Consider the following 144,179-nt stretch of genomic DNA (forward strand, 5'->3'; position numbering starts at 1 on the left):
GTGGTCAATAGATAAATTTACTGTAGGCCACTGGACTACAGGCCCCAAGCATTAGGCATTCACCGGACAGAAAAGATCAAGTGATTACGTGGCCGGAGGTATATTACTCGGTCAATGCATATAAATTTTACTGCAGGCCAGTACAAATACAGGTCAAATACATATGTTTAAAAGAACTAAAAATATGAAATTGGATTAAAAACATGGCTAACGAAATCCCCCCTCTTGAAAAAAACCCTAATGATAATAGTTGAAATTTGATAACACGTGGTCGTCACTGGTGTTGAATTCCTCCGAGGCCGCAACAATTATTCATTCAGCGTACATAAAAGAACAAGTAAGTATGTGGCTAGAGGTAGCTTACACGGTCATTGGATATCAATTTTCCAGCAGGTCAGTATACTACAGGCCCCAAAAATTATGCATTAAGCGTACATAAAAGAACAAGTAAGTATGTGGCTGGAGGTAGATTACACGGTCATTGGATATCAATTTTTCAGCAGGCCAGTGTATTACAGGCCCCAAAAATTATGCATTCAGCATACATAAAAGATCAAGTAAATAAGTGGCTGAAGGTAGATTACACGGTAATTGGATATCAATTTTCCAGCAGGCCAATGTTCTACAGGCCCCAAAAAGTATGCATTCAGCGTACATAAAAGAACAAGTAAGTATGTGGCTGGAGGTCTATTAGATAGTCAATGGATATCAATTTTACTGAAGGCCAGTACAAATACAGGTTAAATACATATGTTTAAAAAAAACTAAAAATATTAAATTGGATTAAAAAATATGGCTAAGAAATCCCCCCTCTTGAAAAAAAAAACTAATGATAATAGTTACAACACGTCATTGGATGTCAATTCTCCAGCAGGCCAGTGTACTACAGGTCCCAAAAATTATGCATTCAGCGTACTTAAAGGACAAGTAAGTAAATGGCTGAAGGTAGATTACACGGTCATTGGATATCAATTTTTTTCAGCAGGCCAGTGTACTAAAGGCCACAAAAATTAAGCATTCAGCATACATAAAAGAACAAGTAAGTATGTGGCTGGAGGTCTATTAGATAGTCAATGGATATAAATTTTACTGAAGGCCAGTACAAATGCAGGTTAAATACATATGTTTAAAAAAACTAGGTGATGAATTTCTCAGAGGCCCTAAACATTAGGCATTTAACGGACAGAAAAGGCCTTTTTTTTGCTGCTGTATTTACCTAAGACAGGGACCAATATTTGTTCTGGGTGGTGGCGGATATTTGTGGGTTGGCATGAGGAAATTCAATTAAACGTGGTTGTCACAGGTGTTGAATTCCTCCGAGATCCATGCCTCATTCATTTTTAGAAATGTGAGGTAGTCCACACTGTCATGAGCCAGCCGAGTGCGCTTATCGGTCACGATCCCCCCTGCTGCGCTGAATGTCCTTTCGGACAGGACACTGGACAAGGGGCAAGCCAACATTTCTGTGGCAAATTGTGCCAGCTGTGGCCATAGGTCAAGCCTGCACACCCAGTAGTCCAGGGGTTCCTCGCTCTCAGAGCGTCCACATCGGCCGTTAACCAGATGTAGTCGGACACCTGTCGGTCTAGGCGTTCCCTGAGGCTGGATCCGGAGGGCGGCTGTCTATGGGTTGGCTGCAAGAATGATCTCATATCCGAAATGACCAACACATCTTCAAACTACCCTCTTCTTGCATCCACTGTTGGATTGGTACCCGCAACTGTTTCTCTGTGAGTGAAAATTCCTCTGCCAGCGCCCGCAAAAACAGAATGCAGCATTTCTCAAAGCAAGTCTTGGAAGTGCTGCATTCTGGCAACCCTCTGTGATGGTGGAAACATGTCTGTCATTTTGTGTTTGTACCAGAGGTCTAAGAACGTTGCCACCCAGTACTGATATTTGCCCTTTATGCTTTTTATACGGGGGTCCCTCTTCAAACACTGGAGCATGAAGGCCCCCATTTGCACTAAACTGAAAGCGGTGGAGTGGTCTGGCTCCTGCTCATCATCCAGGATAATGTGTGCTCGGTCTCCTCCCCCCAGCTACGGACAACACCAGGGATCCCCAAAAAGTTTAAAGCATGCTCTTCTTGCTCCTCCTCTGCCCCGGCACCATCCTCCTCTAACTTCTCTTCAGACCCCTGTTGACTTGTCTCAGATGGAGTACCCCCCTGGGAATTCATCCAGCGTTGCGACTTCCTCATCTTCCTGCTCCTGCTCCTCAACGGCTTGATCAATGACACAACGCAATGCATGCTCCAGAAAGAAGGCGTAAGGTACGATGTCACTGATGGCGCCCTGGCTGTGACTGACCAGTTTGGTGATCTCATTAAATGGCTGCAGAAGTCTGCATGCTTCGCTCATGAGCAGCCACTGCCACGGTGGAAAAAAAACAAGCTCCCCAGAACCTGTCCTACCGCAGAGTTCGTAAAGGTAGTCGTTAACTGCACGTTTCGTCTGGAGCAGCCTATCAAGCATATACAAGGTGGAGTTCCATTGCGTCGGGCAGTCACAAATCAGACGTCTGACAGGCAGGTGGTTTCGCTGCTGAACGTCAGCAAGGTGAGCCATGGTCGTGTTAGATCTTTTAAAATGGCCAGAGATTTTCCTAGCCTGCGGCAAGAGGTCCTGGACCCCGGGGTATTTGGAAACGAATATCTGCACGACTAAGTTCAGGACTTGTGCCATGCATGGCACATGTATAATTTTACCCTGTTTCAGCACGCTCAGCAGATTGGCACCGTTGTCACACACCTCTTTACCAACTGTCAAATTGAGCGGGGTTAGCCACTGATCGGTCTATGACCGCAAATCTGAAAGGAGTGCAGGACCAGTGTGGCTCTTGGCTTCCAGGCACAGCATGGCAACGTCTCACCTGGCACGTCAAATAAGTTCTGGGGAGCTTGGGAGCTCAGCGGAAGAGAAGGTAGCAGTGGAAAAGGAGGAGTCATAAGAGGAGGAGACGGAGGATGGAGTAGGAGGAGGAGTAGAAAAAGCAGGCCTTCATGCAATCCGTGGCGGTAACATCAAATCCACATGGGTGCCAAGGGTTGCATGCTTGACAGCCGTCAGAAGGTTGATCCAGTGGACAGTAAAAGTTATGTACCTTCCCTGCCCATGTTTGCTAGACCATGTGTCTGTGGTCAGATGTATCTTGGCACTGACACTGTGTGTCAGTGATACATTCACTTGTCGCTGAACATGGCCATATAACTCCAGGATGCCCTTCTGGGAGAAATATTTACTTCTGGGTACCTTCCATTGTGGTGTGCCAATAGCCACAAATTTTCTAAAGGCCTCCTCCAATTTACATGGCAGTAGTTGGCAGGCTAGCAGTTCTGACAAGCCGGTGGTCAGCCATTGGGCAAGAGGGTTATCAGGCGTCATCCCCTTTTTATCTCGAACAATTGGGCCACAGAAGCCTGCCTTTTTCCAGATGAACGTGACAACGGCACGGTGGAAGGTGGAGTGGAGGACAAATAGGAGGAGAAGGGGAAGGAGAAGAGGCAGGGCGTGTAGCACCAGGAGTGGGTCTTTGTGGGTTCTGACGGTGTTGCTCCCACTGGGCTCGGTGATGGGAGGACGGGTGCCTTTTTAAGGCAGTTGTCCCTAGGTGAGTGTTGGGCTTACCGCGACTTATGCATTGACAGCACAGGCTGCAGATGGCAACACTATTGTCAGCAGTGGACACATTAAAAAGAGCCCACACTGCGGAGCCATGTGCCGGCGTCCTGGGAGTGCCAGATGTGACCGTGCATCGTGGATGGCTCGTTCCAGATACATTGGAAGTCTGCTTTTTGCCTTATTTGCAGCAACACCCTCCTTGGGCTGATATGGGTACTGTCATCAGACTGCTGGGTGGCTACCGTTGATACCTCCTCTTCCTGATCCGATGCCAAGAATGGCTGTGCATCGGTAAGGTCTTGTAATGGATGTGAAAATAATTCCTCTGACTCGAGCGGAGGGGATATGGTGGTGGTGGTGGTGTCTTTGGGGTTGCACACAGCAGAGAATGAAGAGGGTGCAGATAGAGAGGATGAGGAGGCTGCAGAAGTGGAAGGCTGAGTGAGCCACTCAACCAAGTCTGGTGCGTCCTTTGACGTAATCGCACGCACCTTCTGCAACTTCCCACTTAGGCTCCGACCTGGTGAACCTGCCCGACCCATACCACCCCTGCGGAAAACAAGACCGAAAACAAATGCTGCATTACCTAAATGCACTATATAGAAAGTATATTATTGGTATATAACACCCCTGCTTCAATAAGTTTTTTGGGGGGTTACTGGTATATTACACCAGTAGAAATTATTTGTTCCAATAGTGTTTGGCACTCTGTGTAGCTGCAGTATCGCAGCAGAACAGCACACAACTGCTGCACAATACAAATGCACTATAATATACTTTCAATGTTAGAAAGTATATTATAAGTATATTAAACTCCTGAGTAAGTGACACCTATAGATAGCACACCTATACCAGTCCTTAAAAGGACTTTTGTGGCCCTATTAGCTAGCGTTTGGTGTCCCTAACAGTCTGTCCCTGCTCCACACAGCAACCTCTCCCTACACTGGCAAAAGACTGAATGTAAAATGGCAGCCAGATCAGGTTTATTTATAAGGTAGGTGGTATGTCCATGTGCTGAAATGTCTCAATTGGCTGTCCTGTACCACCTGATGGATGTATCAGATTCATGGGTCAAAGTTCTTCACAATGTAAAAGAATAATGGCGCCGGACATTGACATATGTTTGTCTGTTTGGCGAACCACGAACGAACAAAGTTCGCCGCGAAACGACCGCCGGGTGAACTGCAAGGCCATCTCTAGTCTTGAACTTCCTCAGGCTTTGAAGATTCATAATGTGTTCCATAAGTCTTTGTTGAATAGATTTGTCAAACCTGTTGAACCGTTCTCCTTGCCTGTCATGGTGGACGGTAAGGCTACTTTCACACTAGCGTTCGATCGGATCCGTTCTGAACGGATCCGATCATATTAATGCAGACGGAGGCTCCATTCAGTACGGATCCGTCTGCATTAATAACTTAGAAAAAATTCTAAGTGTGAAAGCAGCCTGAGCGGATCCGTTCAGACTTTCAATGTAAAGTCAATGGGGGACGGATCCGCTTGAAGATTGAGCCACAGGGTGACATCTTCAAGCGGATCCGTTCCCATTGACTTACATTGTAAGTCTGAACGGATCCGCTCGCCTCCGCACGGCCAGGCGGACAGCTGAACGCTGCAAGCAGCGTTCAGCTGTCCGCCTGTCCGTGCGGAGGCGAGCGGAGCAGAGGCTGAACGCCGCCAGACTGATGCAGTCTGAGCGGATCCGCTCCATTCAGACTGCATCAGGGCTGGACGGAGGCGTTCGGGTCCGCTCGTGAGCTCCTTCAAACGGAGCTCACGAGCGGACTGACGAACGCTAGTGTGAAAGGAGCCTAATCTAGAATTTCAAAAAGCCAGGATACCAGACTCCCGAATTCTCTGTAGATCCCTCCAGTATCTCGTTCACTGAAAGGGTTATGGACCAGAGGAGAGGATGTGGGTTCCAACAGCCAACGTTAATGATAATCATCTTGGGAAAGCTTTTCACAGGGCTTATCCGGATAAAGATGGTCCTGGGTGTCCGAAGGCCACTCGTAGAATGGGGAGTACTTTCATGGTCCCGCCTGTGACAGTGATTAGAATATCGAGGAAACTGGCTGCACGTGATTGACAGCCTCTTTGGTTTCACTTTTCTGTGTTGTTGCTGGGGAAGACCACACCTCTTGTCTCAGTTGTAGCTTAAGTGGTCATTCCTTCTCCTCTATTTAATCTGGCCTCACCCCTCAGGTTATGCGGTTGATAGCTCCTTCTTTAAGGAAGTCCTGGTGTTGGTCCCCTCGGAGTTCCTGCTCGTCCGCATACTTTCGGAAGTTAAGTGTCTTTCCTTCTTTGTTTGTTATTTTCCCCTACAATCTGTATTAGGCCTGAGGGGGTCTCCTATTCCTTCATCTGGGAAGGAATAGACCATCCGTGTCCTGAAACTATGTGCAGGGCCCTGTTCGGGTGAGATAGGGCTTAGGTTACTGCGTATGAACATCCCTACCACCAAGGTCTGTTCATACTGATAGCAGTCAGGGCTTGGCATAGGGACTCACTAGGGTGTGACCATCCCCTATCCCAAGTTTCCAGGCCTAGTACTTTTTCCCTTCTGTGTTCGGTGTGGAGTGTATTCCCCACACCAAGCCATGACACTATGCTGCTGGGGGCAAATTCTGAGCAGAATTGTTATCCTTCCACCTCTGGCAGCTGGCAACATTGCTCCTTCTTATTTCTTCAGCAGACAGACATTGCGGGTAGGGAAGGAATATATTGTGTGACTGTGTGCACTCCCTTAGAAACCTAGAATGGAAGCAAGCTACTATCTCTGTTGACCAAAATAGAATGAGCAGAAAAGTAGCTGTTACTAGAATGACTGTGCATGTGTGATCGCCAGCATTTAATTGGTTAGGCGGACATGTTAGGTGATTAAGTGGACAAGTAAATCAAAATAACTATTCATTGGATTTTTTTGTAAATCATGTAAATGCCAAGTATTTTTTATTTTTATGATCCATACAGTGAATATGATATTAATAATAAGACAATCCCTTGTTAAATGCAAATTTAACAAGTGTAACATATTATTCATCAACTCCTCTTAAGTCTTTACTCACAATGTTTTTCATGAAAATAATGTAACATTTTTTCCGTTAAAAAATGCCATTATTTTAAGGCCCTTCTGTGCTTGGACCTTTATTGATCAAGTATAAATTATGGGGCAATCTGAAAACAAGTGTTGTAATAACCTGCAGTATTACCACAGGTTAATGAAATGTTACAAATTTATATCTGTAATATATAGAGTCTCTGGACCTTAATCGAGTGAGAGACCACTGTCAGAACTAGATATTAAGTGAAAGTTCTCAATAGGGCATCCCCTTCAGAATTCAGTGGTGTGACAATTGGGTTTTCTAAACCAGGAAATCCTTAATTTGAAAAATGAAAATCCCATTCTAATTATGAGCATATACAGCGAGCAACAGAAGTATTTGAACACCCTGCGATTTTGCAAGTTCTCCCACTTAGAAATCATGGAGGGGTCTGAAATTCACATTGTAGGTGCATTCCCCTTCTGAGAGACAGAATAAAAAAAAAAAAATAAGGAAATCACATTGTATGATTTTTAAAGAATTTATTTGTCTTGCACTGCTGAACATAAGTATTTGAACACCTGAGAAACAGCAAGAATTCTGGATCTCAAAGACCTGTTAGTGTGCCTTTAAAAAGTCTACCTATACTCCACTCATTAATCAAACTTAGTAGCACCTGTCTGAGCTCTTTAAAGACACCTGTCCAGCCCACAGTCAGTCAGACGCCAACTACTACCATGGGCAAGACCAAATAGCTGTCAAAAGACACCAGAGACAAAATTGTGGACCTCCACAAGGCTGGAAAGTTCTACGGGTCAATTGCCAAGTAGCTTGGTGAAAATAGATCAACTGTTGGAGCAATTGCTAGAAAATGGAAGAGGCTAAAGACTACTGTCAGTCTCCCTCGGACTGGGGCTCCATGCACGATCTCACCTCGTGGGGTATGACTGATGATAAGAAAGGTGAGGAATCAGCCCCCAACTACAAGGGAGAAGCTGGTCAATGACATGAAGAATGCTGGGACCACAGTTTCAAGGTCACTGTTGGTAGAACACTACACCGAAGCATGCATTGCAGGAGAGGTTCCCCTGCTCAAGTCATCACATGTCCAGGCCCATCTGAAGTTTGCCAGTGACCATCTGGATGATCCAGAGGAGGCATGGGAGAAAGTCATGTGGTCAGATGAGACCAAAGTAGAACTTTTTGGTCTAAACTTTACTTGTCGTGATAGGAGGAAAAAGAAAAATGAGTTGCATCCCAAGAACACCATCCCTACTGTGAAGCATAGGGGTGGTAACATCATGATTTGGGGGTGCTTTTCTGTGAAGGGGACAGGATGACTGCACTGTATTAAGGAGAAGATGAATGGGGCCATTAATTGTGAGATTTTGAACCTCCTTCCCTCAGTCAGAGCATTGAAGATGGGTCATGGCTGGGTCTTCCAACATGACAACGACCCAAAGCACACAGCCAGGATAACCAAAGAAGTGGCTCCATATAAAGCATATCAAGGTTCTGGAGTGGCCTAGCCAGTCTCCAGACCTAAATCCAATAGAACATCTTTGGAGGCAGCTGAAACTCTGTGTTGCTCAGCGACAGCCCCGAAACCTAACAGATCTAGAGGTGATCTGTGTGGAGGAGTGGGCCAAAATCCCTGTTGCAGTGTGTGCAAACCTGGTCAAGAACTACAGGAAACGCTTCACCTCTGTAATTGCAAACAAAGGCTTCTGTACCAAATATTAACACTGATTTTCTCAGGTGCTCAAATACTTATGTTCAGCAGTGCAAGACAAATAAATTCTTTAAAAATCATACAATGTGATTTCCTGATTTATTTATTTTTTATTCTGTCTCTCAGAGTGGGAATGCACCTACAATGTGAATTTCAGACCACTCCATGATTTTTAAGTGGGAGAACTTCGCAGGGTGTTCAAATACTTCTGTTCCTCACTGTATTAGCCATTATTTTTATGACATTTTTATGTTATTTTTCTTTATTTATTTCAATGGAGGAAAGTGGCATCATAAAGAAACTCCAGAAAAGTCACAATTAAAGGTCATTAAGTGGTCTTTCCGAACAACAGGGTTCTCTCTAATCTTGTTTGGGTACCTTGAATCTGAATCTGGATTTGGTTATTGCCTATATTAGCCTGGCTGGTTAGGGTGGAGTTGCTGATTGTCAAGCCTTTATATATCTAGGCCTCACTCCATTCTGGTTCTCTGGTATTAAATTTGCTAGGTGCATTCCTTTTGAGATAGTTTGTACCATGCTTTGCATAGTGGGATCTGTTTAAAAAAAAAATTTTTTTTTTTGATGGATCAGAAGAACTGACAACAAAACGGTGATGTAAAACTGGCCTCAGGTGTTAAAAATAAAAAATAAGCATAATCACCCTCACCTATTCCACTGCCACTATGGTCCTCACTGCTCTCCACTTTCTGGTCTCAGCTGGACACCGTGGAGATGCCAGAGAAGGCCTGATCAGCCAGTCATTGGTTGTAGACATGACCTGACTCAGCTAGGCCTTGACTGAGAGGGGCTTTCCTGACATTTACATGTTGAACTGGTAGCAGGAAGTGGAGAGCAGCAGGGAACGGAGTAGCTTTGGATGGGTGAAGGGGAATAAGTGAGGTCAAGTTCATGCTTCTTTTTATTTTTCACTGCTCGTGAGCCAAATAATACTGCTGGACACCTTTAAATCTAAGTAACCAAATTGCCAAAAGTACGTACAGTATGTGCCACAGTCAATTGTAAGCATTTTTATTGTATAGGAAGGCAACAGCTCATCTGCAAAGTGATAGACTATGCAAATACCAAAAGTGGGACCACTGCTTGTGGAAGTGTATACAGGAGAAACTCGAAAAATTTGAATATCGTGCAAAAGTCCATTTATTTCAGTAATGCAAATTAAAAGGAATTGCATTAATGCAGCTTAAAATTTGAATTTTGCGAAAAAAGGTTCAATATTCTAGGCTCAAAGTGTCACACTCTAGTCAGCTAATTAATCCATAGCCCCTGAGCAAAAGGTACCTCAACATTGTGTCTTTGGGATTTCATAAGTAGAGTTGAGCGAACACCTGGATGTTCGGGTTCGAGAAGTTCGGCCGAACATCCCGGAAATGTTCGGGTTCGGGATCCGAACCCGATCCGAACTTCGTCCCGAACCCGAACCCCATTGAAGTCAATGGGGACCCGAACTTTTCGGCACTAAAAAGGCTGTAAAACAGCCCAGGAAAGAGCTAGAGGGCTGCAAAAGGCAGCAACATGTAGGTAAATCCCCTGCAAACAAATGTGGATAGGGAAATGAATTAAAATAAAAATTAAATAAATAAAAATTAACCAAAATCAATTGGAGAGAGGTTCCATAGCAGAGAATCTGGCTTCCCGTCACCCACCACTGGAACAGTCCATTCTCAGATATTTAGGCCCCGGCACCCAGGCAGAGGAGAGAGGTCCCGTAACAGAGAATCTGTCTTCATGTCAGCAGAGAATTAGTCTGCATGTCATAGCAGAGAATGAGGCTTCACGTCAGCCACCACTGCAACAGTCCATTGGCATATATTTAGGCCCAGCACACACACAGGCAGAGGAGAGAGGTCCCGTAACAGACAATCTGGCTTCATGTCAGCAGAGAATCAGTCTGCATGTCATAGCAGAGAATCAGGCTTCACGTCAGCCACCACTGCAACAGTCCATTGGCATATATTTAGGCCCAGCACACACACAGGCAGAGGAGAGAGGTCCCGTAACAGAGAATCTGGCTTCATGTCAGCAGAGAATCAGTCTGCATGTCATAGCAGAGAATGAGGCTTCACGTCACCCACCACTGCAACAGTCCATTGGCATATATTTAGGCCTAGCACACAGGCAGAGCAGAGAGGTCCCGTAACAGACAATCTGGCTTCATGTCAGCAGAGAATCAGTCTGCATGTCATAGCAGAGAATCAGGCTTCACGTCAGCCACCACTGCAACAGTCCATTGGCATATATTTAGGCCTAGCACACAGGCAGAGCAGAGAGGTCCCGTAACAGACAATCTGGCTTCATGTCAGCAGAGAATTAGTCTGCATGTCATAGCAGAGAATCAGGCTTCATGTCAGCCACCACTGCAACAGTCCATTGGCATATATTTAGGCCCAGCACCCAGGCAGAGGAGGGAGGTCCCGTAACAGAGAATCTGTCTTCATGTCAGCAGAGAATCAGTCTGCATGTCATAGCAGAGAATGAGGCTTCACGTCACCCACCACTGCAACAGTCCATTGGCATATATTTAGGCCTAGCACACAGGCAGAGCAGAGAGGTCCCGTAACAGACAATCTGGCTTCATGTCAGCAGAGAATCAGTCTGCATGTCATAGCAGAGAATCAGGCTTTACGTCAGCCACCACTGCAACAGTCCATTGGCATATATTTAGGCCTAGCACACAGGCAGAGCAGAGAGGTCCCGTAACAGACAATCTGGCTTCATGTCAGCAGAGAATCAGTCTGCATGTCATAGCAGAGAATGAGGCTTCACGTCAGCCACCACTGCAACAGTCCATTGGCATATATTTAGGCCTAGCACACAGGCAGAGCAGAGAGGTCCCGTAACAGACAATCTGGCTTCATGTCAGCAGAGAATCAGTCTGCATGTCATAGCAGAGAATCAGGCTTCACGTCAGCCACCACTGCAACAGTCCATTGTCATAAATTTAGGCCCAGCACCCAGGCAGAGGAGAGAGGTCCCGTAACAGACAATCTGGCTTCATGTCAGCAGAGAATTAGTCTGCATGTCATAGCAGAGAATCAGGCTTCATGTCAGCCACCACTGCAACAGTCCATTGGCATATATTTAGGCCCAGCACCCAGGCAGAGGAGGGAGGTCCCGTAACAGAGAATCTGTCTTCATGTCAGCAGAGAATCAGTCTGCATGTCATAGCAGAGAATGAGGCTTCACGTCAGCCACCACTGCAACAGTCCATTGGCATATATTTAGGCCTAGCACACAGGCAGAGGAGAGGTTCATTCAACTTTGGGTAGCCTCGCAATATAATGGTAAAATGAAAATAAAAATAGGATTGAATGAGGAAGTGCCCTGGAGTCCAATAATATATGGTTATGGGGAGGTAGTTAATGTCTAATCTGGACAAGGGACGGACAGGTCCTGTGGGATCCATGCCTGGTTCATTTTTATGAACGTCAGCTTGTCCACATTGGCTGTAGACAGGCGGCTGCGTTTGTCTGTAATGACGCCCCCTGCCGTGCTGAATACACGTTCAGACAAAACGCTGGCTGCCGGGCAGGCCAGCACCTCCAAGGCATAAAAGGCTAGCTCTGGCCACGTGGACAATTTAGAGACCCAGAAGTTGAATGGGGCCGAACCATCAGTCAGTACGTGGAGGGGTGTGCACACGTACTGTTCCACCATGTTAGTGAAATGTTGCCTCCTGCTAACACGTTGCGTATCAGGTGGTGGTGCAGTTAGCTGTGGCGTGTTGACAAAAGTTTTCCACATCTCTGCCATGCTAACCCTGCCCTCAGAGGAGCTGGCCGTGACACAGCTGCCTTGGCGACCTCTTGCTCCTCCTCTGCCTTGGCCTTGGGCTTCCACTTGTTCCCCTGTGACATTTGGGAATGCTCTCAGTAGCGCGTCTACCAACGTGCGCTTGTACTCGCGCATCTTCCTATCACGCTCCAGTGCAGGAAGTAAGGTGGGCACATTGTCTTTGTAGCGTGGATCCAGCAGGGTGGCAACCCAGTAGTCCGCACAGGTTAAAATGTGGGCAACTCTGCTGTCGTTGCGCAGGCACTGCAGCATGTAGTCGCTCATGTGTGCCAGGCTGCCCAGGGGTAAGGACAAGCTGTCCTCTGTGGGAGGCGTATCGTCATCGTCCTGCCTTTCCCCCCAGCCACGCACCAGTGATGGACCCGAGCTGCGTTGGGTGCCACCCCGCTGTGACCATGCTTCATCCTCATCCTCCTCCACCTCCTCCTCATCCTCGTCCTCCTCGTCCTCCAGTAGTGGGCCCTGGCTGGCCACATTTGTACCTGGCCTCTGCTGTTGCCAAAAACCTCCCTCTGAGTCACTTCGAAGAGACTGGCCTGAAAGTGCTAAAAATGACCCCTCTTCCTCCTCCTCCTCCTCCTCCTCCTGGGCCACCTCCTCTTCCATCATCGCCCTAAGTGTTTTCTCAAGGAGACATAGAAGTGGTATTGTAACGCTGATAACGGTGTCATCGCCACTGGCCATGTTGGTGGAGTACTCGAAACAGCGCAACAGGGCACACAGGTCTCGCATGGAGGCCCAGTCATTGGTGGTGAAGTGGTGCTGTTCTGTAGTGCGACTGACCCGTGCGTGCTGCAGCTGAAACTCCACTATGGCCTGCTGCTGCTCGCACAGTCTGTCCAGCATGTGCAAGGTGGAGTTCCACCTGGTGGGCACGTCGCATATGAGGCGGTGAGCGGGAAGGCCGAAGTTACGCTGTAGCGCAGACAGGCGAGCAGCAGCAGGATGTGAACGCCGGAAGCGCGAACAGACGGCCCGCACTTTATGCAGCAGCTCTGACATGTCGGGGTAGTTGTGAATGAACTTCTGCACCACCAAATTCAGCACATGCGCCAAGCAAGGGATGTGCGTCAAATTGGCTAGTCCCAGAGCTGCAACGAGATTTCGCCCATTATCACACACCACCAGGCCGGGCTTGAGGCTCACCGGCAGCAACCACTCGTCGGTCTGTTGTTCTATACCCCGCCACAACTCCTGTGCGGTGTGGGGCCTGTCCCCCAAACATATGAGTTTCAGAATGGTCTGCTGACGTTTACCCCGGGCTGTGCTGAAGTTGGTGGTGAAGGTGTGTGGCTGACTGGATGAGCAGGTGGAAGAAGAGGAGGAGGAAGCCGAGAAGGAGGAGGTGGCAACAGGAGGCAAAGAATGTTGCCCTGCGATCCTTGGCGGCGGAAGGACGTGCGCCAAACAGCTCTCCGCCTGGGGCCCAGCTGCCACTACATTTACCCAGTGTGCAGTTAGGGAGATATAGCGTCCCTGGCCGTGCTTACTGGTCCACGTATCTGTGGTTAGGTGGACCTTGCCACAGATGGCGTTGCGCAGTGCACACTTGATTTTATCGGATACTTGGTTGTGCAGGGAAGGCACGGCTCTCTTGGAGAAGTAGTGCCGGCTGGGAACAACATACTGTGGGACAGCAAGCGACATGAGCTGTTTGAAGCTGTCTGTGTCCACCAGCCTAAATGACAGCATTTCATAGGCCAGTAGTTTAGAAATGCTGGCATTCAGGGCCAGGGATCGAGGGTGGCTAGGTGGGAATTTACGCTTTCTATCAAATGTTTGTGAGATGGAGAGCTGAACGCTGGCGTGTGACATGGTTGAGACGCTTGGTGACGGAGGTGGTGGTGGTGGTGTTGGTGGTACATCCCCTGTTTGCTGGGCGGCAGGTGCCAACGTTCCTCCAGAGGCGGAGGAAGAGGCCGAGGCGGCAGCAGCAGAATAGGCCGAGGCGGCAGCAGCAGAAGAGGTAGCAGGGGGAGCCTGAGTGACTTCCTTGGTTTTAAGGTGTTTACTCCACTGCAGTTCATGCTTTGCATGCAGGTGCCTGGTCATGCAGGTTGTGCTCAGGTTCAGAACGTTAATGCCTCGCTTCAGGCTCTGATGGCACAGCGTGCAAACCACTCGGGTCTTGTCGTCAGCACATTGTTTGAAGAAGTGCCATGCCAGGGAACTCCTTGAAGCTGCCTTTGGGGTGCTCGGTCCCAGATGGCGGCGGTCAGTAGCAGGCGGAGTCTCTTGGCGGCGGGTGTTCTGCTTTTGCCCACTGCTCCCTCTTTTGCTACGCTGTTGGCTCGGTCTCACCACTGCCTCTTCCTCCGAACTGTGAAAGTCAGTGGCACGACCTTCATTCCATGTGGGGTCTAGGACCTCATCGTCCCCTGCATCGTCTTCCACCCAGTCTTGATCCCTGACCTCCTGTTCAGTCTGCACACTGCAGAAAGACGCAGCAGTTGGCACCTGTGTTTCGTCATCATCAGAGACATGCTGAGGTGGTATTCCCATGTCCTCATCATCAGGAAACATAAGTGGTTGTGCGTCAGTGCATTCTATGTCTTTCACCGCTGGGGAAGGGCTAGGTGTATGCCCTTGGGAAACCCTGCCAGCGGAGTCTTCAAACAGCATAAGAGACTGCTGCATAACTTGAGGCTGAGACAGTTTCCCTGGTATGCATGGGGGTGATGTGACAGACTGATGGGGTTGGTTTTCAGGCGCCATCTGTGCGCTTTCTGCAGAAGACTGGGTGGGAGATAATGTGAACGTGCTGGATCCACTGTCGGCCACCCAATTGACTAATGCCTGTACCTGCTCAGGCCTTACCATCCTTAGAACGGCATTGGGCCCCACCATATATCGCTGTAAATTCTGGCGGCTACTGGGACCTGAGGTAGTTGGTACACTAGGACGTGTGGATGTGGCAGAACGGCCACGTCCTCTCCCAGCACCAGAGGGTCCACTAACACCACCACGACCATGTCCACGTCCGCGTCCCTTACTAGATGTTTTTCTCATTGTTATGGTTCACCACAACAACAAATATATTATTTGGCCCAATGTATTGTATTCAAATTCAGCGGGATATAAATTTGAGGCCTAGTATTTAGGCGCTGGGTGACCGGTATGGATTTAGTGACAGAATTAGACTTGGAAATGCACAGAAGCGTGTGTGTGAAGTTATTCTGAATGACCCTATGTGCACCTTCAATATGATCTACCCTTTTAGGGATAGATTTCAAATAGCTCTGATATAGCAGAAACGACTAAATTATGAAATTGCTAAATTGGGAATTGTATTTCAACCCAGAACAAAAAATGTGCTTTGACGGACACTAAATAACTTTCCCAGCCACAACAGGACAGCGGTAACGAGAGATTTAGCGGGATATAAATTTGAGGCCTAGTATTTAGGCGCTGGGTGACAGGTATGGGTTTAGTGACAGAATTAGATTTGGAAATGCACAGTAGCGGGTGTGTGAAGTTATTCTGAATGACCCTATGTGCACCTTGAATATTATATACCCTTTTAGGGATAGATTTCAAATAGCTCTGATATAGCAGAAACCACTAAATTATGAAATTGCTAAATTGGGAATTGTATTTCAACCCAGAACAAGAAATGTGCTTGAACGGACACTAAATAACTCGCCCAGCTACAGCACTAGGGACAGATTTAGCGGGATATAAATTTGAGGCCTAGTATTTAGGCGCTGGGTGACAGGTATGGGTTTAGTGCCAGAATTAGACTTGGAAATACACAGTAGCGGGTGTGTGTGAAGTTATTCTGAATGACCCAATGTGCACCTTGAATATTATATACCCTTTTAGGGATAGATTTCAAATAGCTCTGATATAGCAGAAACCACTAAATTATGAAATTGCTAAATTGGGAATTGTATTTCAACCCAGAACAAGAAATGTGCTTGAACGGACACTAAATAACTCGCCCAGCTACAGCACTAAGGACAGATTTAGCGGGATATAAATTTGAGGCCTAGTATTTAGGCGCTGGGTGACAGGTATGGGTTTAGTGCCAGAATTAGACTTGGAAATACACAGTAGCGGGTGTGTGTGAAGTTATTCTGAATGACCCAATGTGCACCTTGAATATTATATACCCTTTTAGGGATAGATTTCAAATAGCTCTGATATAGCAGAAACCACTAAATTATGAAATTGCTAAATTGGGAATTGTATTTCAACCCAGAACAAGAAATGTGCTTGAACGGACACTAAATAACTCGCCCAGCTACAGCACTAAGGACAGATTTAGCGGGATATAAATTTGAGGCCTAGTATTTAGGCGCTGGGTGACAGGTATGGGTTTAGTGCCAGAATTAGACTTGGAAATACACAGTAGCGGGTGTGTGTGAAGTTATTCTGAATGACCCAATGTGCACCTTGAATATTATATACCCTTTTAGGGATAGATTTCAAATAGCTCTGATATAGCAGAAACCACTAAATTATGAAATTGCTAAATTGGGAATTGTATTTCAACCCAGAACAAGAAATGTGCTTGAACGGACACTAAATAACTCGCCCAGCTACAGCACTAGGGACAGATTTAGCTGGATATAAATTTGAGGCCTAGTATTTAGGCGCTGGGTGACAGGTATGGGTTTAGTGCCAGAATTAGACTTGGAAATACACAGTAGCGGGTGTGTGTGAAGTTATTCTGAATGACCCAATGTGCACCTTGAATATTATATACCCTTTTAGGGATAGATTTCAAATAGCTCTGATATAGCAGAAACCACTAAATTATGAAATTGCTAAATTGGGAATTGTATTTCAACCCAGAACAAGAAATGTGCTTGAACGGACACTAAATAACTCGCCCAGCTACAGCACTAGGGACAGATTTAGCTGGATATAAATTTGAGGCCTAGTATTTAGGCGCTGGGTGACAGGTATGGGTTTAGTGCCAGAATTAGACTTGGAAATACACAGTAGCGGGTGTGTGTGAAGTTATTCTGAATGACCCAATGTGCACCTTGAATATTATATACCCTTTTAGGGATAGATTTCAAATAGCTCTGATATAGCAGAAACCACTAAATTATGAAATTGCTAAATTGGGAATTGTATTTGAACCCAGAACAAGAAATGTGCTTGAACGGACACTAAATAACTCGCCCAGCTACAGCACTAAGGACAGATTTAGCGGGATATAAATTTGAGGCCTAGTATTTAGGCGCTGGGTGACAGGTATGGGTTTAGTGCCAGAATTAGACTTGGAAATACACAGTAGCGGGTGTGTGTGAAGTTATTCTGAATGACCCAATGTGCACCTTGAATATTATATACCCTTTTAGGGATAGATTTCAAATAGCTCTGATATAGCAGAAACCACTAAATTATGAAATTGCTAAATTGGGAATTGTATTTCAACCCAGAACAAGAAATGTGCTTGAACGGACACTAAATAACTCGCCCAGCTACAGCACTAAGGACAGATTTAGCGGGATATAAATTTGAGGCCTAGTATTTAGGCGCTGGGTGACAGGTATGGGTTTAGTGCCAGAATTAGACTTGGAAATACACAGTAGCGGGTGTGTGTGAAGTTATTCTGAATGACCCAATGTGCACCTTGAATATTATATACCCTTTTAGGGATAGATTTCAAATAGCTCTGATATAGCAGAAACCACTAAATTATGAAATTGCTAAATTGGGAATTGTATTTCAACCCAGAACAAGAAATGTGCTTGAACGGACACTAAATAACTCGCCCAGCTACAGCACTAAGGACAGATTTAGCGGGATATAAATTTGAGGCCTAGTATTTAGGCGCTGGGTGACAGGTATGGGTTTAGTGCCAGAATTAGACTTGGAAATACACAGTAGCGGGTGTGTGTGAAGTTATTCTGAATGACCCAATGTGCACCTTGAATATTATATACCCTTTTAGGGATAGATTTCAAATAGCTCTGATATAGCAGAAACCACTAAATTATGAAATTGCTAAATTGGGAATTGTATTTCAACCCAGAACAAGAAATGTGCTTGAACGGACACTAAATAACTCGCCCAGCTACAGCACTAAGGACAGATTTAGCGGGATATAAATTTGAGGCCTAGTATTTAGGCGCTGGGTGACAGGTATGGGTTTAGTGCCAGAATTAGACTTGGAAATACACAGTAGCGGGTGTGTGTGAAGTTATTCTGAATGACCCAATGTGCACCTTGAATATTATATACCCTTTTAGGGATAGATTTCAAATAGCTCTGATATAGCAGAAACCACTAAATTATGAAATTGCTAAATTGGGAATTGTATTTCAACCCAGAACAAGAAATGTGCTTGAACGGACACTAAATAACTCGCCCAGCTACAGCACTAAGGACAGATTTAGCGGGATATAAATTTGAGGCCTAGTATTTAGGCGCTGGGTGACCGGTATGGATTTAGTGACAGAATTAGACTGGGATATGGCCAAAAAATAAACAGACTATTGCTGGTTAAATGCACTTGGTGTGACAGCTTCACCCTGATGTAGGCTTTAGCCAAAAAACAACCACACCATTGAGGGTTAAATGCACTTGGTGACAGGCGCAGCTTGCCCCTGATTTAGTATATGGCCAAAAAATGAACAGACTATTGCTGGTTAAATGCACTTGGTGTGACAGCTTCACCCTGATGTAGGCTTTAGCCAAAAAACAACCACACCATTGAGGGTTAAATGCACTTGGTGACAGGCGCAGCTTGCCCCTGATTTTGTATATGGCCAAAAAATGAACAGACTATTGCTGGTTAAATGCACTTGGTGTGACAGCTTCACCCTGATGTAGGCTTTAGCCAAAAAACAACCACACCATTGAGGGTTAAATGCACTTGGTCGCAGCTTGTGCTGGCGCACCACAAGACACAAAATGGCCGCCGATCACCCCAGAAAAATGTGACTGACAAACGGTCTGGGCAGCCTAAAAACAGTGAGCAATTGAGGATCAGCAGCTCAATGATCCACAGCTGCAGATCGATCAGTTAATCAAGTCCTTTGGAGGAGTTAATCTGCCTAATCTCGCCCTACTGTCGCAGCCGCAACCTCTCCCTACGCTAATCAGAGCAGAGTGACGGGCGGCGCTATGTGACTCCAGCTTAAATAGAGGCTGGGTCACATGGTGCTCTGGCCAATCACAGCCATGCCAATAGTAGGCATGGCTGTGATGGCCTCTTGGGGCAAGTAGTATGACGCTTGTTGATTGGCTGCTTTGCAGCCTTTCAAAAAGCGCCAAGAAAGCGTCACAAAAGCGCGAAGAAAGCGACGAACACCGAACCCGAACCCGGACTTTTACGAAAATGTCCGGGTTCGGGTCCGTGTCACGGACACCCCAAAATTCGGTACGAACCCGAACTATACAGTTCGAGTTCGCTCATCCCTATTCATAAGCTATAAGCCATAATTTTCCAAATGATAACGAATAAAGGCTTGAACTATCTCGCTTTGCATGCAATGAGTCTATCTCATATGTTAGTTTCACCTTTTAAGTTGCATTACTGAAATAAATGAACTTTGCACAATATTCAAATTTTTTTAGTTTTACCTGTAGTTCACAAAGTTTGGACCTCACCCCCAGCAAAGACCTTTAGAGTGAATTGGAACGAGGATTGGGAGTTAGACATTCTTGTTCAACCTTAGTGTCTGACCTCACAAATACTAATTTTATTAAGTGGGAACAATTCCCACAGACAACCCTTCCTATATTGGTGGCAGCTGTTTTAACATCAAAACAGCCATTTGTAAACTCTAGAGGGAAGCCACCAGGATTATAAAACCAAGGAAGCAGCTGAACTCACCTGCTAAAGATGCCCTGGTCCAGTGCTGTGGGCCTGCTCCTCTGTCAGACAGGAAATGGTGATGTTATGTCCATTGTTCATGTGACTACTTAACCACTCAGCCAGTCGCTGTTGCACATTTAGCAGGTGAGTTCAGCTTCAGCTTATTTCTTTGTTTGTTAAGCCTGAATTCTCTCTCCGTCTCCACATTTTAAAAATGTACGACTTCCCCTTTAAGTACTTCATTAAATATTTTAAATTTAATTATATACATATAATTATCATATGGAAGAGTACTGTAAAATATATTATGTAGTGCTATTGCTCATTATGGAAATCAGGATTCCTTATAATTTCCTTACTGAACAATTCAAATAGAGCACACATTACCATGCCTGAATGGGATGTAATAGATGGAAGTGCTCTGGTCATGGGTGAACTCTTATAAAATGCTGTGGCATTCAGAAATGTCAAAAGGTTGGACAGCTGTCAATCTTGCATACTTAAAGTATGTCAATTCAAATGCATTATTCAGTAGAGTTTAACCATTTATCCATGACATTGTCATTAATTACTTGCTAAACCGCCCTTTCAGAATCAAATGTCCTTTAGGACAGTTTCTGATGGATGCATCTTTTTAATTAGCGGTATGCATTTTGGTTTGATTTCTGTATTGCTTCATTCTTTAATTATATTAAGTAATTCAGTCATTCATCCATGTATCTATGTTATTTCTAACATATGATGTATACCGCATCTCATATACTGTATACATTATGACTTGAGTGATATGTGGATTGCAACAAGAGCAACATCGTAATCAAGTTCACCCAGTGTTTCTTTTGGATATTCATTGATAGTCTGGCTTCTTCAAACATTAAAGTAAAGTTTTGTCGCACACTGCTTGTTGGTGCTGTATGTAGGGTTCCCACCGTGTATATATGTATATAGAAGATAAACGACAGCACATATAGTATTCAGTTAATAGTAGGTTTTACTTGGCAAGTGCTTGCCAAATAAATCCTACTATCAACTGAATACTATATGTGCTGTAGTTTATCTTGTATATGCTTCTTCAAACATTTAGAAGAACCTGCTTAAATGGACATTATCAGGTGAATGGAGCAGTGGTACAGCAGTGTGAACTAAAACCAGCGCTGTGGCCTATTCATTCTCAGGATCGCTAGGGATCCTAGAAGTCAGACCCCACTGCTCATGAAGTGTTGGCATACCTGTCAGTGAGAAAACCCTATAGTTATTTATGAAACTGACCCTAGAGTTTGTGTGTATGTGTGTGCTTTCTATGCTTTGTTTATGAAGGGGTGGACGTGGCTACATAAAAAAATTACACTTTTCAATTACATAATAATTTACAGGCTGAAAGATAAACAGTTACCAGAGATTGGACAATCATAATTATAGCTGTTACAAGCAGCGAGTGTGGACCAACCAACGAGTATTACTTTGGGTTAGTACTGAGGGTATTATACTGGCAACCCCCTTCTACCCCAATACAAGTATCTGGCCTTCACTGTAGTGTAGCCACCAAGCCATTACCTCTTGGTGTAGTCCTGGTGTGGTTGACTGTTGACTCACTGGGATCAGAGACACTGGTGCAAAGCATCGGTAGATCAGACAATACATTTAGTCAGGAAACAGGCAGAGGTCAGAGTAGGCAGAGTACATGCAAATCCTAAAAACAGTCCAGAGTCCAGTGCAGGTGGCAGACAGTCAGGGTCCAGGAAACAGGCAGAAGTCGGTACACAGGCAAACAAATGAATTATAGCTCTTTTTCAGGGCCTAGCAAGCAAGTGAAACCAAATGGAAACTATTGCTCAAGCAAGGGGTGGAGCAAACAGCTCAGCATACCCGTATATAGGTGGGCAGATGAGCTGATTCGCCAAACACAGAGCAGTGCTGTAGGGCGGGTGAAGTTCAATGAACAGACAGTAATGCACACACAGGAAGAGACCTAACAGCCAGGCTAGGTATGTGATGTGGCACCCATGAACCGGATAGCTGGATGCTGGCAGACAGGGAGTATTGACATGACAACACCCTTAGAACTATGCTATTAGCTCACATCTGGAACAGAGGGAAACAGTCACCAGGATCTGCAGTAATAAATAAATAGTATTGCAGAGTCCAAATCACATTTTTTTTTTCTCCTACTGCCCCCCCACCCCACCACTGTAAATCTGTGCTGAAATACAGTACATTGTCGGGAGTCATGTGCATGCAGACAGGGCAAAGCAGTCCAGACTGTGTATCTCGGCACAGCTGAAATTGGGGGGAACTAGGAAACTAAAGGGTGGTGACCTGGACTGTTACTGCAGATAATCAACCAAATCACAGTGACAGATTCCCTTTAAAGAAGCTATCCCATAAAAATAAAAATAGTCCCACCACTCTATATTGTGTCTATAGTATACAGACACAGTCAAGTCAGACAGAGTCTACACAATGTGATCCTAGAAAGCAGATGTTCAGTTATTTCAAAATATCCAAAACCAGAGTCAGAAACTTCTTCTTGAAGGATTATAGTTCCCAAACCAATGTGACCAGATTGTTTTTCAGAATGTGATTAAGCAGTCAATGTGACCTTGTCTTCCCTGTACTGCAGTTTTGCTTCATCCAAAGAAAATGATCAAGATATTTTGGTCATTTATTAATTATTTTATCTTATGAACTAAGAGCTAACAACCTAAATTTGAGGCATTTTGAGACTGATTTTAGTTAATTTCATCCGTGAGAATGATTTGTTTGTAGAATGTTTTGCATGTGCTTTCATTTGTTTCTGCTTCATATATAATGGATTAGTATACAAAATTAAGAAAACTATGAGCAATGATAGACACATGCATTACAGGAATAATAAATGGGCACAATTTTGAAAATCTAAGATCACAAATTAGAATGCCTGTCCACTCAGAATTCACAGGGTATTCCCATCTCAGACATTTATGGCATATCCACAGGCGATTACATAAATGTCTGATGGATGCGGGTTTCATCTCTAAGACCTGCACCTATTTCGAGAATATGGATCCCAAACTCCAGACTTACAACTACTCTGAAAGACAACAGGAACAAACAGATGTTTATCCAAACAGAAAATTAGCCCTCGAGTACTTAAATAAATTTGTCACATTGGTAAAACATAAATAATAACAAAAGATACTAATTTCCAAGAAATAAAATCCGCCCAAAAAAACTGATGATGTTCTGTATGGCACATGCACAATTTTTTTTGCGGTGCAACGGAATGGACATACTGATGCAGACAGGCACACGGTGTGCTGTGCGCATTTTTTGCGTACCCATTGAAATGAATGGGTCCGCATCCTATCCGCAAAAAAAGCAGAACGGACGCGGAAACAAACAACGTTTGTGTGCATGTAGCCTAACACTTGTGGGGTTTCACTCTGGTAGATAGGATAAGTGGATGCAGTATAGAGGCAACAACCAGTTCTTTGGATAAAACAGTTCAGTGTTTTATTCACACTTTAGGCAAGTGACAAAACAAGCAGTCATGATCAAACAAAAAGTCACTTGCGGAGTTGGTGGTAATTCACACCATGCGGCAATTCTGCCCTAAAGAGTCCTTGACCATAGCAGCACCAACCCGTTTTCACGCCAAACAGGCAGCAACCCTTCAGCCAGACACAAGGCTCCCAGATCCCAACACAGAGACCTGGCTTCTGAGCCCAGCTGCCTATTTAAGGACAGTCAGGTGCTGCCAAAACCCGGACCAGGCACTTAAAATCCCTGGCTGTAAATCAGCCCAGCAGCACATGCTGGGAGGAAAATACCTGTTTTCCCAGACAAAACCTCTCACTGTGTCACATAGCCCCCCCCCCCCCCTTTGTTCAACCCTGAGGGGGTGAACACACGCCAGACAGTGTACCCGGGACAGGGCATCCGCATTTCTCTGTTACTGGTCTGCCCAGTGTTCCACTGAAAATGTAAAGTTTTGTAGGGAGAGAAACCATCGGTTGACCCGTGCATTTCTGTCTTTGGCCTGGCTCATCCACTGGAGAGGGGAGTGGTCAGTCACCAGGCGGAATTTCCCCTCCAATAAATAATAGCGAAGAGATTCTAGTGCCCACTTGATAGCCAGGCACGCTTTCTCCACTATATTATACCAGGTCTCGGCTGGGGTGAGCTTATGACTGAGGAAGACAATGGGATGCTCCTCTCCATTGACTTCCTGAGACAGTACAGCACGAGGCCTACTTCGGAGGCATCGTTCTGTACTACAATCTCCTTTTTGAAGTCGGGCATCACTAAAACTGGGGACCTGCACAGGGCCGACATAAAGAGCTCCTGAGGAGAGAAAGTAAATGGATCCTGCGTTCAAATGCAATGGGACCCCTAGGCCTAAACGATAAGATTGATATGGGCATCTTCCTATAGGCACACTAACACCCATACGTAAATGTTGCACTAATGACTGTTCAGTTATGGTACCATTTTAAATGTTTTGTTTTAATGTGTTTCTTTCACTGTGTACGCAATCCTCTCTGACGCACTCAGGCAAGCGCCAGTCCGGTGTTTTGACCTGGTGGGGGCGCGGGGTGAATTGCGTCACGGTCTGAAATCTCTTAAGAGCAGGTGAAGTGCCTCACCTGATTACGGGCCAGATGAAGCACTAAGGTGCGAAACGGCCGTCACCTATTCAGCTGGAGCACTCACATATGCTGTCCGCTTCCTACCAAGAATAAAGAAAGTTTTACTACGCATTGCGGTGAGTGCCGTCCCTTTATCTCTCATCTGTATACAATTCTCGGCTGGGGTGAGCTTACGACTGAGGAAGACAATGGGATGCTCCTCTCCGTTGACTTCCTGAGACAGTACAGCACCGAGGCCTACTTTGGAGGCATCGTTCTGTACTACAATCTCCCTTTTGAAGTCGGGCATCACTAAAACTGGGGACCCGCAGAGGGCCGACTTCAAAGCGGAGAAAACCTCTTCCACCAGATCATCCCAGCGAACCATCATTGACTTGTCCCTTCAAGAGTCCTGTCAAGGGCACGGCTAGAGTAGCAAAGTGGGGGACAAACCTGATGTAATAGCCCACCATTCCCAGGAATGACTTTATTTGCCTAGAGTTGACAGGTCGGGACCAGTGATGGAGGGGAGTGATGTTATTTACATAGGACTGTATTTTGGAGGGGGCAGGAGAGACGGTGTGATGTTATTTACATGGGACTGTATGGTGGAGGCAGGAATATAACAGCAGGGGGCACTGCAAATCCAGGGGACGTTATAGACGTTCTTATTACTACTGAGGGCTCTATAGGAGGGACTTATAGATCCACCTTATTTCTACTAAGAGTACTATGGGGGCCTTATTACTACTGAGCGGTCTGTAGAGAGCTTTATTACCACTGGGGAAACAATAGGGGGCCTTATTTGTACTGGGGGCACTGTGAGGGTACTATTAATACTGGAAGGCTCTTCTACTAATGGGGGCACTCTTGGAGAGCATTATCACGGTTGGGGGCACTGTAGGGGGCAGTATTACTATGGAGGCACAAATTTTTCTTCCAGATAGTATCTGGGGGTATTAGGGGGCACAGAGAGCAGCAGGATAACACTATTGGGACTCTAGGTTGGGGGATGATGATAGAAATGTGAGGAAGCTTGTGATTGTGAAAATCGGCAATGTAATATATTCGCAATAAAAATTTGCGATTTTAATATTCGCGATCAACACTAAGGGGTAGGCAACTTTCCTATTGGTTGCTAGGGATGTTGCTAAGTGCCTATATTCGCGATAACTGCGTGAATACGAATTCTTGAAGTGGCAATATTCGCGATTAAAATTCGCAATTCGAATATTTGAGCTCAATACTACTCCTGGCCAGCCATCCTTTTCCATTTGCACAAATTACAGTGGGTACTGTGCATGGGTGTTCTCTGCTGCAGAGCTACATGCCCCAGAAGCAAAAACTATTGAGGTCCCATATACTGGGCTCCTAGCCGTTATGATCGGTGTATGGGAGGTCACTGGGTCTAGAAAGACATGGAAAAAAAGTGCAAACTGCTCCAGGATCCTCACCTGTAATTTGTAGGGAAACCGGACAAGTGTTCAAGCGTTTTCCTACAGCATCCCCACAGGATAACTTAAAGGGGTTGCTTATCTGAGACAATGGGGGCACACCGCTGGGACCTGCACCTATATCGGGAACGGAGTCCCGCAAGGTGGTGGCTGGAGGACTTTAGTCCGGTCACCACCAAGCGCACTCCCTATAGAAGTGAATGGGTTCGCACTGCGCATGACAGGCAACCGCCCCAATTCACTTCTATGGGCCTGACGGAAATAGCCGAGCCAGCACTCAGTTATTTTTAGTGGCCCCATAGAAAATGAATGGAGGGCGGCTGCACATGCGCAGTGTGCTGTCCACCACTTTTAGGTCTCCGTTCTTAATATAGGTGTGGGTCCCAGAGGTGGTACCCCCACCTATCAGACAATGGGGGTATATCCTAGCGATATGCCCCCATTGTCTCAGCCGAGACAACCCCTTTAATCATTACACTATCTTCTTTGAAATCAGTATCACTGTAATATACAGATTTGTCCTCCAGAGCAAGATGCATTCTTTGTAACCACTCTCTCAATTAGGCTAATAGATTTGGGTCCTGAAAGGTAACTAACCCATATTAAGTCAGAATTCCAAACAAATGGACTTCCTAAACCAGACAAGTTAACTTTTGCTGGAGATTGAATTTAAAAACTTTGTGAGACATTTATCAAGACCAGTGTTTTACATACCAGTCTTATACTCTGCCCCGCTGGCATCTTATGTGCCACAATTATTAAGAGGTGCATGCATGTCTTTTAATATTTTCAGTGCATCACTGTGCGCCAAGCATGCTGGCGCAGATTTCCACTATAATCTATGCCAGTATCCTGAAGTAGATTATAATTAATGTGATGGGCTGCCTATGCCAGCGTGACGCCACTCAACACCTTGAAAAGTTGCGAGCGGTATGTAAAACTCTTTGTGACTTTTTGGTGCCAGTTTCCTGGCACAGAAGGGATGATATGTTTCCCCCTTGGTGCTAGGAATATTAATCATTCCTAATTATTCATGGACGGTACATTTTAGAAGTAATATAGAATGTTATAAGCGGTATTCTTACAAGGTACGATCGGGCCTTTCTGCCAGCTTCAAAGCCTCATGCATCCCTGCAGCTGACAGCTTCCTGTTGATATTTCTGTACCTGCATTGTAACAGATTTCGATAGGTTGTCCTCAGGTCTCTGTTAAAAAAGGCATAAATGAAAGGATTTATCAGAGAGTTTGCATATCCCAGCCATAAAAAGGTCCTTTCCATCCACAAGGGAATACAGCTGCACTCTGTTCCACAGATAAAAGGTCTTGCGGTTGAAAGTATAAAAAAAGGTAGCCAGCATATAGTGAAAGCCCCTACAATAATTCCAAGTGTAGTGGCCGCTTTCTGTTCTCTTTTAAAAATGGAAATGTTTTTCCTGTCATTTTTCAGCAATTTTGACAGATTTGTACAGTCTTCTGATTCTTTGTGTATTTTTCCCACTCCATTTGCTGCTATCATTCCCTCGCTCTCCTCTGATCGCGGGAACCCGGTAAACTTGTGTTTGGCTGCACTCCGCTTAGCGGCTTTGAATATTCTGTAGTACATGAACAGCATGACTGACATGGGGATGTAGAAGGCAACAGCTGTAGAATAAATGGTGTAGCCAAAATCTTGACTAATTAAGCAAACTTTGTCATCATTTACATTCTGAGCCCAGCCGAAGAGAGGAGGCAATGTGATTGATGCCGAAAGGAGCCAGACGCACAGGATCATTTTGGCCATACATTTCCCGTTTTGCCTCACTGGGTAGGTCAAAGGCCGGGTTATTCCAAGATACCTGAAAATAAGCAGAACAATGTTAAATGGGTTGTCCCATAAAAAATATTTTGCAGTTTTTAAACCTGCACCTGGATCTGAGTACTTTTACAATTGCATGTAATTAAAAATGTATTATAGCTAATGAGTTATTCAATGAAATCCATCTGTACAGCGCCACCTGCTGTTTGCTCTTTTTCTAGTTTCTCTGTCCTGCTCACTGAGACGGAAGCACGTGCTCCATAGACTGCCACTAGCTGCAGCAATGGGGAGATCTCTGGATCCATGTCAGGTACAGGGCTGGTTCTAGCTTTTTTAGAAAGAGGTAGTCAATGTACTAGATTATGTATAATTTTCATTATTTACATTATTCATGGTATAACCCCTTTAAGTAATGACAAATGTCTCATGTATCTGCCATATAATGCTCATAGCGGTATTTGGCGTAGCTGGAAATTTGGCCAGAAAAATAACAAATTTAGATTGATGGAAATAAATGTAAGGGCAGAGGAAACAAATTCTACAGTGATGTATTAAACAATAAAACAAAGGATAAAATTGTCACTGAAAAAGTCTTGGGGATACTGTGGACAGTAAACTTAAACGGATTGTCCGTTTTTCCAATTTTGCTGACCTATTCTCAGGATACGTCATCAATGTCAGATCAGCGTAGGTCTGATTACCGGTACCCCAGCTGATCTTTTTTTGGGGGGAGAGCTTGTGCTCTTCAACATTTAGCTACAAGTCGCTGAGACTGTATATTCAGTGCAAGGTAATTATAACTACTTCATTCCAAGTGCTGCCACCCCTACAAACGGCTGATCAGCGGGAGTGCTGGAAGTCAGACCCTTACCACTCTGATATTGATGACCTATCCGGAGGATAAGCCATCAATGTCAGAAAACCAGACAACCTATTTATCTGCCAATGCAAATGACATCATGAGATAAATTAAAAGAGGCATAGATGCTCATGTCAAGAAGATCGTTTTGCCTCTAGTCACTAGTTTTGTCAGACCAGGTGTTCTTGGTGCTAGGAAAGAGTGACACCCCAGCTTTTTTTTCTAAAAAAGAGGATACCTGCACCCTGGATGTTTTTTTTAACTATTAAAAACTGTTCTGTGTCTGCATAGGGCTGCATGCCATGGTGATCCAAGCCACATGGCCATGACTCTAGTGTCAATAGCATCGCAGTCCTGTGACCACCCATTCATGTAATGTTGGGCAAGAACAAAACCACTTGTTGGAGGTGTGCTTAAATTTGATGAGACACCCATGCATCATGCTCATTGCTAGAGCCGGGCATCTGGCAGGACGCATGCATGTAACTTGCCCATGACACTTTGTTCCCAGAGCAACCTACAATATACTGCAAAAATAGTTGATGGTGTTTCATATTAATCAGTGAATAAATGGTGGACAGGAGGTTGACAACCTTCTTTGCAAAATTAGGTTCTACAACAGATGAGGTATGCATTTTACGGCTTATCTTACTTCCTTTTATGGATTTTTAAGAATATATAGAGTCACCTCTGACTCCGAGTATCATGTCTTCATAACTTTGAACTAACTCATATTATATTATTCATTAAAGATCACTGAACATTTTCATATATCATAGCAATATATCAAAGGTTTTGATGGGTGGAGTACTTTCTATCGAGTCCTGTCTCCTGCAGAAAGGAGAGAGAGAGCACGCTAATGTGAGCACTTCTCTCTCCTAAATCTAGGGATCGTCAGAGTCTCAGCACTCGGACTCCCAATAAATCAAAACCTTTGATATGTCATTATGACATATCAAAAGTTTTTTTTTAAAGTTCAGTGACCCTTTAAAATATATTTGGATATCATTTATTTTTTTTTGATTTGCAACCTCATCGGACAATATATAAGGATTTGGCCCACTAACATTGCATTCCAAGAACTGCCCAGCAGACAAAGGAATAATTTCTGTATGTTTCTGTAAGAAATGTGTTTTTATTGTCAGTGTAGGATCAGTTATGTACAGTAAAATGTGCAACAAATAAATCAAATACCAGAGTTTAAAAAAAGCAATAAGTAATTATATAAATTGGCAATTAACAAAAAGATATTTTCAACCAGGGAAATTTTGCATCTGTCACAGGAGAGTTATTTTTACCCCCCACATATTATCTCCGCACTGAATAGCTACATCTGAAAGAGTCTGATGTGCTTCTTCATATATCAAAACTTTCGCAAAAAAGTGACTATATTGCTAATGCAACCAATTGGAGCTACATTATATTTTTCCAGTGCAGTTAAAGAGGTAGTCACCTAAAAAGACATTGGTGACATATGGCTAGGATATACCACAAATGTCCAGTCGACACATTCCAGTGTCAATGGGCATCCATGTATTGGCCTGGACACTGAAGAAAGCTGAGAGCGCTGCTGCCACTTCACTCGATCAGTAAAAGTATCAAGGGTCAATTTACCATTGATGGCGTATCTAAGATATATTCTTGCAATAATCTGTGGGGTGGGGTGGCCCACGCCAAAAGGCTTAGCCTGGAAGCAGTGGTGCTCCCCTTTTGGGTGCTGGGTTGCAGTAGTCACCATGTAGTGATACACCCAATAGAGTAGGGACCCATTTGAAAGAGGTTGCCATAAAGTGGCAAGTGAGCTTATGTATTTTGATCACAATGTATGCTAAGAACCTCATGTTCATTTCTATAATGTAAGCAGGAAGAGATCTTCGTGTAGAGTTTAAATGTGCAGTCCATGGGGCATATGACCATAGCCCGGCAGCATATTCAGGACTATAATAACCCGGTGGGCTACCGGATGCTGCGTCTGAATAATGACGAGGTGTACACCTCATCAAAAATTAGGCACAGCATCCGCCAGTCTGTGCTCCCAAATTAAAACCTAAGCCAGCCCCTTGCTGATGTAGAATTCAATGTTTGTCTGCCACAGAAAACTAGTGTAGAAGATGATAAATGTGGTGGGGCCGCCAGCCCCGCTTCCTTTTTGTCAAAGGCTTGTGAAGAAAGGACACTTGCGCAAGTGAAGTTTGTCACTTTTTCATCATATCTTTGAATCTTTAAAATTTAAATCTGCCCTTATATTTTTTTATACGGCAATTGGGTATTCCTGTGAATAATATTACAGTTATCTTAACATTATACACTACCACTTGTATTTGAGGTTTACAAAATCATGTAAGCGACCTTTTATTAAATACTTATTACACCTAAAAATTCATTTTCACTATGAATATAAAAGCATATTCAACCCTATATTTTTGATTGCTGATATTAGCTTGTGTCATTGTTTTACAGCCATTTTCCCTGGTGATTTAACAGGTTGATGTACACAATAAAAGTGGGAACATGCTAACGTTTGTTCATGGTCTTACAACTGACAAGTATAACATTGGCTAATTCATCAAAGTCATGTCTGAAAAAACCTCATTACCATACACATTCTCTCTTCTGTTTTTACCTGGAATGATGACAGTGGGGAGCCAAGGGAACAAGGAAATTATTACTAGATACTGAATATATAGGAGTAAGGCCAACAATTTAGGGCCCAGAAGATAGAATAGGAATATGACATTCACGAAGCTTGCACTCAGGATGTGATGTGCACTGATGAATATAAAGTAGAGAGCTGGATTTCTGCTGATATTAAAAATTTCTCTGCATAGATTTTTGGGGTTCTTAACATCTGAAATATTAACTGTATTAAAGAAGAAATCATTGTGTTTTAGAAACAATCCGCTGCTACACATTGCCTTTGAGAGCTTTATATTCAGCTGATTCCCCAATGGAACATAAGAAATATTTGGAAAATAGAAGTCTCCCCCAATTCTCTAAAAAGGAGTACGACCAGATCTTAAAGCATTTCTCACTATTGAACCCTCAGTTCACGACTCAAGAGAATGATCATGACCTCTCTAAATTGATGCTGAGAAGGACTCCCATATGCCATGGCAAATCCAGGTTTTATTCTATCATCAACTGGACCGTACCCCCTCCACCGTATCTATCTAGCTGGTCAACTGAGCTTAAAAAGTCATTTAATGAGCAGGGAACGATGTCAATTTTGCATTCATCTATACCCAAAATCACATCAACAAGGCTTCAAGAGTCGCACTATAAGTTAATCTCTAGGTGGTACAGAACTCCTGTTCTTTTAAACAAAATCAATCCGGAGATTTCCACGCTCTGCTGGAGGTGCGGTGGTGGGGTTGGTTCCATTACACACATCTGGTTTTCATGCTCTAAAATTGCCCCTTTGTGGCAGAAATTTTATCAGATACTCGCTGACATATATGGGACACGTGTAGAAGTAGACGAAGAACTCGTTCTACTGGGACTCTATAACAAAACACATAATATCCTTAAAGATCTACTATTTCCCTTCTTACTTGCGCCGTTAAAGACCATCATACCTAGACACTGGTTGAGTGTACAAATACCTACTATACAGGATTGGTTAACGGAAGTCTTAACTATTAGCCGGTTCGAGAAACTTAGATGGACTATTGCCGGCAACCCCAAAAAGTACCTCGGGATCTGGACCAAGTGGAGCGATTATGTTTCTACAAACAGGATCTCCAAATATTTTGACTGAAATATATCTTTAACAAGTGATTTTTTTTTCCTTCTTCTCTTTCTTAGATTACTTACTAAGAACATGTGACAATTTTTGTTCCCCACCGTTTGTTACCTTGTTTTGTTTTCCTCCCCCTCCCCTTCCCTCCCCCTTTCCTTCCTTTCCCTTTACCATTCTACGAGTTCTTCTTTGACTGACTTATATTGGTTTATTAGAATTGTTCTCATATTCAATAAATGCTCTCCTTGTTATGAATCTTGAATAGATTATACACTGGATGATAATCATTAGAAGTGTTTTCTCACTTGTGATTTTTCTTTCTTTGTTTAGAACTAGGAAATAATATCTTTTTGCTGTTGTAATAGAATATATTGCTCACATATATGTATTTGTAATGGTGATTGTTACCTCATTCTATAATATTGTAAGCTTTTATCACTTTTATTATGCTTGTTAATAAAAACTGAAATTTACAAGAAACAATCCGCTGCTTTGTGACATTCAGAAGCCACACCATAAATTACACACTATATTTGTTTTACTTAGAAGAACGCCCCTTTGCCCACAGAGTAGTCTTAAAGGGAACTGGTTTTGGGGCCAGTAAACCATTAGCATCCCATTATGCTGCTGGAGTTTAGGGTCCCAAACCTGTGCATATCAATCAATCCATCCCTCCAAAGTACAGTAAATAAATTCTAACTCACCTGGAGAAAATAGTATACAAAATCCAGGGCAGTAGGTAAGGGATAGCACTATTGGCTATGTGGTTGAAGAACCCTTTCAGTGGTACTTCACTGCATCACAACTGGAGTGCTATCCCAGGTTTTCACCTAGAGACTCCAGTGGGGTCTCACTGCATCACAACTGGAGTGCTATCCCAGGTTTTCACCTAAAGACTCCAGTGGTATTGACTCACATAGTACAAAAATTTTAAAGCATTGTACTGATGAGGCGTAGTACTGCTCACTCAACCATATGCCACGTACATCAACCAAATGTGAAGTAAGGAGTACAGTCATTGACTTCATCGGTGCAATGTGCATGCTCCTATTGCCACTGGTCACAGACTCGGCTTACGCCAGTTACAATTTCATTTACTATACTTAGCAGGGATGGATGGGTTGGATATGGGAAGGGTTGAAACCCTAAACCCCTCTTTCATGTGTTGGACAGAGGTACAATGTGCCCACCACAGGAAGATATGGTGAAAACTGGATGATAAAAATAAAATAATCTACTAAGTCCTGATACTGTGAACAGTGGTCTTAGTTAAGATGTGAGGATGCAATAGATGATAAGTCTCAAATACATAGATTTTCCACATCCAATGTCAATCTATTGCATTAATTACTGCCATTTTCTACTGTACCCTGATCTGTTAATTATTGATGTCAATCAGAAATCGTACTTGTGTTGACTGTATAGGGTGCTGTTTAGAGGAGTAATGAGGTCATGATTTTCATTACTCCCTTTAAACACTTCCTTCATATTCTGTCATTGATTGACATAAAACTTGATTACATCTTCTTCCAAACAACCCTTTAACCTCAGCTGTCGATAAAATCAGGAATATATTTTTTTTTTTCAGCTTAACCAGTTTTACTGTACAATTCCTTTTATACTTATTAAAGTGAATTTATTTTCTAGACATCAGGACATGTCACCTTGTCAAGTGCTTGGCTTATAACATAAAACAATCAGTTCTAAGATCTCTGCAGACTTTTTTTGCCATGTGTCGGGTTAAATGTAAAAATGTTTACAAAGGCAGTAAAGAAATATCTTACTGTGCGGACGTCAATAAGCAAAGATGTCCGAAGGATGTACTGTTGAGGTGCTTCCATATGTCTTTCTCAAGAACACTATACATATATGGTATGTAATGTGATTATTAATTGAAATTAGGAAATCATAGACACTGCAGTTGACTGATTACTTGGTACTAGTAACTTTTATACAATATGAAAATGTCCTGTAAATGATATATAATCTATACAGTTCTGTTTTAAACACTAAAGGCAGGCACTAATGGGGCAGAGTTACTAACCTTGTCTAAGGGCCTGTTCATTTAGTGGATTTTGACTCTGAAACCGTCATTGGTTTCCACAGTGGTAGTTCACGTTAAATGCCACAGACCTGCTTACGGCTAAGCTTAATTGATAGGAGCTAAGCGGTAAGCTATTGAGGCTTCACGTGGCAGCTGTTCCCACACTATGCTATGAAGGGACATGTCTGCATCTTTAAAACGCCAGCCCCTGAATTGCAGAACTGACTCAAATTGAAAACAATGGTATAATCCCTTCTTCAGGTATCTTCTGTGGGTGTTTGTCATTTTAGGTCGCCTGTATACATTGGGTAAAGCAAGGTTTTTAATTGATTCTATAACTTCATGTAACTGCTTAGTGATGTCTATACCTGGCTGCATTTCTGCAGTATGAGGTAACTGTTCATGCTTTATGCTTACTGACCTTTAGGTGGGGCTAGGAAGGGCCATTAGAGTAGAAAACTCAGGGTAAGATATCTTGCTACCATCACATCTCTTTGTATCATACGCTGATAGTTCTACTGAATAGACTGTTAGAATTTGTCCTATGGGAAGAAAAAAGCAGCTAACAGTCTATTCAGTAGAACTATCAGCTGTGTATCCACCTGACTTCTCCACAATGCAACTGATGGTCCTAACCCCATTTATAAGGCAAGAAATCCCACTTAATAAACCTGACAGGGCACACCTGTGAAGTGAAAACCATTTCAGGTGACTACCTCTTGAAGCTCATCAAGAGAATGCCAAGAGTGTGCAAAGCAGTAATCAAAGCAAAAGGTGGCTACTTTGAAGAACCTAGAATATGACATATTTTCAGTTGTTTCACACTTTTTTGTTATGTATATAATTCCACATGTGTTAATTCATAGTTTTGATGCCTTCAGTGTGAATCTACTATTTTCATAGTCATGAAAATAAAGAAAACTCTTTGAATGAGAAGTTGTGTCCAAACTTTTGGTCTGTACTGTACATATACAGGTGAAACTCGAAAAATTAGAATATTGAGCAAAAGTCCATTTATTTCAGTAATGCAATATAAAAGGAATTGCATTAATGCAGCTTAAAATTAGAATTTTGTGAAAAGGTTTAATATTCTCGGCTCAAAGTGCCACACTCCAGTCAGCTAATTAATCCATACCCCCTGAACAAAGGGTACCTCAAAATTGTGACTTTGGGGTTTCATAAGCTATAAGCCATATTCATCCAAATTATAACAAATAAAGGCTTGAAATATCTCGCTTTGCATGTAATGAGTCTATCTAATATGTTAGTTTCATCTTTTAAGTTGCATTACTGAAATGAATGAATTTTACATAATATTCTAATTTTTCGAGTTTCACCTGTATATTTTTTAGTAAATTCTTCATGCACAAGTCGTGTTAAGTCTTTAAGATCTAACGATAATACATTTAGTACCAGAATTAGGTCTTGGGCAAAAAAAAGTTTGTATGAGTAGTTGTCTATTAGACAAGGGAAGGGTGTCAGTTTAAACTGTCACATGAGAGCTCTACAAGCTAAATATATATCCGGAGAGTTCATTGAGGCAGTCTGATAGTCTGCAGGAACTTGGGCAGTTGAGAGTCTGCCCATTATAGATATTAGAGTTCATCCAATAGTTAATAAGGAAACATCATGAAAATGCATCTGTGTAGTTTTAAGTTTTTAGTGCCCTGGTGCAGTCGATCCATGACTTGCATTAGAGACTGATAAATGAAAATATTTATGGAGTTAAAAAGTTAGGGTAAAAATAAGGGTTAAGGGAACAGTGTATAGATCCCTTTGACTGTGGGTCCCTTTAAGCGGGGCTTTGACTGTCCATTTAGGTAAACTGCCAGCCTCTCCCAGATTCTGTGCTTGAGATGAGTTTGTATGAGAACACATGTATTTTGATTTTGAGTCTGTGCAGTTAAAAAAAAAGAGAGGGGGAGAGTTCCGGGGACTAAATAACAGTATACTGATATATGAGAAAATATAGTGATGAATTATTTTTATTTGTTTAATACAGATTACCATATATACAAGAAGAAACAGAGGGAAGATTAATTATAGTTTTCTTTCTTTCACATACAAGGCTACGTTCTTAACTCTTAGGTAGAATGTGCAGCATGTATAGAGGAAAAAAAAGGGAAAAAAAACTATTCATATACAGTACATGTGATTTTAATGATGATTGTATATAATATGGGGTATCCTTTATATAATGATTAAATCTATGAACTAGTTTTTCAGCATTTTTTAAAACCGGATTTGCATCTGTTTGTATAACTTTCTGTTTGTCGGACGGAAGATAAGAAAAATGTACAGGGTGGGCCATTTATATGGATACACCTTAATAAAATGGGAATGGTTGGTGATGTTAACCTCCTGTTTGTGGCACATTAGTATATGTGAGGGGTGAAACTTTTCAAGATGGGTGGTGACCATGGCGGCCATTTTGAAGTTGGCCATTTTGAATCCAACTTTAGTTTTTTCAATAGGAAGAGGGTCATGTGACACATCAAACTTATTGGGAATTTCACAAGAAAAACAATGGTGTGCTTGGTTTTAATGTAACTTTATTCTTTCATGAGTTTTAAACAAGTTTCTGACCACTTATAAAATGTGTTCAATGTGCTGCCCATTGTGTTGAATTGTCAATGCAACCCTCTTCTCCCACTCTTCACACACTGATTGCAACACCGCAGGAGAAATGCTAGCACAGGCGTCCAGTATCCGTAGTTTTAGGTGCAGCACATCTCGTATCTTCACAGCTCTGGGAAGCTGTTCTTTCTCTTAGGAAGGCTCTAGGTTACTACAGCAGTACATTTTATAATGCAGTTTATAACAAAATAAAAATAAAAATGATTCCCCCCCAATACAGAAAATGAGGATCCCATTCCACCATCCTAATAGAGATGCAGATTAATCATGTGTCCTGATGTTCCGTTCAATCTCCGTGGGGTGGACAGAGATAGCTGTTAACAGCAAATAGACCATACTATATATTAAGGAAAAAACAATAAGCGTATTGGTATTCTTTAAGCTTCTTTAGCATCAGGAAAACAGAAAAGAAAATTGAGATTAAAATCGAGAGACGTCCTTAAATATGTGCTGTAGAGCTGAATTTAATTTAATGTTTTTTTTCCGATTTACATCAACATCCTTTAAAATAAAAATTGATGAAGGTAGCTGTAATGTATTCCTTTTACCTTTATTGCTCCTATCTTCCATTCTGTGCTCCTATCTTCCATTCTGAGCTGTGGTCACGTGACCATGTCCATGCTGCTATTTAATTCCTGTAATGTTATGTCCATGGGTGTGTCTAGGGTAGTGTCTATGTAACTAGCTGGGTAGGAGGAGCTATAGACTAGTTGGGCACTGTTGAGGCAATGCTGGAGCTGTGGCAGAAGGAGAAGGGTGGGTTTATTTGGATACAGGAACAGGAAGTACTACATACAGGATGGAAAAAGATTTGGATTTGTTTACATGGTGAAAACAGGTCAGGAGAGGCTAAATTGAAATAAAAAAAAAGCATGGGGAAGATATACGTGAGGTAAGCAACTACATGAGCATATCTGTTAAACACAATAGTAATCCTGGTAAACCCCTTTAAAAAGTAATATCTAGGAACAGTGCCTTTTAAGACCCCTGCAATGTGCATTATAACTTATGCACCATTCCCCCATGACGCTGCCTCAACTCTGTATGGATCAGATCACTAATATGAGGCTCACAGGTTACAACAGTAGATCTCCAGCTCTCTGAGATTTCCCTGGGGTATTCTTTTTATGTATATCAATTGATGGGGGTATTTAATTACGTACACCTTGATGCACTATGTACCTTCTGGCTGTCATATTACAGCATTAGGGTTGTATACATAGTCCATCAACTGACCCTATCTTTATAGGAGTATGTGTATGTAACGTTTGTCTTTTCATTTGTACCTTCCACTTGCAGGCACCTATTTAATCATTACCCTATTAGGGCTATTGTAGGACTCTATTAGCCCAGGTTCGAGGACAGGGAGTCCCCACCATAAGAGGTTGTCCCTGGGCTGAGCACTAGACCAGGGTGAGTTCATAGGAATAGCCCCCCACCCTTTTTGATACCGATATAGCTGCCTACCGTGGTATTATCTGAGTTCATTTTCAGTGATTGGTGTTCTGTGTGTCTACTATTCCACATTTTAGAGTGTATAATTAAAGTATATATATTTTAAGGGTTAGATTAATTGCTGGAGTTAAAAGCATATGTTGCCCTGTGCATTATTCTAAATTGGGTTTCACGCCATTGTTCGTTGCTTTCCTTACACACTCATATGCATCCCTCACCTGCCTATTTAAATTTAGGTCGTCAAGTTCCTTTTCCCAGGTAGAGAATGTATTTGCAACCAGAGGTATATTTTTAGTATCGTGGAGTTTACGATACATATCTGTCAGGGGGATCATAGATTTGTCAGCACCTAAAAACCTGGCTAGTCTGTCTCCCTCCCCTAGCTGCTCAGCCTGCTCTCTGCAGTAGGAGCAAATTTGCTGGAACGGAAGAAATGGGAAGAGTTTATGCTGTATATAACATGGAACTCGTCCCATGTGATTAGCTTCTGTTTTGCATTATCCAAAATATCATGCAATTTGTGAATGCCTTTTTGTTTCCAGACTCTGTACATTTTGTTGTATCTTCCCTGGGAAAAGGGCAGCATCCACAATGGCATGTGAGGGGTGAGGGGTGAGGTATACGGGGAGTCGGTAGATTTTTCGTACTGCCTTCCAAGCCATGATGGTGTCTCTCAGCAGTATTGATTGTTTGATTTGGGTCAGAATATCTCTGAGCCTAGTATGCAGTAGTGCTGGGAGATCACATGGGGCGGCTAAGGTTACTTTCACACTAGCGTTCGGAGCGTGTCCGTCTGATGTTTCATCAGACGGATCCACTCCTATGCTTGCAGCGTTCAGGTGTCCACTCACTGAGCAGAGGCTGAGCGCTGGCAGACGGATGCATTCTCAGTGGATCCGCCTCCACTGAGAATGCATTATGGCCAGACGACTGCGTTCAGGGCCGCTTGTGAGCCCCTTCAAACGGAGCTCACGAGCGGACACCTGAACGCAGGTGTGAAAGTAGCCTAATTCGCGCTCTATCCTTCCAGCTGAGAATAAGGAGGTGCCCCACCTGTCAGAACAAAGCTGCTAGGTTAGCGCATGTTCGGCAATTGAAGGCCCCCTCCCATTTTAAGATAGTCAATTTGTTATATGCTATGCGTGGTCTCTTTTTTCCAAAGGAAATTTGTGAATGCTGATTGTAATTTCCATATGTCTGAGTGTTTTAATAAAAGTGGGATGGTTTGTAGGGTGTATAGTAATTTTTAGAAGCTAGTCATTTTTTGGTAAGTTGGGCCCTCCCATTTAGGGTACAGAGGCAGATCTCCCCATCTTTCTAACTCTCTTGTGATCTTCTGGATTAGTGGCGGGTAGTTGAGTGAGTAGAGGGAGGTAGGGGAGTTTCCTATTTTCACTCCAAGGTAAGTGATGTAGTCGTGTCTTACCTCTACCCCGTAATGTTGATGGCTACCCGGTTGCCTTGGAGATCCCAGTCTATGGGGTCTTTCTACTATGAACTGGCCTTGGAGCCCCAGGGCCTGCGGTATTTCTGCAGCGCATATCAGCTTGGCCAGATGGCTTGGCGGAACTGACTCTGGTATGCCCACAATTCTGAGATTACTCCTTCTGGAGGGGTTTTCCCGGTCATCGATTTTTTACTTAAGGGCCTGGTTGGATTCAAGTGCCTCCCGAGTTTGAGTATGGGCCTTCTCCAGGTCTTCCTCGACTCTGCACAATCTCTGCTCTAACTCTGTGATCTGTGAGGTACGATATTGCACCTTGCTTTGGAGCTGTTGCAGGGCTGTGAAAACTGTGACTTCTAGTGTGGCCTTGATGTCTGGTGCCAGTAGTTTGGCCACCTCTATTGCCATATGTTTACAGGAGATGGATATATCCTGATCAGGGGACATCCCACCTTGATCTTCGCTTAATGCTGCGGCCGATGTGTCCGTCTGGCATTGGGGTGGTTGCGAGGAGGACCTCGTGAGCCTGCTGGCGTGCTCTGGAGTGGTCGCCATCTTACCCCGCTGTATTTTGTCAGCGCTCTGCAGGAGTGCCGGGATTTCATGTGGGGAGCCGCACTTCAGCAGGAACTTGTCCATGTAGTGTACCGGACCGGTCGCGGTGAGTTTCGGGGAATTCGATAACCCCGTGGTACATGGGCTCCCTGATTTTAGGGTGGTAGGTGGTGGAGCTACTCAGTCTCCCTTCTCCATACACGCGACCCCAGACCTGGAAGTCCCAAGGAAGCTATTTTAGCTAAATAACTGCTATAATTACCTTTTGTCTCTCAGGTGCTCTATTAGTTTATTAGAGCCTGAGCAGAAAGCATCAATATTGATTGTTGCTCTTTTAATAATTATTCTTAACAGCTTTATTAGCTGACTTAGTTGTCATAAATCAGTTCTTATAAATGCTAATTAGCTACGTTTACCCTAATGTTGTTCTCATTAACTGTCTATTCTGCCTATCTAACTGTCCACCTTTGCTGAATTTAAACTATCCATCGATCTTAACAATGCTTTCCCCTGCAACTAAGTAGTTTATGTCTATGGAGCAGGGAGCGAACTTTAAAAAAGCAAATTTACTGCTCCCCCAACATGTTGCACCACTGAATGTGGCGTCATCAGAGGATAGGAGCAAATGACACGAGCGCCCTTTTCCTAAAGGTTTTATTAGGGGGATAATCCCTCCCCTTAGTTTTCATGTCCATTCAGAGCACGATCTGTCAAAACGACACTTTAAAAACAAGAACAACATGTTCAGATACAGTAGGAAACAGACAACAGCCTCATCAAAATATGAGAGAATTAAACACAAATGCCATTCCTATGGCATCTTTTGGTGTCTTGCCATTTTTCTCTTCTGTACAGCCAACCAACTCAATAATAGAACAAGGACTAAATGTGAATCCACAACAAACTTCAATAACTGGAAATACATTGACACAAAAATTCAATAATGGACAAAAATACAACTATTGCCCCCTTTTTTTAGGCCACCCAGGAGTGCAGTTGCGAGACCGAGAGAAATGGGGATACAACAAATAATATCCAAATTAGATAAGGATAAGCGAGAAAACAGGCAGATTATAAATCTATCACAGACTTTAATAGAATCTGAAGAATCCCTTTGATCAAAAGGCCCTACTTTTTCACCTGTACCATTATGTGATAAATTCACATGGATAGAAGACATCAATTTGTTCGCACGGAAGTTGGTACTTTATAAAACATACTCACATTTGGAACATGATGTCATATATGAATGAGAAAGAAAGACAATGCGTGGAAACCTTGGAAAGTCTAATAAATGAGAATGAATACATAGAAATACCCCTAGATCCACCTTTTACAACTTTAAATCCCACATCTAGACTTCCACCACCTTTCTCTCAATATAAGAAGATAGATATATTTGTGAATTTAGTAACACAGGATATTCAGATCTTTTCAGATCTTGAACCTAAAAAAAGCTTGGTGCCAATCAAATCTCACACCTCAAGAATATGAAGCTTTAGAGCGTTTAAAAAAAAGAAGACATATTGGTAATTAAATAATCAATAACTTCTTAGATAGGCACTCAAACATCTAGAGTACACAAAATTTCAATTGGTCTCTCTAATCACAATAAAATAAGCAATAATCTATAAAAATATACACCATGAAAAACAACAAAATAATGTAGTAAAATAGAATATTAATCTTGATAGTTCATCAAATTAAAAACAGACCATCAATCCACCCTGGGATAGGCATTCCTTTATCCATTGATGCACATAACATCTCATACTATTCAGTGCCTTTCATTCTATAGTTCATCCAATGTTGTAATCAATGAAATAGTTCTCCTTTATGTACCTTGTTGTATATAAGTTTCAATTAATGTAGCCCTTTTATTCTTTCCTTATAAGTTGCCACATTTAGTTCATTAGTATGAATGTTGTATCCGAAAGGGGTAAGTGGAAAGTATCAGTCTAATTGCATATACATAACTGCTAATAATCGGTACTACACAATTTCACTTTTGTGTTACAGAGGTACTCACTATTCGGTCGGCATTTGCATGGTATATATGCAAAAGCGTTTCCACACTAATTTTTAGTATGGGTTTTTCTTACCTCCACTTCCAACCTTATTTTGTTGTATATGACCTCTGTTCTTGTGTGAGCGATTGTGTTTTCTGTCAGAATTTGGCGTCCCTCGTGTTACAGACTCCTCCTCCAATAAATCACGTGATGGAGATCAGCCAATTGAGAGGCTCTCTTTCCCTGCTTGCCGGCTAAGCGGGATTTCAAATCATAAATGTCCGTTCCAACAAATGAATCAGCTGATTATATAGTAACTTAATGCCTTTTATCCTCTCCAGCATACGCCAGGTACGAGTATCGTGAAGCCAAAGTTCCTCCCAGACACGTTTCAAAGTCTGTTAATATTCTGACTTCTTCTTCAGTGGTAACTTGGCTTCCGAATAAGACATCTTTTTATACCTCACTTCCTTTTCCTCCTAATGACCACAAAACACAGTACTGGAATCTTTTGAGGATTTATTTGTTGGGTGAATTTATTCTATATTTTACCCCTTTCCCATTGGTTAACTTGCGTTATATCTTCCTCTCATTAGTAATAAATATATCATACTAAAATAAATAATAAAAACAACATACTAGATTTCATGCGATTCTTATGCGATTGCAATGCGTTAATTTTTACAACTTGCATTTTTTATCTAGAAGCTGCTGAAATACTCTATTTTGTGACCTGGATGAAGGGATTTTCTCTAGTATCGACATATCAACATCAAAACGATGATCCAATTAAGGAATTCATTTTCATTTCATAGAATAGGGGTGGGTGCTGAATGCCAAGGCAACCTCAGATGTTCGTAATACTATACCATCCGACCTTGCATCGACAGAAAGCACCCCCCACCCCAATTTTTTCTAAAGGAACCCAAATAATTCTATTTCCGAATTCAGACCCAGCGGAGTGATGGTATTCAACTCAAAATTTCATCTGGATTCTATTCTAGACATTTTACCCACATGGTCTCCTCCTCTCCAATCTTTCTCCACCCTTTCTATTGCTGCAAAGCTCAAACCCTTTGCTTGTTGATTATGATGTTCCTTAAAATGCTTGGACAGTGAGTGGTTAATATATCCCTTCTTAATATTGTTCAGATGTTGTGCGATTCTCTTCTTAAACATTCTTTTGGTTCTCCCCACATATATCTTCCCATATGGACATCTTATAACATAAATCACACTCATAGTATTACAAGTGAGATAATCCTTTATTTTATGTATGTGGGAACTTGTAGGGGACATTATTTCAGTAGGTTTTTTTTTCTCAAAGGAGGTCAACCTACAACCCATGCAAGTTTCACATCTATAGAATCCATTAATTCCTAGCATCTTATGTACAGATTGTTTGGTTGGCTGTCTCTTTTTAATTGAAGGTGCTATCTTAAGTCCCAAGTTAGCTGCTTTTTTATAACTAATTTGTGGGGTTGTCGGAATAATGGGGCCTATTATTTTGTCCTTTTGCAAATAATGCCAATTTTTTTAAATTTTGGTTGCTGTTACGATACTGAACACTAAAGGGTAAAATTATTCTAAGCACTTCCTCTTTTGTAGATTGTTCATCTATATTTTTCGCAAAAAAAGATTGTCTTTCCAATTGACGTACTTTAGCCAATGCTGTATTTACCAGGGTGGTTGGGTATTTTTTTCTCTAAAAAATATTCTTTCATTGGTAATGCCTCCTCGTTGAATTTTTCATTCTTAGTGCAGTTACGCTTAATTCGTCTGAAATGACCATATGGAATCTTCAACAGCCATCTTGTTAAGTGGCAGCTGTTGTAAAAAATAAATCCATTTTTTGCTACTGCTTTATGGAAGGTATTACATATTAAATGTTCTCCCTCTACAGTATTGTTTAGGTCTAAAAACTCTATGCCTTCATTGTATAGGTTTGAGGAGAAGCGTATATTCCTATAATTTTTATTTAGATCCTCCACAAACTGGTTCAGGGACTTGACATCCCCTTTCCAAATAAAAATGACATTGTCTATGTACCTGTACCATAGCACCAGGTCCGTCCCCAGTTTGAGAATGATGTTATTGGATTCCCGTTGGGCCATAAACAGATTGGCGTAACTGGGGGTGAACCTGGTGCCCATGGCAGTACCGCCATGTTGCACGTAATAATTGGATTCGAAATAAAAATAATTGTGTGATAATATAAATTTTACTCCATCTTCCAAAAAGTTAATTTGTTCTAATTTAAGTCGTCCTTCATTTATCAATTGTTCCCTCATTTCTTTGATGCCCTGTTTGTGATCAATTATTGGTGTATAAGGATTGCACATCCAGAGTTCCTATTATCCATTTCGAATAGAATTTCAATCCCTCCAAAATCTGAATAATTTGGGTTGTATCCCTAATGTATGTTCTCATATTCTTTACTGTCGGTTGCAAAGACATATTGGATTTTTATCCAACTTCGGCAAACAGTAAAACACTTGCAATCTTTGTTGGCTATCACAGAAAATCATATTCTTGTCTCGATAAAATATTCTGGATTAAACCTTTTTCACATAAATTTCGGAGTTCATTATTGTATCTTTTTGTTGGATCTCCCTCTAGTCTGGCATATGTAGTACTGTCTTCTAGTTGTTTATGACATTCTTTATTGTATTTTTCTAATCCCCAGATTACAATGGTGCCGCCTTTGTCGGCTGGTCTTATTACTACATTTTCTTTTGTCTGTAATTATTTTAACGCTTTTATCTCGTCCCTATTAAGGTTGTTTGTTGTCCTATTCGCTTTTATTGATCTTAAATCATCCACACATTTACGAAAAGTAATGATTTCATGGCTTAATTCCTGTGTGGGGTACTTTTATTTCTTTTTTAAATCTGTATGTTCATACTTCTGTACACTATCTGCAGAGATTTATGGTTTAATTTTTTTGTTGATTTTTCAAAAAGTATATTTTTAAACAAAGTTCTCACAAATTTCTCTATGCCTACATATGTGTCAAAGTGATTTAATTTAGTGGTTGGAGCAAACTTTAATCCCTTATTTAACAACCTTGTTTGAGTGTTCCTGTTATTTTACTTGAATTTACTACCATATTTGAGATTGTGTCATCTCTAAATTTCATCTCCCCCCCCCCCCCGTCGTATCTTCTTCCTCTTTCTTCTTGATAAGTCACCCTGTGTTGTGAATTGTACATTGTTGTGTGTACCTGGTGATTCCACTTGGTAATTTATTCTGTGATTGGGTGTTTGTTCTGTTTGCCTGTTCCTTAAGCTGTATTGGTGTCTCGTAGGTGAATTAAATTGTTAATTCCGTGTTGGTGACTGATGAGACCTCCTTGTGGTCATGCTCTGTTATGTGGCGGGGTCTTGTCTAAAAAAATGCTGTTCTGAAAGAATTTCAAATCTATTGTTTACCGGTATTGTATAATTTGTTTGTCTATTTTGATCAATTTCCCTTTGTTGTTGATTAACTGGGGTAATTCTGTTACTAATCAAGTCTTTATTTTCTTTATATTCACTAGAAGGGAGATGTTTTATTTTTTTTTACTTTTTTTTATTATTTCTTGTCCAACTCTATCCAAACTTTTGCATAAGCTTTGCTGCCACATCTCGAATTCTTCATTCTTAGGTAGTTATTCTATCTTCTCTTTCAAATGGTTCAACTGACTAGTTATTTGTTCTAACATCTGTGTCCTTCTCCTAATAATTAGCTGGATCAGTAAAATTGATTGCTCCTTCAATAATGTATTCCATTCTTTTTCAAATTCAGGATTACATAGATCCTGAGCTGGTGTTTTGGTTATAGTTAAACCCTTTGGAATTTTTCTTATGGCTTTCTATGGCTCTCATAATTGATACCCTTTTTATTTCTTAAAGGGCTTCTGTCACCCCACTAAACCGTTTTTTTGTTTTGTTTACTTATAATCCCTATACTGCGATTTATGCATACATAATCTAATTAATCATTTCGGTCAGTAGATTGTGTTAAAAACGTGCTTTTAAAATATGCAAATTACCTTGCTACCAGCAAGTAGGGCGGCTACTTGCTGGTAGCAGCCGCATCCTCCGATCCTAAAGACACCCCCTCCTCATGTTGATTGACAGGGCCAGGGAACGGGATCATTCTCTGCTGGCCCTGTTTGCATTCAAAATCTCGCGCCTGCGCCAAAACGGTATTCAGTCGGCGCAGGCGCACTGAGAGGCGGACGCTCGCTCGGCTGCTCCATCCTCAATGCGCCTGCGCCAGGTGTAGATGTGACATCATCGGCGCAGGCGCATTGAGGATGAAGCGGCCGAGCGAGCGGCCGCCTCTCAGTGCGCCTGCGCCGACTGAATACCGTTACAGCGCAGGCGCGAGATCTTGATAGCAGACAGGGCCAGCAGAGGACGATCCCGTTCCCTGGCCCTGTCAATCAACATGCAGAGGGGGCGTCTTTAGGATGCTTTTTTTTAATAAATAGAATAATTATAATAATTATCAGGTATTATAATTATTCTATTTATTTAAAAAAAAAAAGAAAAGTAATATAACCGCATAGCGAATTAAACTTAGCTGTCTCTATAGTAAACTTTCCTGTATCATTGCTAGAATTTGCGAAGTTGATGAATAGGTAGCTAAAACGAAGATGCAGAATACTTTGTTATCTTCGTTTTGTGGAATATGACGAATACATTCGCCATATTCGTCTTGTGGAATATGACGAATACATTCGTCATATTCGCTAATTCTACCAAGCCAACCATAGTAAACCAGGTCCAAGTTGAAATCGTAATTCGATTATTATAACTTGAATTGATCGAATTTCGATTTCAGCTTAGCACTGCCATATTCCATATTAGGCTAGAATTAACAAATATGGAATATAGCTGTGCGAAGTTGAAATCGAAATACGATTATTATAACTTGAATTAATCGCATTGCTATTTCAATAGGAGAGTAGCCTTTAAGTTAAAAATCGCAATACGCGATTATTTAAATCGCATATTAATCGCATTAACTAGAATAATGGCGAATATTCGATTTCGACGAATATTCTCGAATTTCGTCGAAATCGAATATGGCACCTGCCGCTCATCACTACTAATTCCTACAAAGTCCACAAACATCATGGTATAATTACTCTATGCCGAAACTGATAATGTCTATAAGCATATGTGGTATTATTACTGCTAAAAGAAATTAAGTCAAATGTCATGTGCAAATACAGCAATGACGAGTTTCTTCACCTTTCTCACTTCCTTCCCTTGCTTTCTAAGTTTCACGCGCAGGCGCCGACAGCGGGACAGGAGCGGGGAGATATATTGCTTCAAGTCTAACACGCAAGCACCGATCAGGGCAGTAAATTGACTGGGAGAGGTTTGACATCATGTGGGGAAGCGTCTCTCATAGGTTATTTTTGTATATACCTACCTGTCAATAGGTGTTTTTAAGTGTCGTTTTGACAGATTGTGCTCTGAATGGACATGAAAACCAAGGGGAGGGATTATCCCCCTAATAAAACCTTCAGGAAAAGGGCGCTCATGTAATTTGCTCCTATCCCCTGATGATGCCACATTCAGTGATGAAACATGTTGGGGGAGCAGTAAATTAGCTTTTTTTAAGTTCACAAAAGTTATGTACGCAGATACAGGGATCGACCTGCAGGCGCTGCCTGCTCCATAGACATAAACTACTTAGTTGCAGGGGAAAGCATTGTTTTTTTTGTTTTTTTATATCTTTTTATTTCGATTTCGTACAATAAATACATCCATAACAAAACATTATCCCAACAATACGTAAAAATATTATTAACAGATGATAATTACTATTCATCTTTCATTTTTTCTTTACCACCTCCCAACGCCCACCCTCCCATTTCCCCCCACGTAGAGAGAGAAAAAAAAAAAAAAAAAAAGTACCCAATTTTTCCAGACCTGGTCGAGATTTGATAACTTTTTGGTATAATTCTTTGTCCCGCGTTCTTCTTTAATTAACTTGTCTATTGTTTTCCTCCACTGTTCCACCGTCGGTGGATCTACCTTTATCCATTTCCTAAGTATCATGATTCTACCCTGAAATAATACTTTATTCAAGACCAATCGTATATTTTTATTTAATTTCAAATGTTCAGTTGCCCCTAAAATACTAATTACTGGGTCATTTGGTACTCGGACCTTCAGTAGCAAAAACACAGTTTCCATAATTTCTGTCCAATATCTATGAAGCTTGGGACACCTCCAAAAACAGTGTATCAAATCAGCTCTCTCCTCCCAACATTTTAAACATTTATCTGTTGGTCTCACTCCCATTCTTTTTAGCATCCATGGAGATCGATGTAATCTATGTATTATAAAGAATTGTGAGATCTTATGCGAACCCCTATCCGAAATTGTCGCATAATTTCTAAGGGCATCACTCCATTTTTCCTCTGTAAAAGAATCTAAGTCTTTCTGCCATTTCTTCACGGCAAGCATTGTAATTGTTTTTCTTTTTTCCTCCATCAAGATCTTATATCTCTTTGCAGTTATTCCACCTCCTTCCCCTGCTACAATAAACTTGTCCAACATATCTGATGTTTCCCTTCGGTACCTGTCCCCCTGTACCACTATCCGCAATGCATTCCTAAGCTGGAAATATTTATACAAGTCACTATGGGGGATCCCGAATTCCGACACCATTATATTAAAGTCCTTCAACTTATCTCCCTCGAAAATCTGTTCTAGGTATTTCACTCCTTTTTTTTCCCTATCTATATAATCCCTTATTGTTTCCAATTCCTTTAAATTAAGATTTTTCCATATCGGTGTATATTTCAAAAACCCTTTAATCTCCAATGTCTTCTTAATTTCCCCCCATACGTATTCTAACAAATTAAATATCCTATTACTAGTATTTTTTTTCCCAAAAAAACCTGACTCCAACACCTCTAAGTGGTTACATTTTTCTTTCCATCCCCATCTATTTAATTCTTGTCTACCCACCTATCTAAACTATCCTTTATATTCCCGTATTGTGTTATTAAATAGTAGAAAAATAGATTAGGAAGCGCTAATCCTCCTTCTTTCACTGGGAGCTGAAGGACTTCCTTCTTTATCCGAGGAATCGCACCCTTCCACATAAAATCCCCCATTAGTCTATCAAATAATTTAAAAATATTTTGTGGTATTCTTACTGGGGCATTTTGCAATACATAAAGTATCTTTGGGAGGAAGACCATTTTTATTAAATTTACCCTGCCCTGCATTGACAATGGTAGTCTTTTCCATACGTGTATTTTAGTTCTTAATTCCTTTATTAAAGGGAGAATATTTAATTTTTCATATTCTTCTATGTTCCCGGAGATTTGTATACCGAGATATTTAAAATTTTCGTGCCTTTTTAAAACGTGCACCCGTGTGTCTCTCTGTAGTTGCCCCTCTCCTAATAATAACATGTGTGATTTACCCCAATTAATGTTTAAACCGGAAAAAAAAACGAACTTATCTATTATCTCTACTATTTTGTTAAACGGTTCCCCAGTGTTTTGCAAAAAAAGTAAAATATCATCTGCATACATCAACAATTTTTCTTCTCCACCCACATATGTAAAACTTTTAATCTCCCTATCATTTCTTATTATATTTGCCAGGGGTTCAATTGCAAATAGCAATGGGGGGAGAGGGCATCCCTGCCTTGTGCCACGTGATAGGGCAAACGGGGGGGATAGGCTCCCATCCACAACCACTCTAGCCCTAGGGTTACGATAAATTAGCTGAATCCACCCTATAAATCCTTCCCCTATGCCAAATCTCCTTAATACTGCCCATAGATACTCCCATTCAATGCAATCAAACGCCTTTTGGGCATCCAATGAGAGTATCGCTTTTTCCCCTGCGTCTGATCTATTAGCTTCAATATTAAGGAATAGCCTTCTTATGTTGGAGTATATTGTTCTACCCGGTATAAAACCTGTCTGATCTTTATTTATTATTTCTTTAATAACCCTAGAGAGCCTGTCTGCTAAAACTTTTGCCAAAATTTTCGCATCCGTATTCAAAAGGGATATAGGCCTATATGAGCCGGGGTCTGTTTGTTCCTTCCCCTTTTTTAAGATTAATGTAATAATTGCTTCCTTCATAGAACTGGGTAGATCACCTAATTTTCGAGCCTCGTCCAGTGTTATTTTTAATTCTGGAACTAATACCTGTGAGAAGGTTTTATATATTTCAAAGGGGAGCCCATCTCCACCTGGTGCTTTCTCGGATTTAACCTTACCCAGAGCTGAATTTATATCTGCCATCGTTATTTCTTTTTCCAGAAATTCTTTTTGAACCTCAGATATCCTATTAAAAGCAATCTTATCTAAATAGGAATCTAACTCTTGTTTTGAGTATTGTACCCTGGACTTATATAGCTCTTGGAAATAGTCCCCAAACACTTTTTTTATATCTTCAGGTACGGTGAGTAATTTTCCCTGTTTTATCTTTAATCACGCCAATCCATGATTTCCCTTTTTGATTTCTCCCTATATTTGCTAATATTTTACCGACCTTTTCACCCTCCGAGGCCAACTTAATCCCCTGAAGGAGCAATTCTTTCCTACTTTTTTCTAATTGATATAACCTCAACTTTTCTTGTTCTTCCTCCCAAACTCTCTTATTAAGTACAGTAGGGTATCTCATACATACCATTCCAGCCTCTTGTAATTTTTTTTCCAATACCTTCCCGTTCTCTCTAGTATTTTTTTTCCAGTAGTTTACTTTTTTGAACAGTACTCCCCTCAAAAATGCCTTAGAGGTGTCCCAGACCACAAGTCTACTGGCAGAAACATTATTTTCCATGAAAAAAAGTTTTAACTCTTCTATTATACTCTCTTTATCTGAGATTAATAATAGCCAATGGGGGTTAAACTTAAACAGGGGCCAGTGGCGTAGCGTGGGTTGCCAAAACCCGGGGCAAGCCAAAAATTGCGCCCCCCCCCCGCGCCGACCCCAGGCACGCCACTTTTAACAGATACTATAGTAGATCACTAGCAGTCCTATGTAACACCTCAGATAACACAGAGATAACTCTCTGAGTACAGATAATGTAGTAGATGGGTGTGAGGCCCCAGAATTCAGAACACACACAGTGTGACCTGAAGTCTGGGGCCAGAATGCGGCAGTATGGGCCAAATTCTCAATCTTCTCCCTCAACCCTACCATGAAACAGATATGTGGATGGACATTATTATTACAGTAGAATACCGCACATACCTGTTACATCCAGTGACGTCTCCTGTGATGTAGACTCTCCTCGACGTCTTCATTCAGAGATAAGACCGCCATGATAACTTCTTTCAGCCGCTTCTCGTCTCTGCAGAGTTTCACCGAAAAAAATTTAGGTTCCTCACTTTACTATCATGCTCTCCTTCCTGGTGTCTCAACACTGTCATCCTGCTGCCCCCCAATACTGAGCTAGAGCCAGACAGATAGCTTTCAGTGCCCATAATATTATTCCCCCTGTATATTATAATGGCCCCCTCTTTATTATTAATGTACTGGCCCCCTCTTTAATAACAAAGAGGGAGCCAGTACATTAATAATAAAGAGGGGCCATTACATTAATAATAAAGAGGGGGCCATTATATTAGCAAAGAGGGGGCCAGTACATTAATAATAAAGAGGGGCCATTACATTAATAATAAAGAGGGGGCCATTATATTAATAACAACGAGGGGGCCATTACATTAATAAAAAGAGGGGGCCATTGCATTAATAATAAAGAGGGGGCCATTATATTAGCAGAGGGACCATTACATTAATAACAAAGAGGGGGCCATTAATAATAAAGAGGGGGTCATTATATTAATAATAAAGAGGGGGTTATGACATTAATAACAAAGAGGGGGCAATTACATTAATAACAAAGAGGGGGTCATTATATTAATAATAAAGAGGGGGTCATTACATTAATAACAAAGAGGGGGTCATGACATTAATAACAAAGAGGGGGTCATTACATTAATAACAAAGAGGGGGCCATTACATGAATAACAAAGAGGGGGTCATTACATTAATAACAAAGAGGGGGTCATTACATTAATAATAAAGAGGGGGTCATTACATTAATAACAAAGAGGGGGTCATTACATTAATAACAAAGAGGGGGTCATTACATTAATAACAAAGAGGGGGTCATTGCATTAATAATAAAGAGGGGGCCATTATATTAGCAAAGAGGGGGCCAGTACATTAATAATAAAGAGGGGCCATTACATTAATAATAAAGAGGGGGCCATTATATTAATAACAACGAGGGGGCCATTACATTAATAAAAAGAGGGGGCCATTGCATTAATAATAAAGAGGGGGCCATTATATTAGCAGAGGGGCCATTACATTAATAACAAAGAGGGGGCCATTACATTAATAATAAAGAGGGGGTCATTATATTAATAATAAAGAGGGGGTCATGACATTAATAACAAAGAGGGGGCAATTACATTAATAACAAAGAGGGGGTCATTATATTAATAATAAAGAGGGGGTCATTACATTAATAACAAAGAGGGGGTCATGACATTAATAACAAAGAGGGGGTCATTACATTAATAACAAAGAGGGGGCCATTACATGAATAACAAAGAGGGGGTCATTACATTAATAACAAAGAGGGGGTCATTACATTAATAACAAAGAGGGGGTCATTGCATTAATAACAAAGAGGGGGTCATTACATTAATAATAAAGAGGGGGTCATTACATTAATAATGAAGAGGGGGTCATTACATTAATAGTAATGTACTGGCCCCCTCTTTATTATTAATATAATGCCCCCCTTTTTATTAATATAATGCCCCCCTTTTTATTAATAATGTACTGGCCCCCTCTTTGCTAATGTAATGTCCCCCTCTTTGTTATTAATGTACTGGCCCCCTCTTTGCTAATGTAATGTCCCCCTCTTTGTTATTAATGTACTGGCCCCCTCTTTGCTAATGTAATGTCCCCCTCTTTGTTATTAATGTACTGGCACCCTCTTTGCTAATATAATATCCCCCTCTTTGTTATTAATGTACTGGCCCCCTCTTTGCTAATATAATGTCCCCCTCTTATTACTATGCCAATGCCATAGCCTTTCTGCTCCAGTCCTCTCCCACCCCCCATACTGCCCCCAGAGCCTCTGCACTGCAATTAGGAAAGGTAACATAAAAAAAAAATACTTACCCATCTCCATCCCTGCTTGTTCCCGCCGCAGGCGGTCACGAACGCCTCACTGTGCCTTCCTGCGCCGCGTCATCGCGTCATCTCGCGAGACCCGACGCAGGAGGTCACAGTGAGGTTATCGTGACCGAGTCCTGCATCGCTCTACTGCCTTATAGGCTTCAGGCCACTAGGCCTGAAGCCTATGGGGCATAACGGAGGGGACGGGAGCCATAGGCTCCCGTAGCCCTCATTGAAATTTCGGCTGCCTGGCGCCCCCTGCAATTTGGCGCCCGGGGCAACGGCCCCTCCGGCCCCCCCCCCCCCACGCTACGCCCCTGACAGGGGCAAAGTATTATTTTTGTTCAGATCCAACTCCATTACCATTGCACTATGGTCCGATAAAGCCATGGGTATATACAGACGTGGACAAAATTGTTGGTACCCTTTGGTCAATGAAAGAAAAAGTCACAATGGTCACAGAAATAACTTTAATCTGACAAAAGTAATAATAAATTAAAATTCTATAAATGTTAACCAATGAAAGTCAGACATTGTTTTTCAACCATGCTTCAACAGAATTATGTAAAAAAATAAACTCATGAAACAGGCATGGACAAAAATGATGGTACCCCTAGAAAACACAGAACATAATGTGACCAAAGGGACATGTTAATTCAAGGTGTGTCCACTAATTAGCATCACAGGTGTCTACAACCTTGTAATCAGCCATTGGGCCTATATATATGGCTCCAGGTAATCACTGTGTTGTTTGGTGATATGGTGTGTACCACACTCGACATGGACCAGAGGAAGCAAAGGAAAGAGCTGTCTCAAGAGATCAGAAAGAAAATTATAGACAAGCATGTTAAAGGTAAAGGCTATAAGACCATCTCCAAGCAACTAGATGTTCCTGTGAGTACAGTTGCACATATTATTCATAAGTTTAAGATCCATGGGACTGTAGCCAACCTCCCTGGACGTGGCCGCAGGAGGAAAATTGATGACAAATCTAAGAGACGGATAATCCGAATGGTAACAAAAGAGCCTAGAAAGACTTCTAAAGAGATTCAAGGTGAACTTCATGCTCAAGGAACATCAGTGTCAGATCGCACCATCCGTCGTTGTTTGAGCCAAAGTGGACTACATGGGAGACGACCAAGGAGGACACCATTGTTGAAAACGAATCATAAAAAAGCAAGACTGGAATATGCCAAACTACATGTTGACAAGCCACAAAGCTTCTGGGAGAATGTCCTGTGGACAGATGAGACAAAAATCGAAGTTTTTGCCAAGGCACATCAGCTGTATGTTCACAGACGAAAAAATGAAGCATATCAAGAAAAGAACACTGTCCCTACTGTGAAACATGGAGGAGGCTCTGTTATGTTCTGGGGCTGCTTTGCTGCGTCTGGCACAGGGTGTCTTGAATCTGTGCAGGGTACAATGAAATCTCAAGACTATCAAGGAATTCTAGAGAGAAATGTACTAGCCAGTGTCAGAAAGCTTGGTCTCAGTCGCAGGTCATGGGTCTTGCAACAGGACAATGACCCAAAACACACCGCTAAAAACACCCAAGAATGGCTAAGAGGAAAAAATTGGACTATTCTAAAGTGGCCTTCTATGAGCCCTGACCTCAATCCTATTGAGCATCTTTGGAAGGAGCTGAAACATGCAGTCTGGAAAAGGCACCCTTCAAACCGGACACAACTGGAGCAGTTTGCTCATGAGGAGTGGGCCAAAATACCTGCTGAGAGGTGCAGATGTCTCATTGACAGTTACAGGAAGCGTTTGATTGCAGTGATTGCCTCAAAAGGTTGCGCAACAAAATATTAAGTTAGGGGTACCATCATTTTTGTCCATGCCTGTTTCATGAGTTTATTTTTTTACATAATTCTGTTGAAGCATGGTTGAAAAACAATGTCTGACTTTCATTGGTTAACATTTATAGAATTTTAATTTATTATTACTTTTGTCAGATTAAAGTTATTTCTGTGACCATTGTGACTTTTTCTTTCATTGACCAAAGGGTACCAACAATTTTGTCCACGTCTGTACTTTATCCTAATCCTATTTTGAGATATTAGATTTTTATTTCCCAGAATCATATCTATTCTCGACCAGGTTTGGTGTGTTTTTGAGTAGCAAGAATAATTAATTTCATCCGGGTTCTGCACCCGCCAGACATCTATCCAATAAATTCATACACTAATTTACATAACTCTACATTTTGTGCTCCTCCCCTTCCACTAGACATCCTATCCCTGAGTGGATCCATAACCGCGTTATAGTCGCCGACCGCAATCAACATACATTCCTGTTTGTTCAACATAAATCTATACAATTGGTACAAAACATCTGATTTATATGGTGGTGGAATATATATATTTGCAAGTACGGTTTTTTCCCCCTCTACATAGCAATGTAAAAAGAGGTACCTGCCACAATCGTCGGCCTCACATGCCAGAGCTTCAAATTTAATCTTATTATGTATCAAAATCGAGACCCCTCTAGAGTAGGTAGTATATACCGAATGATATCCCGCCACCATCCATCTCCTCTCCAACCACCTTACTGATTCTTTATCTAGATGTGTCTCCTGGAGGCAGACGACGGCTGGCAGGAACCTCTTGATCCACTCAAGGATAGCAAACCTTTTAACCCTCTCACGGAGCCCTCTCACGTTCAATGAAAGGACCCTAACCATCTATCCAGGAAGGGGAGAAAAAAAAAAAAAGAAATTTCTCTCCACGCCCCGCCCCCCCCAAACCCTCCCTATACCCTCCCATCCAAGTAGTCCCCCCTTCTGCTGGTCGGCAGTCCGGGCGACTCCATGTCTTAGCATATTGGCACCTATCACCACCTCCCCCCCCAGCCTCAAAGACCCTCCCCGTCCGCCCATTCGCTAACTTCCTCCGGAGTCTGAAAGAAAACGAACTTGCCATTATGTTCCACCCTTAGTTTTGCTGGAAAAAATAGACTATACTTTATACCTGCCTCCCTTAGTCTTTTTTTTACCTGATATAAACTCTCTTCTTTGTGCATTAGTACTAAATGAATAATCTGGAAAAAGTTTAATCTTTACCCCCTGTATATAGTAACTTTCCGAGGTTCTAGCGTCGGCTAATATTCCATCTCGGTCCTTGGATAGTAGGCATTTCACCAGTATCGGTCTAGGATAGTCTCCTGGTACCCTATTTTTTGTGGGGACCCTATGTGCTCTTTCGATGGAAAACAGGGGAGAAAGAGTGCCTTCTCTACTGTTTTCCCTTAACCATCTCTCCATAAAATCAGTGCAGTTTTCTCCCTCCGCTCGCTCTGGAATCCCCACACATCTTATATTTGACCTTCTTGATCTATCCTCCTGGTCTACCAATTTTTGTTCCATCTTAACGTTTATCTGTTTTAAAGATATCACTTCCTTCTCTAATTTCTGAACGGATTTCTCTAGGGGGGGATCTTTTTTTCCATCTCTTGCAACCGCTGCCTTACTTTTTCCATCTCCGCTCGTATAACCATGACATCTGTCTGTACTGCCCCAAGCTGGGTTACCAAATTACCCATTAAATTTTCCATCCGTGAAACCGTACAGAGTATATCCTGCACCATTTTTACATCTGCTTCTGTATATGTCACTGGGGGTCCCCTCTCTCCCTCTCCCCCTTCAACTGACGTCTCATGCGTTAGACCCTGCGGTCTAGAATCCACAGTTTTTTCTTTTTGTGGAGATCTTGGCCCTGGTAAATTCGGGACCAGGTATTTATTTAGGCCCGATTGTTTAGACCCACTTTCCAAACCTACGGCTGATCTCCTAGCGGTGCTTCCCGCAGGGCCACGCGGTTCCTCCCTTTTCTTGGACGGCATTTCAGTTCTCCACTTTTTTTTTTTTTTTTTTTCTCTTCCTTCTTTTCCTTTCCCTCTCTTTCCCTTCCCCCCCCCCTTTTCTCTTCCTTCCCTTTTTCCTTCTCCCTCCCTCTCTCAATACCAGGACGGTTTAAAAGCCCAAAGGAATATAGACAATAAACTATTTCAAACACGGAAAATGAATCCAATAATGAGAAGATCAGTTCAAAATCAATCCAATGGTGAAAAAATCAGTTCAAAAGGGAGAAACGTTAGTGATGTTAGTAATGTTAATCAAGACTTTGACCGGGAGAGGTGGATTCCTTGCGGAGTTGTAACACATGGCATAGGGTCCAGGCGTATCGGAAGGTACAGGTAGTTAGTTAATTGAATCAGGGAGAAACAATATCATTGATTATGCAACCTGGGTGAAGACAGGGTTATATATCATTTTTTCCTTCAGTCCGCAATAGCCTCAGACTGCATACCCATCCGCACAACCACAGTCACCGTGGGAAACAAACCCTCTATCAGCTGCCATCACCGGGGATATCACCCCTACTACTTATACACCTTCACAGTAGAGGCAGACCTAAGGGGAAAAACTGAACGTGGGTTGCGGTAGGAGGCAATACAAACTGTACCCCCCGAGTTAATCACCCCTGATGGTCCTGTGTCAAAGTTTAAAGGACCTGTCGTTCGACACTATGGTCAGATAGTACAATCCAGGTCATCCAGGTCACCCTCTCCCACAAGGGCAACAGGGGCAACAGGGATCCACTACAGGCTCAACAGCAGGCTAAAATGGCAGCATCCTGAGCACTTTTTTTTTCTTTTTCCAGCATGCCAGCTCCTCCACCCATTACTCCTCCTCCACAACACAGCCGATGTGGCGACTCACCACCTGGCGGCTCCTTGCATCGCGGAGCGGAGCGGGGGGTCAGGATACAAGCTCCGGCATCAAAAGCAGGGCGGCCTCAGCATTGCGGCGTCTCGGACTCTCGGCCCATCAGCTGTTCGGCTGTTCAGATGTTCCGGCGGTGCGGGCTGCCAGCGAGCGGCGGCGGGGCAGAGGCAGGGGAGGAAGCGGAGGCGGAGCCCTAGCGTCCTACGTCAGACGCTCTCTCATGCTTCCCCGGATGATTCTTATTTGGAAAAGCATTGTTAAGATAGATAGATAGTTTAAATTCAGCAAAGGTGAACAGTTAGATAGGCAGAATAGACAGTTAATGAGAACAACATTAGGGTAAACGTAGCTACTTATCATTTATAAGAACTGATTTATGACAACTAAGTCAGCAAATAATAAAGCTGTTAAGAATAATTATTAAAAGGGCAACAATCAATATTGATGCTTTCTGCTCAGGCACTAATAAACTAATAGAGCACCTGAGAGACAAAGGGTACATTATAGCAGTTATTTAGTTAAAATAGCTTCCTCTTTCTTATACTAATTGCAGTGAAAAGCAACTGACAAAAAATAGAGCCCTCATTTTCTCCTTCTACCCTATAAGGAAGAATCTTTCTATCTCTCACAGTAGGTTTTGTGTAAGATTTAACACATCACCCACCTACAGTGCATCCACTACTATAACTAAAAATAAATAAAGATAGTACTAAATAGCTTTTGATATTCTTTTAATAAGTTAGGCTCATAAAGCTTTTCAAATAAATATAATAAAGTTAATTTATTTTTAATAAACTGGGCCAAAAACAGAATCACTATAGCCATTGGCAATTTTTTCATATCTCACCATCCACTAGAGCTTTAAACGTGAGAATACCATCATTTTATAGACAATCATCTTGGGTATCTCATACATAAATTGGACTTGCAACTGTTTGGCATATGATTAGTTATTGATTAAAGTAATGTTTTCCAAGAAAAGAGAAACAGCTTATCGATAGTGGTATCTCAGCCAAGAAAAGTGCAAACTGCATCATGTGAGTGCCATGACAGTTGGAAAAATACGAAATGAAGTCTGTCCATCTATTCCAAAGCAAAGAGGAGGACGTTCAGGAAAAATAACAAACTCAACAAGTATTGGCGAAGAAATGGTTCAATGACAATCAAGTAGAGGTGATGGATTGGCCACCACAGTCCGCATACCTCAACCCAATCCAAAACTTGTGGGTAGAGTTGAAGAAATAGCTATATTCGCACCCAAGTGAGTCGACCAGTATGCACCAACATTGGGAACGTGTAGAAGAGACCTCAGAACAGATTTTATCGAGAGCATGCCCAGAAGGATTGAGGCAGTGTTGAAAGCCAAAGGTGGATTTAAAAAATAACAAAATAATAAAAATGTAAACTTTAGAAGCAAAACAGTAACAATGCAGTTACATGACAAGAATCTGCATAACTAGTCATAGTTGCAATAAAATGATGGTAGTCTCATATTTGAAGCTGTAGTGGATGGTGAGATATGGAGCAAGAAAAAGAAAAGTTTAAGAGTAGAGGGTGTCTGGTTCACATAAAAAGGTCAAAAATTGATGGAAACACCACTGAAATTGTTCGGGAACAGCATGGGGAGGATGTCTGGATGCATCTTGGACTCCCAGGTCGCTGCTGGCAACTATGTTGTCCGAGTAGTACGCCAATTTTTCAGACTGAAAATAATACGCACAAAACCGAAGATAAAATAGATTTTAGAGGAAAAATTAATAGGAAACTTTCTTTCCTGTATATTTACTTGTATATAAAGTGCAAGTGCTGACAAATATTACAAAGAAGAGGCACTCCGATACAACCTGTATATCACATAAAGGAGGGCCGCATTCACATTGTGGTACAATTGTTCAGGTAGTGGGACTCCTACACTCATAAATACTATGCACTAAGTAAAAGGGCTGCCAAAAATTACAAAGAACCGGCACTCCAATACATCCTTTATTACACATAAATGAGGGCATTATACACACCCTTGAAAAATGATGATTGATGGACTGCTGGTGACCCTCAAAAACATTAGGAGCAAGGGCCTGCTGGTGACCCTCTAAAACATTCGGGGTGAGGGCCTGCTGCTGAGCTGACCAGCAAAAAAATTATGGTTGAGGGTCTGCTGGTGAGCTGACTCTCTAAAACATTAGGGGCAAGTGTCTGCTGCTGATCTGACCTTGGAAAAAAATATGGTTGAGGGCCTGCTGCTGAGCCGAACATGGCAAAAATTATGGTTGAAGGCCTGCTGCTGAGCTGACCATGGAAAAAACTATGGTTGAGGGCCTGCTGCTGAGCTGATTCTCTAAAACATTAGGGGCGAGTGCCTGCTGCTGATCTGACCATGGAAAAAATTATGGTTGAGGGTCTACGGATGAGCTGACCATCGAAAACATTAGGGGTGAGTGCCTGCTGCTGATCTGACCATGGAAAAAAATATGGTTGAGGGCCTGCTGCTGAGCTGACCATGGAAAAAATTGTGGTTGAGGGCCTGCTGCTGAGCTGACCCTCTAAAACATTAGGAGCAAGGGCAGCCTAATAAGCATGTTGATATGATGGAGAAGGAGGAGGATAAGAAAAGGAAGATTGAACCATATACCCTTTTTTGTGGTGGAAGATGTGCATGGTAATACAGTATATTCAATACACCATAAAAGCCACATTTAAAGGGAACCTGTCATCAACTTTATGCTACCTATTCTAACGGCAGAACAAAGTAGAGACAGGTGAGCATGAGATTATGAATACCCATGACTCTTCTCAAGTAGATTTGACTCTTTTAAAGGCCTGTGCTGCAATGATTACGATGCCGGTTCTCGGCAACCACTTACTTTTAGCTCATGAGTGACACGCCTCTGACATCAGCATTTCTGTAACTACTTTAAGCTGTCCTCAGTGAGGTCAGCATAAAGTTGATGACAGGTTCCTTTTAAAGTGCCTTTATGTTCAGCCACTTTCCTCTGGGGAAGTAGAGAAGTCAGGGGCAATCTAGGCCTTGTTTATTTTGAGAGTCAACCTGTCAGCATTTTCAGTTGACAGTCTGATGTGCTTATCAGTTATTATGCTCCCAGCAGCAGTAAATACCCGCTCTGATAAAACGCAGGTGGCAGGGTAGGCCAGCACTTCCAAGGCGTAGAGTGCCAGTTCGTGCCACGTGTCCAGCTTTGACACCCAATAGTTGTAAGGCACAGAGGGATCATTGAGAACGCTGGCACAGTCTGCTACGTACTACTTCATCATCTTCCAAAACTTTCCTCTCCTTGTGACACTAGGCCGCGCATCAGGGTGAGGTTGCTGGCGGGGTGTCATGAAACTGTCCTAGGCCTTGGAGAGTGTTGCCTTGCCTCTGTTGGAACTGCTGTGTGTTCCCCTCGTCTCCCCTCCTCGGTTGTCCAAGGAACTACTTACTCTGCCAGTGTTGTCAGCTGGAAATGTTTGGAGCAATTTTTCCACAAGGACCTTCTGGTATTGCACAATTTTCTAGTCCTTTCCACCACAGGAATGAGAGATGAGAAGTTCTCTTTGTAGTGGGGGTGAACAACCAGTAATCGGTGTTGGCCAAAATGCGTATAACGCGAGGGTCACGGGAAAGGCAGCACAACACAATGTCAGCCATGTGTGCCAGAGTTCCAACAGACAAGACTTCGCTGTCCTCATCAGGAGAATGACGCCCAGGGCCACGGCCTCTGCATGCACCATCAGCAGCACGGTCACTTCCCCATTCTTTACTGCTTGCCTTTTGCATATTAAATGGTATATATGCTTGCAAGTATGTCACACGTACACTAGCGCAGTTTTTGTAAGTGTATGTGCAAATAAATTAAACTGAATGTCACTGATATTTAAGATGTGCAAATGTTATAAAGGAGATGTAGAACAGGTAATGTCGCTGTGACCAGCGGCTAATAAAAAATTACAGGGAATTTAACAGCTATTTAGGATGTGCAAACGTTATACAGGAGATGAAGTGCAGGTAATGTCGCTGCCACCAGCAGCAAAAAAATTTGACTGAATGTCACTGATATTTAGGATGCACAAACGTTATACAGGAGATGTAGCGCAGGTAATGTCGCTGTCACCGGCAGTGAAAAAATGTAACTGAATGTCACAGCTGTTTGGGATGAGCAAACTTTATACAGAAGAAGTAAGGCAGGTAATATCGCTGTCACCAGCGGCGAAAAAATGTAACTGAATGTCACTGATATTTATGATGCGCAAACGTTATACAGGAGATGTAGCGCCGGTAATGTTGCTGCTGTCTCCAGCGGATAATAAATAATTACAGGGAATGTCACAGCTATTTGGGATGCTGTTACCGCCAGATATCTGAGAAGCTCTGACAGACGTTCTTCAGAACCTCCTGCTTGAGGTTCTTTTGTTTTGCTTTCGTTTTGTCATATCGTTTCCCTCTCTCAGCTGTCATCTAGTTGCACTGATTGCATACCTTTAAATCCCCTCCCATACTGCATCACTTTGCAGTTTATACAACTTCCTGGAGTGTGTGCATGCTGGATGCTGCAACTGATGCTTCTACAGATAAGTCTGTTCATTTATTTGTGTTTTCCTGTTTGCTTGATCCTAGGTGACCCTGACTCCCTCTGTATTAAGTGTAGGGAGCCAGTGGTCGTGTCCCCTCACTATTATAGGGTGTTCAGGTGTCATACAGTCAAGGCACGAGGGCATGCAATTATCTATCATAGAGATCTTTGCATGGGCTGAGAAGTCAGGGAGAGTGCTAGGGCTTTTACAGGGCTCACCCTTATGTTCCTTAGTTTGGGATCAAGTCAGTCGTATCTTCGTTTGTTGTCTTCTTGTTTTCTGCAACACCATCCGTGACAGATGCTCAAACGTCATAAAGGAGAAGTAGCGCAGGTAATGTCGCTGTCCGCAGCGTCTACGGAAAAAGTACACTGGATGGATGTCACAGATATTTTTAGGATGTGCAAACATTATACAGGAGATGTAGCGCAGGTAATATCACTGTTCGCAGAGGACACTGTTTACGGAAATAGTACACTGGATGTCACAGATATTTTTAGGCTGCGCACACATTACACAGGAGATATAGCACAGATAATGTCGCTGTCTGCAGGTTGCGCTAAAAATATATATTGCTGCCAGACACAACATTAGTCCTTAAAAGGACTTTTGGGTCTCTAACACCAACCCTGCCTAACAAAAAAATTAAATTCAATTCCCTACACCTACCCTCCCTTCTACAGCATAGCTCTCCCTGACTAAGACTGGCCGAACCACGTGTCATCCGGTGCTTTATAGCACCGTATGACACGTTCCGGCCAGCCATTCACTGTAATGCCATTAACCAACATGGCTATGGCATTACAGTGAGTGGCAGGACTTACCTGCACGTTTAATGGCTGCTCGTCAGTGTACACTATAAAAAAATTATGTGCGGACACATTGTAATCTGTCCTAGCACCTCTACACTTTTTATAACTATGCTCTTCAGGTCCCTTACGCACTAAAGATTAATTTTAGGTGTGAATAATGAAATCAAATCATAAAATATATAGTCCTATGATAGGCACTGCTGTTTTGTGGATGTTTCAGGATTAGAATCACTATTTAAAGAGTTTTAGCAATGAATCTGAATTAGAAAATGTCCCAACATTTAATACAAAAATTTGGAAGTGACAACTTGATATGTCTTACTGCAGATGACTTTTAAAATCATAATACCTCAGAGATCATGTCATTCCATTAGAAGATCTAACGTGTGATGATTCTATAACAGTCCATCTTAAGGCTGACGGCTCATCTGGGAGAAACCCTCCCATTTGTACTGAATAGCCACCAATAATATATGCAGATCCTCCAGATAGTCATCCACAGGACAGATGATATTTCATCTCAAGCCTGACATTGAACACTGCCAGATTTACATGGCAGGAAAATTATTTAAAAGACTAAGAAAAAATATGTAGCAGTCAGTCATAATAATCTGGAGTTAAGATGTCATTATTGATAGATCACTTTCATATTTCAAGAGGAAGTACATTTGAAAGTCACATTATTATACTTGAGAGCTTTATCTCTTTATGTTCTTCTTTATTGCCTTATACACTTATTCACAGGGGGTCAATAGCTTTGTATAAATATGGCTAACTTAAAAGTGCATATAGTGTTCTAAATTTGCAATATAATCTCCATTACGATTTGATTTCTATATGCTAACCTCACAATTGCTGCAGCAGGAGCAGGTGGACCAGAATGTTGACATACACACATCCATGCAGCCTGCCACAGTAGTGAGCAACCAACTATATAATGAGGGCCTCAGAAGCGGTCCTCGGCTACATTAAATTCAAAGTCTCATTTATATGAGACTCCACATGTTCCTCTACAATTTTTGCAGCCCCTATTCTTCCAAAGCCATAATTCCCCCCCCCCCCCCCAAAAAAAAAAAAATAGCATAGCCACATGCTCTTCAGGAATATCTGAACCACAAGCCGCGTAGCATCTGCACTGTGTGATGCTGCCACCTGCTGGTGCCACTAATTATGTATTCTGCAGAAGAAGGAAGGGGAGATGGAGACACAGGGAATAAACCTTGGTGAGTGACTTGCTGTCAGTTGTCCACCAGTTGCTATGAGTAAAAAGAGTCCTCCATCCAAATCCTATCTTTATTTGAAATTACTCATAAAAGGAAAAAGAAAGAGAACTTCAGAACTTTTGTGTCTTTTTATAAGACTAACAAATCAATGAAGGATTAAATTAATTGCATATGTTGAACTATTGAGGGTGTTCTATACAGGGAGTGCAGAATTATTAGGCAAGTTGTATTTTTGAGGATTAATTTTATTATTGAACAACAACCATGTTCTCAATGAACCCAAAAAACTCATTAATATCAAAGCTGAATATTTTTGGAAGTAGTTTTTAGTTTGTTTTTAGTTTTAGCTATTTTAAGGGGATATCTGTGTGTGCAGGTGACTATTACTGTGCATAATTATTAGGCAACTTAACAAAAAACAAATATATACCCATTTCAATTATTTATTTTTAGCAGTGAAACCAATATAACATCTCAACATTCACAAATATACATTTCTGACATTCAAAAACAAAACAAAAACAAATCAGTGACCAATATAGCCACCTTTCTTTGCAAGGACACTCAAAAGCCTGCCATCCATGGATTCTGTCAGTGTTTTGATCTGTTCACCATCAACATTGCGTGCAGCAGCAACCACAGCCTCCCAGACACTGTTCAGAGAGGTGTACTGTTTTCCCTCCTTGTAAATCTCACATTTGATGATGGACCACAGGTTCTCAATGGGGTTCAGATCAGGTGAACAAGGAGGCCATGTCATTAGTTTTTCTTCTTTTATACCCTTTCTTGCCAGCCACGCTGTGGAGTACTTGGACGCGTGTGATGGAGCATTGTCCTGCATGAAAATCATGTTTTTCTTGAAGGATGCAGACTTCTTCCTGTACCACTGCTTGAAGAAGGTGTCTTCCAGAAACTGGCAGTAGGACTGGGAGTTGAGCTTGACTCCATCCTCAACCCGAAAAGGCCCCACAAGCTCATCTTTGATGATACCAGCCCAAACCAGTACTCCACCTCCACCTTGCTGGCATCTGAGTCGGACTGGAGCTCTCTGCCCTTTACCAATCCAGCCACGGGCCCATCCATCTGGCCCATCAAGACTCACTCTCATTTCATCAGTCCATAAAACCCTAGAAAAATCAGTCTTGAGATATTTCTTGGCCCAGTCTTGACGTTTCAGCTTGTGTGTCTTGTTCAGTGGTGGTCGTCTTTCAGCCTTTCTTACCTTGGCCATGTCTCTGAGTATTGCACACCTTGTGCTTTTGGGCACTCCAGTGATGTTGCAGCTCTGAAATATGGCCAAACTGGTGGCAAGTGGCATCTTGGCAGCTGCACGCTTGACTTTTCTCAGTTCATGGGCAGTTATTTTGCGCCTTGGTTTTTCCACACGCTTCTTGCGACCCTGTTGACTATTTTGAATGAAACGCTTGATTGTTCGATGATCACGCTTCAGAAGCTTTGCAATTTTAAGAGTGCTGCATCGCTCTGCAAGATATCTCACTATTTTTGACTTTTCTGAGCCTGTCAAGTCCTTCTTTTGACCCATTTTGCCAAAGGAAAGGAAGTTGCCTAATAATTATGCACACCTGATATAGGGTGTTGATGTCATTAGACCACACCCCTCCTCATTACAGAGATGCACATCACCTAATATGCTTAATTGGTAGTAGGCTTTCGAGCCTATACAGCTTGGAGTAAGACAACAAGCATAAAGAGGATGATGTGGTCAAAATACTCATTTGCCTAATAATTCTGCACTCCCTGTACACCTCACACTCTGCTTGGCTCAGACTTTTGACAACAAATATAAGTTTTATGCTTTTTATTCAAAATTACTCTTTGATGCAAAATTGTATGAAAGGTAGCTGTCACGAGGGTATCGAGAACCACGCCTGACTCCGTTATACCCGGGGTCAGGAAGTCGCAGCGGTTGACTGCACGCTCTATTTAAGATAGGGCTGTTTTCCTTATAGTAGCTTTCTGGGTTTGCTTTGCAAACCCTTTTGGCTCACTCAGGGATCCGTAGCTCCTTCTCCTCAGCTGTTCCTTGTCCAGCACTCCCAAACCTCCTTATATTCCTCTCTCACACTTCTCTGGTTGCCAGAGATAGAGCTTCCTGCCTGGACATCTATCCTGACCCACTGGAGCTGTGTTGCTGCGTTCTCTGACTGTTGATTCAGAACGCTACCCTCTGGATCCCTGTTGGACCTTTGTGGACAGTTGTTGTCGTCCACCTGGGTGTTTGTGTTTGTCTGTCCTCTCCCTGGTGTTTCCCTCTTAGTGCAGTGGTGAGGACTAGCGATCCCGTTCACTCATTTCAGGGAAAGCCAGGGTTTAGGCACGTGATCGCCGCACGGGTGAGGAACCCGTCTAGGGACGTCAGGGCAGTCAGGTGCCAGCCGCAAGGTGAATTAGGGGTCACCACCTTTCCCTCTCCCTTAGGCAGGGCTTTCCCTGTTTTCCTCCCTGTGCGTGTCACCGGTCATTACATTATCTCTGGCCCTTATTTTGTGTAGGTAAAAAAAAAAATATATTATATATATATATATATATATATATTTATATATTTTTTTTTTTTTACCTACTTAGAATCCAGTATGGATCAAATTGCTGCTCTGTCCAAACAATTTCATGGCCTGTCTTTGGAGGTGGTAGGATTGAAGGCGTCGGTCCTCCAGCAACAGCAGCAAGCCCAGCGGTTGCTACTGGTAACCAGGTTGTTGCAGAACCCAAGGTCCCTCTCCCTGACAGATTTTCTGGGGGAAGGGACAAGTTTTTGGCATTCCGTGAGGCCTGTAAGTTATATTTTAAACTGCGCCCTCACTCCTCTGGTAATGAAGATCAGCGGGTGGGGGTTGTTATTTCCCTGCTGCAGGGGGACCCGCAGTCCTGGGCGTTCTCTTTACCTACTGATTCCCAGGCTCTTCGGTCAGTGGATGCGTTTTTCGGGGCCTTGGGTCTCATATATGACGACCCTGACCGAGTAGCACTGGCTGAATCAAGATTACGGAGACTCTTACAAGGAGAACGGCCGGTAGAGCAGTATTGCTCTGGATTCCGTAGGTGGGCTACGGATACCCAATGGAACGACCCGGCACTCAGGAGTCAGTTCTGCTCTGGGTTATCCGAAAGGGTTAAGGATGCGCTTGCATTATTTGAGACCCCCTTTTCCCTTGATGCGGTCCCTTTCTATCCGTATAGAGAGACGCCTTAGGGACAGGTTGAAAGAACCAGAGAAATTGGTAACTCCTCTCAAGCAGCAGTTAGTCTGTACGGACTTAGACGAGCCTATGCAGCTAGGAGGAACTACTCGTCAGGTCCGTCCTCCTGAGGCTCGCCGTAGGCGTGGGGTTTGTTTTTTTTGTGGGGAGAGGGGTCATTTCATTAATGTCTGTCCTTCTTTCCTCAGAAACAAAAGACCGTCGGAAAAACTACTAACCCCAGGCTGTGTGGAGGATGTCAGCCGGGGGGTATACGTCTCCTCCATACGTACATCGCAATTTGTGTTGCCAGTGGTTATTGTTTTTGGTGATAAGATGGAGACTATTTCTTTCTTTTTAGACAGTGGAGCAGGGGTAAATTTGATAGATGCCCATTTTGCCTGCACTTTGGGTTTGTCTCTCTGTACGTTACAGAGACCCATTCCCATATTTGCTATTGATTCTGCTCCCCTGTCCCAGAGAAACCTCACCCACATTGTTCATAATATACACCTTCGGGTAGGGGACCACCATAACGAGATGCTTTAAGGCTATGTTCTGGAGGGGCTTCCCACTCCGGTGGTGCTGGGTCTTCCCTGGTTCGTAGCGCACAATCCAGTAGTGGATTGGCAGGCCAGGGAGATATTGGAGTGGAGTGAGCAGTGCAGAGAAAATTGCTTAAATAGCAATTGCTTAGTTGCCTCCATAACTACCCTACCTACATTTATTTCGGATTTTGAGGATGTTTTTTCTGAAAAGGGTTGTCAGAAGTTACCACCTCATCGTCCTTATGATTGCCCGGTTAACCTTATTCCCGGCGCAAAAAGACCAGGTTATATAATCTTTCGGGTCCAGAGAGACAAGCCATGAAAGATTATATCTCCGAGAGCTTGGCTAAGGGACACATCAGGCCCTCTTCTTCACCCGTGGCTGCAGGGTTTTTGTTCGTTAAAAAGAAAGATGGGGGCCTGCGTCCTTGCTTAGATTTTCGCGAATTAAATCGGATAACCATCCAAGACCCATACCCTCTTCCTCTCATTCCTGACCTGTTTAATCAGATTGCGGGTGCTAGGTGGTTCTCCAAACTTGATCTTAGGGGGGCCTACAATCTGATTCGTATTAAGGAGGGGGATGAGTGGAAGACAGCGTTTAACACCCCTGAGGGGCATTATGAAAATCTAGTTATGCCTTTCGGTCTGACCAATGCTCCTGCCGTCTTTCAACATTTCGTTAATGACATTTTTAGTCATCTAATCGGCAGGTTTGTGGTAATATACCTAGATGATATTTTAATTTTTTTCGTCTGATCTGAGAACACATGAGGAGCATGTCAGACAAGTACTGCAGGTCCTACGGACGAATTAATTATATGCTAAGATTGAAAAATGTGTCTTCGCCGTTCAGGAAATACAATTCCTGGGTTATTTTTTATCTGCTTCAGGTTTCCGTATGGATCCTAGGAAGGTCCAGGCAATTTTAGATTGGGATCTTCCTGAGAACCTCAAAGCACTACAACGGTTCTTGGGCTTCGCGAATTTCTATAGGAAATTCATTAAAAATTATTCACTTATTGTAAAACCGCTTACTGACATGACTAGGAAGGGGACTGATTTTTCTAAATTGTCTGATGCCGCTAAAGTTGCTTTTTCCTCTCTAAAAGAGAGGTTTACCTCAGCACCTGTACTAGTCCAACCTGATGTCTCTCAGCCTTTTATTGGTGAAGTCGATGCGTCAGAGGTGGGAGTGGGGGCGGTGCTGTCTCAGGGTCCGTCTCCTGGCAAATGGCGTCCTTGTGCTTTCTTTTCGAAAAAACTATCTGCAGCAGAAAAGAACTACGATATTGGCAATAGGGAACTATTAGCTATTAAACTTGCGTTTGAGGAGTGGCGCCACTTCTTAGAGCGGGCAGTCCACCCCGTCACTGTGATTACGGACCACAAAAATCTCCTGTACCTCGAATCAGCTAAGCGTCTCACCCCTAGACAGGCTAGGTGGTCGCTATTTTTTACCAGGTTTAACTTTGTTATTACCTATCGTCCTGGGGCAAAGAACACCAAGGCTGATGCACTATCTCGTTGTTTCCCTGGAGGGGGTAATGTGAGTGATCCGGTGCCCATTCTACAAAGAGGAGTGGTTGTCTCTGCGGTACACTCTGTTTTGGAGGGGAAGGTGTTAGAGGCCCAGGGGGACGCCCCGGTCTCTTGCCCCTCAGAGAAATTGTTTGTACCGTTGAACCTACGTTTCGAATTATTAAAGGAACATCATAATTCGGCACTTGCTGGGCACCCGGGTAGTAAAGCAACCTTGGAGCTATTGTCTCGTCGTTTTTGGTGGCCAAGGTTGCGTCAGGATGTATTGGATTTTGTGTCTTCTTGTTCTACCTGTGCGCGCGCAAAAGTTTCACATACACGTCCTGCAGGGTCTCTATTACCACTCGTCATTCCCAATAGACCGTGGACACATCTGTCAATGGATTTTATCACTGACTTACCTTTGTCTGCAGGTAAAACAGTGATTTTGGTAGTAGTGGACAGGTTTAGCAAAATGGTACACTTCATTGCGTTACCCGCACTACCTAATGCTAAGACTCTTGCTCAGGTATTCGTCAGTGAAATCGTGAAGCTTCACGGGGTCCCCTCCGATGTTGTTTCGGATCGGGGTACCCAGTTTATTTCTAAATTTTGGAAAGCTTTTTGTTCCCGTTTGGGGGTACACTTGTCCTTTTCCTCAGCTTTCCATCCTCAGTCGAATGGACAGATTGAGCGAACCAACCAAAACCTTGAGACATATCTAAGATGTTTTGTGTCTGAAAACCAAGAGTTGTGGTCATCATATTTACCGTTAGCTGAGTTTGCCATAAATAATCGTCGTCAGGAATCCACTGGCAAGTCACCATTTCTTGGTGCATATGGTTTTCATCCCCAATTCTGTACTTTCAAAGAGGGGGGGTCTTCTGGGGTTCCCGAAGAGGAACGTTTTTCGTCATCTCTTTCATCGGTATGGCAGAAGGTGCAAGCTAACTTGAAAAATATGGGAGGTAAATACAAATGCATGGCTGATAAGAGACGGTCGCCAGGTCCGGACCTAGGAGTGAATGACTATGTGTGGTTGTCTACTAGGAATATTAAATTGAAGGTTCCCTCTTGGAAACTGGGTCCTAGGTTTATTGGCCCTTACAAAATTGTAGCCATCATCAACCCCGTGGCTTTTCGCCTGGAGTTACCTCAGACTTTTAAAATTCATAATGTTTTTCATAAGTCGTTACTCAAAAAATATGTTCCACCTCTAGAACCATCACCGCTGCCACCCCCTCCTGTTGTCGTGGATGGTAATCTAGAATTTCAGATATCCAAAATTGTTAATTCTCGTCGGGTCCGCCGCTCTCTTCAATATCTGGTGCATTGGAGAGGTTACGGTCCCGAGGAAAGAATGTGGGTTCCTGCGTCTGAGGTAAACGCCGACAGGTTAGTTCGGGTTTTTCATGCCTCTCATCCTGAGAGACCTGGTCCTGAGTGTCCGGAGGCCCCTCGTAGAGAGGGGGGTACTGTCACGAGGGTATCGAGAACCACGCCTGACTCCGTTATACCCGGGGTCAAGAAGTCGCAGCGGTTGGCTGCACGCTCTATTTAAGATAGGGCTGTTTTCCTTATAGTAGCTTTCTGGGTTTGCTTTGCAAACCCTTTTGGCTCACTCAGGGATCCGTAGCTCCTTCTCCTCAGCTGTTCCTTGTCCAGCACTCCCAAACCTCCTTATATTCCTCTCTCACACTTCTCTGGTTGCCAGAGATAGAGCTTCCTGCCTGGACATCTATCCTGACCCACTGGAGCTGTGTTGCTGCGTTCTCTGACTGTTGATTCAGAACGCTACCCTCCGGATCCCTGTTGGACCTTTGTGGACAGTTGTTGTCGTCCACCTGGGTGTTTGTGTTTGTCTGTCCTCTCCCTGGTGTTTCCCTCTTAGTGCAGTGGTGAGGACTAGCGATCCCACCGGCCCGTTCACTATCTAGGGCTCATTTCAGGGAAAGCCAGGGTTTAGGCACGTGATCGCCGCACGGGTGAGGAACCCGTCTAGGGATGTCAGGGCAGTCAGGTGCCAGCCGCAAGGTGAGTTAGGGGTCACCACCTTTCCCTCTCCCTTAGGCCCCATGCACACGGCCGTTGTTCACAGCCGTGTGCAGGCCGTGGAACCGCGGCCTGGATCCCTCCTGAGAGCAGGAGCGCACGGCGTCACTGGTTGCTATGACGCCGTGCGCTCCCTGCTGCCGGCACAGTACAGTAATACACTGGTATAGATCGTACCAGTGTATTACTGTACTGTGCCGGCAGCAGGGGGCGCACGGCGTCATAGCAACCAGTGACGCCGTGCGCTCCTGCTCTCAGGAGGGATCCAGGCCGCGGTTCCACGGCCCGCACACGGCTGTGAACAACGGCCGTGTGCATGGGGCCTTAGGCAGGGCTTTCCCTGTTTTCCTCCCTGTGCGTGACACCGGTCATTACAGTAGCAATTTCACAATGTGCCGGGTTCTCTAATTACAGAAAACAATACGGATTTGTTGGTATACTTTGATTTTTCTTTATTTTAAAATTCAGCCAAAGGACTTGCTGAAACTTAGGCTACTTTCACACTTGTGTTTAGGGATGAAATGATTACTTGATTGAATCAAGTAATACGACACAAAAAAATCCTTGATGCAAATTCGTTTGTGTCATGTGGCCATGGAGTGGGGGTGAAGCGCTTGCTAATACTCACTATTCCGTGGTCACCCGCCGGCCCGTACCTCACTGTATCCTGACGCATCGTCAGGTCATAGTGAACGTAAGCGCGCACTATGACCCAACGCTGTGTGATGTCAGTGCAGCGCACAGGGAAGAAAATAGAGGAACGGTAAGTACTGGCGCTGGGGACATGGCTAGGAGAGATGGTGGCACTGGGGGCCAGCTGGTGGCACTGGTGGAGCAAGCTGGGGGCACTGGGGGGGCAAGCTAGTGGCACTGGGGGCACTTGGTGGCACTGGAAAGCAGTTGGTGGCACTGGGGGGGAAGCTGGTGGCACTGGGATGCAGCTGGCGGCACTGGGGTAATTTGGTGGCACTAGGAGGCAAGCTGGTGGCACTGAGAGGGCAACTGATGGCACTGGGGGAGCCTGATGGCACTGGGGTGGCAGCTGATGGCACTGGGATGGTAGCTGGTGGCACTAGGGGGCAGCTGGTGGCACTGGGGGAAGGCTTATGGACACTGAAGGGCAGCTGGTGGCACAGGGGTGGGGTAAGCTAGTGGCACTGGGGAGCAGCTGGTGGCACTGGGGGGAAACTGATGGCACTAAGGTGAAAGCTGTTGGCACTGAGGGGGCAGCTGATGGCAATGGGTGGCAGCTGATGGCACTGAGGGGGCAGTTGGTGGCACTGAGGGGGCAGATGGTGGCACTGAGGTGGCAGCTGATGGTAGTGGGGGGGCAGCTGGTAACACATGGGGGCAGCTGGTGGCACTAGGGAGAAGATGGTGGCACTGGGGGGAAGCTGATTGCACTAAGGTAGCAGCTGATGGCACTGAGGGGGCAGCTGATGCCACTGAGGGGGCAGCTGATGGCACTGGGGGGCAGATGGTGGCCCTGGTGAGCAGCTGGTGGCACTGGGGGACTCTGATCGCACTGGGGTGGCAGCTGGTGTCACTAGAGGAAGCTGATGGCCCATATAAAAATTATATTCCAGCTCACCATATGTCTCTACTGCACGGAACAGACCGGACAAGTCCTTCATACAGATACATAAAAAAGAAGAGGTTCCAGCATCCGGGATTATAAATGTTGCCGTTGTATTTATTTATCTTCGGTTTAAAATTCAAGTGTAGACATCACCTCCCTCCACCGCCCAGTTAACATGTTTTGAACTTAGTAGTTCTTACTCATAACCTCATGTGGTGTCTGGTCTCAGGGGTAAAATAGCCACCACCCTCCAATGAGTGAATAGGGGAAAGAAACTTTGGAGGGGGGAGGGAAACATGACAGGTGATTTATTATGTGGAGTCTGGCCCATGGAGGATTTTCCTCCCCTTTTCACTCCCCCCTCCAAAGGGAACTTTAGAAAATTTTGATTTTGCACATCAGGATGCATCCGTTCTGTTAAGATGCGGTTGTGTGAAATCAAAATGGAAAAAAAACTGATCCATCACTAAATACATTGAAAGTCAATAGGTGACGGATCCCGGTTTTTAAGCTCCTAAAAAAATTGGTCCATCACCATTGACTTCCATTTTTTTCAGTGATGGATTCATTTTTGCCGTTTTTATGACTGGACACAAAACCACACTTGCAGCAGTTTTGTGTCTGATCGCAAAGAAGAATGTTGACGGAGCGAAAGACATCCTGATGCATCCTGAACGGATCTCTTTCCATTCAGAATGTATGAGGACTAAAGGGTAAAGTTTATTTTTTTTTCAGGTATTGAGATCCTCTGCCAACAACGCAAGTGTGAAAGGACCCTTAGGCCCCTTGCAGACGAGCGTGAGTGAATTAGGTCCGGATGCGTTGCAAATGCGTTCAGTGAAAAATGCGCGATTTCGCAAGCAAGGGCATTCAGTTTTGTATGTGATCTCTTAGCAACCATCCGTGAAAAAAACGCATCCCACCTGCACTTGCTTGCGGATGCGATTTTCACGCAGCCCCATTCACTTCTATGGGGCCAGCGTTGAGTGAAAATGTACCGCTTGGAAACGAAACCGAGTTCGGGAAATGTTTTTTTTCAGTATAAATCTATTTCTGAAGTTATTATGCGAAGTCTTGCAAGTCTTCGCAAAGTAATAGCTTCATCAGAGCCAATACATTCTAATATGTTTCATCTGAAGTCGATTCGCTCATCCCTAGTCTTCATGCTCGGCGCAGGTCCTTTGGTGTGTTTTCTTCAATCAAGACGAAAGCAGACAGCCTCTCCACGATCAAGTGCATGAGGCAAGTATATATTTTTTACTTTTAGCCACTATTTTAGGAAAAATGTATTCATTACCACAAAGCATGAGGAAATCCAGCCTTGTGCCAAATCAAATTTCTCCTTAAATTCGAATTGAAGTCCACTTTGTATACTTCGATTTGCTTAACACTACTTCACATCTGTCTGTGGTTCTCAAAAATTATAGAAAATGTATAAATACAGAGAATACTCATGAAAAGAAATGGTTCCTAAGGGATAATAAAGCATAGTCAAACATGACAAACAGTTCAGATACACATTGCATAGTAAAACCACTTTCCAATAAATACTAAAAGTACTGTACCCAATACCCCAATTTCACAATACTTATCATCTATTTATAAACAGCTCCTGGCATCTTCAATTATTGGTCTTTACTTTACATATTTGTTATTCTTTAGTTATTTGTGTGCTCTGTTTGTCTTTTTCTACTATTAGTAGGGTTTGAGACCACTTCAAACAGCCCTCTTCCTCTATAGGAAGGTGCCTGCCTCTTTTGTTTTGTGTTGGAATGTAGTACTCAACATGTTTTGTTACAATATTCAAAATGAAGAAATCTTAGCGTGCTTGACAAAAATGATTTACGGTGCATACATGTATAGTGAAAGAACAGTGTTTTTTCTTACAGATAACAATATATAGTTAATGTGGCTGCTTCTTCAAAAATAGGACAGGGAAAGATGAAAATATTACACAAATTAAAAAAAAATATATCTAATGTACCAAACAGGCATTTATTACAGACTTTCCTTCTTCCAGGAAAAGTGGTGGCAGCTGACAACTGAGAATTATGGGGGAGATGCTGCACATACAAAGCTGTCTTGGTGATTTATATAAAATACTGACTAAGCAGAACATTTCAAATAAAGCAATTACTTTATTTTTAACATTCTTTATGCTGTGGATGGTTGCCATGGAAAAATTGCAGAAAGAGTTTTATCTGCTATAAATCACAGAAAGGCATAGACAAACAATTTACTACATACTGTACATTTGGGGTCATGTATAAAGAGGTTTTTTTCATGTTAACCCACTCCCAACTGACTTATGTATATATACGTCGGCGGTCGGGACTTTAAATATGGCGCCCGCTTGTGTGTGCAGTTGGCACCCGGCGCTAATGTTCACGACCGGCGATAATGCCGATTGGCAACTTTTAACCTTTCAGATGCCGTGGTCAAATTTGACCAAGGCAACTGTAGGCGCATAAACCCAGAAGCACACGGAGCCAGAGTGTGTGTGACAGCCCCTGTCCTCCTGAGTGATAGGAGGCTGCTGCATATTAGTTCATATGGAGAGCCTGCCTGTGGCAGGGCTCCATATGAACTTAGTGTAATTCTAATAGTCTATAAGAAAATCAATCTAGGGCAGGGATCTCAAACTGCGGCCCTCCAGCTGTTGCAAAACTACATTTCCCAGCATGCCCGGACAGTCTACAGGTATCAGCCTACAGCAGGGCATTGTGGGAGTTGTAGTTTTGCAACAGCTGGAGGGCCGCAGTTTGAGATGCCTGATCTAGGGGAACTATAAAAAAACTATTTAAAAAAAAGAAAAAAAAAAGAAAAAAGTTTTTAAAAATATAAAAAAATATTTCAATTCACCCCCCTTTCCACAAAATTTAAATAAAAGTACATAAGCAATTTCAAAAATAAACAATCCTCCCTAGCGTCACCCACAATGCTAAGGAGGCTTGTGTATGAGGGAGTTGTGAGGGACTATGAGCTACAGCCTAAAAATGTTGACTTTGGAAATTAATTTATCCAATTTTCCCAATTAAATTTCTGCATAGCCCAGCATGAGTCAGTGCATTCATTTTCTTTAAAAAAAAAAAAAAAACATGATAAGAGAAAAATCCAGTTAAAGGAAAGAAACTACCGATACTTAAAATGCTACCAAATCAATGCAAATGTATATTGCAGAAGCAAAAATAGAATAAAAAAATATACCCAAACCATCTCTACTAGGTCGTGCCATCATATAAAAGCTGATGTCAAGATGAGCACTCATTATTAGGGTTGAGCAAACCCAAACTGCAAAGTTTGGGTTTGAACCCGGACTTTTTCACTGAAATTCGGGTTCGGTGTTCGGGTTATTTTATTATTTTCCATTATAACATGGTCATAACAGAAAATAATAGCATTCTTAAGACAGAATGCAAAATAAAATGGACATTGAGGGGTTACATTTTTTATTATTATTTTTTAACTACCTCATCCACTTGATCGCTCAGCCGATATCCTCTTCTTTCTGCCACACCTGCTGAATGAAGATAGAAGGACCTGCGGTGATGTCATCACAGGCCCTTTTGCAGGTCCTGCAGTAAGAGGAAAGAAGAGGAAACCGGCTGCGCGATCAAGTAGATGAGGTGAGTTTTTTAAATTATTTTTAACCCCTCAATGGCCATTTTATTTAGCATTCTGTCTTAAGAATGTTATTATTTTCCATTATAACCATGTTATAACGGAAAATAATAAAGTGAAGTTCGGGGCCCAGGGTCAAGTTCGGGTCCCGAACCCAAACTTTCACCTGAAGTTCGGTCGAACCCGGCAAACCCTAACTTACACAGGTTCGCTCATTCCTACTTATTATGCTGTCAAGCTTCTTGAATAATCTGCTCACTACTCTGTTGTAGCTGGAAAGCTACAATAGTATTCAATAATTATTTTGGACGCAACTTTTTTAACTTTTCATCTTTGTATTTAAAAGCCATTTTTTTTATTATTCACATGATACCTGTTTTATGGGCTGAGTTGCAGTTTGTATAGTCTTTATGGTACCATACATACATGATTCATGCCTTTCTTCCACAGCTGTCACATCTAATGTATTATATCACTTTTATACAGGATGACAGCATGAAAAACGGGGTGGAGGGTGACAGCATGAAAAACACAGAAATTGCACCATTTTTGTTTTAGTTTTTATGGCGTTGCGGTAGATACTATAGTACGTGACATAATAACATTTTCCTGTGGGTCAGTATGAATATGCTATACCAAATTTCGATTCCATTTTTTTTCCTACTTTTAGACTTTTTAATTAACTGCTACATCTGAGGGATTAAATGACTGGAATTGGAGACAGACTTTAAAGCAGCCAAAAATTACCTACTGTAGGTTAATGTTGTGCTACTAAATACAGATTGATATATTTCATATATACTGGATGTGTGGTTTTTCATAGTCCTTCTGGTTGTAATCCCATTGTATAGGTTATAGGGATTATTGGCTGGCGCTTCATTACATTTTAAGGGTCCCCTGGTTATTATTTTTATTCCTAGGATATACAACACATGTCAGATAGGTGCGGGTCCAACCTCTGGAAAGATGCAATCTGATTGGTTGCTATGGACAACTAAGCCAGTCTTTCTTTACGCCAGTTTTGATAAATCCTACCGTAATCTTTATCCATAACTGTCCAATATATTAAATAAAGCCCCTGCACTGGCGGATCGCTAAAGTTATGTCGCCGGCCTCTTTATAACTTTGGCGCATCCAGCGCCGCTTCTAAATGTAAGATAGCTTCCTTGCTGTCTTACATTTAGACCATTTTCTATGACTCAACCAGGCATAGAAAATGGTGAATGAGACTCCTCCCCGCCACACCCAAACCTGCCATGAGCTGGGAAAAGTCACAGATTGAGGTGCAACTAACTGTTGCACCGCAATCCATTCCTAATATAGGTGTATTTCAGGTTAATAAATGACCCCCTATGTCTCTTGTAAAGAAGAAAAAAATAAAAAGAAGTTTGTTCCTTAAAGGGGTATTCCACTTTCCAGCCATATATTAAAAAAATGTCATGATTGCAGCTCATGATATTTTTTAAATATATGGCTGGAAAGTGGCATACCCCTTTAAGGAACAAACTTCTTTTTATAGTTTTCAAAAAAAAAAAAGTTTATACTTACCTCCCTGCTACGATCCTCTTCCTGCTGATGTCTCAACACAGCAAGAAGGGGCTGGGAACGCAGCATAGCCAATCACTGGCTGAGGGAGGTTATCATGGCAACGAGTCTTTGTCTGAACAATACATAGCAGTGGAGACCTCAGCATCGTTGGAGTGGCAGCAGTGGGGGACTGCTCGGGTGAATATAAACTCCCCATTTCAGAATTATTCCTCTAAACCTGATTTATCAGCATCCACCACACCTCATGCACTCAGAGGCTCTACAGATATCATCTGATGACCGGCTCATGTAGCTTTATATCTACTCCCCTATTGTGTTAAGATGGCCAGACCATTGTACAAAACAAGCATCTACCTTTTGCCTCACCCCCATCTCCTCACAAATTGTAAGCTCTTGCGAGCAAGGTCCTCATTCCTCTTGTTTTAATTGTTGACCAGTTTTATGCAGTGGCGTCTCTAGCTTTCAAATTTTGGGGGGGCACACTGGGGGCCAGGACAGAAGTAGGGGGGGCAGCTATAACAACGATACATTTACACAAGTACGCTTAGAAATGCTGCGATACTTTACCCAATACCTAAAACCACAACAGGGAAGAAAAGTCCAGCTGTCTGTGGATGACACTTTTATAGAGATGGGGATCTGTTGATGACACTGCTATGGGGGGGGGGGGGATCTATGGATGCCACATACCGTGTATAGCATCTTATGTGTCATCCACAGATCCACCCCATGACAGTGTCATCCCCATTTCCCCCTCCCTATAACAGTGTCATCCACAGATGCCCCTCCCTATAACAGTGTCATCCACAGATCCCCCTCCCCGCCTCTCACAGGAGTGTACATTTGACATTTCTAAACTGTAATCCATATCCTGCAGTAACGTTAACTTTAAATCAGGATTAAGCGGCCGCTCATCTCTACTAGTACCTTAACCTTACACCACTCGGCTAGCTTCGGTAACAGGGCCAGGCTACAGCCTACAGGTACTGCCTGTTAGTTGTTATCGAGCGAGTGCTGATTTCTGCAGGTCAGAGGATACGGATTACAGTATAGAAGAAATGTACACTCCTGGGAGCGGTCCAGACCAGTGGCGGATCCAGAGCCTGGACTCAGGAGGGGCACTTCCAGATTATTTTCTGTCCGCCGCCACAGAACAAAGGTGCTTCTAGAACAGACTACACAGTGTAGAGGTATACTGTATACTGTGTGGCACAGTGTAGAGGTATACTGTGTGGCACAGTGTAGAGGTATACTGTGTGGCACAGTGTAGAGGTATACTGTGTGGCACAGTGTAGAGGTATACTGTGTGGCACAGTGTAGAGGTATACTTTATATTGTGGGGCACAGTGTAGCGGTATACTGTATATTGTGTGGCACAGTGTAGAGGTAAACTGTATATTGTGGGGCACAGTGTAGAGGTATACTGTATATTGTGTGGCACAGTGTAGAGGTAAACTGTATACTGTGTGGCACAGTGTAGAGGTATACTGTGTGGCACATTGTAGAGGTATACTGTGTGGCACAGTGTAGAGGTATACTGTGTGGCACAGTGTAGAGGTATACTGTGTGGCACAGTGTAGAGGTATACTGTGTGGCACAGTGTAGCGGTATACTGTATATTGTGGGGCACAGTGTAGCGGTATACTGTATATTGTGGGGCACAGTGTAGCAGTATACTGTATATTGTGGGGCACAGTGTAGCGGTATACTGTATATTGTGGGGCACAGTGTAGAGGTATACTGTATATTGTGAGGCACAGTGTAGGCTATGTGTGTATAACATAAACATATTTCACATGAACACTTACAGTTACTTGGCTTGGCCCTTGGGGGTCTCGGACGCCACTTCCACACTTTGGCCGGGTGCTTGGCGGAGCTGATGTTGTGTTTTATCCTAATGAGAAAGATTTCATAATAAGGATTTGGAGAAGGGGCAGAGGGATAGCAGAGCAGTAAGAGGATGGTGCTGCTACTAGGGGGTCATACCATGTGGGAGTAATAAAACCCACCATAATGCCCCCCAGTAGAAATAATTCTCCTTATAATGTGACAATGCAAAAAATACCCCCTTATGCCCCCAGTTGAGCTAATGTCCCCCATAATCCTCTCCCCCTTCCTCCTAGTGCCCCAGATAATGTACCAGTATAAAATGCCCCAGTAGATGCCCTCAGTGTCCCCCATAATTTGCAAGTATAAATTACCCCTTCTTAGTGCCCCCGTAGATGACTCCATAGTACTCCTCTCCCCCCTTCCCCATAGTACCCACCATAATGTGTCCCAGTATAAAATGCTACTGTACAGAGCCCCCCATATAAAAGACCCCTTCTTTGTGGCCTCAGTAGATGCCCCTATAGTGCCCACCAATAATGTGCCAGTAATAAGCCCCCATTACATGCCAGTAATAAGCCCCCCCATTACGTGCCAGTAATAAGACCCCCATTACGTGCCAGTAATAAGACCCCCCATTACGTGCCAGTAATAAGCCCCCCATTACGTGCCAGTAATAAGCCCCTCCATTACGTGCCTGTAATAAGCCCCCCATTACGTGCCAGTAATAAGCCCCCCATTACGTGCCAGTAATAAGACCCCCATTACGTGCCAGTAATAAGCCCCCATCACGTGCCAGTATTAAGCCCCCCATCATGTGCCAGTATTAAGTCCCCCATCATGTGCCAGTATTAAGCCCCCCATCATGTGCCAGTATTAAGCCCCCCCATCATGTGCCAGTATTAAGTAAGTCCCCCCCATCATGTGCCAGTATTAAGTAAGTCCCCCCCATCATGTGCCAGTATTAAGTAAGTCCCCCCCATCATGTGCCAGTATTAAGTAAGTCCCCCCCATCATGTGCCAGTATTAAGTAAGTCCCCCCCATCATGTGCCAGTATTAAGTAAGTCCCCCCCCCCCCAATGTGCCAGGATTACTATTGTAAAAAAAAACAACAAAAAAAAACACTTATACTTACCTCAGTGTCAGCGATGCGATGCAGGCCTCTTCTGGCCTGTGTCCCACGCTGTATGGCTCAGGCGGCGCGATGACGTCATCGCGCCGCCTGCGCCGGCCTCTGATAGGCTGCCGGCCTAGTGCCTGCAGCCTATCAGAGCAAGGGGAAGGGACACGCCTCTCCCTTCCCTGCACCGCCGCTGGCACAGGCAGATTACTAAGGAGATGAGCGCAATGGAAGCGCTCATCTCCCTGTGCCCGGCGGCTCACTTGGGGGGGGGCATTTTAGTTGGGGGGGCACAGCATGATGTAGGGGGGGCCGGGGCCCCCTCTGGCCCCCCCCTGGCGACGCCACTGGTTTTATGCTGTGTTATTTATGACTCTGTTTGTACATGAACCCCTTGATTATAAAGCTCTGTGAAATATGTTGATGCTATATAAATAAAAATGATTATTATTATTATCCATTTTATTTTTTTAAACGATTTGCAGCCTATGTGAAATATTTTATATAATGCTGAATTACTCCATTAAGGCCCAGACAAGCCTGTCCCTTAAATGCTATGTACACCTTTGGAGGCAATGTTTGTTTATGATTGCATTTACTCATTTTTGGCTAAAAATCATATTTTCAATTGTCCTTTATTAAAAATATTGAGCCATTCTGTCACAAAGGGTTAACAGTTTTTCTAACTGTGTGACTGGTACTTTCACAGTCACTTTGTGCCGGTCATCTAATAAACCTTATCTCTAAACTACTGAGCAGTCATAAACACTTATTTAAGCCACATCCTTAGCAGTAAGATAAGGATTGAGCTTTAATGAGTGTTTATAAGGTCAGAGACCAGAGATAAGGAGCCCATCAGCTCCCCAGATGTCGGAAAATACTGAAAGTCCACAGGCAGGTAGTAAAGCATCTCAGCTGTGTACATAAAAAAGGATTCTATGTTTTTAATAAAGACCAATTGAAAGAAAAAATCAGCTCAAAATAAGTACAATTCTATAATAAAAATATTGCCCCCAAAGGTGTTCATAGCCTTTAAGGAATTAACCATACAACTCAATACTGCTAGTACATACTATGCATTACAGTTTTCAATGGCAGACATATGCAAAAGTATTGACACACAGTAGTATACACAGTTGAGCATACGGTACATATCTCAACTGTATGTCCTAAACATATGGTCAGAGCCTTACACATGCAATAGCTTCTAGCAGAAAACCATTTTTATCATAGCCACTCAGATTATGGGGAGAATATGATAATTCTATATGTGCCTCTAGATCCTGTCCTGGTAATCATATACTGTATGTACCTTAAAGGGATTCTGTCATCAGATTTTACCCCTATAACCTAAAGATATCCTCATGTCCGGACTAAGAAGAAGAATCCTAAACTGGCCTTATTAAACCTCACTGAGGCTCTATTTGTCCAAAAAACAGGTTTTTATAACCTGACAATCACTTACTTAAGGTGCCCAAGGGGAGGTCCGTTAATACAGGGTGCCCGTCCGCACCCCTCGCCGTCCAGTGCCTAGCGCCGCCTTCCATCTTCATCGCCGCCTTCTACAGCTCAGCGCCGCCTCTGCAATCCTCCCGTCCCTTTGCCAGATCCCACGCCTGCGCACTAGGCTCGGCCTGATGCGCCCATGCGGACTCCTGGCAGCGGCTTCATTGAGCGAAGTGCGCATGCGCCGGCGTGATGCGCACTTCGCTCAACCCTAATATGAGCTGCAGATTGTCTGAGCTTAGTGCGCAGGCGCGGGATCTGGCAGAGGGACGGGGAGGATTGCGGAGGCGGTGCTGAGCTGTAGAAGGCGGCGCTGAAGACAGGGAAGGCGGCGATGAAGACGGAAGGCGGCGCTGGGCACCAGACGGCGAGGGGTGCGGACAGGCACCCTGTATTAACGGACCTCCCCTTGGGCACCTTAAGTAAGTGATTGGCAGGTTATAAAAACCAGTTTTTTGGACAAATAGAGCCTCAGTGAGGTTTAATAAGGCCAGCTTAGGATTCTTCTTCTTAGTCCGGACATGAGGATATCTTTAGGTTATAGGGGTAAAATCTGATTACAGAATCCCTTTAAGTGGTCAACACCGGTGCTTAAAAAGTTGCCCATATATATTTCCAAATTTTTGTCGCTAACCAAGGATTGATACTTCACATTCCAAAGTCATTATTGCATTGTGGACCCTTTTCTTTGTCTTCTTGGATACAACTGGCAGATTGTAAAAATTCTAATATGATTAGAAATCACAGTCTTCAATATCAATGTGTGACCTTGGTAAGTGCCCAAAATTACTACTTACATATCAACATGATCATGGTAGCAGAGAGAAAGTTTGCATTAATGAAAACTATTAAAAAAAGAGTTCACGAAGAACAGCGAAAATACAATTACACACTGCTATCAATGTGCATTAATACGACGACTGTATGGCAATGTACTAGAATAATGCAATTATAATTGAAAAACGTACAGAACACAATTATCAGGAATCGGGATGTGTCAATTCACAGCTGCCACTATCAGAAGCTGTCACTATCAAAGGGCCAGATATAGCCTTATTATTCATTTCATTAATCTTCTATTCATTAGTGCTTAGAATTGCCCAAACTACCACCTTTTCATAAACCATAGTTAAAAGTTCAGTGTGAGCTGCAGAACAGAACATTTTGAATATAATTAATATCAATTCAGAAATCTCTTGGGCTGTGTAGGAGAAAAAGCTCCATTGTTACTATATTAAAGTCATAATTTGCTGCTGAATCTCTAGGGATTATGTTAATTGATGAAGGACACAAGTTTGGAAATAACATATTGCGGTTTCCATCATAAGAGAGCAAAGAATTTATAAAGCGTTTAATTGCTGCTTTATTTAATTAACAATCAGGTATAAATATAATACTAGTAGATATAATAAAATGCAATAAAATCAGTTTCTTGTACAAAAGTAAGAAATATTTAAAGAGACACTGTACTTTCACACAATTTCATTTCATTTCATAGAAAATGGTGTAACTATCAAATTTCTAAATCGCTTCATTTAAATAATATGACTGAGTCCACCTGAAAAAGGTTGTAAAATCATCGCCACTAAGGGTCTCACTTCCACCTAAGTTGCAGTCCACTGCCTGTTAGACAAGATCCGTCCCTAGTAATAAAGACACAGAAGACAGCTCACCAGAAATGGGGGGGTGTCAGAGCTAGCTGAGATACTGAGACTGATAAAAGAACTGCTTCTACACTGCTCTGAATTCATAGGATCCTCATGCCTTTCTGTAAGTGTGATTTTCCCCCTCTCTATCTGTTCTGTGACCTCTAAAGCTGAAAAGAAACATAGTGTGAAGTAAGTGAAAGGACATCATAACAGTACAGTGCTGAGTGATTCCCCCAAAAGTAGACCCTGCACTCCGGTTGTGAGAGAAATGCATCTAGCTGTGCAGATGAAATAGAATATAATTAGGCTAAAAAAATACATAAAGGAAGTCCAAAAATGACCTGCTCCTTCACATCATGATTGTACAAAGAAGCACAGCCAAACTAGTTTTGGAAACTCAGGTATGCTTTAAGGCAAAGGTGCACAACCTGCAGCCTTTTATACCATTCTGTGCGGCCAACAAACATCTGGTGACAGACATGTATGTCTATGTCTTGTGGCTGCTCACATGCATTTTTCATGTATTCTCCCATTAGATGGGAGTCCTGGAGGTTTCAATAGACATTAATGGTATATTCAATATGCCATAAATACAGTATTTCAGTCTGTAATACCCCTTTAACTTTTAATTTCGGCCCTTGGGGTTCTTTCAGTCTGAAATTGTGGCCCACAACCAGAAAAGGTTGTGCACCCCTGCTTTAAGGACTTTACCGTTTGGAAAAGACAAAAGCGATCTTTTGACATGTTAGGAGACTACAATGGTACAGTTCACAGTTCAGATATGTACCAACTGTATATCCTAAATGGATCTACAAAATAAATTCAGTAATACTTTATATGGAACATTAGACATCTTTATAAAAGGCAATTTCGGGGGGGGGGGGGGGGGAACCATAGCTTACCGCTCATGAAGTAGGACACATCTTCTCTGTGCTTCTAAGCCTCTGCAACACTGAATATGATTAAAGTGGTAACTGATTTTTGAGATGCTCTCTTTTGACCACAATGTGATCATGACAGCACCTGCTTCAGTTGTAGATCCCCTAGCAGCCTTTCAAACATCAGATGGTGCCTCCCTGTTATGTTAGCAGTCCATGCCTGCCACTGGGGTAAAGGCACCACTCCACTTACCCTGTGTCTGTCACAGGTTGCACTCCAGCAGTGGGCCTAGGCACTGATTTCTTGTGTGTCTTTTGGGGAAAATGTATTATGATATTCTTCATTGAACCTAACCTTATTCTGCAATAGTGCAAGCTTTAACCACTCTTTGGTCCTATGTGTAGCTTATAGGCTGTTTCTAATGTGTTAATCAACTTCTGCTAAATATGCCATGTCTTATTGTCCGACTAAGCAATAAATTTACTAGTTTGATAAATAAATCTGCACAGGACTGCTTGTGTACTGACTTCTGCCTGATTCCCGGATTTTGACCCTCTGCTGACTGACCTGACTAATACTTGAACACCGTCCTGCCCCGGTTATACCTGTCCTTACCTTTGGACTGTTCTCCCATATGACCAGTGAGGAGGTACAGTACCTGATGACCATGGTCCCACACCCTGAGCTCAGTACCTCTCGTCCCTCATGCAGTTAGAGAAGAGATATTATTATTATTATTACTATTAAGCAGATAGACGATAACCATGGACAAATTCGCTTCCTAACAGTCCAATCCTGTAATACCTCAGGCTCTGTTTGATCAAATACTGGGCCTACCAACAGAATTGCCTATCAAGTTAAACCGTGATGACAGAATACTCTTACCTAAAAGGGCTAGTTTGCTAACTTGTGATATAAGTTGCAGTGTGACTGATCTCTATATAAAAGAAAATATCATGCATAAGATGTGCTTTCTATGCAGCATACATTTTTTTATTCATGTATCCACTGTTGTACATCCTATGTAAAAATGGCATCTTTAATTGGGGGGGGGGTACCCTTTAGTTTTATTATGTTTATGTACAATGTAGCAGTTGTGGATTGGGCAGATACCAGTTGGACACAATTGAGTCAAATACAATAATAATGTGCGAGAAAACAAACACAGCGCTAATATACAGTGATGAGGAGATAACAGAGAGCTAACAGAGTAACATCAGTGTTTAGAAAAAATCTTCTTACTACAAGCCTTATATTGAATAATAGTCAACAACATTATGTGTACATAAGTATATAGTATATATGTACACAGTATATAAGTATAAACATGAACATTATAGTGTCACAGCATGAAAAGGTAGGTATCTGATTACACATTCCCTTTAAATACTGTACAGTGACATTTATTATGATGTTCATTTGACAGTTTGTACTAATATAATGTGTTTATTTCACACAGTCTTATTTCTTCTGGTTCATTATAAATGACTGATAGCTCACTGGCTTGCTATTACTATTCACTATAAAGGGGCCCGAAGAGCTCATGCATGAATACCAACATTCTGCCAGACAAAATACTGATGCATGCATTAGTTTTTTTCTCGGTATAAGGCCCCCTGCACACGAACGTGTGCACCCCGTGGTCGTGCTGCGGCCCGCAAAATGCACAAACACAGTCCGTGGGGCAGCCGCAGCGGATCGCGGACCTATTCACTTGAATGAGTCTGCGATCCGGCCGTTCTGCAAAAAGATAGGACATGTTCTATCTTTTTGCGGAACAAAAGTACAGGACGAAACCCCATGGAAACACTCTGTAGTGCTTCAGTAGGGTTCCGTTCTGTGCTTCCATTCCGCATCTCTGGATTTGCGGATCCATTCAAGTGAATGCCCACGGAACGGCACCCGTGTATTGCGGATCCACAAATGCGGTCCGAAATACGTCAACGGGAAGCACACGTTTGTTTGCAGGGGGTCTAACGCTGACACTTATGCTGGAAACCTGGCAGACCCAATTATAGTGAATAGGATCTGATAGTCAAAGGTTAGCCATACTCTGAAATAATCATAAATACACTGATTAAACATTGCCGCCACCATTATGCCGTGATAAAATAATACCACCATACAGTAACTGAATAACACCACCATACTATAACTGAATGACACCATAAAGTAACTGAATAACAACACTATACCATGACTGGATAATACCACCATACTGTGACTGGATAACACCTTTATACTATAACTGAATGACACCATAAAGTAACTGAATAACACCACTATACCATGACTGGATAATACCACCATACTGTGACTGGATAACACCACTATACCATGACTGTATAATACCACCATACTGTGACTGGATAACACCACTATGCCAGCAGTGAAGTAAAGCACTCATTTGTGAATAGGAGGCAGGAAGGAAACGTTGCCACTTAACCTGTTCCGGACACATGACATACCTACACTGCATGTTGTCCTGATACTTAAGGACACATGACGTACCGGTACGTCATGTGTATTTCCGATCACTGCTGCCCACAAAAAATGAGCCTCTACCTGAGACAATCGCCCCAAAAAATTAAATAAATATGGGTCAGAATATGGAGACACTAAAACATAATTTTTTTGTTTTAAAAAAGCTGTTATTGTGTAAAACTTACATAAATTAAAAAAAGTATACATATTAGGTATCGCTGCGTCTGTATTGACCGACTCTATAAAAATATCACATGACCTAACCCCTCAGATTAACACCGTACAAAATAAAAAATAAAAACTGTGCTAAATAAACAATTTTTTGTCACCTTCCATCACAAAAAGTGTAATAGCAAGCGATCAAAATGTCATTTGCACCCCAAAATAGTGCCAATCAAACCGACATCTCATCCCACAAAAAATGAGACCCTACCTAAGATAATCAGCCAAAAACTGAAAAAGCTATGGCTCTCAGAATATGGAGACACTAAAACATGATTTTCTTTGTTTCAAAAATGATATTATTGTGTAAAACTTACATAAATAAAAAAAGTATACATATTAGGTATCGCAGCGTCCGTATTGATCGGCTCTATAAAAATATCACATGACCTAACCCCTCAGGTGAATACCGTAGCCATTTTTTGTCACCTTACATCACAAAAAGTGTAATAGCAAGCGATTCAAAAAGTCACACGCACGACAAAATAGTTCCAATCAAACCGTCATCTCATCCTGCAAAAATCATACCCTACCCAAGATAATCACCCAAAAACTGAAAAAATTATGGCTCTCAGACTATGGAAACACTAAAACATGATTTTTTTTGCTTAAAAAAAGAAACCATTGTGTAAAACTTACATTAAAAAAGTATACATATTAACCTGTCAGATGAATGTTGTAAATAACAAAAAATAAAAACGGTGCCAAAACAGCTATTTCTTGTTACCTTGCCTCACAAAAAGTGTAATATAAAGCAAACAAAAATCATATGTATCCTAAAATAGTACCAACAAAACTGCCACCCTATCCCGTAGTTTCTAAAATGGGATAACTTTTTTGGAGTTTCTACTCTAGGGGTGCATCAGGGGGGCTTCAAATGGGACATGGTGTCAAAAAAACAGTCCAGCAAAATCTGCCTTCCAAAAACTTATGGCAAAAGTGAAATTTTTTAATTGTATCTCTATTTTCTGTTAACACCTAAAGGGTTAACAAAGTTTGTAAAATTAGTTTTGAATACCTTGAGGGGTGTAGTTTCTAGAATGGGATCATTTTTGGGTGGTTTTGTAAGCCTCACAAAGTGACTTCAGACCTGAACTGGTCCTTGAAAAATTTTTTTTTTATATATCTGAAAAATTTCAAGATTTGCTTCTAAACTACTAAGCCTTGTAACATCCCCAAAAAATAAAATGTCATTCCCAAAATGATCCAATGATTTTTGTAGGTATTACTATGTATTATAGAAGTAGAGAAATAGAAATTTGGAAATTTGCTAATTGTTCAAAATTTTACCAGTGTCATGAAGTACAATATGTGACGAAAAAACTATCTCAGAATGGCCTAGATAAGCCAAAGCGTTTTAAAGTTATCACCAGATAAATTGACACTGGTCAGATTTTCTAAAAATGGCCTGGTCCTTAAGGTGAAAATGAGCCCGGTCCTTAAGGAGTTAAAGGAGTTTCCTAGTTAAAATTATTTTTAACTAGTTCCTGCAGCAAAGTCCCTAAAACAAAAGATTCCTACTTTTCTGCTCCGTGCTGCTTTCGCTGTCTCCATCTTCCAGTCTCCATCTTCCATCCTCCAGCAAATGACTGACTTCAGCGGTGAAATGCTGCTTGTTGCCACATCAACGCTGAAGCCAGTCATTGGCTGGAGAAGTACAAGTGACTATGCCCATATCCAACCGTATCTAAACAGCACTGAGACTGGAAGATGGAGGCAGCAGAAGAGTATGAATCTTCTGTTTCAGGCCTATTCTGCAGAAACATGTTAAAAATCCTTTCTTACCAGGAAATCTCTAAGCCGCTGTTACATGGCACGATATTCTGGACAATTTCTGGGAACAAGTGTTCATAGAAACATTCCTGATATCTGGCCCGTATAATCGTGCCGCTGATCAGCTGGTAAACAAGGAATCACTAGTTTGTCGGCTGATTTGCATACTTTATCAGGATGAGAGATGTACAATTATCGTCAGCATATCTCACCGTGGCATCAGGAATGTGCTACCGATAATTGACAGAAGTGAATGAGGGAGCAATAACTGTGGTAGTGATCATTCCTCCCCAGTCACTTTGCATTAGACTGTGTAATAGGTTGATAATTTTTTGCGGCCCCTTGAAATAGTGTGATGTGACAATGCGGCCCCCAGACCAAATACATTGTGCACCCCTGGCCTAATGGAATGGTAACAGTGACAATCAGTACATAGTGGCAATTTTGCCCAGGGGACTAGCCTCTTGTATTGGCAAGAGAAATATAAAGTAAAATGCATAAACCCACCACCCAGAGGACCTGTCACAACAAAATGCAATGCAATGTTATAGAGCAGGAAGCAGAGCTGAAAGTATATATATTTTTTTTGAGTATTGGATTGTGGTGATTAATATCTCCTTGGTGGCCCTATTTCAACTTTTTACTGTGTATTTAATTACCCATTTATTCCACAGTTTTGTTCCCTGTACTGCCTACTTTTACCTGTGCTTAAAATCAGGTTGCTGGGCAGGGTCCGTCTATGTGTTGAAGGACGGAGGACGCAGAAGCACGCAGTGTGCAAGGTCACATTCCTGACAGCCAGGGACTGTAAGTAAATGATTAAAGCCAGGTCCTCCCCAGCAGCTGATAACAGTGCCTGGGCTGTGTGCACTTCTCCCTGTCCCTGCGCTTGGCAGACGCTCCCTCACTCAGCAGACTGGGACAATGCAGAGTTGAAGCGGCGCAGACCAGGGAAGGGAGATCTGCCGTCTGCTCAGTGTATAAATGAAAGCAACATGTGGTAAGAGGACCCCTTTGTGCTGCAGGAGATTAACCCTTTAGGGGGAGGGCTCTGGTTACTGACACTTTTGGGGGGCTATTGTTACTGGCTAGTGAGGGCAGGCGGGATTAGCCTCAGGGTGAGGGTAGTGGCGGCCATCTTAACTGAATAGTGAAATTGCAGTTTTATGCCGACTGGTTGCTAAGGGCTGAATCTTATTAAATATGGGGTAAGTCAGTCTAATAGTAACTGATTCTGGAATGTCATGTTATTAGTAACTACATATATGAAAATTGAAATTAGGGTCTAAGTGTGACAGTTATCCTTGAAGCTGAGCAGATTGATATATAGTTTCGTGGAAATAGATTTTGTAAAATTTGTAATTCATACATTTATATTTGTGCTTTTTCTGAACTTAAGACCGTCTTGTGAATAGCTATCAGTGACACAGCTATCTCTGTAAATGCACTTACACATACAATGATATCAATCACTTCTATCACCTCCTCTGTGTACTACTGAAATCAGAAAAAGCTAAGGTTTAACCCCATAAGAACGGCTGCTGTACATATATGGTGGAAGTCTAAAGTTTAAAGCTCAGTAGCTGAATGGGCACCATAGCAAGATGTCCGGCCTTGTCAATCAAGTGGCAGGGGGCACTTCTTCAGCAGTTCGGACAGCCCCTCGCAGGTGAAGAACTTTTGTTACAAATCAATTTGTGCAAATTGATTCACTCGTCTCTAGTACCAAGTCATGCTGGATTGTGCAGCATGCTTTTTGAGTCTATGTTAGTACAGTAGGTTTCAGACATAGTAATTAGTGTTGAGCAAATCGAAATTAACAAAATGAAATTCGATCCGAATTTCAGGAAAAATTCAATTTTTTTCTAAAATACCTGTAGCACATATTACAAAGTGAAAGAAGCCTGGGAAGAAGGGATCACCCATAATGCCGTGCATGCAGCCAATCAGCAGATAGCTAGCCCCTGTGATGTCACAACCCTATAAAAAGCCTTATCATGCCTGGTCTTCACCATTTTACTGTAAACTTAGTACAGAGAGAGATGTGACAGGCGCTAGGGAAAGTGATTAGAAAAGACTTTCTTTACAAAATATTTCTAGTGAGTGTTTCAGGGGCAGCTTACAGATAGTGTAGGGATATAATAGGGAGGCATTATCCACACTATTGGGAGACTGCGGGGGTCAATTGAACAGTGTAAAGTCTGGGTAATAGATAAGTCATTCTATAACACCATGCAGTACTAATTGGGGTTAAAAATCGTTCAGGTTGCGTATGTTCTTTTATACATAAGTAATTCTGTTAATCCTAGATTCTGCAATTAGGGTGAAATAAAGGTCTGATACAACTGATTTTGGGGTGTTCCCATTTTTTTTATACATATGTAAATCCGTTAATCCTTAATTGACTTTAGGATGTTTGTGGTTTTTTCATACATAAGTAAATACGTTTTGTAATTTTGTAATTGTGGTGAAATCGGGGTCTGATACCACAAATTTTGAGGGGTTCACGCTTTTTTATACATAAGTAAATCCGCTAATCCTTCATTCTGTAATTGGGGTGGAATTGTGGCCTTATACTTTTGATTTTGGAAGGATCACATTCTTTTATACATGCAAGTCCATTATTCCTGACGCTAACATTGAGCTGTAAGGCTGAGTTCACACTTTTTGGGTCAGTTTTTGACCCGTAAGGCACCTTTCACACAAGCGATTTTTCCACGTGGGTGCGATACATGAAGCAAACGCATAGCACCCACACGGATTCCTGACCCCTTCATTTGAATGGGTCTGTGCACATGAGCATTTTTTTTTCACGCATCAGTTCTGCGTTGCGTGAAAAACGCAGCATGTTCTATATTCAGCGTTTTTCGCGCAATCCTGGCCCCATAGAACTGAATGGAGCTTCACTGAAAAGCGCATTGCATCCGGAAGCAAATGCAGATGCGATGCGCTTTTCACTGATGGTCGCTTGGAGATGTTTGTAAACCTTCAGTTTTTTATCATGCGCGTGAAAAACGCATCAAAATGCATTGCACCCGTGCGGAAAAATCTAAACAACTGAATGCATTTGCAGACAAAACTGACTGAACTTGCTTGCAAAATGATGCGAGTTTCACTGAATGCACCCTGAACGCCTCTGGACCTAATCCGTCATGCTCATGTCAATGAAGCCTAACTGACTAATTAAATACAGGTAAAGGACCTTTGATGACGTCAGTCCGGTCATCACATGGTACGTCACATGATCTTTTACCATGGTGAATCACCATGGTAAAAGATCATGTGACGTACCATGTGATGACCGGAGTGACGTCATCAAAGGTCCTTTACCTGTATTTAATGCTCACCACAGGTCCTATTCAACAAAGGAGACACAAGGAGATGCCGGGCTTCGCAATCAAGTGGACTAAGGTGAGTTAAATTATTTATTTATTTTAACCCTTCTAGCGCTCTTTTACTATGCATTCTGTATTCAGAATGCTATTATTTTCCCTTATAACCATGTTATAAGGGAAAATAGTAATGATCGGGTCTCCATCCCGATCATCTCCTAGCAACCGTGCGCGAAAATCGCACCGCTTCCGCACTTGCTTGCGGATGCTATGCGATTTTCACGCTTCCCATTCACTTCTATGGGGCCTGCGTTGCGTGAAAATTGGACAATATAGAGCATGCTGCGATTTTCATTCAACACATAAGTGGTGCGTGAAAATCACTGCTCATGTGCACAGCCCCATAGAAATGAATGGGTCAGGATTCAGTGTGGGTGCAATGCGTTCAACTCACGCATCGCATCCGCACGGAATACTCGCCCGTGTGAAAGGGGCCTAAGAGTGATTCCTGTCACCTGCCATACTGACACACAGTAACCGTTTCACTACTACAGTGGACTAGCTATGCATGTTTCTGCAATGCACAGTGATGTACACATAGAAACATGGAATGTGCCGGCAGATAAGAACCATTTGGCCCATCTAGTCTGCCCAATATACTGAATACTATGAATAGCCCTTGGCCCTATCTTATATGAAGGATGGCCTTATGCCTATCCCATGCATGCTTAAACTCCTCCACTGTATTTGCAGCTACCACTTCTGCAGGAAGGCTATTCCATGCATCCACTACTCTCTCAGTAAAGTAATACTTCCTGATATTACTTTTAAACCTTTGCCCCTCTAATTTAAAACTATGTCCTCTTGTAGCAGTTTTTCTTATTTTAAATATTCTCTCCTCTTTTACCTTGTTGATTCCCTTTACAAACTCCCTGCAGCCGGGAAATAACTGATTTTTTATGCGCTTCGTGACAAATTAATTTGGATCAAATAAAAATGTTTCAAAATTTGAAAGGAATCGAATTTGAATCGAATTTTTTAATAACGCTCGCTCATCTCTAATAGTAATATACAGTACTAATGTAGTCCGTATTATAGGGATATTACTTGAAAGTTTCTTTACATACAATTTTTTAAAATAAGTGTTTCATGTCAAGGGTAAATGGTGGATCTCTTGGATAACCCTGTGCAGAATCTTATGAGTGATCACTTAAAGAGGACCTTTCATGGGTCCAGAAATTATGAAATAAGTAGGGGGTTGTGTAGGGCATAAATCATGGATGCAATATCGCTTACTAGTGTGTCTGTCCGGCGCTCCGTCTGTCTTGGCTGAGACCGTCACAGCCAGGGAGAAGTGAGTTTTTTTTCTCCGTGGCCATGACGCTCTCCGCTGTGATTGGACCTCGCTACAGCCAGGTAGAAGAAGACGCCCATTGGCAGACAGGGCAATTTCCTCCTCCCTTTACCGATGCTATTCATTAGCATATCAGGTGGGCAAAGTGAACGGGGGCCACAGCGGGGGAACAGAGCGCCGGACAGACACACTAGTAAGTGATATTACATCCATGAACTATGCCCTACACAACCCCCTACTTATTTCATAATGTCTGGACCCATGAAAGGTCCTCATTAAATATTATCACAACATTTTTGCTTTGTTAGCCATGACAGCCTGATTCAGCATTTGCCCTCAGCATATTCTAATGCATTCAAGGTTGCTGGAACTATATCATATCTCGAAAGAAAACCATTAACAAAGCTGAAATAGGGAATAAAATATACTACTTGGCTCATCTATATAATGGAGGGAGCTAATTTGCCAAGTAAATAACCTCTTAGCTTACCAACTCACAATGTCCTAATAGCATCTTTTAACAATGAGATACTGATTTCTTAGTACGGATGCCTCCATTGAAATCTGAGTCAGAAAGATATACATTATGGCTAACAGCAGTCTATGTATTATGGATCAGTATAACGCAGATCCTTAGTATGTTTGAGTGCAGGAGATCTCAGGTTGTATAGACATTGACATAGAGAATTGTTACATATTATATTTAGGGTATAATATAGAAAAAGGTGGTATAGAGAAAATCAGTAGTCACAGACTACCACCCTTAAAACATAGCCTTTATTATGTATCATTAAAATACCAAATAACCCAAATAATAATATATGAAAAGGATGAAAAAATAAAATCATGAATTTAAATACGGAATCTAGCTCCTTGCCATTTCAGGAGTCACGTGAGACATCACGGGGAGACCTGAGCACCACGTGGGACGCCACACAGGTCCTTGCAGGACAAAGTGATAATTTTCACACTGATATACCCAAACAAATATTCAAATATATAGAGTTGGATGCAGTCGTTCCTGTTGTAATCTTATATGCCACATATGATTTTATATGTTTTTTAATAAATATTTACTAATAAATAGTTATTATGTATAGCAGCCCATGTTATCGCCAAAAAACGAGTGCCATGAGGACAAAACCCGACACGCCTTAAAAGAACTACCTAGCTGACTATCCTATAGGTGTCTGTGAAGGTTCTCATTTATCCAGGTCATGGTATATCTGTAAAGAATAAATCAAGGCAACTGGACGTACTGTAGATTTCTTGAAAACGTTTCACTCGTTCTTCCAATGAGCTTTCTCAATTCTGAGTGAGTGTACAAGAATTCTCTGGGAATAAATATGTAAGTGAATCAACATCTGGTAATTATACCCAGCATGGGGTCAGAGGTCATTATACCCAGCATTGGGTCAAAGGTGTTGATTCATTATCCTAATGGTACAAACGAGGCGTGAAAGAGGCCATCTATGTAAAAATGGAGAAGCCAAGCTTGAATAGAGCGGGGGGGGGGGGGGGGGGTTAGACATCTATTGTCTGCCACATACAATGCTGTCTTGACATCTTTTTTTGGGAAGTCTTTATCACCTACTGACTCCAATTAGGATAATGAATCAACACCTTTGACTCAATGCTGGGTATAATGACCTCTGACCCCTTGCTGGGTATAATTACCAGATGTTGATTCAGTTACATATTTATTCCCAGAGAATTCTTGTACAGTCACTCAGAATTGAGAAGGCTCGTTGGAAGAACGAGTGAAACGTTTTCAAGAAATCTACAGTGCGTCCAGTTGCCTTGATTTATTCTTTACAGATATATCCTATAGGCTCAATACGTTTGTGCATCCACTAATGATGCCTCATCAGGAGCCGTTGTTTGTAGCAGCATAGCAGAGCGGATACATTTTAAACAGGGGCAGCGCTCTGGCACTATGGTGCCTCATGGCAATTGTTCATAGAAACACTGTTGGGGTTCGTCATCAGCAGAAATTTTGCTGCATGCAGTGGTGACTTCCCCGATGCTCTCTTGGCAAGTTAGAGGCAATTGAGCAGTATGTGTGTTTTTGCAGTGTTCTTTTGCCATTCTAAGGCCCTTTCACACGGGCAAGTATTCCGCACGGATGCCATGCGTGAGGGGAGCTGTATTGGGGGAGCTGTATTTTGGATTTTAGATTAGGTGCATGCTGGACAAAGTGTCTTAGTTGGGAGTGACTGCAGACTCACCACACTTTGACACCTAAGCGGCAGAAAGTCGCGGTAAATAATACATAGCAAACGAGCAGATAAAAGCGACCTGATAGGTGGTCCTCAAACATGCAATCTCTCTAGACACATAAAATGACTGCTGTTAACAGTGAATAAAAAGAAAAATGGACGCATAAAAATGAGGCAGGACATATGGGTGAAGTAACCCTTAATCTCTGCCGTTTGAGTCCAAACAGCACCTTTAATTTTAAAAGTGTTTTCTTTTTTCTCCCGATTCACATTATCTTTAATAAGTGAAATAAACGCTACGTTTTAATAGAACAGAAACGGGAGTCTAGTAGCTTCGGCTATTTGAACTATATTATTTAGATTATCCAGGGTCCAAAGGGTCCTTGAAATATAGATGCGTGAGTTGAACGCATTGCAACCGCACTGAATCCCGACCCATTCATTTCTATGGGGCTTGTTCACATGAGTGGTGATTTTCACGCATAAGTGCGTGAAAATCGCAGCAAGCTCTATTTTGTGCGTTTTTCACGTAACGCAGGTCCCATAGAAATGAATGGGGTTGCGTAAAAATCGGAAGCATCCGCAAGCAAGTGCGGATGCGGTGCGATTTTCACACACGGTTGCTAGGAGACGATCGGGATGGAGACCCGATCATTATTATTTTCCCTTATAACATGGTTATAAGGGAAAATAATAGCATTCTGAATACAGAATGCATAGTACAATAGCGCTGGAGGGGTTAAAAAAAATAAAAAAATTATTTAACTCACCTTAGTCTACTTGATCGCGAAGCCCGGCATCTCCTTCTGTCTTCATCTTAGCTGTGTGGAGGAACAGGACCTGTGGTGACGTCACTCTGGTCATTACATGATCCATCACCATGGCAAAAGATCATGTGATGGACCATGTGATGACCGGAGGGACGTCACCACAGGTCCTGTTACTGCACACAGCTACGATGAAGACAGAAGGAGATGCCAGCTTCGCGATCAAGTGGACTAAAGTGAGTTAAATATTTATTTTATTTTTAACCCCTCCAGCACTATTGTACTATGCATTCTGTATTCAGAATGCTATTATTTTCCCTTATAACCATGTTATAAGGGAAAATAATACAATTTACAGAACACCTAACCCAAACCCGAACTTCTGTGAAGAAGTTTGGGTTTGGGTACCAAACATGCGCGATTTTCCTCATGCGAGTGCAAAAAGCATTACAATGTTTTGCACTCGCGTGGAAAAATTGCGCATGTTCCCGCAACGCACCCGCACATTTTCCCGCAATGCCCGTGTGAAAGAGGCCTAAGTCTTATTGAGTGTTTGATCAGCTGTGTGCATGACAGCTGCACTCCCAATATTGGCACACATCCAATTTCCTTCACCCACCTGAGGTACACTTGCTCTGGAAACCGCTGTTTGGGTTTCTCGGTGCCCATTTGCTAATAGACCTCTGGCGGGTAGTTGTCATTTAAGCAATTGGACCTGTTGCCATAATATAGTGGATTTTGTATCACTTACTTCACTTTCTACTTTGATTAAAATAAACCTTTTTTTGTTTTGCGTTTTTAGCATCAATTCTACTTTACACCAGTTTGATAAATCTCCTCCATTGTCCTTGGTCAGATTTGAACCTAGGACCCCATTGGTAATCATTGAGCCACCATACCATCTCTACAGTGACAGCCAGCACTCTAGCTCAGATTCTGTTCCGATGCCATGAAAATTTCTTGGACCCCTCCGCATGTATAAACGGTGACTGGATCATTTGATTAACTGCTGTCACCTCTGACTTTTTACGTTGTCAGTGAACTAGATTCACACGATGGCAAATATCTGTAAAACTACTGAGTGAAATATGATTATGTGATTGCCACCGCTCAGATTCCCAGGGAGCACTAAAAGCCACATTGTACAGTCACTTTACATTTTAATTAAATGAAACTATGTGCAGAACAAGCTGTGCTACATGTCCTGAATCCATTATTAACATTACAGAAATCACGCATTGTCCTTATCCCCTATATACAGTAATTCTGTCTTACTTCTAGTAATCTATGAATCTTCATATGGTGGCATAAAATTCCTCATGAGGCTCAGCCTTGCCATGAAAGAGGCATAATGTAAAGGTAAAAACAATAACAGAACAGACGTACAATAAAATACAATGTCAATCAATATTAGTACGGAATTGTAAAGGTTAATAAAATGAACCTAAAGCAGAGTTAATACATTATAATGCATTAACTCTGATTTAACCCTAAACTACATGTGGTATATATAAAAAAAAAAAAAGAATTAAAGGGGTTGTCTTGTCCTATATATTGATGACTTATCGTCAGGATGGGTCATTAATATCTGATCAGCGGGGGTCCAACACCCAGCATCACCACTGATCAGCTTTTTGAATAAGAGGCAGCTCTCCATGCGGGCACCGCTTCCTCTTCATTATGCTGCACTTTGTCTCCACAGTGCAGTGTAATAGAAGTACCTGCGCCATTCACTTGAATGGAATGAGAAATTGTAATTCCACTACGTCACCTCTACACGGGAGACAACGCGTAGTGTAATGACCAGTAAGCAACGCTCGCATGCAGCTGATCAGCGGTGGTGCCAGATGCCGGACCCTCGCCGATCTGGATAGGTCATCAATAGAAACAGGCTGCACAACCCCTTTAACTTAACAAATGCTTTACGTGGGAAACATGCACTTGGTATGATTGCAAGTCGTGAAGTCTGTAGACCAGATTAGACCAGATCAAAGACACTTTGAGAATGCATTTCAAGTTGTCTTTGTTATCATACATGAACATGTCCCCATACACATGCATACAAGACTCCTCTGGAAGCAGCTTATCTGCTGAGAAGATCAAGCATGTTGACATCCAACAGTCTGATCCTTTTCTCCCCTGACATCTGTCGTCAAAGGAGTGTTGGATCACCCCCATATACATTAGATGGTCGACTAATACCACTGAACTCAGCAGGTTTAGCCGACATATATCTAATATGTATGACCAGCGCAAACTGACATTCTGGGGGTCAAGACTGGTGCAGGCCTCGTCATAAATTAGGTGCAAGGCTTCTTCACCATAGGAGCTTTGAATCTGTTGGATAGTCTACCTAAGAACATGGTCACAGCAGTAGCAGAGGATGATTTAAAAAAAGCCTTAGATCATGACTTCCTAAAACGAAATAACATTGGCATTTATGTAAATGTGTAGAGGTCTGAGTCTCACTCCACTTCCCTTAATTCCCATCCCCACCCATCCCCTGCTTGAACTTGATAAGACTGATGTCTTTTTTCAACCGTACTATACAAATATGTAACATTTTCTACAGCACAAGGGGGACATCATAAAATGGTTGTAGGACAAGCTGTCTTTGTTAAGACATTACTGAAAAGTGAGAATAACGTAATGGTAACAACCACCTAAGATCCAGATCTGCCCTATGGACTAGTGAATACTGAAATAAGTCTAAGAAACTGGAGCCTGTGCAGATTGCTCATGGACATGTAGAATCTCATGACCTTCCATCTCCTGATCGTATATGGAGGAAATCTGCCTGCCGTAGACCATTTTCTAACCAGCGGAGAGGCTTTCTATATATAATGGTAATGTATCTATTGTTCTGCCACATTTAAAAAAGACTCAAAAGTGAAAGTGACTAAATTTTTGTTATTTTTGTATTAGAGCAGGGATCTACAACTTCCAATATGCAGGAGTTCTAATAAGAGCCAAGCAAATGTGCATGCTGGGAGTTGTAGTTTCACTACAGCTAGAGTGCTAGAGTGCTGGAATTATGCTCTGTATTAGCGGTTGCAAAATTGGATGCAGCCTTTGCACAAACAATCTCAGGTCTTAAAGGGGTTGTCCCATCTTAGACATTGATGAAATATCGGTACTATGTATGCCATCATTGTCAGATAGGCGTGGATCTTATCTCTGAGCCCTGCTCTTATCTCCAGAATGAGGCCCCGGAAGTGTAAGACAGCACACCACACATGTGCGACGTGCTCTCCATTCACTGCTATGGGAGTTCAGAAAATAGCTGAGCTGAAACGCTCGGCTATTTTTGGAAGTCTCATGTGTAGCCACCTCTTCATTCACAGCTATGGGACTGCTGGAAATAATTAAGCCAGCGCTAAGCTATTTTTCAGAACGCCCATAGCAGTGATTGGAGTATGGCCACACTAGCGCCATGCACTCTCCTTCACTTTGGGTGGCCCATTTTGGAGATACTGTAGGAATGGGTCCCAGAGGTGAGACCCATACCTATCTGACATTGATGGCATATATTAGTGATAAGGGATCAATGTCTGAGATGGGAATAGCCCTTTAAGTTATTAACCCCTTTACGACATCCACCATATGTGTATTGTGGATATCGGTTCTTTAAAGATGGAGCTCACTTAGGAGCTAAGTGAGTGTCATAGCCAGCGGGTGGCTGCTGTTTTACACGGCGCACCTCTCTTGGCAATGTCCGTGATTGGAAATCGCTCTGATCATGGATGTTTAACCCCCCCCAGATACCATAGTCAATTGTGTTCAAACATCTGAGAGGTCATTTGGAGGGAAGGGGCTCTCTCCAATGCCGAAACAACTTCTCCAGTGATGAAATTGTGGGAGCTGTCTGGTTGTTATGGAACCTGGGAGCCTTGTGAAGACCCACTATAGCAAAGTTTCCATTAATCCTGGCCCAGACAGGGCTTAATAGAAACATAGGGGGTCATTTATCAAAGCATTTATCATAGCAACCAATCAGATTCCACCTTTCGTTTTGGACAGCTCTTTTGGAAAATAAAAGGTGGAATCTGATTAGTTGCTATGGGCTAGTAAGCCCGCTGTACTTTACACCAGTTTGATAAATGACCCCCATAGTGATTTTGCAGACCATGGTATAAGTGATCTAATAAACACTAGTGATGAGCGGCATAGTCATTATTCGAATTTGCGATATTTTGCAAATTTTGGGCTGAATATTCGCCATAAATTCACAAATTCAGGAATTCGTGATCTCCAGTCATTATTTATTTGATTGCGAAAATCGGCAATGTAATATATTCGTGATAAAAATTTGCAATTAGAATATTCGCAATCAACACTATAGGGGTAGGCAGCTTTTCCATTGGTTGCTAGGGATGTTGCTAAGTGCCGATATTCACGATAAATTTGCAAATTCGAGAATTCATGATCTCCAGTCATTTTTTACTGGATTGCGAAAATCTGCAATGCAATATGTTCACGATAAAAATTTGCAATTAGAATATTCACAATCAACACTGTTCGCGAATACGAATATATATCACTATATGCTAAATATTCGCAAATTCTCGAAGTGGCGATATTCGCGATTAAAATTGGCGATTCGAATATTCGCGCTCAACACTAATAAGCACATGTTCAAAAATCCTTGGTGAGCTTAAAATAAAGTTAATCACACCCTTTTCCCACTTATAGAGATAGAAATGAAATTTGATATCAACACATTCGCAAATGCCAGGAATTATTAAAATATAAAAGTATTTATCCTGTTCAGTGAACTTTGTAACAGAAAAAAAAAAATCAAAATGCATGAATAACTGATTTTGGTTGCATTGCCTCCAAAAAATGGGTTGTCCCACAAATAGATATTCTACAGTTTTCAAACCAGCACCTGGATCTGAGTACTTTTATAATTAAACATTTAGTATAGCCGCTGAGTAAGTCAATAACATGTATCTGTATAGCGCCACCTGCTGTTTGCGTTTTCTCATTTTTGTGTTTGATTCACTGAGATGCTCGCACATGCCTTCTGAGCTGTAATAGGGAGAGAGCTACAGCAGAAAGGACACTCCCCTGATATAAATTTAGGAGAGAGTTAAAGCAATGAATGTGGAGATCTCTGGATCCATGTGAGGTACAGGGCTGGTTCTAGCTTTGTTAGAAAGAGATTGTCATGTACTATACGATGGCTGATATTCATGTTCATTAATCATGGGATAACCTCTTTAAATTATAAGTTCAATACTTGTAAATACCACAAATTTCAGAATGGAGGTCCTGAGGCATTTAACCCAATATCATCACAGTTTGGCTTAATAATTTCTGTAATTTTGAACTATGCTGCTGGTCCTCCTTGCACTGACTTTTGGCTTTTTTTTTGCCATGTGACTTGGAGCCTTATTGGTTTCAACAGGAATATCATCGTCCTAATCTGGGGGCATAGAAATCTGTCAGGTGCAGGATCACAGCACATTGCAGTTCCCCGAAGCCCATTTATTCAGCTAATAGACCTCCACCAAAGCTATCAATGACCGAAGGTGACCAAACACTTCATGCTAAGACTACAAAAGTCTTCTAATCTCTTCTAATCATTGCCTTTCATATAAAACTCTCTTATAGGAGATTATTAAAATCAGTTTAATAAAGGCCTAAAGTCGAGAATGAATTATATGAATATGTTTATGAATAATTCATTCTCCTAATGCCCTTATCCCGTCTAGAACTCCTGCAGAGATGAGTAATATTCTGCAGATTTTTATGAGACGTTCAGCTGCAAAGACATTGTCCCTGAAAAAGTTATTAAATCTGTTAATTGCTGTTAAGAAGACGAGAAACCAATGACTCCTCAAGGAACATTCAGTCCACAATCTTTATTTCTGTTTCTTGCCAACGACAGTAAGTTTTCTCTTTGACGTTTCTCCACAGTAGAGAACCATGGACTGTCATTGATGAGGTTTAACACCATGGCTTGCACTGTGCACAGTATAAAATACCAAAAAGATACAGAAAAAAATACATTGATGGCTTGAAAGGTCTTACCTGTCAATGCTAATGACACATAATGTCATTATAGAAGCTGTGCAGCACATCACATCCATTGCTATGAAGACATTACAAAAGACGTGCCCAAAAATCCATTTCCCACCAATGAGGTCGGTGACAAGGACAAAAGGCATGACAGCTATGGCCACGGATAAGTCAGCCAAAGCCAAAGATACAATCAGATAGTTTGAGGGCTGGCGAAGTTTCTTTACGAAACAAACAGAAATGACTACTAGGCAATTTCCTGCAATGGTCAATAAGGTGATGAGGGACAGGATGGCTCCTATTATCAGTTTTTCAATGTGCCCATAATCAAGGATCTGCTTTCCACACTGGGTGTCATTTTCATTTACAAAGCTAGAGGTGGGCAATGGACTGTCGCTGGTGGCTTCTTGAATGATTTTCAGGAGAGGGGGGTTAAAAGAACCAGAAATCATTATAGAGGTGCTGAGATCCTCCAAATCTTCTATAACGTAGGACCTGATGTCACTGTATATGCGGCTGCTGTTGAAAATGATGACCATCGTGATTTGTGTAGCCCATGTGTAGAGCCCCAAATGCTTTGGGTCCGGCGGTTACCTCACAGTCACATTGATCAAATCACAAGACATTTCTTAGGCTCATCTGCTACTCAAGTCAATATCGTATGAGGACATTTATTCTCGTCATAGAACTAACCTTGTCTCATAGTCACTTCTGGTGGTCCCAACTTCTTTTAAATCCCAAGGCATTGATGGACTACTACTATTCTTGAAAAGTCCACTTAGTAAATCAAGAAATTGTATTTATGGTGAATTTATTTCTCATCTCCGCATTCAATAATCCAAGCCCAAAAAAAATGCAAAATGTATTACTCTTCTTATTCAAGTTCCAGAGGATAGAAGTAGTTGCCCTGAGAGCTACTTTTATCAGTGCTTCTTCTTGATGATGCTAAGTCTTAAGGCTGGAAATACTATCCACTTCTATGATTTCAGTGGTTTCCAGGGTCTTTCATGTCTTAGCAAGAACTCAGAGGCAGTGTGTGTAGTTTCTGTTCTGAAGCTGAAAGCATCCAATCTTTCCTCTCCATCACCCAGTAATGTTGCTAAGATGCTAGAATGCTTCATTATGATGGTGACATCTAGTGGACACCCAGGGTATTGTTTATGATCTGAGCTGTTAAATATGTACGGACGGACTACTGAAAATGCAACATTTTGAATTTGGAACTTACAGATGAGCAAATCTTTGAAAATTTGCTGTGCCGCCATGAACCCGACTGGCACATTTTCAATTACAGAGCCACGTATAAATCACTGGAGGCTGAAAATGGATTATGGATTAATAATTCTGCCATGGTCTTTTACAGGTTCTTAATGCAAAGGAAGTTCACTCATCTATACTTAGGCCGTTAAGGCAATCAAATTATGCTTCAGGACATAAAGCTTGCAGTATGCCTTGATATCTTTTTCTGCACTGAGCTCGCTCTGATTAATTTCCGTAGAAGTGTAGAGTTTATAGAAAGTACTCTACGTTTGTCTAAAGTGAGTAAATCTACAGAGGCTTAGCGCATTAACGCAACAAAAACACATTCCAGTAATACAACAAATCACATTAAAATGACCATTCTGACGCAAATGCTGGCAAAATAATGCTGGCTACATCCATAAGTGATCCACGATGTTAGAGGAGCTCAGCTAAGCTATTAGGGATGTGTCTTTTGACCAGCTTGTTGACAGTTTCTAATCACAGTCAACAGTATTGTGAAAGAAGTTATTATAAGGGTTTTCAGAGACTGGGAAGCACCTTTAATATGACTAGGTAGGGTGAAGTGTTTAAAAATAAAAAAAAAGACTCATTTGTCACCGGTGGTCTGGTCCTGGTTCTAAGCTCCCTTCTCTTCTGATGACTTGCCATCTACATGACTGTCACCCCTACCAGGCAATCAAAGGTTTTGGTGGTGGCGGTAATTGTGTGCCATACCTGCACACATCACCACTAAGGCCATTGACTCGCTGGCAGTGGTGATATGTAGATGGCAGCAGGGACTAGAAGAGAAGAAGAAAGAAGTTTAGGGCTGAAACAGGAATGCAGATTTTAAACTCTTGCACCCTGCCTGAAGGTATCAAAAAAGGCTCCCAGTCTCGGAAACTCTTTTTAATGGAGAGGAGGCTCATTCTTGAAATAAATGATAGATGCAGAAGCAGTAAGTGATCAAAAAATGTAACCAGTTAGGTTTGCAATTAAAGATGTAAATTATAATGAAAAGGCATTAGCAGAGGGTTAGTGAGTCTAAGTGTACATCAATCCCTTTAGTACATCAGATGGAGGACGGCATGACTTTATGGGGTTATAAGATATCCAGATATCACGGAATGTGATTAAAAAAAAACAATACTCACCTATAGTGTTGATCAAGCACCAAAGTGCTCCCGGGTGTTCTACCGAGCACCTGAGCATAATGCAAGTCAAAGGGAGAACCCCAGGCACCCCCTGCTCTAAAGAAGGGAGGGTGTCTGGACTCTAGTTCGGGTTAGGAGTCCATGCTCTAACTCCATATATAGCTATGTCCAAATATGGAGTCAGTGCTTGGGGACACCCCAGTGTATTTAAATCTAATTTAGCCTCTATTTCAGAAAAGTTTCTGCCGGTATTCGGAAAAAAATAAAATTAAATATAAGACTTCAACTGTACTGTTCTTCTACTGAGACCTATACAGTAGAAGTCTCATATTTTTTTTATTTATTTTTTGCGACTGGCTATGCAGCTATATAGTGTAGTGGTTAAAGGTCTGGGCTGTGATGCAAAAGCTGTGGGTTCAAATCCTTTCACAAACTTTTTCATAAATAGAGGCTAAACTTAATTTTAACATATATATATATTTTATTTTTTATTATTATTATAATTATTTTTATAATTACACATTTAATTTATTTTGCGCCATACATTTTTTACAATTACAAAAAAAAATACAAAATATATAAATCTAATTTAACCTCTATTTCTGAAAAAGTTTGTGACGGAATTTGAACGCATAGCTTCTGCATCATAACCCAGAACTTTAACTACTACACTATATAGCTGCATAGCCAATCACTTAAGAAAAAAATATATATATGAGACTTCTACTGTACTGTACTTCTACTGAGACCTATACAGTAGAAGTCTCATTTTTTATTTTATTTTTTTAAGTGACTGGCTATGCAGCTATATAAAGTTCTGGGCTGTGATGCAGAAGCTGTGAGTTCAAATCCTATCACAAACATTCTCAGAAATAGAGGCTAAACTTAATTTAAACATATATATACAGTACAGACCAAAAGTTTGGACACACCTTCTCATTCAAAGAGTTTTCTTTATTTTCATGACTATGAAAATTGTAGATTCACACTGAAGGCATCAAAACTATGAATTAACACATGTGGAATTATATACATAACAAAAAAAGTGTGAAACAACTGAAAATAGGTCATATTCTAGGTTCTTCAAAGTAGCCACCTTTTGCTTTGATTACTGCTTTGCACACTCTTGGCATTCTCTTGATGAGCTTCAAGAGGTAGCCACCTGAAATGGTTTTCACTTCACAGGTGTGCCATGTCAGGTTTAATAAGTGGGATTTTCTTGCCTTATAAATGGGGTTGGGACCATCAGTTGCGTTGTGGAGAAGTCAGGTGGATACACAGCTGATAGTCCTACTGAATAGACTTTTAGAATTTGTATTATGGCAAGAAAAAAACAGCTAAGTAAAGAAAAATGAGTGGCCATCATTACTTTAAGAAATGAAGGTCAGTCAGTCCGAAAAATTGGGAACACTTTGAAAGTGTCCCCAAGTGCAGTCACAAAAACCATCAAGCACTACAAAGAAACTGGCTCACATGCGGACCGCCCCAGGAAAGGAAGACCAAGAGTCACCTCTGCTGCGGAGGATAAGTTCATCCGAGTCACCAGCCTCAGAAATCGCAGGTTAATAGCAGCTCAGATTAGAGACCAGGTCAATGCCACACAGAGTTCTAGCAGCAGACACATCTCTAGAACAACTGTTAAGAGGAGACTGTGTGAATCAGGCCTTCATGGTAGAATATCTGCTAGGAAACCACTGCTAAGGACAGGCAACAAGCAGAAGAGACTTGTTTGGGCTAAAGAACACAAGGAATGGACATTAGACCAGTGGAAATCTGTGCTTTGGTCTGATGAGTCCAAATTTGAGATCTTTGGTTCCAACCACTGTGTCTTTGTGCGATGCAGAAAAGGTGAACGGATGGACTCTACATGCCTGGTTCCCACCGTGAAGTATGGAGAGGAGGTGTGATGGTGTGGGGGTGCTTTGCTGGTGACACTGTTGGGGATTTATTCAAAATTGAAGGCATACTGAACCAGCATGGCTACCACAGCATCTTGCAGCGGGATGCTATTCCATCTGGTTTGCGTTTAGTTGGACCATCATTTATTTTTCAACAGGACAATGACCCCAAACACACCTCCAGGCTGTTTAAGGGCTATTTGACCATGAAGGAGAGTGATAGGGTGCTGCGCCAGATGACCTGACCTGAACCCAATCAAGATGGTTTGAGGTGAGCTGGACCGCAGAGTGAAGGCAAAAGGGCCAACAAGTACTAAGCATTTCTGGGAGCTCCTTCAAGACTGTTGGAAGACCATTTCAGGTGACTACCTCTTGAAGCTCATCAAGAGAATGCCAAGAGTGTGCAAAGCAGTAATCAAAGCAAAAGGTGGCTACTTTGAAGAACCTAGAATATGACATATTTTTTGTTGTTTCACAATTTTTTGTTATGTATATAATTCCACATGTGTTAATTCATAGTTTTGATGCCTTCAGTGTGAATCTACAATAGTCATGAAAATAAAGAAAACTCTTTGAATGAGCTGTGTCCAAACTTTTGGTCTGTACTGTATATATATATATATATATATATATATATATAAAAAGAATATATTTACACATATTATTATATATGTAAATATATTATTTCTAAAATATCAGTAGAAGAAACACCAAAACTAATTCCCATGTAAATATATGAGACCCATATATAGTCAAATTATCAACACCAAAATGAATATATGGATACTCACAAAATCACATGAAATAATATGCAAACACAAGATATAATCAAACCGTACAAAATTTTACTATAATCACTGTAATACACATGATTGACAAAACACAGGATTAAAAAATTAAAAACACACACTAGGGCTGGTGGTGCATTATTGGTGGATTAAAAAATAAAGTGCAAGTGCAAATGCGTGGTCAGCAACAAGAATAAGTAAATAAATGGATACTGGCGCCAACAGCAAACGGCTACAAAATTGATAGGCAAAGGACAGTTCATACACCAAACAGGATATCACTAGCGCCAGTGTTGTGGCATACAAGGAGCATGAAGGAAGCGTACATATCAATGGGTGAAAAGCCAGTACAGCTTAATATTGATCACCAGAAGTTAGTAACATCTACCAAACAAAAGGGACAACATTACAATTTATACTGATCGCAATTTAGTCCGCAACAAAGTACAAGCACCACCAGTCCACTCCCCAACTCGCGTTTCGCGTGCTGCTTTCTCAAGGGGTAGTGGCTACACTGGTGCTGGTGCTCGGTATATATGGGGAACACATTATGCAAAACAGATCATAATAATGGTCATTGATTGGCCCAAGCTTCTGAGCACGATTGACACTGGCACAGGATAGGTAGAGTATTAATGCACTGACCGCATCTCACCTGTGTATGAACTAATAACAGGCGCCGCTAATTATATGGTGCATGAACCTCTGCCCAGGCGCCAATGAATGCTTGCCCGTCCCGCGGTCCGGAGGGTAAGGATCACACGTTAGAACGGACGTGGCACCATCACAGCGCATGTGCTTGAGATCAGGCGCACAGCGGCAGCCACACTGGATGAGGGCAGATGAACTGGCAATAAAGAGGATAGATTTAAAAACACACAGTGGGCTGGCTGAAATGCTTGAATACATAATAGAAGCAAGGGGTTAAACGCTATAGTAATGCATAGTGAATTAATTAGTAAAGCAAGTATAAATAACATAGTTGGAAGTGTGATTTCATAAATAAATGCCCAAGTACATGATTAAAGAGCAATTGATGAATTTCATAACAAAGTGAATACCATAATCATCAATCAATATGTAAGTACTAAGTATCATATAAGCCTAATAGACAAAAAAAAAGTGTGAAAAAGTGAAGGCAATCAAAAAATGTGAAAATTGAAATATGCAAAATATAAAAAATTGAAAAGTGATAAAAAGTGAAAAATGAAAACAAAAAATATATATATATATTTTTTTTTTATTTCAAAGATTTTTTTTTTTGTAATTCCACATTTATTTTGTGCCATACATTTTGTACAATTACAAAAAAATATAAAATATATAAATCTAATTTAACCTCTATTTCTGAAAAAGTTTGCAACAGGATTTGAACTTACAGCTTCTGCATCATAGCCCAGAACCATTATACTATATAGCTGCATAGCCAGTCACACAAAAATAAAAAATAAAAAAATGAGACTTGTTTTAAGGCCGATTTATTGGCCTGTATTTGTGGGAGGGGCTATGCCACGCTATTTAGGCTCTGTTCCCCCTCCCCTACATCCTACGTCTGCTCAACACACCCACCCTTCCCACCCTCCTTTTCATCATCTCACCAGGGGATGGCCTCCTTCAGTCATCCCTACGACGTTGCGGTTACGGCACAAATCAAACCGTTTAGTTAACTACTGGTTAGGGTCCCAGTTCAGGGGTAGCCCCGACCACAACTACTGTATAGGTCTCAGTAGAAGTACAGTACAGTAGAAGTCTTATATATATAGTGACTGGTTACGCAGCTATTATAGCTGAGTGGTTAAGTGCCTTGCCTCTAATACAAAAGGTTGTGCGTTTGAATCCCGACAGAAACTTTTCTGAAATACAGGCTAAATTAGATTTAAATACACTGGGTGTCCCCAAGCACTGACTCCATACAGTATATGGACATAGCTATATATGGAGTCAGAGCAGGGACTCTTAAGCCGCGGACTCATACTGAGGGATTCCCTCACTGTACAGCGATCTTCAGCATAGAAATAGAGGCTAAATTAGATTTAAATACACTGACTCGAGCATCGCGCTCGAGCACACACGGTGTTCGGCCGAGCATGCATGCTCGCTCAACACTGCTCACCTGTTAAATCCTCAGTCCACTGCCCTGGTGGTTCTCAATGGTCTCTACATCCCTGCAGTCATATGTCACACATTACCCTTGCAGCCAAAACACTGGCCTCAGCGGTGAAGTTGGCATGTAGAGTATGGCACGTGAAAACTTAGTCCAGTGGTTGGCTTCAGAGATCACAAGGATATACCGATCATCACTGCAGGTTTGATGCTCCCTATTATTTGCTATTTCTGCATAGCAGTGTCAATTGACTGCTATCTCCATGATACATGTTTTCAAGGCTAGTAATTAAGTTAGCCAGATATTGATTACCTATAGATTCAAATGGCGAGTACATACAAAAAACCATTGCATGGAAACTATGCAACATACTGTAGGCTGAACAAAGATAAAAACATGTTTAACCATCCGTTTATATAATTCCCATCATCACTAGTGTCCGATTAGTATCCTGTAGGGGGCAGTCATTAATGTGACAGTACAGTCACTATATGGAGTAGAACACATCTTTTAATCACTGAATTTAGGTATCTCATTGAGACCCATTGCCACAGCTGTATAAAATCCAGCCCCTGGCCATGCAGTCTAGAAACATTTGAAAAAGCAAGGTCGTTGATAGTGTTGAGTGCGAATATACAAATAGCGAATTTTTATTGCGAATATGGGCACTTCAAGAATTTGCGAATATTTAGAATATAGCGCTATATATTCGTAAATTTGAATATACTTTTTTTTTCCACAGTCCACATGTTCCCTCCCTGCTTCTAGCTTGTGGGCCAATGAGAAGGCTGCAAGAGTTAGCAAAATTCCTAGCAACCGATAGGAAAGTTGCCTACCCCTTACTATATAAGAGAACCTCCTCACAGCCATTTTGTGCTGTTTCATGCAGTTGTGTGTGTGAGAGAGAGAGAGAGAGAGAGAGAGAGAGAAAGAGGAGTGTGATCTTTGTGCTGAATTCCTGTGACTTCTGATACCTCATATATATAATCCAGATAGTGTAGGTTAGTGAGTGAATAGTGTAGCTTATAGGTTCCAGTGTGGGGTGTTAGGGACATTATATAGTTAGCTCATATACAGTCATGTGAAAAAATTAGGACACCCTTTGAAAGCATGTGGTTTTTTGTAACATTTTTAATAAAAGGTTATTTCATCTCCGTTTCAACAATACAGAGAGATTAAAGTAATCCGACTAAACAAAGAAAACTGAAGAAAAGTATTTTCAAGATCTTCTGTAAATGTCATTCTACAAAAATGCCTATTCTAACTGAGGAAAAAGATAGGACACCCTTGCCCCTAATAGCGAGTGTTACCTCCTTTGGCTGAAATAACTGCAGTGAGACGGTTCTTGTAGCCATCTACCAGTCTTCGACATCGGTCTGAGGAAATTTTACCCCACTCCTCAATGCAGAACTTTTTCAGCTGTGAGATGTTTGAGGGGTTTCTTGCACGTACAGCCCTTTTCAAGTCACCCCACAGCATCTCAATGGGATTCAAATCTGGACTTTGACTTGGCCATTCCAGGACTCTCCATTTCTTCTTTTTCAGCCAATCTTTGGTTGATTTACTAGTATGTTTTGGGTCATTGTCATGTTGCATGGTCCAGTTCCGCTTCAGCTTTAATTTTCTAACTGATGGTCTCACATGTTCTTCAAGCACCTTCTGATACACAGTAGAATTCATCGTGGATTCTATGATGGTGAGCTGACCAGGTCCTGCTGCAGCAAAGCAGCCCCAAACCATGACACTTCCACCTCCATGCTTCACAATTGGTATGAGGTTCTTTTCTTGGAATGCTGTGTTTGGTTTACGCCAAACATGTCCTCTGCTGTTGTGTCCAAATAATTCAATTTTGGACTCATCTGTCCAAAGAACATTATTCCAGAAGTCCTGGTCTTTGTCAACTTTATCTCTGGCAAATGTCAGTCTGGCCTCGAAGTTTCTCTTGGAAAGCAAAGGTTTCCTCCTTGCACACCTCCCATGCAAGTTAAACTTGTACAGTCTCTTTCTGATTGTAGAGGCATGTACTTCTACATCAACAGTAGCCAGAGCCTGCTGTAGTTCTCGAGATGACACTTTAGGGTTTTTGGAGACCTCTTTTAGCATCTTGCAGTCTGCTCTTGGGGTGAACTTGCTGGGGCGACCAGTCCTGGGCATGTTGGCAGTTGTTTTGAAAGCCCTCCACTTGTAGACTATCTTCCGGACAGTGGAATGGCTGATTTCAAAATCTTTTGAGATCTTTTTAAATCCCTTCCCAGACTCATAGGCTGCTACAATCTTTTTTCTGAAGTCCTCTGACAGCTCTTTTGCTCTCACCATGGTGCTCACTCTCACTTCAACAGTCAGGAGCACACCAAACTAAATGTCTGAGGTTTAAATAGGGCAAGCCTCATTCAACATGCAGAGTAACGATCTACTAATTATGTGCACCTGGTGTGATATACCTGTGTGAGATCTGAGCCAATTTAAGAGGGAATACATGTGAGGGTGTCCTATCTTTTTCCTCAGTTAGAATAGGCATTTTTGTAGAATGACATTTACAGAAGATCTTGAAAAGACTTTTCTTCAGTTTTCTTTGTTTAGTTGGATTACTTTAATCTCTCTGTATTGTTGAAACGGAGATGAAATAACCTTTTATTAAAAATGTTACAAAAAACCACATGCTTTCAAAGGGTGTCCTAATTTTTTCACATGACTGTATATAATCCAGATAGTTAGTGTTAGATAGCCAGTGTAGGTTAGTGAGTGAATAGTGAAGCTGATAGGGTCCAGTGCAGGGTGTAGTGTAGGTTAGATAGAGATATAGTATGTGTAGGCTTTTGCTGTCTGTTTTGTCTGTGAAAAAAAAAAGTTTGTTTCTGTGTTTTAGTGTTTTAGGGTTTCGTGTGGGTAGTGATTAGTGTCAGCGTCTTTTGTCTTTGAAAAAAAAAAGTATTTTTTAGCATTTTAGAGTTAGTGTTTTAGGGTTTCATGTGGGTAGTGATTAGTGTCAGCGGCCTTTGTCTGTGAAAAAAAAGAGAGTATTTTTCTGTCTTTTAGGGCTAATGTTTTAGGGTTTTGTGTGGGTAGTTATTAGTGTCATCGTCTTTTGTCTTTGAAAAAAAAAACAACCCCCAAAAAAGTCTTTTTCTGTGTTTTAGGGTTATATTTTCCTTATATATATTTTTTGTATATAAAAACACATCATGAGTGCATGTCTACAGCCGTAGTCGTGGAGTTGGTTCCAGTGCTGGACCGCTGCCAGCACAGGGCCGCTCCTATACCCATGGAGGGGCTGGCACAGGTGGCAGGGGCATCCTGCCTCATCCGTGATTTTTTTTGGGCTTAGCAGCCACCCCATTTCATCTCAAGATGCTAAGGCAGTGGTGTCCTTCGTGACACAAGCTAGTGGCACAGAGTCCTCTGCCCCAACACTGAGTAGCAGCAGCTCTCCACCTCCTGCAGGACCAGCCCCCAACCCCCAAGAATTGACCCTGATGCTGTTTGACAGCGACAGTAAGACTGTAACGGGGTGCCGAAGGCACACTCGGTCTCCCATCAGCCGCAGACCTGCTGCTTAGCTTTGGGAGCAAAGATCTGTGTTTGACCTCGTTCCCAGGGCGGCTTTGCTAGCTGGGAGGCCCCTGCTCCTATGTCTGCCTTGAGCGCCGAGCTGATCACTTGGTGCTCGACTGGTCGGTCTGTCGGTCATGTGACGCTGGCCACGTCACATGACTATCACTCCCCACTATAAATACAGGCAGCCTGCTGGCCACAGGTTGCCTGTTAATTCTAGGTTCCTGGCATTTTGTTGGACTACTGAATACTACCTGATCCTGTTCCCTGACGATCCTTTGCCTGCTCCTCCTGTACTGCGCATCTCTCCTGGTATCCTGACCCTGGCTTCCACCTGACTCCTGTTGTACTTCGTTTCTATTCTGGCATTTGACCTTGGCTTTTCCTGACTATTCTCTGCTCATTCCTTAGTACTATGTAGCTCTCTAGGTATTGACCCGGTCTGTTCACGTTCCGTTATTTGTCTTGTCTGTCTTCCCAGCACGTATCCTAAGTTAGGGACTGCCGTCTAGTTGTCCCCTGTCATTAGGACTTGCGAGGCAAGTAGGCAGGGCCAGGGGTGAGGGTGGAGCGCAGTGGTCACTATCCTCCCCCCTGTGTGTAGTGTACGTGACCGTCACAGAGACAGGGACATCCTGGGGGTGGTAATGCAGGAGAGTGAGCTAGAGCTTGGTCTGGTTGCTTAGGACATTATGGAAGGGATGGAGGAGGAGGGGGTAGGGCCTGTCAGTACCCCAGTGACATCCCTTCCAACTGGTGTGGGTGGTTTCAGCCACAGAACCCCCGCACCTAGTCATACCCAGGCATCAGCGAGGGGACAGCGGAGCCAGGTCAGGGGCTCTACGTCTGCTGTTCCCCTCAGTCAACCACTGGTCGACCTTGGGTCTGACATTACAGGGGATGAAGAGGAGGGTGACTTATAATGGGTGCCACCTCCCTTGTCAGGTGACAGCAGCACTGATGAGGAAGGTAGGCACCCGAGGCAAACGGTGCACCAGGTCACCAGGGAGCCCAGTGGCAAAGGCTCCACTGGTAATGTCAGCAGGAGGTGGCAGCATCAGCAGCAGGTGCCGCCTCTACCTGTGCGCACTAAGCCAGAATAGGTGCAAGCCAGCACCACCCCATCTGACAGGAGGTCGGTGCGTAAGTTGCCTGTTTGTGCTTACTTCACCCTGGCAGCAGACGATGTGACAATTGCTATCTGTCAGCTGTACCATGTCAGGGTGAGGAGAGGAATGTCTGTTGCTCGGCTGGGTACCACTGCCCTTACCCAGCACCTGAGAGTCAACCACTGGCAGGAGTGTGAACAGATGCAGAGTGGTCGCCGCATCTCCAGCAGCAGTGTGCAGGGGACAGCAGCTCCTGCCACTGTCTTGTAGCCACCACACCACCTTCCAACAATGCATTTCGACTCCCTCTCCTAGAGGTACTGGGGGACAAAATAATTTTGTCAAAAGAAAATATTGCTTTTTGTATGCATGGCAGCATATTCCTGCTCTAAACGATGAACCTGCTGCTATAAGAGGTGTCTAAGTTTATTTTTGGTGTTGCCCATGTCTGGTGGGGGCCCATTCTTGGGAACACGTTCCTGCTGCAAACAAAGAACCCGCTGCTGCTTTCAGAGGTGTCTAGGTTTATTTATGTTGTTGCCCAGGTCTGGTGGGGGCCCATTTATGGGAACACATTCCTGCTGCAAACAAATAACCTGCGGATGCTTTCAAAGGTGTCTAGGTTTATTTTTGTTGTTGCCCAGGTCTGGTGGGGGCCCATTCCTGGGAAAACATTCCTGCTGCAAACAAAGAACCTGCTGCTGTCTTTTCCTGCTGAGTTAGGCTGAGCAATGTGTAGGCCTTAGATGACCATTAACATGTACCTGCTGCCTGTCCTGATCATGTTAAGTTATGTGTAAGCCTTATACTCCACCTTTATCTGCTGCTGTCTGTCCTGATCTTGATGAGTTATGTGTTGGCCTCGTCCTACAGCGTTAACATTTCCCTGCTGCTGTCTGTTCTGTTCCTGCTGAGATAGGGCCAGCTATGTGTATGCCTTATACTGCAGCATTACTATTTCCCTGCTGCTGTCTGTTCTGTTCCTGTTGATTTACGCCCAAATATGTGCAGGCTTTAAACTACAGCTTTACCATTTACCTGCTGCAGTCTGTCCTGCTCCTGCAGAGTTTAGTCTAGCTAGGTGTAGGCCTTATACTATAACCCTTAACAATTACCTGCTGCTGCTGTCTGTCCTGATCCTGCTGAACAGAAAAGACCACTTATTCGCCCTTTGACTTTATCAACTATTGAGTATTAGAATTCTCTTAAACTGGTATGCATGCTTCATTTTTTGCGCATGTGCTCTTTTCATCATATATTGTCAATATTTCCATATATTTATTCTTTTTAATAAAATGCAATCATGCGGTATTAAGCTTCATTCAAGCTTCTTTTTTTTTTTTTTTTATCTGTTATAATTTTGCTTTACTTGGGTTTTGGGCAGCCCTGGTGTGGTTCTTACTAAAACTAGGTGGGGACTGCATGTGGGCTTCCCTTTTCAAAATGTCTTGTGCAGTTCACATTGTACAGGACTGATTGAGGACCCTAATTAAAATGTATTATTTTATTATTTTCTTGTTTGTTTTAATCAGGATTTAGGTTTGAACATAATGTTGTCTGTCGTCCTGAACAGGATGCCTGACTTCCATGTGGAGATGTCAACATGGCATTATACTCATCTGTGTGGTAATCCTGTTTTGGGAATGGAGCATTATTGCCAATAATGCTCCATTCCCAAAACAGGATTACCACACAGATGAGTATAATGCCATGTTGACATCTCCACATGGAAGTCAGGCATCCTGTTCAGGACGACAGACAACATTATGTTCAAACCTAAATCCTGATTAAAACAAACAAGAAAATAATAAAATAATACATAGATACAAATAGATACAAATAGATAGATACATAGATACAAATCTATATATAAATTTTTATTTGATGTTACTTCTTGACAACTATGAAATAATACTGTACACATGAGATTTTTATAGAATCAAAGCTTTTCATTTTTATAGAATCAAGCTTTTCATTTTTCAATATAAACTGTGGTATTTATAATATTCTTGAAGCCATGTCACCATTTTGGGAGTTATTCTTATCATTTCCAAGGTTTGCTATCATGTGACTGCATAGACAGGATTCGTTTGTGGCTCAGCTTGCGTTCAGTTTCTGTTGCGAACGCGTGATTTGTTATCATGTGAACACCCTGTCTATGGACACTAGCGGCCTGTGTGGGTTTCTCTATCGATGCGATAACATTATTGCATCACATTTTTCATAATGTAATGCGGAAGCAATGCACCAACATGCACTGTTAACCAAACGGGATGCTATATTGGATCCATGCTGGTTAGTTCTTAGCCCCCTCCATTATGTTTTTAATCGGTACACAGGATATTTTAATTACAAAATAGCTTTTTGACCAATTTTTTTATCTGGAATTGTGATGAATTAAGGAGATAATATTAATTCACATAATTTAATGGAAGTTAATAATCTCTTAACAGTATGGATACTTGTATATTACAGATTTTTTGTTACATAATTTTTTATGTTTAGACACAATACGAATCAAACACATTAAATCTAATTCAATTATTAATAGTTTTCATTAACTAATCACCTGAGTTTATATTTGTAATTGACACCATTCACTTTTGTCGCTGCTTGAGAAAGGTCCTATTGTGTCGACTGAAACATTGCTTTTGGTTGAAAAAAAGCACATTTTCTCGAAGCAGTGTCGTGTCATTTGTTTATATAACTATATATATATATTTATAGTATAGAAGAATGGCGGCACTGACGAAAATGGTTAGAAAGTTTGAGTGCACGTTCACTGGGGAATGAGCTGCTTACCCCTTGGTATATAAATAGAAAAACGAACAGCACTCCTGGAATCCACAGAAAAGGTTTTTCTTTATTCACCCATGTGATGCAACGTTTTGGCTCTGAACTAGAGCTTGAGAAAGGCTCTAGTTCAGAGCCGAAATGTTGCATCACATGGGTGAATAAAGATAAACCTTTTCTGTTGATTCCAGGAGTGCTGTTCTATTTATATATATATATATATATATATATATATATATATATATAAATTAATTTTTTTTTCTTGAGGGCTTTACAATCTTAAAAATACTTTGAAATGGCAAAATAATATTTTGCAATTTGTATGCATGGTAACACATTCCTGCTGTCAACAAAGAACATACTGCTGTCAGAGGTGTATAAGTTTTTTGGGGGGGGTTGCCCCAGTCTGGCGGAGGCCCATTCCTGGGAGCATATTCCTGCTATAAACAAAGAATCGGCTCCAGTCTGTTCGGATTAAGTTTGGCCCAGCTATCTCCCTTTGGCCCTTATACTACACCATTACCATTTACCTGCTGTTGTCTGTCCTGATGAGTGTGGTGGAGCTATGTGTAGGCCTTATACTACACTATTACTATTTACCTACTTATGTCTGTCCCAATGAGTTTGGGCGAGCTATGTTTAGGCCTTATACTACACCTTTTACCATGTACCTGCTGCTGCTAATGTCTGTCCTGATCCCCAGGACTAAAGGGTAGGGTTGAGCAACCGAACTTTAGGATTTTTGGCCCCCGGACCCAAACCCGAACATTTCAGTAAAAGTTCCGGTTCGAGTTCGGTGTTTGGCGATTTATTGGCGCTTTTTGAAAGGCTGCAGGGCAGCCAATCAACAAACGTTTAACTTGTGTGCCCTTAGAAGCCATTACAGCCATGACTACTAATGGCATAGCTGTGATTGGCCAGTGCAGCATGTGACCTAGCCTCTATATAAGCTGGAGTCACGTAGCGCCGCACGTCACTCTGCTCTTACCAGTGTAGGGATAGGATGCTGCTGCTGTGAGGGAGAGAATAGGAAAGAATCTGATATCACATCACAACTTATTAACTTTGCAATCTACTGCAATTTATTTTTTTTTGTGTGTGGGTGCAGTGCAACATTTTTGTACCCTGCCCTAAACCCAGTGACACAGAAAAATATGTTTTTTCCGTCTGTTAGGTGGGCGTCAGCGGCCATTTTGTTTAGTGCACCAGCACTGCATATGTATGTGCCAGGGACAATAATTTAACCCTGTTCTTTTAGTTCAGTGGGCAACATATACCCATTTGTTAAGTGCATCTGCACTGCATATGTGCCAGGGGAAGGGAAAATAATATAGGGAATCCGTCTGTGAGTTCAGGGACCCAGGGGGTGACATGTTCACATTTTTTTCTGTATAGTACAATCCAAGAAAATCCATCTGTTAGATTCTGTGGGGACAAATATTATTTTTTTTTGTTGCTAAAAAGTACATTTGAGCCCTGCACTGCATTTGTGATAGTGAAATAAAATCAATTAAATCCATCTGTTTAATTGTGGGTGAAAAAAACATATATTTTTTTCCATAAAGTAACTATGCTGCCTTTGCTGCGTATGTGACAGTCCAATACAAGCGTTAAATACTGCTGTTATATTCTGGTTTTAAAAAAACACCCATTTTGTGCTAGATACTACATTTGCGGCCTTTGCTGCATTTGTGACAGTCCAATACAAGCGTTAAATACTCCAGTTATATTCTGGTTTTAAAAAAACACCAATTTTGTCCTAGATACTACATTTGGGGCCTTTGCTGCATTTGTGACAGTCCAATACAACCAGAACAATACTGCTGTTACATTGTTGGCAGACAAATTAACAATTTTTATGACCGTGAAGTATTTGTATAAAATTCGCCTGTCACCCTGTTGAGTGACCTCAAGAAATGTTTCCTCTTTATGACACCGACACAGCCTTACTGTCAGCAAACTTAATTGTTGACTATTGGTGGTTACATTGTCGCCTGACATAAAGAATTGGTGGGTGAACGAAAAGAATGAGGAGAGCATCAAATAAGGGACGTGACCCCGGTCGTGGTGCTGCAGGTATTGGTGGAGCTCCTGTTGCAGGGAGAGGATGTGGTCGATCTGTGCCAGCTACACGCACAAGTGAAACACCTTCCTCAGGTGCGAGTAGGCTACAGAACCTTTAGCGTTATTTGGTAGGGTCGAATGCGGCTCTACGAATTGTGAGGCCAGAACAAGTACAGGAGATAGTAGATTGGGTGGCTGACAGTGCCTCCAGTTCCTTCACATTGTCTCCCACCCAGTCCCTTGTTGAAAGATCAAAGTTAGCTCCTGCAGCCCATGGCCATCAGTCTTTCAACTCACCCCTTTGCAAATTAGCCAAGCAGTCTGAGCCCCAAGTCATGCAGCAGTCTCTTCTGCCTTTTGATGACTCTGCTAGCAGGGTTTCCCAGGGCCATCCACATAGCCCTGCCCCAGAAGTGGAAGAGTTTGATTGCACCGATGCCCAACCACTTATGTTTCAGGATGAGTACATGGGAGGACCACCGCAGCACGTCTAGGATGATAACCAAACACAGGTGCCAACTGCTGTGGCTTTCAAAAGTCTGCAGACCGACAAGGATGGCAGGGGTGAAGACTGGGCGGAAGATGATGTGGAGGATGATGAGGTCCTCGACTCCACATGGAATCAAGGTCATGCGAGTGACCTGTCTACAGTCGTGGCCAAAAGTTTTGAGAATGACACAAATATTAGTTTTCACAAAGTTTGCTGCTAAACTGCTTTTAGATCTTTGTTTCAGTTGTTTCTGTGATGTAGTGAAATATAATTACACGCACTTCATACGTTTTAAAGGCTTTTATCGACAATTACATGACATTTATGCAAAGAGTCAGTATTTGCAGTGCTGGCCCTTCTTTTTCAGGACCTCTGCAATTTGACTGGGCATGCTCTCAATCAACTTCTGGGCCAATTCCTGACTGATAGCAACCAATTCTGTCAAAAATCACTTCTTGGAGTTTGTCAGAATTAATGGGTTTTTGTTTGTCCACCCGCCTCTTGAGGATTGACCACAAGTTCTCAATGGGATTAAGATCTGGGGAGTTTCCAGGCCATGGACCCAAAATGTTCACTTAGTTATCACTTTTGCCTTATGGCACGGTGCTCCATCGTGCTGAAAAATGCATTGTTCTTCACCAAACTGTTGTTGGATTGTTGGAAGAAGCTGCTGTTGGAGGGTGTTTTGGTACCATTCTTTATTCATGGCTGTGTTTTTGTGAAAATTGTGAGTGAGCCCACTCCCTTGGATGAGAAGCAACCCCACACATGAATGGTCTCAGGATGCTTTACTGTTGGCATGACACAGGACTGATGGTAGCGCTCACCTTTTCTTCTCCAGACAAGCCTTTTTCCTGATGCCCCAAACAATCGGAAAGAGGCTTCATCAGAGAATATGACTTTTCCCCAGTCCTCAGCAGTCCATTCACCATATTTTCTGCAGAAGATCAATCTGTCCCTGATGGGTTTTTTTTGGAGAGAAGTGGCTTCTTTGCTGCCCTTCTTGACACCAGGACATCTTCCAAAAGTCTTCGCCTCACTGTGCATGCAGATGCGCTCACACCTGCCTGCTGCCATTCCTGAGCAAGCTCTGCACTGTTGGCACTCCAATCCCGCAGCTGAATCCTCTTTTGGAGACGATCCTGGCACTTGCTAGACTTTCTTGGATACCCTGAAGCCTTCTTAACAAGAATTGAACCTCTTTCCTTGAAGTTCTTGATGATCCTATATATTGTTGATTGAGGTGCAATCTTAGTAGCCACAATATCCTTGCCTGTGAAGCCATTTTTATGCAACGCAATGATGGTTGCACGCGTTTCTTTGCAGGTCATTATGATTAACAATGAAAGAACAATGATTTCAAGCATCACCCTCCTTTTAACAGGTCAAGTCTGCCATTTTAACCCAATCAGCCTGACATAATGATCTCCAACCTTGTGCTCGTCAACATTCTCACCTAAGTTAACAAGACGATTACTGAAATGATCTCAGCAGGTCCTTTAATGACAGCAATAAAATGCAGTGGAAAGGCTTTTTTGGGATTAAGTTAATTTTCATGGCAAAGAAGGACTATGCAATTCATCTGATCATTCTTCATAACATTCTGGAGTATATGCAAATTGCTATTATAAAAACTGAAGCAGCAACTTTTCCAATTTCCAATATTTATGTAATTATCAAAACTTTTGGCCACGACTGTAGTTTCGGAGGAAGAGGCGGTGGTCGCACAGAGCCACCAGCACAGCAAAAGAGGGAGCAGGGTGCAAAAGCGGAGCGGCCATCCCCTAAACAGTATGCCTGCTACTGCCCACCGCACCAATAGACCGAGCACACCAAAGCCAGCTCCAAGGAGTTCCCTGGCGTGGCAGTTCTTCAGACAATGTGCTGACAACAAGACACAAGTGGTTTGCACGCTGTGCAATCAGAGCCTGAAGCGAGGCATAAGCATTCTAAACCTGAGCACAACCGGCATGACCAGGCATCTAAGTGCAAAGCACGAGCTGCAGTGGAGTAGACAACTCAAAAACCAAGAAAGGTCTCTGGCTCCTCCTGCTTCTTCTTGTGCTGCAGTCTTGACCTCTTTATTCCCCTCTGGAGTGACAGTGGCACCTGCCACCCCGCAAACAGAGGATGTGCCAGCAACACCACCACCTGGGTCACCAAGCATCTCTACAATGTCCCATGAAAGCATTCAGCTGTATATCTCCCAAACACTGACGCGAAAGAGGAAGTACCCCCCTACCCACCCGCCATCCCTGGCCCTGAATGCCAGCAATTCAAAATCCCTGGCCTTTGAAATGTTGTCATTCCGTCAGGTGGAGACGGAGAGTTTTAAAAGCCTTATGGCAGTGGCTGTCCCACAGTACGTAGTTTCCAGCCGCCACTACTTTTCCAGTCAAGCCATCCCTTCCCTGCACAACCAAGTAGGGAACAAAATCAGGTGTGCAATGTGCAACGCCTTCTGTGGAAAGGTCCACCTAACTACGGATACGTGGACCAGTAAGCATGGTCAGGGCCGTTATATCTCCCTAACAGCACACTGGGTAAATGCAGTGGCAGCTGGGCCTGAGGCGAAGAGCAGTTTGGCGCATGTCCTTGCACCACCAAGGATTGCAGGGCGTTTCTCTTTGCCTCCTGTTACTTCCTCCTCCTACTCCGCTTCCTCATCCTCTACCGCCTTCTCATCCGGTCAACGTAACACCTTCACCACTTCAGCACAGCCAGGGGTAAACGACAGCAGGCAGTTTTGAAACCTATCTGTTTGGGGGACAAACCCTACACTGTACAGGTGCTGTGGACGGGCATGGAACAACAAACCGATGAGTGGTTGGTGCCAGTGAGCCTCAAGCCCGGCCTGGTGGTGTGCGATAATGGGCGAAATCTCGTAGCAGCTCTGGGCCTAGCCGGTTTGACGCACATCCCTTGCCTGGCACATCTGCTGAATTTGATAGTGCAGAGGTTCCTGAAAATTACCCCAATATGTCAGAGCTGCTGCAGAAAGTGTGGGCCGCCTGTGTGCTCTTTCGGCGTTCTCACCCTGCTGCTTGCCTGTCAGTGCTGCAGCGTAACTTCGGCCTTCCCGCTTACCACCTCATAGGCGACGTGCCCACAAGGTGGAACTCCACCTTGCACATGCTGGCCAGACTGTGCGAGCAGCAGCAGGCGATAGTGGAGTTTCAGCTGCAGCACGCATGGGTGATTCGCTCTGCGGAACAGCACCACTTCACCACCAATGAGTGGGCCTCCATGCGAGACCTGTGTGTCTTGTTGCGCTGTTTCGAGTACTCCAGCAACATGGCCAGTGCCGATAATGCCGTTTTCATCGTTACTATCCCACTTATATGCTTCCTTGAAAAAACGCTTCGGGCTATGATGGAAGAGAGTGTGGCACAGGAGGAGGAGGAAGAGGGATCATTTACAAGGGTTTCAGGCCAGTCATTCACAAATGCCTCCGAGGGTGGATTCCTGCACCAACATACGCCAGGTACACGATTGTCCAGCCAGGGCAGAGTTCTGGAGGATGACGAGGTGAAGGAGATGGAGGAGGAGGAGGAACCGTGTTCACAGCAGGGTGGCACCCAAACCAGCTCATGGCCATCACTGGTGTGTGGCTGTAGGGATACAGAGGACACAGACGATAAACCTCCCACAGAGGACAGCTTGTCGTTGCCTCTGGGCAGCCTGGCACACATGAGCGATTACATGCTGCAGTGTCTCCGCATCGACTGCCGAGTTGGCCACATAATAACTTGTGCTGATTACTGGGTGGCCACGCTGCTTGATCCCCGTTACAAGGACAAGATACCATCCTTACTTCCATCACTGGAGCGTGATTGTAAGAAGCGCGAGTACAAGCGCACACTGGTAGACGCGCTGCTGATGACATTCACACCTAACAGCGGGGGCACAGTCGAAACACAAGGCAAAGGCAGAGGAAGAGATCACCAACGCAGCTGGGGCACCGCCAGCACCTCAGAATGTGGAAAAGCTTTGTCAGCATGCCACAACAACCAGCACCACCAGCTGATATGGAACGTCTTAGCAGGAGGCAACATTTCAGCTACATGGTGGAGCAGTATGTGTGCACACAGCTACTGTACATGTACTGACTGATGGGTCTGCCTCCTTCAACTTCTGGGTCTCCAAAATGGGCACATGGCCTGAGCTTGCCCTTTACGCCTTGGAGGTGCTGGCCTGCCCTGCAGCCAGTGTATTATCTGAACGTGTTTAGCACGGCAGGGGGCATTATCACAGACAAGCACAGCCGCCTGTCCACAGCCAATTTGGACAAGCTCACGTTCATTAAAATGAACCAGGCATTGATCCCACAGGACTTGTCCGTACCTTGTGCAGAATAGACATGTATACCGGGCTTACCCAGCCATTGTTATACTGCAGCGCACTTTCTCATTGTTGTATTTTTTATATTTCTCAATGTCAAATGAAAAATTTACCAAAAATTGTATCACTTGGTATTACAGTTTTTGTGATGTAAGGTGCTTTTTTGACAGTTTTTCTTTTTTTTACAGTGTTCACATGAGGGGTTAGGTCATGTGATATTTTTATACTGCTGGTTATTACGGACGTGGCGATACCTAATATGTATATATTGTTTTACATTTTATTATTACACAATAATAGCATTTTTGAACCAAAATAAATCATGTTTTATTGTCTCCATATTCTGAGAACCATATTTGTTTTATTATTTGGTCTTATTTTTTGTGGGATAAGGTGATGGTTAAATTGGTACTATTTGGGGGGGTCATACGCCGTTTTTTCGTTTCGATTTTCGATTTTTTTTTTTTTTTTTTTTTTAAAGCCTTTTTTTTTTCTTTTTTTCCCTATGGGACTGCAACTTTTGGCAGTCTGATCCCCTTTACAATGCATTACAGTACTTTTGTATTGTAATGCATTTGCTGTAAGTGTATTACCAGTGTAATACAGGGGGCTGGATCTCACAGACCCTCCCGGAAGGCAGCCACGATGCCGAAGGAAAGGCATCGGGCTACCTTTCCTGCCATCGGGTGCCTGTCACAGCAGCACGGGCACCCGATAGACACCCCGCACATGTCTGAAGCTCGGACATGCCGCGGTCAGTGGTGACTGTGGCCATGCAGGGTTAATGTGCCAGCATCGGTGACCCCTGCCCCCGATTGGGCGGACGCAGCTCCTGCACCCGCCCGATCACCATGCACTACATTTGTGTGACTGGGCTTTAAGTCACGTCCAGATCTGATGTACATGTACAGTACAGAACAAAAGTTTGGACACACCTTCTCATTCAAAGAGTTTTCTTTATTTTAATGACTATGAAAATTGTAGATTCACACTGAAGGCATCAAAACTATGAATTAACACATGTGGAATTATATACATAACAAAAAAAAGTGTGAAACAACTGAAAATATGTCATATTCTAGGTTCTTCAAAGTAGCCACCTTTTGCTTTGATTACTGCTTTGCACACTCTTGGCATTCTCTTCATGAGCTTCAAGAGGTAGTCACCTGAAATGGTTTTCACTTCACAGGTGTGCCCTGTCAGGTTTAAAAAATGGGATTTCTTGCCTTATAAATGGGGTTGGGACCATCAGTTGCGTTGTGGAGAAGTCAGGTGGATACACAGCTGATAGTCCTACTGAATAGACTGTTAGAATTTGTATTATGGCAAGAAAAAGCAGCTAAGTAAAGAAAAACTAGTGGCCATCATTACTTTAAGAAATGAAGGTCCGTCAGTCCGAAAAATTGGGAAAACTTTGAAAGTGTCCCCAAGTGCAGTCACAAAAACCATCAAGCGCTACAAAGAAAGTGGCTCACATGCGGACCGCCCCAGGAAAGGAAGACCAAGAGTCACCTCTGCTGCGGAGGATAAGTTCATCCCAGTCACCAGCCTCAGAAATCGCAGGTTAACAGCAGCTCAGATTAGAGACCAGTTCAATGCCACACAGAGTTCTAGCAGCAGACACATCTCTAGAACAGCTGTTAAGAGGAGACTGTGTGAATCAGGCCTTCATGGTAGAATATCTGCTAGGAAACCACTGCTAAGGACAGGCAACAGGCAGAAGAGACTTGTTTGGGCTAAAGAACACAAGGAATGGACATTAGACCAGTGGAAATCTGTGCTTTGGTCTGATGAGTCAAAATTTGAGATCTTTGGTTCCAACCACCGTGTCTTTGTGCGACGCAGAAAAGGTGAACGGATGGACTCTACATGCCTGGTTCCCATCGTGAAGCATGGAGGAGGAGGTGTGATGGTGTGGGGGTGCTTTGCTGGTGACACTGTTGGGGATTTATTCAAAATTGAAGGCATACTGAACCAGCATGGCTACCACAGCATCTTGCAGCAGCATGCTATTCCATCCGGTTTGCGTTTAGTTGTACCATCATTTATTTTTCAACAGGATAATGACCCCAAACACACCTCCAGGCTGTGTAAGGGCTATTTGACCATGAAGGAGAGTGATGGGGTCCTGTGCCAGATGACCTGGCCTCCACAGTCACCGGACCTGAATCCAATCGAGATGGTTTGGGGTGAGCTGGACTGCAGAGTGAAGGCAAAAGGGCCAACAAGTGCTAAGCATCTCTGGGAACTCCTTCAAGACTGTTGGAAGACCATTTCAGGTGACTACCTCTTGAAGCTCATCAAGAGAATGCCAAGAGTGTGCAAAGCACTAATCAAAGCAAAAGGTGGCTACTTTGAAGAACCTAGAATATGACATATTTTCAGTTGTTTCACACTTTTTTGTTATGTATATAATTCCACATGTGTTAATTCATGATAGTTTTGATGCCTTCAGTGTGAATCTATAATTTTCATAGTCATGAAAATAAAGAAAACTCTTTGAATGAGAAGGTGTGTCCAAACTTTTGTTCTGTACTGTATATAATTCAACGTGTTTATTCATAGTTTTGATGCCTTCAGCGTGAATCTACAATTTTCATAGTCATGAAAATAAAGAAATCTCTTTGAATGAGAAGGTGTGTCCAAACTTTTGGTCTGTACTGTATATTAGGCGGTCAGTGGATAACAATTTTACTGTAGGCCAGTGGAGTACAGGCCCCAAAAATTATGCATTCACCATAAAGAAAAAAACTCAAGAGATTATTTGGCATGAGGCATATTAGGTGGTTAGTGGATAACAAATTTACTGCAGGCCAGTGGAGTACAGGCCCCAAACATTAGGCATTCACCTGACATAAAAGAACTAGTGATTATGTGTCTGGAGGTACATTAGGCGGTCACTGGATAAAGTTTTTACTGTAGGCCACTGGAGTAGAGGCCCCAAAAATTAGGCATTCGTCTGATAGAAAAGTATAAACATAAGTCACTGTATAAACATAAGACAAAGACCATTCTTTGTTCTGTGTGGTGGCGGATATGTGTGGGCTGTTATGAGGAATTTCAATTACACATGGTCGTCACAGGTGTTGAATACCTCCGAGATCCATGCCTCATTCATTTTTAGTCCACACTGATGTGAGCTAGGAGAGTGCGCTTATCGGTCACTATTCCCCCTGCTGGGCTGAACGTCCTTTCGGACAGGACACTCAACAAGGGGCAAGCCAATAGTTCCATGGCAAATTGCGCCAGATCTGGCCATAGGTCAAGCCTGCACACCCAGTAGTCCAGGGGTTCCTCGCTTCTCAGAGCGTCCACATCGGCCGTTAACCCAATGTAGTCAGACACTTGTCAGTCTAGGCATTCCCTGAGACAGGAACCAGAGGGGGGCTCCCGATGGGTTGGCTGCAAAAATGATCTCATATCCAAAGTGACCAAAACATCTTCAAACCGCCCTCTTCTTGCAGGCGCGGTAGGATTGGTACTCGCACCTGTTTTGCTGTGGGTGGAAATTCCTCTGCCAGCGCCCGCAACAGCAGAATGCAGCATCTCTCGGAGCAAGGCCTGGAAATGCTGCATTCTGACAGCCCTCTGTGATGCTGGTAACATGTCCGCCATTTTGTGTTTATACCAGGGGTCTAAGTACATTGACACCCAGTACTGGTCCTTGCCTTTTAAGCTTTCTTATATGGGGGTCCCTCTTCAAACACTGGAGCATGGAGATCCCCTTTAGCACTAAATCTGAAGCGGTGGAGCGCCCTGGCTCCTGCTCATCGCCCAGGAGAATGTCGTCCTTGTTCTCTTCCCCCCCCATCCACGGACAACACCAGTGATCCCCGTAAAAGTTTAAAGCCTGCTCTTCTCGCTCCTCCTCCTCCTCCAAGGCACCATCCGCCTCTGACTCCTCTTCAGACTCCTGCTGACTTGTCTCAGATGGAGTAGCCCACCCTGGGAATTCATTCAGCCCCTGCTCCTCGATGACTTGATCAATGACACAACGCAATGCACGCTCCAGAAAAAAGGCATAAGGTACGATGTCACTGATGGCACCCTGGCTGCAACTGACCAGTTTGGTGATCTCATCAAATGGCCACAGAAGTCTGCATGCTTCACATATAAGCAGCCACTGGTGCGGTGAAAAGGAACCAAGCTCCCCAGAACCTGTTCTGCTACAGAGTTCATACAGATAGTTGTTAACGGCACTTTGCTGCTGGAGCAGCCTATCAAGCATATACAAGGTGGAGTTCCAGCGTGTCGGGCTGTCACAAATCAGATGTCTGACAGGCTGGTGATGTCGCCGTGTAAGATCTTCTAAAATGGCCAGATATTATCCTGGCCTGCCGCAAGACGTCCTGGACCCCAGGATATTTGGCAACGAATCTCTGCACGACTAAGTTCAGGACGTGTGTCATTTTGCCCTGTTTTAGCGCACTCAGCAGATTGGCATTGTTGTCGCACACCACTTTACCAACTGTCAAATTGATCGGGGTTAGCCACTGATCGGCCTGTGACTGCAGAGCTGAAAGGAATGCAGGACCGGTGTGGCTCTTGGCTTCCAGGCAAAACAGCCGCAGCACAGCATAGCAACGTCTCACCTGGCACGTCGAATAGGTTCTGGGGAGCTTAGAGGGTGCAGCGGAAGAGGGGGCAGCAGTGGAAAAGGAGGAGTCAGCCGAGGAGGACACGGAGGATGGAGTATGACCACGTGTCTGTGGTCAGATGTATCTTGGCACCGACACTGTGTGCCAGAGATACATTCACTTGCCACTGAACCTGGCCATATAGCTCTGGGATGCCCTTCTGGGAGAAATATTTCCTTCCGAGGACCTTCCATTGCGGAGTGCCAATGGTCACAAATTTTCTAAAGACCTCCGAGTCCACTAGTTTATATGGCAGTAGTTGTCAGGCTAGCAGTTCCGACAAGCCAGCGGTCAGCCGTTGGGCAAGAAGGTTATCCGGTGTCATCAACTTTTTACGCTCGAACATTTGGGCCACGGAAGCCTGCCTTCTGCTAGATGAACGCGACAACGGCACAATGGAAGGTAGAGTTTAGGAAAAATGGGAGGAGAGAGGAGAAGGAGAAGAGTCAGGATGTGGAGAGCCTGTAGTGTGGCTTTGTGGGTTCTAACGGCATTGCTCCCACTGGGCTCGGTGATGGGAGGAAAGGTGCCTTCTTAAGGCAGTTGTCCCTAGGTGAGTGTTGGGCTTACCGCGACTTATGCATTGACAGCACAGGTTGCAGATGGTAACACTATTGTCAGCAGCTGACACATTATAGAAAGTCCACACTGCGGAGCCATGTGCCGACGCCCTGGGAGCCCAAGATGTTACCGTGCATTGTGGAGGGCTCGCTCCAGATACATTTGCAGTCTGTTTTTTGTCTACTGTGCTCTGCGAGTTCTGACTGCTTCTCCTCCTTCTCCTCCCTACCTGCTGCTCCGTTTCTCCCTCTGAACTCCCCTCCTCTTCCTCTCTTGTGGGCACCCACGTGACGTCCATCGACACGTCATCAACGTCACCTTCACCACCACTGACATTAGAGATCTCGGAGTAGGCAGCAACAGTGGGGACCACACTCCTTGGGCTGATCTGGGTACTGTTGTCAGACCGCTGGGTGGCGGCCGTTGCCACCTCCTCTTCCTCATCTGATGCCAAGAATGGCTGCGCATTGGTAAGGTCTGGAAATGGATGGGAAAATAATTCCTCTGACTCGAGTGGAGGGACTATGGTGGTGGTGGTGGTGTCTTTGGGGGTGCACACAGCAGAGAGTGAGGAGGGTGCAGATACAGAGGATGAGGTGAGTGCTGAAGCAAAAGGCTGAATGAGCCACTCAACCAACTCTTGTGCGTCCTTTGACGTAATCGCACACACCTTCTCCAACTTCCCACTTAGGCTTCGGCCTGGTGCACCTGCCCGACCCCTACAACCCCAGCGGAATGGCCTGCCTCTTCCTCTGCCTGTCATTTTCAAAATTACCCTGTGCCAAAGTCCCTAGAGAAGAACAGTATTTGTGAAAACAGGTATATCACAGGCCTCAATCAGTATTTGGTGGAAGCCGGTATATCGCACCCCTAAATCAGTATTTTGTGGAAACAGATATATAGAACACCTGAATCAATATTTGGTGGAAGCGGGTATATCAAACCCCTTAATCAGTATTTTGTAGAAGCAGGAATATCGCACCCCTCAACCAGTATTTTGTGGAAGCCGTTGTATCACAGGCCTCAATCAATATTTGATGGAAGCAGGTATATTAAACCCCTCAATCAGTATTTTGTGGAAGCAGGTATATAAAATCCCTCAATCAGTATTTTGTAGTAGCAGATATATTGCACCCCTCAATCAGTATTTTGTGGAAACAGGTATATAGAACCCCTTAATCAGTATTTTTTGGAAGCAGGTATATTGCACCCCTCAAGTTGAGAATGAAGATATATATTGGGCGAGCACTCTAACATCAAGCACACATTTAATCAAGATAGGATATCAATAACAATAGAGATAAAATATCAATCACAATAAAAAAAAAACATATACATAAAGTGGATAAAAATACATCAATAAAATAAAATAACCACAATGGGGCAGAAGGTGCAAATTGTGAATAATATTCACAGTACCGATAAGAGGCTATTCCACCATCTAGCACTTGGGATTCCTAATAGGGCCTGAGGTTGTGACTTTAGTTTAGTCAGCAAGAGTTCGGCACAAAGTCGCAGTAGTGAAAATTACTTGCGTTTTTTAGATTGTCTTTAAATGGCAATCACTGCTTTATTTGGTGGTCTTCTTTATGTAAAGTGCTCAAATCCGGTAATGTTCTTTGTGAATATAATCAATATTCAATATTATAAAGGTGCAGTCCGGAGGTTCTTATCGGGATATAGTTAATACTCAATCTGATAGTAGTTAGCAGTAGTGTTGGCTATTCGGCCGCTTACCTCCTCCTTCCAGGGGTAGTCCACTTGTGATGTGTGTCCACTGGTGTTTGTCGAGGGGCGAGTGTTGCGGGAAAGGTCTGGCGTCTTGTGTCGCACTCCTTGATAGCCGCACTTGCAAGCTCTCGTGGAATCACACTCGCGTGACTTCCTGTTTCGTCCGGTGATGACATCTCTACTGTGTCAATTCAGGAGATTCGATCTTCCAGATATTATAATAGTGTCTGCATGGCCATGCGACTAAAAATATTTCAGGCAGGTGTATGGTGTTTTACCAGACGCATTTCGGGAAATATAACTATCCCTTCCTCAGTGAGCCACCGCCATCACTGTTTTCTCCACTATATCGCACCCCTCAATCAGTATTTTGTGGATACAGGTAAATAGAACCCGTGAATCAATATTTTGTGGAAGCAGGTATATTGCGCCCCTCAATCAGTATTTTGTGGAAACAAGTGTATCGTAGGCCTTAATCAATATTTGGTGGAAGAAGGTATATCCCACCCCTCAAATCAATATTTTGTGGAAGCAGGTATATAGAACCCCCTTAATCAGTATTTTGTGGAAACAGGTACAGTCAGGTCCATAAATATTGGGACATTGACACAATTCAATTTTTTTGGGCTCTATACACAACCACAATGGATTTGAAATGAAACGAACAAGATGTGCTTTAACTGCAGTCTGTCAGCTTTAATTTGAGGGTATTTACATCCAAATTAGGTGAATGGTGTAGGAATTACAACAGTTTGCATATGTGCCTCCCACTTGTTAAGGGACCAAAAGTAATGGGACAGAATAATAATCATAAATCTAACTTTCACTTTTTAATACTTGGTTGCAAATCCTTTGCAGTCAATTACAGCCTGAAGTCTGGAACTCATAGACATCACCAAACGCTGGGTTTGATCCCTGGTGATGCTCTGCCAGGCCTCTACTGCAACTGTCTTCAGTTCCTGCTTGTTCTTGTGGCATTTGCCCTTCAGTTTTGTCTTCAGCAAGTGAAATGCATGCTCAATCGGATTCAGGTCAGGTGATTGACTTGGCCATTGCATACGATTCCACTTCTTTCACTTAAAAAACTCTTTGGTTGCTTTTGCAGTATGCTTTGGGTCATTGTCCATCTGCACTGTGAAGCCCCGTCCATGAAGCATTTGACTGAATATGAGCAGATAATAAAACCCGAAACACTTCTTCAGAATTCATGCTGCTGCTTTTGTCAGCAGTCACATCATCAATAAATACAAGAGAACCAGTTCCATTGGCAGCCATACATGCCCACGCCATGACACTACCACCATCATGCTTCACTGATAAGGTGGATATGCTTAGGATCATGAGCAGTTCCTTTCCTTCTCCATACTCTTCTCTTCCCATCAATCTGGTACAAGTTGTTCTTGGTCTCATCTGTCCATAGGATGTTGTTCCAGAACTGTGAAGGCTTTTTCAGATGTCTTTTGGCAAACTCTAATCTGGCCTTCCTGTTTTTGAGGCTCACCCATGGTTTACATCTTGTGATGAACCCTCTGTATTCACTCTGGTGAAGTCTTCTCTTGATTGTTGACTTTGACACACATACACCTACCTCCTGGAGAGTGTTCTTGATCTGGCCAACTGTTGTGAAGGGTGTTTTCTTCACCAGGGAAATAATTCTTCAGTCATCTACCACAGTTGTTTTCCGTGGTCTTCCGGGTCTTATGGTGTTGCTGAGCTCACCGATGCGTTCCTTCTTTTTAAAAATGTTCCAAACAGTTGTTTTGGCCACCCCTAGTGTTTTTGCTATTTCTCTGATGGGTTTGTTTTGTTTTTTTCAGCCTAATGATGGCTTGCTTCACTGATAGTGACAGCTCTTTGGATCTCATCTTGAGAGTTGACAGCAACAGATTCCAAATGCAAATAGTACACTTGAAATGAACTCTAGACCTTTTATCTGCTCATTGTAATTGGGATAATGGGGGAATAACACACACCTGGCCATTGAACAGATGAGAAGCCAATTGTCCCATTACTTTTGGTCCCATAACAAGTGGGAGGCACATATTCAAACTGTTGTAATTCCTACACCGTTCACCTGATTTGGATGTAAATACCCTCAAATTAAAGCTGACAGTATGCAGTTTGAGCACATCTTGTTCGTTTCATTTCAAATCCATTGTGGTTGTGTATAGAGCCAAAAATGTTAGAATTGTGTCGATGTCCCAATATTTTTGGACTTGACTGTATATAGAACACCTGAATCAATATTTGGTGGAAGCAGGTATATCGCACCCCTCAATCAATATTTTGTGGGAGCAGGTATATAGAACCCATTAATCAGTATTTTGTAGAAGCAGGTATATCACACCCCTCAATCAGTATTTTGTGGAAACAGGTATTTAGAACCCCTTAATTAGTATTTTGTGGAAGCAGGTATATCGAACCCCTAAATTAGTTTTTTTGGAGCAACAGGTATATCACACCCATTGCAAATACAGTGGGATGCGAAAGTTTGGGCAACCTTGTTAATCGTCATGATTTTCCTGTAGAAATCGTTGGTTGTTACGATAAAAAATGTCAGTTAAATATATCATATAGGAGACACACACAGTGATATTTGAGAAGTGAAATGAAGTTTATTGGATTTACAGAAAGTGTGCTATAATTGTTTAAACAAAATTAGGCAGGTACATACATCTGGGCACTGTTGTCATTTGATTCCAAAACCTTTAGAACTAATTATTGGACTCAAATTGGCTTGGCAAGCTCAGTGACCCCTGATCTACATACACAGGTGAATCCAATTATGAGAAAGAGTATAATTATGAGAAAGAGTATTTAGGGGGGTCAATTGTAAGTTTCCCTCATCTTTTTAATTTTCTCTGAAGAGTAGCAACATGGGGGTCTCAAAACAACTCTCAAATGACCTGAAGACAAAGATTGTTCACCATCATGGTTTAGGGGAAGGATACAGAAAGCTGTCTCAGAGATTTCAGCTGTCTGTTTCCACAGTTAGGAACATATTGAGGAAATGGAAGACCACAGGCTCAGTTCAAGTTAAGGCTCGAAGTGGCAGACCAAGAAAAATCTCGGATAGACAGAAGCGACGAATGGTGAGAACAGTTAGAGTCAACCCACAGACCAGCACCAAAGACCTACAACATCATCTTGCTGCAGATGGAGTCACTGTGCATCGTTCAACCATTCGGCGCACTTTACACAAGGAGATGCTGTATGCGAGAGTGATGCAGAGGAAGCCTTTTCTCCGCCCTCAGCACAAAAAGTGCCGCTTGAGGTGGGCTAAAGCACATTTGGACAAGCAAGCTTCATTTTGGAATAAAGTGCTGTGGACTGATGAAACTAAAATTGAGTTATTTGGTCATAACAAGGGGCATTATGCATGGAGGAAAAAGAACACAGCATTCCAAGAAAAACACCTGCTACCTACAGTAAAATATGGTGGTGGTTCCATCATACTGTGGGGCTGTGTGGCCAGTGCAGGGACTGGGAATCTTGTCAAAGTTGAGGGACGCATGGATTCCCCTCAGTATCAGCAGATTCTGGAGACCAATGTCCAGGAATCAGTGACAAAGCTGAAGCTGCACCGGGGCTGGATCTTTCAACAAGACAACGACCCTAAACACTGCTCAAAATCCACTAAGGCATTTATGCAGAGGAACAAGTACAACGTTCTGGAATGGCCATCTCAGTCCACAGACCTGAATATAATTGAAAATTTGTGGTGTGACTTAAAGAGAGCTGTCAATACTCGGAAGCCATCAAACCTGAATGAACTAAAGATGTTTTGTAAAGAGGAATGGTCCAGAATTCCTTCAACCAGAATCCAGACTCTCATTGGAACCTACAGGAAGCGTTTAGAGGCTGTAATTTCTGCAAAAGGAGGATCTACTAAATATTGATTTCATTTATTTTTTGTGGTGCCCAAATGTATGCACCTGCCTAATTTTGTTTAAACAATTATAGCACACTTTCTGTAAATCCAAAAAAAACTTCATTTCACTTCTAAAATATCACTGTGTGTGTCTCCTATACAGGGAGTGCAGAATTATTAGGCAAGTTGTATTTTTGAGGATTAATTTTATTATTGAACAACAACCATGTTCTCAATGAACCCAAAAAACTCATTAATATCAAAGCTGAATATTTTTGGAAGTAGTTTTTAGTTTGTTTTTAGTTTTAGCTATTTTAGGGGGATATCTGTGTGTGCAGATGACTATTACTGTACATAATTATTAGGCAACTTAACAAAAAACAAATATATACCCATTTCAATTATTTATTTTTACCAGTGAAACCAATATAACATCTCAACATTCACAAATATACATTTCTGACATTCAAAAACAAAACAAAAACAAATCAGTGACCAATATAGCCACCTTTCTTTGCAAGGACCCTCAAAAGCCTGCCATCCATGGATTCTGTCAGTGTTTTGATCTGTTCACCATCAACATTGCGTGCAGCAGCAACCACAGCCTCCCAGACACTGTTCAGAGAGGTGTACTGTTTTCCCTCCTTGTAAATCTCACATTTGATGATGGACCACAGGTTCTCAATGGGGTTCAGATCAGGTGAACAAGGAGGCCATGTCATTAGATTTTCTTCTTTTATACCCTTTCTTGCCAGCCACGTTGTGGAGTACTTGGACGCATGTGATGGAGCATTGTCCTGCATGAAAATCGTGTTTTTCTTACCTTGCAGACTTCTTCCTGTACCACTGCTTGAAGAAGGTGTCTTCCAGAAACTGGCAGTAGGACTGGGAGTTGAGCTTGACTCCATCCTCAACCCAAAAAGGCCCCACAAGCTCATCTTTGATGATACCAGCCCAAACCAGTACTCCACCTCCACCTTGCTGGCGTCTGAGTCGGACTGGAGCTCTCTGCCCTTTACCAATCCAGCCATCTGGCCCATCAAGACTCACATTCATTTCATCAGTCAATAAAACCTTAGAAAAATCAGCCCAGATATTTCTTGGCCCAGTCTTGACGTTTCAGCTTGTGTGTCTTGTTCAGTGGTGGTCGTCTTTCAGCCTTTCTTACCTTGGCCATGTCTCTGAGTATTGCACACCTTGTGCTTTTGGGCACTCCAGTGATGTTGCAGCTCTGAAATATGGCCAAACTGGTGGCAAGTGGCATCTTGGCAGCTGCACGCTTGACTTTTCTCAGTTCATGGGCAGTTATTTTGCGCCTTGGTTTTTCCACACGCTTCTTGCGACCCTGTTGACTATTTTGAATGAAACGCTTGATTGTTCGATGATCACACTTCAGAAGCTTTGCAATTTTAAGAGTGCTGCATCCCTCTGCAAGATATCTCACTATTTTTGACTTTTCTGAGCCTGTCAAGTCCTTCTTTTGACCCATTTTGCCAAAGGAAAGGAAGTTGCCTAATAATTATGCACACCTGATATAGGGTGTTGATGTCATTAGACCACACCCCTTCTCATTACAGAGATGCACATCACCTAATATGCTTAATTGGTAGTAGGCTTTCGAGCCTATACAGCTTGGAGTAAGACAACATGCATAAAGAGGATGATGTGGTCAAAATACTCATTTGCCTAATAATTCTGCACGTAGTGTATGATATATTTAACTGACATTATTTATCGTAAAAAGCAACGATATATACAGGAAAATCATGACGATTAACAAGGTTGCCCAAACTTTTGCATCCCACTGTAGTTGTTCCAATAATGCTTGCCCCCCTATATACCTGTGGTATCACAGCAGAATCGCACGCAACTGTTGCACAATACAAATGAAACAGAATGTAAAATGGCTGCCAGATCGGGTTCTGTTATAGAGTGGGGGTGTGTTAATGTGCTGAAATGTCTCAATTGGCTGTCCTGTCCCACCTGATAGATGTGTCATGGGTCAAAGTTCGGCGCAATGCAATAGAATATGGCGCATGCAAACATCGCCATATGTTTGCACGTTCGGCGAATAGCTGGCAGGTTGGGCAAGATTTATAAAACTCTTCTACCTCTCTGAACACACTGGGCCAGTAAAACCGCTGTAGTATCCGATCCTGCATTTTCTACCACCACAAGTGACCCTCAAGAACATGTTGGTGGGCAAGCTCCAATACGAGCTTGCGATAGGCCTTGGGCACCACCAGCTGTTCAACATGCTCACCCCGTAGTTAGTTTACCAGATACAGCATTTCCTGGTGAACGACAAAACTGTGAAACATCAACTCGGTGCCAGGTTTTTGTGGTTCACCATCAATTATTTCAACATTCTCCCAGGCTTGAGATAAGGTTTGGTCCCGGTGTTGTGCGGTTCCGACATTTTCACTGGAGACATTGAAGTCTGCTAATTCATGACCCGACGGCAAGTCCTCAATGTCTCCTACCAACACACTCAGCTGGGTTTTCTCCCCATCTTCCACCGAAGTGGCGGTCACCCCTACCGCTGGCCCTTTGGCCTTGGATTCCCAGGGTTCTGACTTCCCGCCCAAGCCAGGCTACTCTGCTGAAATTGCCCCTGACTCAGGGGCATCAACAACTCTCACCGCCGGCCACAGGGCCAGGAAGCCCGGAAAGTCTCTTCCCTATTATTAGTTCATAAGGTAAAGTGGTGGCACATGCCGCCTCCCGTGGATAGAGACACCAGGGCGGTGGGATAGTCCTTTAAATCTCCATGTATGCACATGACCCCGATTTTTAGGCCAGTATACTAGATGGGCCGGACCAGGGTAGCTCTTACCAGAGACACCGACTCCCTGAGTCCAACAAAGCTACTGCCAGAGTGTCTCCCATTTCTACCTGGCACAGGTGGTTATTGTCTATAGTCTCTGGGATACCTGATGCACACAGCTTCCCGGCATACAACGAGTTGCGGTATCCATAGTTAGTCTCCATGGGTTCGCCCCGATGGGGAAAGGCGGCCCTTACGTGGCCAGGCTCCTGACACCACCAGCATACTATCGGAGCCGGGTCTATGGGGGGTACACACCGGGTTGGTTGGTTGGCACAAGTCTCTGGGTCTGGGATGGAGATTGCTGGGGTTTGGCTGCCCCCCTCCCAAACTAACACACTTTCAAATTCCTGGTAGCCTCATAGCAATCCACCAGGTCCATCATCTCAAGTGCATTACCAGGAGACACCTGGTTGATCCAATGCTGGAGTGGGTATGACAAAGCCCTCCAGAACACATCAGCCAACAGATGGTCCAACATAGCAGTGGGACTCAGCATGTTGCAGCCATTTTTGCATCAGGTGTAATAGGGTATAATACTGGTGCCTCTCGGGCTCAGCCGGTTTAAACTCTCACTGATGCACCCGCTGGGCCCTGACTAATACATTCACCCCCCCCCCCCCCAGTCTCGCCAGGATCTCGCCCTTTACTGTCGGGTAATCAGCTGCTTAATCATCCGGTAAGTCAAAATACACCTGCTGCGGTCCAGACACCAGGAACTGAGTGACAACCTCATCCCATTGCTCCTGAGGTAGCTTCTCTCTCACGGCTGCCTTCTCGAAGATCGCCAAATAGGTCTCAACGTCGTCTGCGGGGGTCATCTTGGGGATCGCCTCACAGACTGCTTTCCAGGCATCATGGATGCTCTGGGATGCTCCTGCTGCTTTTAAAGCCATCACATGTTGTAACAGCAGCTGGTTTGTTTCCTGCTGTTGCTTATTGGCTTCCCACTGTTGCAGGTTAGCTTCCGCAAAGGCTTTCACGACAGCTTTCATTTTGTCAAGGGGCACGGGTTGTAATCTAGCTGGTTTGATGTAAGACATACATATGTGCCTGGAAAAACTAAAAATATTTCTGCCTTCACGCCAACCTCACTGCAATGCACGCATCCTTCACCAATTGTGGGGATTAGTTCTGGTAGTTGGGATAAGCGGGTGCAGCACAGAGGCAAAGTATAAGTTTGTTATTCAAATGTCCATGTTTATTTACATATAAGGTCAAACAAAAAACACTCTTTGCAGGGTTGGTGTTTGTTCACACGAGTAGAAAGTTCATGCATAACAAAAAAACGTTATCTTGTCTGCAGTTTTGCCTCCAGCAGTCCAAATGCGGGCTTTAGGTTGCCTGCTCTCCCAACACACAGGTCTCAGCTTTTCAGCCCAGTACAAGGCTCAGTTCCCACACAAGAGATTGCCAGAGCTCCTCTGTCAGAGAGAAGTAATCACTCCCAGCTGACACTGCCGGCAGTTTTTTTTTTTATAGGCCAGTCAAGACCCAGCCTGGAACGTGGGGAGCAGACACCCACCCTGCATTTTGACTACTCCCAATAAGAGTAGTCCCAGATCAGCTATTTCTTATGGCATACACAGAAATTTAAACACAACAGTATCTCTGTAAAATGGAGTCACAGGAAAGTTGGGTTCTTCTTTAACACCTTACATCAACAAGCACAATGCCGGATGGAGCGCTTTTAAGAACTCCACCACTGTACTCTTGAGCAGTGAAAACAATGTCTGTACAGTGACAAATCTCACTGATGAGTCTTTGGTGAATGCCAGGAGAATGTTTCCTGTCTGACTGCTTTTTGCCAACTATAAAGTTTGGTGGAGGAGGGATAATGCTATGGGGTTGTATTTCAACGGTTGGTTTAGGCTCCTTAGTTCCAGTGAAGGGAAATTTTAGTGCTTCGGCATACCAGGCATTTTGGACAGTGTTATGCTTCCAACTTTGTAGGAACAGTTTGTACAAGGTCTTTTTCTCTTCCAACATGGTGGTGCAAGGATCATAAAGGCATTGATGCGTGAGTTTGACACGTGGAAGAACTTGACTGGTCCAAAAAAAGCCCTGACTTCAATCTCTTCAAACACCTTTATGATAAACTTGAACAGAGATTTTGAAGTAAGGCCCTCTCATCCAACATCAGTGTCTGACCTCAAAGTTTTTGTTCAGGGTGAAAAAGCAAAAATTCTCACAGACACGCCCCAAAAGTTAGTATAACGTGAGGAAACTGTTCTGGCTGCAAAACAAAAAAGGGGGGGGGGGCAGCTCCATATTTTTTTTATATGGATTTAGAAGTTCCTGAAGGTGTAATATGTAGGTGTACGAATACTTTTGTCCATATAGTGTATGTCTTTCCTATGTATTTCCTTCCTGTCTGGCATCTTCTTCTGATCCTTACTGTGTGCCAGCCATGGCTTGGTCATAGCATGTTGCCACAGATGTTCCTGCTTTTCTACCACTCAGGCATGCAGGAGCAGGCAGATGAAATTTAAAGCTGCACAGCTTGATGTGTACTCACTGCCTCAGGGTGAAACGTAGGGGTGGTGTGGTGGATGACGGCATTGGGACATGGTGCAGGTCTCCTGAAAGAGTGATGAAAATCCAGGACTGTCCTGCTGAATGTGGGGCAGTTGGGAACTTTGCTATCTATTTGCTATCATATAGTTGTCTAGTAGAGATAAGAAAATTTTGTAAAATTCTACCCTAGTTTTTAGTATTTTAAATACCTGGATAATATCTCTGTGTCTCTTTCTATCTTTCTCTCTCTTTCTCTCCAAAGATTCTACCAAAACAAATCTGAAGAAATTCTGATTCTAACTAATCAGAATTTTTTGGGGACATCAGCAATTGTAAAGGGAGCTGCCAGCAGCAGATCTTGATAATTTTGTGCACCAAGGCATTCAGAGTGTCAGAACATTCCTCAGTCAACCATTAACCAATAACCTCTCAGACAGCATGTCAAGGTGAGTAAGTGTTCACATTTCTGCAGGTGGCGCTCATACTTGATGCTGAATAAATCAAGAAGATCTCAATATTTTGTTTCCATTTCTTTATCATTTGCATTTCATTAATATATCCAGTGATTTCCATAATTCCACAATTTTTCTTTATGGTTTCAGCAAAGTCTTACAGGATGTTCTAATCATATTCAGCTTCCTGTCTGTCACTTCTCTGCACTGATAACAGTTATCATTGAAGGGAGGGACACGAGAAGATTCTGAGGCTGTGGTTGAACAGCCACAGGGGTTTCTCCGGGTTTTGGCAAAGCAAAGTTTTTTTAACAGATCACAGTGAGAGGAGAGAATAAATATCCATTGCTGATGAAAATGTAATACCTGCCTCCAATAACCGGACAGGATAATCTGCTACCAGCTGAGTGGCAAGCCTATGTAGGATATGTTACATTATATTACTTATTTAAGGTACGACCAGACGGTCAAGTTTATGGATGCGGCTTTAGGAGCCAAAACCAGGAATGAATTCAAAAATGAGAAAAAAAGAGAATTTGTATCTGTTCTGTATGTTTTCTCTCTTTTTATAATCCACTCCTGATTTTGGATTCCAAAACTGCATAGAAACAGAGAATGTGTTAGCAGATAAGAACCATTTGGCCCATCTAGTCTGCCCAATATACTGAATACTATGAATACCCCCTGGCCCTATCTTATATGAAGGATGGCCTTATGCCTATCCCATGCATGCTTAAACTCCTTCACTGTATTTGCAGCTACCACTTCTGCAGGAAGGCTATTCCATGCATCCACTACTCTCTCAGTAAAGTAATACTTCCTGATATTACTTTTAAACCTTTGCCCCTCTAAATAGAAACACAGATAGAGCATGCATGCATGCAAAAAAACCATGTCTGTATCGCTGAATCTTTAAAACGTGTAAGCTTATATCAACTCAGAAGAACACCCAGTGACACTAGAAAGATTTGTGTGAGCAAGGGGATGTATGGCCAGGGACAGGATGTGAACGCTAAGATATACATTGCTCGGGAAACTCATTGTGCAGAACACATATCAATAACAAATTTTAAAATTCATAGAAGGCAATAATATCATCCTTCACAATAAAACCACTCTTATATTGCCAATTTGCCATCAGTCCTTTATTTTTTTAATGCCAAGGTAATGATAATAAAAGCACAGAGGAAAATAGTGAAAGTTGGGATTGGCTGCTTGAGGAGGCTGAAGGAATGTATCTCCTAATTTATTTATTTAGCCATACTGTACATATTAAAAGGTAGTGTCCTGATTCAGAAATAAATACAGAAGTATTGGAATGCATTGTAAAAAGGGTCAGACCCCCAAAAGTTTAAAAAAAAGTTAAAAAAATATTTTTCCCCCAATAAATGAAAAGTTTCAAGTAAAAAAAAAACACAAAAAAACTTCATTTTCCCCAAATAAAGTAAAAATATAGGGAGAAAAAGAAAGTAGACATATTAGGTATTGCCACGTCTGTATCGACCGGCTCTATAAACATATCACATAACCTAACCCCTCAGATGAATACCGCAAAAAAATAAAATAAAAAACTGTGCTAAATAAGCTATTTGTTTGTCACCTAACACCACTAAAAGTACAACACCAAGCGATCAAAAAGGTGTATGCCCACTAAAATAGTACAAATCTAACTGTCACCTCATCCTGCAAAAAATGAGCCCCTACCTAAGACAATCGCCCCAAAAATAAACT

The 144,179-nt window shown here is 42.6% G+C and overlaps 1 protein-coding gene across 1 annotated transcript; it reads right to left on the bottom strand.

Moving 5' to 3' along the window:
• Positions 1 to 27,128: 27,128 nt before the first annotated feature.
• On the bottom strand, positions 27,129 to 105,116 carry HTR7 (5-hydroxytryptamine receptor 7). The gene is made up of 2 exons (XM_044300043.1): positions 104,330 to 105,116; positions 27,129 to 27,882 (listed from the first exon to the last, which is right to left on the bottom strand). Exons 1-2 carry the CDS (start codon positions 104,854 to 104,856, stop codon positions 27,129 to 27,131), a joined length of 1,281 nt encoding a protein of 426 aa, XP_044155978.1. The 5' UTR covers positions 104,857 to 105,116.
• Positions 105,117 to 144,179: the final 39,063 nt, after the last annotated feature.

Source organism: Bufo gargarizans, chromosome 6 (genome assembly GCF_014858855.1).
Source record: "Bufo gargarizans isolate SCDJY-AF-19 chromosome 6, ASM1485885v1, whole genome shotgun sequence".
In the NCBI taxonomy this organism is placed as follows: Eukaryota; Metazoa; Chordata; class Amphibia; order Anura; family Bufonidae; genus Bufo; species Bufo gargarizans.

What these genes read in the sequence shown, in the direction of transcription:
- HTR7 (XM_044300043.1), bottom strand. Translation starts at nt 104,856, where the DNA reads ATGGTCATCATTTTCAACAGCAGCCGCATATACAGTGACATCAGGTCC. An exon ending in TGTGTCATTAGCATTGACAG is followed by an intron (nt 27,883 to 104,329) that starts GTAAGACCTTTC and finishes GCTTATTTTCAG; the next exon opens with GTATCTTGGAATAACCCGGC.